Source organism: Vigna angularis, chromosome 7, assembly GCF_016808095.1.
Source record: "Vigna angularis cultivar LongXiaoDou No.4 chromosome 7, ASM1680809v1, whole genome shotgun sequence".
In the NCBI taxonomy this organism is placed as follows: domain Eukaryota; kingdom Viridiplantae; phylum Streptophyta; class Magnoliopsida; order Fabales; family Fabaceae; genus Vigna; species Vigna angularis.
Window position 1 is genome coordinate 30162341 of NC_068976.1, and position 144179 is coordinate 30306519.

The 144179-nt window shown below is 33.2% G+C and overlaps 10 protein-coding genes and 1 pseudogene across 15 annotated transcripts; 5 read left to right on the top strand and 6 right to left on the bottom strand.

The window, feature by feature from the left end:
* Positions 1 to 19939: 19939 nt before the first annotated feature.
* LOC108338091 (uncharacterized) lies at positions 19940 to 45226 on the bottom strand. 4 transcript variants are annotated; one of them, XM_017574789.2, is made up of 20 exons: positions 45132 to 45226; positions 44971 to 45014; positions 44805 to 44868; positions 43253 to 43367; positions 42912 to 42985; positions 42543 to 42640; positions 38427 to 38598; positions 37553 to 37772; positions 36765 to 36888; positions 25114 to 25223; positions 24942 to 25034; positions 23874 to 24002; positions 23596 to 23729; positions 22984 to 23073; positions 22805 to 22876; positions 22366 to 22405; positions 21174 to 21379; positions 20762 to 20939; positions 20480 to 20682; positions 19940 to 20373 (listed from the first exon to the last, which is right to left on the bottom strand). In XM_017574789.2, the coding sequence occupies exons 1-20, from the start codon at positions 45195 to 45197 to the stop codon at positions 20080 to 20082; spliced, it is 2526 nt and encodes an 841-aa protein (XP_017430278.1). In that variant the 5' UTR covers positions 45198 to 45226; the 3' UTR covers positions 19940 to 20079. The 4 variants fall into 4 exon arrangements, with proteins under 4 accessions (XP_017430278.1, XP_017430276.2, XP_017430279.2 ...); XM_017574787.2 differs by having other exon boundaries at positions 21174 to 21424; XM_017574790.2 differs by lacking the exon at positions 45132 to 45226 and having other exon boundaries at positions 21174 to 21424; positions 43253 to 43360.
* Positions 45227 to 46957: 1731 nt separating this feature from the next.
* On the bottom strand, positions 46958 to 50918 carry LOC108337249 (ribosome biogenesis protein NOP53). Its single transcript, XM_017573733.2, has 12 exons — positions 50604 to 50918; positions 49688 to 49860; positions 49480 to 49516; positions 49362 to 49387; positions 49172 to 49252; positions 48962 to 49072; positions 48730 to 48821; positions 48095 to 48214; positions 47892 to 48014; positions 47627 to 47693; positions 47455 to 47528; positions 46958 to 47146 (listed from the first exon to the last, which is right to left on the bottom strand). Exons 1-12 carry the CDS (start codon positions 50770 to 50772, stop codon positions 47140 to 47142), a joined length of 1080 nt encoding a protein of 359 aa, XP_017429222.1. The 5' UTR covers positions 50773 to 50918; the 3' UTR covers positions 46958 to 47139.
* A 4666-nt stretch (positions 50919 to 55584) lies between these two features.
* On the top strand, positions 55585 to 60244 carry LOC108338574 (uncharacterized). The gene is made up of 3 exons (XM_017575525.2): positions 55585 to 56151; positions 56722 to 57802; positions 59768 to 60244. Exons 1-3 carry the CDS (start codon positions 55784 to 55786, stop codon positions 60056 to 60058), a joined length of 1740 nt encoding a protein of 579 aa, XP_017431014.1. The 5' UTR covers positions 55585 to 55783; the 3' UTR covers positions 60059 to 60244.
* A 5003-nt stretch (positions 60245 to 65247) lies between these two features.
* LOC108336684 (caffeoylshikimate esterase) lies at positions 65248 to 66284 on the bottom strand (the record flags this gene model as incomplete). Its single annotated transcript, XM_017573150.2, has 1 exon — positions 65248 to 66284. A coding segment is annotated over one exon (867 nt), but the record flags the coding sequence as incomplete, so codon positions are not given.
* A 425-nt stretch (positions 66285 to 66709) lies between these two features.
* LOC108338032 (ubiquitin-activating enzyme E1 1-like) lies at positions 66710 to 74130 on the top strand. Of its 2 annotated transcripts, none has more exons than XM_052879946.1 (7): positions 66710 to 66894; positions 67342 to 67712; positions 68670 to 68887; positions 69806 to 70600; positions 71632 to 72497; positions 72602 to 73034; positions 73261 to 74130. In XM_052879946.1, the coding sequence occupies exons 2-7, from the start codon at positions 67355 to 67357 to the stop codon at positions 73855 to 73857; spliced, it is 3267 nt and encodes a 1088-aa protein (XP_052735906.1). In that variant the 5' UTR covers positions 66710 to 66894; positions 67342 to 67354; the 3' UTR covers positions 73858 to 74130. The 2 variants fall into 2 exon arrangements, with proteins under 2 accessions (XP_052735906.1, XP_017430175.2); XM_017574686.2 differs by having other exon boundaries at positions 66711 to 67115.
* Positions 74131 to 76604: 2474 nt separating this feature from the next.
* Positions 76605 to 78173, top strand: LOC108337784 (uncharacterized protein At5g39865). Its single transcript, XM_017574377.2, has one exon. It carries the CDS (start codon positions 77130 to 77132, stop codon positions 77934 to 77936), a length of 807 nt encoding a protein of 268 aa, XP_017429866.1. The 5' UTR covers positions 76605 to 77129; the 3' UTR covers positions 77937 to 78173.
* A 30291-nt stretch (positions 78174 to 108464) lies between these two features.
* LOC108338480 (probable inactive receptor-like protein kinase At3g56050) lies at positions 108465 to 115089 on the top strand. The gene is made up of 9 exons (XM_017575382.2): positions 108465 to 108634; positions 108760 to 108904; positions 112078 to 112149; positions 112230 to 112373; positions 112454 to 112597; positions 112831 to 113384; positions 113548 to 113738; positions 113812 to 113944; positions 114174 to 115089. The coding sequence occupies exons 1-9, from the start codon at positions 108535 to 108537 to the stop codon at positions 114770 to 114772; spliced, it is 2082 nt and encodes a 693-aa protein (XP_017430871.1). The 5' UTR covers positions 108465 to 108534; the 3' UTR covers positions 114773 to 115089.
* Positions 115090 to 115256: 167 nt separating this feature from the next.
* LOC108336687 (ethylene-overproduction protein 1-like) lies at positions 115257 to 117661 on the bottom strand (annotated as a pseudogene).
* Positions 117662 to 117854: 193 nt separating this feature from the next.
* On the bottom strand, positions 117855 to 118699 carry LOC108338481 (uncharacterized). Its single transcript, XM_017575383.2, has 2 exons — positions 118610 to 118699; positions 117855 to 118521 (listed from the first exon to the last, which is right to left on the bottom strand). Exon 2 carries the CDS (start codon positions 118504 to 118506, stop codon positions 118033 to 118035), a length of 474 nt encoding a protein of 157 aa, XP_017430872.1. The 5' UTR covers positions 118507 to 118521; positions 118610 to 118699; the 3' UTR covers positions 117855 to 118032.
* Positions 118700 to 122770: 4071 nt separating this feature from the next.
* On the bottom strand, positions 122771 to 127717 carry LOC108338317 (ethylene-overproduction protein 1). Of its 2 annotated transcripts, XM_017575116.2 has the most exons (4): positions 125388 to 127712; positions 124895 to 125186; positions 124499 to 124808; positions 122771 to 123386 (listed from the first exon to the last, which is right to left on the bottom strand). In XM_017575116.2, the coding sequence occupies exons 1-4, from the start codon at positions 127352 to 127354 to the stop codon at positions 123166 to 123168; spliced, it is 2790 nt and encodes a 929-aa protein (XP_017430605.2). In that variant the 5' UTR covers positions 127355 to 127712; the 3' UTR covers positions 122771 to 123165. The 2 variants fall into 2 exon arrangements, with proteins under 2 accessions (XP_017430605.2, XP_017430606.2); XM_017575117.2 differs by lacking the exon at positions 122771 to 123386 and having other exon boundaries at positions 124551 to 124777; positions 125388 to 127717.
* An 8482-nt stretch (positions 127718 to 136199) lies between these two features.
* On the top strand, positions 136200 to 136793 carry LOC108336686 (uncharacterized). The gene has a single exon (XM_017573152.1). The coding sequence runs from the start codon at positions 136200 to 136202 to the stop codon at positions 136791 to 136793; it is 594 nt and encodes a 197-aa protein (XP_017428641.1).
* The last annotated feature ends 7386 nt before the right edge of the window (positions 136794 to 144179 follow it).

The following is a 144179-nucleotide window of genomic DNA, read 5'->3' on the forward strand; positions in this document are numbered from 1 at the left end:
TATTACTTTTTGTTGCCTTATTTCTTTTGTTGAAATCGCTTTTCCCTTTCTTCATTTGTGATTTGTGACTCCAACTTCTATAAATTGGTGATGAAGACGTCAAAACTTATCTTCAAATTCGCCATTAAGCTTTGCATTTAGGGTTTTTGATGTCATTATTCTCGCACGGGACCAAAAATGGCAATTAAGGCAGGTTGGGTGTTGGCACCTTGGATTATTGTGGAAATTCATCATTTGTCCTACCTTCCACAACCATAATTCTTAACAAATTTGTTTTTAATTTCTCTTTATTAAGGTATTTATTCTTCCATTTTCTTTGAGTGGAATTTTTTAGGGTTGGAGAAGGAATTTTTTAGGGATGCCATGGACAAAGAGATAGAAACAAATTGAAATTATATTTTTCATTGTTTTCTAGTCTCATTATAATACCATAGGTATAATTGTACGAGGAAGTGCATATAACTACTTATACATATATGTTGGGGAAGGGTATTCATTAAGTCATATTGCATAATTCTTCATGTTGACTTGTAGAAGAATAAATTAGATGAGCTTCTTCATGAACTAAGTGAGAGGGTTTCTTGTTTCAATTTTAAATTGTAAAACAATTTACTAAATTTTGTGTTTTTGTTCTATTTTTAATATTGAACATGGAGCATTCTAGTTAGAATTGAGATTGTTTAAACTCGTGTGACATGTGTTCTTATATACACAAAACTTAATAGTTTGAGGTTCTCTCATTTGACTAAGAGCAAAATGTTAGATGATTTCCTATTGAGGGTTTAGTATATTTTGATTGATAGAGAATTATTACTTTGTTTTAAAGAGTTGCTTAGGCCTTGATACTAGAATAATCAATTAGTGGCAAGACAAGGAAGGCCCATTTATGGCACCGCCACTACCCCCACTATGCCATTGTCGTCATCAACCATTTGATCCCCACTTTGATCCATACCAAATCATGGAGTTAAAGATGCACTTGATGGATGCAAAGCTAAATGCAGTCCATAAAAGTGGAGTGGCAACTTGAGAGATGATCAAGGATATTTCTTTAGCCATGCCAAAGCTTAATATCATGTCACCTAAAGAATTTGTTGCTTGAGTGTCATGGCCTGGAGACCAGGCACTAGTGTCAAACAACGTATAACGTCACGCGTTCAACGTCCAACCACTGAATATCCAACATTAAAAATGACCGGTGACATTTTTGTAAATAAATGAAATTATTATACGTCGTTTAGAATTGTAATTCGACGTCAATTTGTTATATTGGGTAAATTTTGCGAAAATGCTTGGTGCGAAGGTGAAAATGTACTTACGTATCATATCGAATTCCCTAGAATTAGACGTAAAAAGAATATAAAACGTCGAATGCCCCAACGTTAGACGTTAAAAGGTTAGTGAATTCAATAAAAATTTGAGCGGGAGATTGAAAATTCATTCACTTTATCTTAGCGCGTGGTACCCTCTTGTCTGCTCAAACTTTTCTAGAACGAAGTTTGACGATCATCACATGTAATCTTTCTTTCATTTGTTACAAATGCATGTTAATTAACTACTTTAGGCATGATTTTTGTTTGTTTTGACCGATTATTTTCGTGTTCTTGTCCTTCATAGGCGCATTCTGCTTTCTCTCTTTAATTCGACAAACCCACCTTTTGAAGGTTAGATTTCATTTTTGTTTTGAAGAACTTTATTTGTTGAACTTGTTTGTTGTTTTTTTTGTTGAACTTGTTTATTGTTATTGTTTGATTGAACATGTTTGTTGTTGTTTGATTGAACTTGTTTGTTGTTTGTTATTGTTGTTTATTATTGTTGTTTGTTGTTTGTTATTGTTGTTTATTATTGTTGTTTGTTGTTGATATTATACTACATCTTCATAGTTCATGCTTTATAAAATACCAAAAACTAAAATTTGTTGTTTTCTGCTTTTTCAGGTCTTGTAGAGTTGTAAAAAGGATCACAATTAATTAAAAAAAATTGATTAACGTCGGATATTGACAAAATTTGACGTTAATTTGCTTTACTGTGCACTAGTGAGGCCTATTCTATTGGGCAAGGTGGAGTAGTTACTAGTAGAGATGAAGAGGATGATGATGATGATAATGATAATGATGAAGCAACTAAGGCTGATAGGATGAGGATGACTCTAATGAGAGTAAAAACAGTGTTTCATGAGCACTAGGGTAGAGAATGACTCTTTTGCGGGACTTTTTGTGGATAGTCCCAAGTTTTAAATTCATGTTTTTTTTTCTTTTAGTATTTAAATTCTAGTTTTTTTTTCTAGTTTTTAGTTATGGAACTCTTTTTAACTTGCCTAGTTGGATAGTTCTTATTTGGTTTAGTGAGTTGAGTGAATTATATTTGTGCATGAATTGAATGAAAATCTTTTGTGCTTGCTTTTGATCAAAATGTGAATTGCTTTGAAGCTATGCTTGAGATAATGTTTTGTTGTGCTTGTTTGAGCATATATTGTGGTTATTCTCATTTGTCCAAACTTAGATTGATGCTTTTTTTAATTGTGATCAATATTCATGACAATTTGTTTGATAAATCTTGGAATGCATAGTTTAAACCTTGTGAGATATTATGCCCCAGATTTAATTTGTTTGAATGTAATCAATCACTTTGGAGTCACAAATGATTTTGCCTAAGTTTCTCTTCATTCACTTGTATGTTTCATATGATCAAGGTCATCTTTTTCTTCTATAGGATGTATAATTTAAGTCAAGTAAGCCAACCTTGTGAAAAATAAAATCTTTATGCAAGCCCTTTGAACCTTAAAGGAAAGCTTTCTCATTCTTAGAACCTTAAGCTTAATGAAAACTTCTGACCACCTTACCTTGAGTTGAGAAGAGCATATACTTTAGGGTCATGAAAGTAGTTCAAGTTTGGGAGAGTTCACTAAAGTCATAAGTGTTATGTCTATGAAGGAGGAGGTTCATTAGGGAGATACAACACCAATGAGATATGAGTCTAACCACATAAGGGATTGACATTACTCTCTACCCAAAACCTTAAGGCAATGGGTTAATGGATCTTCAACCTCATATGGTGCTCTACTTTCTCATTTCTATCAAATGTGGGACTTAGAGTCATACTTGGAATTCTAATAATCTTCCCCTTTAAGGGTGAGTCCCTTCCACATTGATACACTAGTCCCCCTTTCACACTTGACGGAAGCATTTGAGTACCCCTTTTCGTACCGTCGTTCATCTTAACGGGACACGTTTACCTAAAACCCTTTGCTAGGAAGACTTTCGATACAGGTTGTTAGGTCTATGGAGGAGGAGATTCATTGGGGAAATACAATACCAATGAGATCTGATTCTAACCACATAAGGGATTGACACCACTCTCTATCTAAAACCTTTAGGTAATGGGTTAATGGATCTTGAACCTTATATTATGCTTTACTTTCTTATTTTTGTCCAATGTGGGACTTAAACTCACACTTAGATTATAAGAATAAGGGAGTATTGAGAACAACAACAAAAAGAAAGAAAAATAAAGAAATAAAGAAAGAAGAAGAAGAGAAAGAAAAAAAAAGTTTAAGGAATGAAAGGTGTGGAGATAAGTTAGGAATTGGTTTTATTTGGTTCAATGTAAAAGATAGACTAATGTTATATCATGATTTGATCTATTTGTTGTCTTAACTCAAGGTACTTTTTTTTATCCATAAAAATCAAATCTCCTTCTTAGCCTAGCTACAATACAAGCCATAAAAGCCCTTGTGATGATAACATGCTTGTGAATGTGTTTAATTTTTTTGAAACAAAGAGAAAAGTTGATTGTGTGACATTGTGATGGTAGAGAGAATGACATGCATCCTTATACACCAGTGTGCTTAAGGGAAACATTTCTTTGAGTGAGGAGTGGTTCCATGTGATTAAGGAAAATATTTTTCCATGACGGTTGATCCCTCATAAAAATCTTGCATCTGTTTATTAACTTTTCCTTTGTGAGCACCATGGTTAAAGTTTGGCTTGGCAAAGCAACACAATATCTTGAGTTTTCTTTCTAAGAGGAGCAAACATGATTGATATTTGTTGTGTTTCTTTGAAAAAAAATTCTTGAGTTACTAGACCATTGCAGTTGAAATGTTTTTCTAGGTCAAGTTACCTTTTGCTTGAGGACAAACAAGGTTCTAAGTTTGGGGGATTTGATCATGTTAATTTTTACCATTATCTTAATCATGTTTTAAAAATCAAATCAAATCTTCTCTAGCTTGTAACTTCTCAATCCTCAATTTTATCCTATTTTTGTAAATAATTACTTTTTAGGCCACCCTAATCAGATTATACCACTAATCCCATTTTTTTACATCTAATTTTTTGACAAGAAGATTCTTTATCAAATCAAAGAGTTTGAGAACCACGAGAAGCATGAAGAACAATAAAAATGGGATTTTATGAAGTTCATGTGACGTTGAGGGCCACCTTCTTGCCACCGAGCTCCAGCTTTAAAGAGAGTAACTTGGAAATCCATCGTTGAGTGGTAGAATCCCAACATTGAGCGCAATTCAGTTTGTATTTTTTAGCGCTGAGCATTAGGAAGCCTACGCTCAGTGATATTTATTATGATGTGGCAAGTTTATGATATTTCTTCTTGTGGCTCGAAGGAAGCTAGGTATTTGGATGGTTTGAGGCACGAAAGAAAATCTTGGGAGTACTCGGAGGTTTACTAGGGCTTTTGGGAACAACCTCTTGTTCCTCTTTGTATCTCTATCTTTTTCCATGTCCATTTTGTAAGCTTGGGCCCTCCATGACAATGGAGAGCTAAGCTCATCTTGTTAGGAGTAGACGTAGCCATTAAACTCTCTTGTATTCTGTAAATGCTTTGAATATATATATATATATATATAGATATATATATATATATTGTAGTGTAAATTGATTCTTGTTATATACTTTGTGATCTTACTTATTTATATTGTACAATGTTTTAATTATTTGAAGTTATAAGTTATCTTGATAAAGACTGTGATAGTAAAACATGTTTTAAGTAATCCTAATGAGTTAAAGGAATGAGATTTTAAATATTGGAATGTGTGTGATCTCGGTAAAATTTTATTTTTTTTACTTTTAACTGTTTGATGGAACTGAAATTTATACACATAGTTCATAACACGTATTTCTTAAATCTAAGAGTTGTATTGATAATTAAATGTTTGTGGTTCGAGAAATAACTTTCACAATTTTGAGATAAATCTTAAGGTTACTTTGTATCTATTTGTTTGAAATTTTCTCGATAAAATTCTCGTTTCTTCTTTGTTAACTATTGAATTGACCTGAAATTTTTATATATATTTGGAACACATATTTCTTCAACCTGATTACCAAGATCTTCATTTAGAGATTTGAGCATGATAATGTGTTTTCTAATTTATTTTTATAAAATTTATGTTTTTCTTGATTCTTTCTTTTGACTATTGTAATCGATAATTAAAAGATTGTAGTTGTAATATATATATATATATATATATATATATATATATATATATATATATATATAGATGTTGTTGTCTTTTATATAATTATTTCATTTTTATTTTATTATTAGATAATTTAAATTAATTTTTATATAACTATAATTTATTTTTTATATTTACTATTAATAAAAAGAAAAAAATGTATTTCTTGACATTAAATATTTTCTAATGTAGTTTTTTTTTTTGTTTTTTTATAAAAAGTTATTTAATTAATACTTGGAATAATAATGAGATAGGTAGTATACTGATATTGGATGATGATGGACATGAGAAAAAAGTTCATATCCCTTGGACGTAAAATTAAGAATGAAAATAAATTTTTACTTTGAAATTAAAACCAAAATAGTCAAACTGCAACCACTCTATTATCATCCCTTATTTTAAAAAAAAAAACAAAAAATGGAATAATGACATTTGATCTATATATAATAAATTGTGAGATTATAATCATGTAAACCTAATTTTGCAGTTTGTATTAGTAAGCATAAGTTCTTAAATCACATAATTATTTTACTGTTTTAATAGAGATTATAGACATGTATAGAAAATTTGGTTTGATAAATGTATTATGAAGAATAAAATAGAGAAATTATTATATAAATAATATTTATGGAGAGTAGTGGAGGTTGGATTCCTCATCCCGTGATGCATTGTCTAGAATAAAATCAATGGAACATTTTATATGAAATCTTATTTGGAATAAAAGTACTAGTAATGGTAATGAGGGAAGTAACCCTAGAAAGATTCCACGCCAACAAAGATGATAATTGGTTACCTCGTGTTTGCATAACCAATTAGTTGCCTACTTTTCAAAAGCCAAATTAATTCTCCATCAAATTCACAAGTCACTTGATCCTCTTCCACAAAGTCAAAAACTTTATCACAAAATTAATCATTCATCACTGCACCATGCATCTATCTCTAGATTTTCAAAATACACCAAAATATAAGTTTTGTATCCAAAGTTATGGAGTGACATTGTTAAGGTTAATAATTATATATTCGAGATGTTATCTATTTTGAAATATAAAATTCCGTTATGTCTCAAAAATTGAAAAGAAGTGTTAGAAATCCTATCTCGACTAGAGATAAAGCCAATTTATAATATATAAGTGAGATGCAAACCTCACCTTACAAGCCGGTTTTGTAGGGTTGAGTTAGACTTAAAAATCACTTTTCAATATGGTATCAGAGTCATAGTTGGAGCATATCCTAGCGATATTTGTTTCTTGGGCATTTCTATTCCACCAGTTGTCGGGTCATTATTGGACCACTCAATTTCTCTACTATTACACACGAGATGTCTACGCCTCGACGTAAAGGAGATGGGTTAGAAGATGTAATATTTAAGTTATGTTTAACCTCAAACTCCTAAATAATGTGAGATTATTTAGTATATAAAGAATAATATCTATCATGCACTTGATCTCATAGATTTAATTTATTCAGTCCGATTTTATTTCTTTTATTTATTATTTATATTTATACTTTATAATACTTATATATTTGAAACTGAAAATCACTTTAGCCTCACATAAATTTTTTAAGTGAATATGTACAGTTAGTTATTTTAATTTACTAGTTTTCAGTAAGTAATAAACTTCAACATCTTAATCGTTTGGTGGAAAATTAAGGTACATATATGCCTGACTATGATGAAGCTTTCACCCGTGAGAATAGGCAAATGAATGTGTAATGAAAAATCATATTATGAAATATATTTTCTCTATTGTTCAATTTATAATTCTGAAAGGCCAACAATAATTTCATTAAAAAAAAATACATGTTTTTTCGTAATCGGAAAGTTGCTTGCTTCCAACAGATCTGTGATAAATTTAGAACAGTGGGCTTTTTTATTATTATTTTCTTAAAACTATTTTAAAAATTATATTTAATCTCTAAACTAAACTATACATCTACGTTATGCACTCTATAAAAATTATATAAAATATATTTCTTAACGATTATATTATATGGATATCCGTTTATTATATAAAAAAACATCTTATGTTTCGTGTACTAATAAGAATGATATTTGTATATATAAAAATCAGAGCATTCAATTTGATAAAAAAAATAAGAAAATCCGAAGTTTTCTCCCTCTATCAAATCTCGAGGTCCTTTTCAACAAAATAAGATTTTCAAATTCTGAATTGTTCAAATAATTTAATATTCTAAATTTAACATAAACCCTAAATATGTAAATAAGGAGATGAAAGCTAATAAATCTGAAAAACAAAGTGAGGGCTTTTTTTTCTAGGATTGTAGTTAGTATTTTAGCAAGCCTATTACTGCAACAAATTTTCCGAAAATAATATATAGGTGTCTACATTTGCAATGTTAACCCTTCAATTATTTTTTTCTTAAGAAATTTCATGATATGGCCAAGTTGTGGATTCTAGCTGTATTTGCAGTGAGTTTTTGTCGCCTTTTAGCAACTAAGATAATAAACTTTCCTACACTCTAATTCAGTTTAACTCATTTCTCTACTTTGTACAAAATAGTTTAAAAATAATGAACATATTATTATTAATGGAACTCTCATCGTTTCAATATTTTGCAATTTATACAAAATATGTGATAAGTTGTTGTTGTATGTATTTTAAAACAGTAATTTTTAATCAAATTATCATTATAAAGTACATATGTAAGAACCTAGAATATATAGTATTAGAGTAGATAAGTGTATTAAAATAATAAGACTGAATATTTTATTATAAAATAATCTTATAATTTAAAAAGAAATTTTTAAAGCTCGTCTCATTATTTAAAATACATTACATCTCTCTAAAACACTATCATCTTAATTTCCTGTCACTACTCTCTAACTTTTCTCACTCTTTGGTCATCTGTTCAACGATCAGGAACTGTATAGGCGATCCTTGCGTCAAGGGCTACCAATCTGACTAATCAATTGGTTGAGTTGAGCAAGTAAGCGGTAAACCCTTTTTCTTAGTAGTTAGGGTTTTTGATTGTGTAAAACAGTTCTGTTTTGCATGAATCAAGAGTTCCTCTTCCTTGATTCTTAGTGTGTTTGTGATTCTAAGGTTGGTCTTCAATCACCAATCGGTGATTTGTAGGTTTTCTAGAAGTTCCTTGTACCACAAGCAATCAGCGGAGCGTTTAGAGATTCTGAGTTGTTGAGTTGAGGTAAGGGAAGCTAGATTATTGCTTTAATTAGTGTTTTAATATGTATGTGTGATGAGTCTATGTGCATTGTGTTGACTGAACTAAATTTAGGTTTTTAGAGGAGATGTATCATGTGCAATTTGATTGTTTGAGTGTACCTTGATGACCTATGATTATGAACTATATGAGATAATATTTGATTTGTTATTGGTTGTATGAAATGTTAGAAATTTGTGATAATGTTAGTTGGTTATGAATAGAGTCACATTGTCATGGTTTAAGGTTAGTTTTGAGGAAGTGGAGTAGTGAAAAATGTGAATTAGGGCTAGATGTTCAATTGGTCTGTGGGGATAGCTTTGGTAAGTCAAATGGGACTTTCTTGAGTCCTTAAGTTGCTTAAAATTGTGCCAAAAGTGGTAGAATTCAAATTGGGTTCATAAGTTGAGGTTTTTTTGATTTTGAAGTGGGATGTGGTTAGGAAACACTTTAGAATGATGTTAGTAAGGTTTAAAAACACTTGTCCAAGTCTAATTAAGTCCACAATAAAATCTAGGAGGATTAGAAGTTGGGGAAAGTATTTCAAATTGGTAAGTTTTAGTGTAGGATCATAATTCTGCAGTTTTGTGCTACAAAATTATGCAGACTCGCTGAGCGAGTGAGGTCGCTCAACGAGTGATCGTAGAGTCTAGCACATTGTCCTGGTATTCGCACAACGAGCAGGGTCCTTGAGCGAGAGGGTGAGGTCTGGGAGCACTGTGAGTTTTATTCGCTCAACAACCCAGCTCGTTGAGTGAGTGCTTGCAGGGTCTGGACCATTGTTTAGAGGATTCGCCTAGCAAGTCGAGTCGCTGAGCGAGAGGTTGGGGTTTGGTACCACTGGGAGTTTTATTCGATCAGCGAACTGGGTCACTGATTGAGTGACTTGGAGTCTGGAGGTTTCGCATAGTGAGCAAGTCGTTGAGCGAGAGAACTTTGGGGTCGCTCAGGGAGGGGGTTCACTGAGCGACTGGTAATGGTTGTGATGCCTTTTTTTTCTTCTTTGTTCTTGATGGGTTTGAGATATGTATTGATTTAATTGTGAATGATGTATGATTGTGTATGAGTTTATATGAGTATCAAAGTAAAGGTATGTGGTTTCAAAGTGGTGAAAGTAAGTTTCAAAGTGAAATCTCTCGGTGAGATTCAAGTATGTTTAGAATGATTGCAGGAAGCTCATTCTTGAGGGTTATCCTGAACTCCAATGGTCTTTCATTCTCATGTAGAGAGGATTGACACATGTGGTGAGGAGTAGTAGGAGGTCTTAGTCTTGGGGGCTTCCAATATGCCTCAAGGCTCGGAACAGATTAACCTTGTAAGTGTGGTAGGGTGAAACCCATTGACAATGGCTTTGCAAAGCAGTAGATGCCACCACAAGTGCACAACCCGCCATAGCTCGACAATCATTATAAGTCCGGACAATCAAGTCTAAGTCATAACATGTTTAGGATGTCTGAAGTTAGTTATTTCATATGCATGAAATGAGTGTGGTTGTATGTTATACTAATGTATGAATCTTTTTATATCTAGCTTACCCTTCTATTTGTGTTTGTCTTCGTATGTGGCTATGTTCCTTGTTTGGCTATAAACATCCTGTGGGTGTGAGTAGAGAGAGACGAAATCTTTGTGGAGTAGGCGCTTGATGGGAAGATCTTGTTGTTTAGTTAGTTTAGACTAGTTTTGTATATAGTTTTGTTTTATCGAGTTTGTATATAAAATTTTAATTTATAGTTGTTTTAGATAACTGTAAGTTAGACTTTATATCATAGTTAACTATTCTATCATATCATATATGTGACCACTCTTTGATATGGTTTTATACTATATTTTGGAATGTTACCGTTAACAACTATTGTTCCAGAATATTTGAGTCAATATATTTTTTTCGCTTTTAATTTTTTTCTTCCACTTTTAACTAAAGATATAATTTCTAACTTGAGTTCATTTTAAAAGTTTAAATTCTTGTATTAGCGTTTTTTTTTTCTCACTTGAATGTCTCTTAGAACTTCAAACGAAAAGAGGTTAACAAATATATTTTATTACAAGTGCTAGAATTAAAATGTATTTACCCTGAAAATACAAACACATGTCACTAAAAGTCTCACAAATTGATTCCATACCAAACTATAATTCACACAAACAAAACAAAACTAAAGGTTTGTTGTCTTAATCAAAGAAACACATTAATAACAATATACTGATAGATTAATATTATTTTTTTTATTATTATTATTAATACAGTACTATTCATAAATATATTATCAGAGTACATAAATATAAGACAATCATTTTCGCGAAAAATAAACTAAAAGTTATGCAAAATTCTAATAGTTGTGCTTGAAAATATTAATCAATACACAAGTTAAGTCTGGAGCATAAAAAGAAAAATGCACAACAGATAAAATTATAATTCATATAAAGCACGTTAAATTAATTATCAATGTGCAATACATTAAAAAATTGTTTTGAAAAATGTCAAGCCGGAATTCTAAGAGTATACAATTAAAATAATATGTATTTATAGTTAAAACTAAAAATGTCTAGAACATCTAAATTTATCAAACAAACATATTTAATAACAGAATTAATTAATAAACTACTTTTATTAGGATTTTAATAAAAAGCATTTTGTTATTTAATTTTATTGGCAATATATAAATGTTATTTTTAGCTTCTTATCTTGACATATGAGTTGGTTTCTAGGATAATTTTAAAGGGTGTCGTTTCATTGTTTATACTTAATTTGCTTTTAGTTAAACAATTAAACGACAACGTTTAATTCCTCAATTTTGTATTGTTATAAAAACCTTTAAAGAATGAAATAGTGTTTTTTCAGTTATTTTTGGTCTTCAAAGTTTATTAGGTATTTTTTTTAACATTGTTCTTTTCCTTTATATTTTATAGGGTTCTTTTGTTTTCGTGTTTTTTTTTTTCAATACCTTCAGTGTATAAACATATATTATTATCTCTATATTTGATTTTTATTAAAAATATTCATGCCTCTATCTTTAATGACCAATTTAATAAATTATTTTAGTTTTATTCATGTTTTTATAAGAGTAATTGATTGATACAAGTTTTAGTCTTAGATTTGGTTTTGAATTTGATATGCTAGAAGATGCATGAAATATTTATGGTGGTAGTAAAGATTTTGGAGTTAGAAAACACTATAAAAATATTTTTTTTAACAACTTTTTTTTTACTAACATTTTGATAATGTACCAGTGATGATTTGTGATTAATTCATTTTAAATATTTTTTAAAAAATAAATTCAAACGGATCAATAGAATAATGATATGTGATTGTTGTCAAAAAATTGTTATGAAAAAATTGTTAGGTCCAAAGAAGAATGAGTCTATTATTTCTTACATATATGTTTGTTACAAGGAAATGTAAAAAGTAGATAAAAGAGACTTTAAGACAGTTAATCATCAACCTGGTACAAGAAGAGGATGTGTTGCAAGAATTAAAGAGTTAAAAGAATGGAAGATATAGTAGTTGATTTTATTCATAATCATATCATTACCCACTTCATCCACCAAAGACAATTCATCTATTAGTTTCTTAACTAAATATAACAAATTGTCAAGCTTATGATCTTGAAATGGCAGAACATGCAAAGATTCAACAAAAAGAGATCATTTGATTTGATGAGTAAATGTGTAGGAGGTAGAAAGAATTTGGGTTATACAAGAGAAGATGCTAAGAATTATCTAAATTCAAAGAGGTAGAGAAATGTATATTAAAGAGGTGAACATGCACAAAGTGATACCATGAATGATCATACTGGAAAGCTAGTTAATATTAATCATAGACAGGAAAGCTCAAAACAATGTAAGCAACTATGTTCAAGATTTTTAAGATTAGCTCATGATATATCAGATTATCCTTTGTTTCAAAAGCCATTAATGTATACACCACAATCAAAGGCCAGACAAATTCTTGCAAAGCTTCAATAACAAAGGCAGCATCCAACCAATAACAGCATCCAAGGTTACCGCCCCCAACCAGACAAGCTAAAACATCGTTGTTGAGTTGCTAAAATATAGTTGTTGGGTGAAAAAAACATATATTATATATCTATTAGTCATTTAAGAACGTCCTTGTAACAAAAGAGTTTTAGGTTGTATGTTATATAAATGACACTGCATAAGGATTCAAGTTGTTATCAATAACCTTTGTTTTAACCTTAAACAACGGCCAAATATACAACACTGCATAAGAATCAGACTTACCAATCATCTCCATATTATTTAGATCATTGGCTTTCAGTACTTTCACTCTAAGCGTTCCCTGGGTTAGGCTCCAAGTCATTGAAAAAAACAAAGGTGATTAAATAGAATAAAATATTTTATCATTACTTATTATTATGTAACATATCATGTAAAGTTTCTTTTCACTTATTGAACTCTTTATTACACAATAGCAGGTATTTGTAGAAGATGTTTTTACGTTCAAGTTAGTATTTAGATTCTGGTTAAATTTGGATTTATGCAAAAAAGCAAAGTCAAAATATAATTAAAATAATACTTATAGACATATTTTACTAATCATTGACACATCTAAATGAACCACAATTATGAGTCATGGACCCAAAGGCCTAATAGTCAATTTACTTGTGAAAAATTGTATTTATTTTTTGACTATAAGTTATTCAACGCAAGAATGTTTCCAAAAGACACAAGAAGATATCAATAGATGGTATCTAGTTCTGCTAGGAACGTGGTTATCAGAAAATGGATGCAAACTTTGATTTGGGACAACATGATACTCATTATCCGATGTTTGATTTCCTACAATTGATTGTTGAACTTGTCCTTTGACTAAATTATTCTATGTACTTGGTCATCCATCAGTTGTACTGTTTTAAATAACTTATTTTAAAGACTAAAGTTGGAGTTGAAAATAGGACTGATTTTATTATATTCAATAATGAAAAATATATTCTCATATACTCTATTTGTAATAATCTAATTATCTTAAAAAGAGAAATAGGGAAACTAGGAAAACAAAATAAAATAGAAAATTATATATCTAATTTCTCTAATTAGAAAGATTCTAAAGATATCTTCTCTAATTACAACACTCCCCCTCAAGTTGGTAAATGAATATCAATCATTCCCAACTTGCCTACAAGATCTTGAAATTTACCTGGAGGAAGCCCTTTTGTAAAAATATTTGCTATTTGAAGTTTTGTAGGAACATGAGTTGTAATCACAAAGCCTCTGTCAAGATTATTTTTGATGAAATATCTGTCAATCTCAATGTGTTTGGTTATGTCATGTTGTACTGGATTATGGGCTATGCTCATGGCAGACTTATTGTCACCCACTTTGATTTTAAGATCATCCAAAATGATTTTCATCCAGAGTCCTTCATACATTCCTTGAGCAAGAGCTCGAAATTTAGCTTCTGCACTAGAACGGGATACTCTATCTTGTTTTTTGCTTCTCCATGTTACCAGACTATCTCCATGAAATACACAATACCCAGAAGTAGATTTTCTGTCAGTAATAGAACTTGCATAGTCAGCATCAGTATATATCTTCATAGTCAATGTGTCTTCCCTTTTGAATGATAGCCCCTTTCCTGAACTTGACTTAAAGTATTGGAGAATTTTGTCAATTGCTTGCATGTGTCTCTCTCTTGGATCATGCATAAATTGGCTCACTACACTAACTGCATAAACAATATCTAGTCTTGTGTGGGATAGATAAATCAATTTTCCTACCAATCTCTGATATTGAGCTTTCTCTACAGGAGCACTTTCTTCACTTCCAATTATGTGATTCTGTTCTATAGGAATTGTTGAGGTTCTACATCCCAGCTTTCCTGTTTCTTTGAGGAGATCAAGTACATATTTTCTTTGGGAGATGAAAATTTCGTTCTTGGAATAGGAGACCTGTATTCCAAGAAAATATTTGAGTTTTTCTAGGTTTTTCATTTCAAATTGACTTATCAATTTATCTTTTAATGCCATTTTTTTTTGTTTCGTCATCTCCTACAATAATCATATCATCCACATAGACAAGCAATAAAGTGAATTTACCTGTAGAAAAGTGCTTTATGAATAAAGTATGATCTTCTTAGCTTTGTCTGTATCCCAAAGAAACCATTGCTTTTGTAAATCTTCCAAACCAAGCTCTAGGGGATTGCTTAAGACCATACAATGCTTTCTTCAGGAGGTATACCTTGTTTCTTTCATTTTTCACTTCAAAACCTGGGGGAATCTCCATGTACACTTCCTCATCTAGATTTCCATGAAGAAAGACATTCTTCTCATCCAGCTGGTGTAAGTCCCATCCAAAATAGGCAACCAAAGTGAGAATAACTCGAACTATATTCATCTTTGCCACTGGGGCAAATGTCTCCTCATAGTCAATCCCATATGTTTGGGTATATCCTTTTGCCACCAATCTAGCTTTATATCTTTCTATTGTCTCATTTGCCTTATGTTTCACTGTGAATATCCATCTACACACTACTTCCTTCTTGTCTCTTGGCTTATCAACAATCTCCTAAGTTGAATTTCTTTCTAATGCATTCATCTCTTCTTTCATGGCTTGATTCCAATGTTCAAGTTTCATGGCCTCCTAGATTGAGGTAGGAATTTCTATGGCATCAATGATAGCAATAAAACTTCTTTGCTTATTAGAGAGATTGTTAGTGCAAACATATTGAGAAATAGGATATTTAGCACATGATCTTCTTTCCTTTCTCAATGCAATGGGTAAATCTTCAGTAATACTTACCTCCTCCTCATTGATATCTTCAGGGATCCTCACTTCCAAATTAGACAATTTTTCTTGCTCAAGAGTCGAAGTGGGTTGTTTTCTTCTTTCATATTTTTTGTCAAAAAAATTTTCTTCTTCCTCTTCTTCCTCACTATGGACTATGGTAGCTTCATTGCTCAGGTCTTGGACATCCTGCAAAGACAAACATGGTAATGACAAGAAGGAGAGTTCATCCACTTCAAGTGCTTTCTCCCCCTGAAGTGATGGATTAACATAAAAGGATTGTGTTTCATGAAAGGTGACATCCATGGTGATAAAGACACGACGACTCTAAGGATGATAACATTTGTATCTTTTTTATTAGAAGAATACCCAATAAAGACACATTTAAGAGGTCTGGGATCTAACTTACTACGGTTAGGATGATGAGAGTAAACAAAAACAATACATCCAAAGACTTGACTAGGTAGACTTGTTATTAGGGAAGAAGAAGGAACAAAAGACAATAGAGACTCTATAGGACTAATGTCATTTAAGATACGAGTGGGTAACTTGTAGATGAGATATGTTGTAGTTAACAGCTTCTCCCCAATAATTTTTTGGAAAAAACATTTGAAAAAGAAGAGCTCTAGTTACTTCAAGAAGATGACGATTCTTTCTTTCTGCAACCTCATTTTGTTGAAGGGTGTTAACACAGGTTAGTTCATGAACAATACCATTATGAGACAAAAAATTGAGAAATTCATGATTCACATATTTAGTTCCATTATCAGACCTAATTCTTTTGATATTTTTTCCAAATTGATTTTGGACAAGACGAAAAAAATTAACAAAAATTTGAAAAACTTTAGATTTATTTTTCATAAGGTATGTCCACGTGACACAGGTACAATCATCAATAAAAGTAACGAATCATTTTGCTCCGAAAATAGAATCTATGACAGGACCCCAAACATCAGAGTGAATTAAATCAAATAGAGAAATACTCTTTTTATTACTAATAAGATAAGATACATGATGGTATTTTGACAATTGACAAATATCACAATTAAAAGACTCAACAGACTCCTTGGTAAACAAATGGGAAACAAGAACTTGATAAGACTAAATGAAGGATGCCCAAGCCTTTGATGATGTAGCCAGATTTGGGAATTTCCCCACGTCTCAGATGTAGCTTGTTGACTCATGATTTTTGTGTTGCTCTCTAGCATTTAAAATCGTCTTCCCCGTGGCAAGGTCTTGAAAAACACAATAAGTTGGAAACAATGTTACTGAACAATTTAAATCTTTTATGAGTTTTTGCACAGAGATAAGACTATTAGCTAATTGAGGAACATGTAAAACATCCTTCAATACAATAGATGAGTCCAAAATTATATTCTCAAAGCAGCATATAGGTATACCCTAACCATTCGCAACTGTAATAAGTTGTTCTTTATTGCTTTTACCATATGAGTCGAAAGACCACTAAAAGGTGTCATATGATCAGTTGCACCCAAATCAAGGATCCAAATACCTTGAGACACACGACCAATAGTATTGAGACAAATCTTACCTTTTATGGAGAGAGTACATGATCCAAAGGGCTTACTCATTGATTCAACCATTGCTTTCAAACGCTCGAGTTTCTCCTTATAAGCTTTAATATCAAGATTTGGTGGAGGAGGAGGATTAGACTGTGAAGGACTAGATTGATTGGTGGCTTCCTGTTCTGAGGTAGTATGATTTACCCATCTTTGAGTGGACCCTTTGTTGTTTCTCATGTGCTCGTGAACATTCTTTCTTCCATGGAGTTTGAAGCATGTTTTCTTGGTATGTCCAGGTCTTTTACAATATGGACAATAGTCCCCACGAGTACTTTTTTCAAACGACTTTCCCCCAGCATTTGCTCCCTTATGGACTCTCTTTCCAGTTGTCATGGTAGAACCTGTGTTAGAGATCCCCCCATTCAGCATGACAGTTCTCCGAGTTTCTTCTTCTCTTACTATAAAAAAAACTTCTGAAAGAGATGGTAATTTTTCTCTTCCAAAAATCTGTACCCGGATTAGGTCGTACTCCTGATTCAAGACATGGAGAAATTTAAAAATTCTTCCCTTTTCAATGAAATCAGCAAGTGCAGCAGCATCTGTTTTACACATCTTTATTGTTTGGTTCTGATCGAATTTCATCCAAAGACAATTCAGGATTCTGTGATATTCTGATACAGAAAGAGAGCCCTATTTTGTATTAAATATCTTGTTTTCAATGTCACAGTAAACAGCAAGATCCTTTTTTAATGAAAAAGTCCTCTGTAAATCATCCACATTTCCTTTGCAGAAGAATGAAACATATAATTTCTACTTATCTCAAGAGTCATGGATTGCCACATCCAAGTCATAATTAATGAATTTTCATTGTCCCAAATTGAAAAATGAGTGTCGTCTGTTCCTAGTCCTCCTCCATCTATGTGATCAAGTTTTGAACGACTCTTGAGAACCCTTCGAATAAATTGGCTCAATTGTAAGAAATTATGACCATCCAACCGACAGGTACCTCCTATATTTGGTAGGTCATTAGGTACCCCCAAAGGAATAAATTTTACTTCATACATCCCATAGAACGCAACCAAGAGTCTCTAGTGATGTTTTTCGAGACGACGACGGTGTGTGGGTCACACCGAGAAAAGGAGCAAAACTTCAATCTCAGATCTACTCAAATATAGGCCAAATGAGTCGTCAGCGACCCCAAGAACAGACTTAGGAGGTTCCGGCGACCCTGTCTGTGGCGACAGCAGATAGTGGGTCTCGCCGGAGGTGGGCGTGTGAGCTGCACGCGCCGGCGACGGTGGAGGCGCGTGGCAGCGCGTGACGGCTCCTCTCACAGAGCGACTTCCGGCTCGTCTGTGTTGGGCACACTTTTCTGCCCTATCAACGACCCCAACCGGTGACGGCGGCAGCAACGGTGGTCAGACAGCGACGGCGACACGACTGTGCAGCATAACGGAGCCCCAAGAACGAAAGCTCTGATACCAAGTTGAAAATAAGACTGATTTTATTATATTCAATCATAAAAAATACATTCTCATATCCTCTATTTGTAATAATCTAATTCTTCTAAAAAAGGAAATAAGGAAACTTGGAAACTTGGAAAACAAAATAAAATTACGTATCTATTTTTTTTAATTAAGAAGATTTTAAAGATATTTCCTCTAATTACAATAGTTGATATGACTGATGGATCTTTGGTCACACACTGTACAATCACCATTTTAAATTTGCATGTTCCTAAATACCAATTTGTTTTTCTTTCCAAGGAGTGGAGAAAACAGAAAATGAAACTAGAGGTCTTTGCTTGAGAAATATTTCTATACAATTCAACCAATTTGAAAAACTGTTTACCAGATAACCTACACGTAGACAGAAATACAATAAACCAAAAAAAAAAAGAACAACAACGTAAGATTCACATTACCTAGTATCAACCCCCAAGAGGAACAAGAATCCTATGAAGCCTATAATCACTACAGCATCACCCTTAACCCAATTCTGACTGTAGAGCCTGACACCTGGCTACCGGAAACCACCATTGGCCCTAATTCCAGTCCCAGAGCAAGACACGTCAGTACCAGAAACTGCCGCTGACCCAATTTCAATTCTGGAGCAGGACACATTGATATTGGAAATCATCCCTCTCTTCAATGTTACAGTTTAAGAGTTTGTCTTTTTTTCTCACTTGTTCATCTAAGAGTGGGCTAAATTATAAGAAACTTAAAAGATACATCATTTAAAAGCAAAGTTTAAATATAATATTAAAAGCCAAATATAGTGTATTGTTATAAACAGTGAAATTACACTGTTTAAATAGCTCAGCATTTGTTATCCCACTAGCAAAATTGAACTCCATATTGAACTACTCGTTTATTCTCTTTTGCAATTTTTTTAAAATCGTCGGTCAAGTCTTTTCTCTTACAGAGAGTTAGAAGAGGAGGAAAAAACAAACAAATTAATCAACATGTCATCTTATTAATAACAAAATCAAATAGTTTAGAAAAAATAGAAAAATCATTTAAAAATTTAATAAAAAATTTAGTATAAAAATTCAATTAAAAATACTTTTAATTAAGCAAGAAAATTTTTTTAGGGTAAACATAAAAGTATTTGAATTCTAAAATGGTGGAAATAGAAATAGACGTCAACGTAATGAGAAAAGATGAAGTCGTTATCCTATGGGTAGGCTTAGGTATCATTATCCTATATATGAGTTGCTTTGCACATTGAATGATCAGAAGGAATCTGTCTTCGGTGTCTCTCTGGTGGGGGCACCTGCAGGTCAAAATTTATGCCTTTTCCACCATTTTTCATTCAACTGGGGTGAACTCGGAATTTTAATTTCAGAGGGCTAAAATTTAGGAAAAAATTAAATTGTTGCATGCAAACCATATTAAAAATAATAATATAGACATAATTTTCAGAAACTAAAAAATACATTATAACAAATAAAAGTTCTTTGTAACTTAAGAGAAACTAATATTGTTTCTATTGTAATGTAAATATACTAATGAGCTTTCAGTGAAGTAATATACAATTTTTTATTTGGAAACAAAATCATTGGGGAAAGTACATCATGAAAATTTCAATCAACAAAAACTAGAGATGCTATGATACTGATTCCTAACGAACATATAAATGTAACCAACAAACACCATTAAATTAATCACATGAGACAACAGAGAGAGCGACCCTTAAATCATTAGAAGTTCCACATATATACATGCGGTAAGTTTCAACGTTTTGTTGGGAAACAGTAGCAGTAGGAATAGCATAGTGATTACCGTTCACTCCATGCAGTGAAAAAATAATCTCCCTCTGAATTGGTTCATGACCATTGAGAAGATTGCCCATACTCAAAACCTTTCTCCAAGACTGGTTTGCAGTGGGTTGAACAAGCATATTTGCCACCACTTCTCTCTCTTCATTCCACACTACTTGTTTTTTGTCAAACTCCTGAGTATATAGGATAGAGGAAAGAATATGTCAATCCATGCTAATATTTTCTCCATTATACATTTTTACTACCCAAATCATATTTCAAGGTATTGAGACATTTCACCTTTTCTTCTATCAGGCCTATTCCCATTCTTGGAATATAGAAGTTGTAGAAATCACTGAAAATTTCTCTGGCTAGGCGTGGTGCTTGTAAAAACTTGCGATGAAGAGAAGCTGCAAGAGTCAGTAATTTCTCTACGTGTTGGAAAACAACGCATAGTCGTCTTAGGTCTTCAATAGTCTCACTATCAGCAGATAAACAATTTTCTGCAACAAAATGGAGCTTCAGTAAAATATAATTCTTTTCAATGGAAGAGTTAGACTAAAGAATGTATTTACTATATGCCTTGCAGGGGCTTCAAAGCAGGAGCCAAAGTAAGGTAAAGGTGCTGCATCATAGTTTCCATCTGTTTCAGCTCTCCATAATTGGTTTGGATTAAGGTGTCGGCTGCTGCTCCAAAGGCAGTACACAGCATTTGCTCAAGCAACTGATGTGGTTGTAAAGTTTCCAGATAATGAAGAACCTACAAACTTATTGATAACAATAAATTATTTAAACATTTTTTTTTTGTCGAAATGAGACACTCACTTTTAATCTGATCTAGACAAAATCCTTTAATTCAGTTCATTGTATGTACAATTATTTTTAAAGTTATCTCTTGTGTTTGCTTTTATTATGATACTACCGAGTTCACAACAATCTGTTTCCCAATATGGCATGAATAGGAAGCATACACATGTCTAGAAAATATACATACCTTCTCTCCTTCTCGATTTGGATCTAGAAGAGGCTTCTGTTCAGAAAAAGGAAGAGCAGGTGAGCGGCTCCAAATATTTCTCCACGAGTTCGCATTCTTGGACATTCTCTTCGAAAGTTTTCCTCTTGGAGACAAATTATCTTTAGACATCTCAACCTCAAGGTCATCATCTATCCAATCCCCAGGTGAATGCCAGCGAATAAAATCTTCAAAAACAGCATTTGGATTTGCTGCTTTAAATGCTGACATGTCTAACATTATCAAAGCAAATTACTGTTTCGTCATATGACATTATTATCATATCTAAGAATCCTGCATTCATTCTTATAGCAATTCTTTTCCAAAATACATATTTATAGATACAGTCTATTCATAACAAAATAGGGTCAAGAGAGGATTTCGTGAGGACGGGATACACTGTCACTAACATCACACCAATTAAAAAGATTGTACAGAACCTTTCCTTGCCAAAAATACATTGAAAACCAATTTTGTTCGTTAGTTTATCTTAAAAAATTAACATGCAACAGTTGAAAATGGAATAGAAAATGAATGATTTCATTCAGTCTTAGAAATGCGCAAGTTGTCTTAAATTGGTAGATATGATCAACAAATAATACGTGTAATTCAATATTAGGTACGTGAATATCTTCTTCCTTTGAATATATTAGAGATCTCACGTCAACTATATAACAAGTGAGTATAATCCTCACCTAACAAACCGGTTTCACAAGGATGAATTAAGTTCAAACTTACAACCTAATATAGTATTAGAATCTGTATTAGCTGAGGTTTGATGGCCTATCATACCACCACAATTATCTAGTTGGTTTTGTGAGAATAAGTTAGATTTAGAATGACTACCTTGTATATTTAATGATGATGGTAGATCAAATCTTTACAGAAATGTCAAAGCAATCATCATCAATTATTCTAAGCATTTAGATTTTTTTGACATATCATAGCTCTAAATCCAGATTTGACATTTTTTTCTCCAGAAAAATATATCCGTAACATGATTATAAATTATAATAACTAAAATAATAGTGATTTAAAATAAGGGGACAAGCCTGCCCCCGTGATTTAACTCCTAATCCAAGCAGCTTACATGACAATAAAAGCCATCAAAAGTCATTGGATTCTATCCAATAATGGATTTTAAAATTAAGTTAGACGCCCTTATTACAGTTACCTGAAGCTAATGTGTCCCTTTCCACCAGGGTAGAGAAATTCTGCAAAAAGAATAACAGGGAATTGTTAGCAACAATGTAATATACGAAAGGTCGAATCACATGTGTATGGCATCTACTTTTTGAATCCTGAAGTGTGTTCTCTTTACTCCTAAAACTGAAAGCAAAATATGCACAGGAACTAAGTCACTACTCACAACATTATCTATACAAGTGTGTGCTTAGATGGGTGCTCATAAAACTAATTTTATGATAAAAGAAAATTAGTATTAAAGTTCCGAGTAATTCTTCTTATCTAATACAAGCAATTCAAAGTTGATTCAACTCAGAATCATTTCTGATTGTCTTCCCTTTGAAATATGTAATAGGAGGTCTTTGGTCTACCACTCACATTTTAGAGTTAACTAATATTATAGGCATTGCATAACAACTTAAACATACCAATGAATCGCTTAAGTCTTCAACATCCTGAGGGCACTCCTCATGCATGTCTTCTGTCATAAGTGATGCTTCCTGCGGGATAGCAGACAAGATCCAAGATATCATATTAAAAAACTGTGAAGTAGAACACCACACAAATTCAATCTAACTACAAACAACAGGAAAGCAAAGTTTGTAACCTCAGTCATATACTCAATTTGATCTTCACTACCAATACAATCTTGATAATCTTCATTCATTTTGTACTTCTTCTCAATGCATACTGCAAGCTGAATAGCAAAGCGAAAAACAGAATCCCCATCTTAGGTATATCACCATGTATTCTATACAATACAAACACTAATATTTAAAAGCTCAAAAAACATTTCTATTTGACCTAAAAACTACATCGAAGGTAAAATAGAATTTCAATTTGGCCACATCACTAGAGAAGAAGTATGAAGCAGGGAAGTTAAGGATAAAAACTACTCAAGCTTTAAACCAAAATTGTCAACGACTAAAGCTTTCTGTTTATAATACACAATAATTAACGATGATAAAAGAAAAAACAATAAATTGATTAAAAAAATGGAGCCCATATTCAGAGCAAGTAAATATATAATTTACGTATTAAAAAAATGCACGGCAATTGAAGAGAAATAGTTGATACAAATTGAAAAACGGTAGTTAAGAATGTTCTAGGAAATTAAGATTTCAAACAAAATTTCACATTAAAATATATGTAAAATAAACAAGAATACGTGAAACATATTTCATCAAATATCCTTTAGAGATTATTAAACAAAAATTACCATCTGAAGTTTTTGGTTAATCAAGCAAGTGGAAAGGTCAATTGAACCATTTGCTGGCATTCGAGGGATTAATTGTGACTCTTCCCAACACCTCCTAACCTTCCGTACAAACTCTATCCATAGGACAGCAATAGCTGATATACAGACCAAAATGAAGTCATGCAACTGAAAATATACAATACAAGCAAGATATCTCAAAAATTCAATCCAAGCATGGTGGTCAGAATTTTGCTAATTTTTAAGGTTAGCACCAATAAAACGCTCACTCTGGTACATACCTCTAATGTTGCAGTCACCAAACCAAAGAGAATGTAAACAAAATTGTGCAAAGAGTGATTCAAGAGGTGCGCCTTTTATAGCTCCCAAAGTCTTATTTACCCCATAAGCAGAGTCTGTGACCTGTACTCCTGTAGATATTATGGAATCAATTTTACAACAAAATAAACAGTGATCTACTTTGAACTTTAACATCCAAATAACCCTGCATGCCATGTTAGGTATCCCAAGGATACTTGGAAAATGAAGCAATCAGATATAAATCAAAATCCTGAAAATAAGTTTCATGAATCATGTGGTAAACAAAAAGAAGATGAAATAAGAAAACGCACCAAAGTGTTCAATAGATTGAAATATTCTCTAACTTCTTATGATCTGCATGTAAGACAACCAAGGGTTGTTTTCAAGAACTTCAAATATAGCACTTGTAAATTTCTTAGTTGTTTGGTAATGAATTCATAATATCCTTTTGTATATATCTATGTAGCAATAGTGGCCCTATTGACTACTGCAACAAGTTGGATAGAACAAAGCAAACAGCAATCCAGTTCCTATGCAACAATAGAATCACTAAAGTAGCTTTGAAACAAGAACAACAAATTTCAATTTCATTTACCTATCCATACACGATTTTTTTTGTAAACCTTCCCTGTATTACTCAATCTGTTTTTCATTTCTGAGAAAACACTCTACCTTCTTAATGATGATGTATCGAAATACCAAACAAATTAACTACCTTAAACACTACTAAATAAAATCGTAGTAAATATTCAATCTTCTATTATTCAAGACAAATCAGCACAGACCATAATCAAAGGAGAATTTGACATGCCTAATGAAAGCTACTTTCTGTCTGTTCTCCTAGTATAATTTGTGCTTGAATATGATAAAATATCAATTTGGAGGTGAGTTCTACTGTGCTACCATGGCATTCGCACCTTGCCCTGCTGGCAGATTTAGGTGCAGAATTTATAAACTGCCAACAATGCAAGATGCCAGTGAAAATGGTGCTCTGAAGCATTCATACAAATGAGAAACAAAATATAGAGGAAGGGGGAAGAACTAAGTGCCTTCTTGAAATAGCTCTTTCAGCACTTGATCGCTGACAGTTGGTGGCGGTATAATCATTGAGGAATGCAAATTCTCAGAACCAGAGGTATCGTCTGCCACAGGCCAGAAGAAAGAAAATGTTGAACTACTATAGCAAAATATACTAGTATATACACCAAAACAAATTCAAACCTGAAACAAAATTTTCCATAAATTGGGCCTTGAACGACGTTTTCAATGCATCAACTAGAATATGCAACTGGGATGCAAATCCAATTTGATTCCATTCAGAACCTTCAGGCCTGTATGATTGAACAAAATATAATAATAACTAGCAAAACCTATTTAGATCTCATTCAATTCAGCTTTTATTTCAAAGAAAAACATTCTTATTTTGAAAAAAAAAACTTTTAAAATATGTGTTTTTCTAAACTTTAAAAAAGCCAGAGTAAAAAAAAAGGATTTCTGATCATTGAGAAGTTATGTCAGGAACCAAGAATTGAAAAGAGCAAGAAAAGAAAAGCTTTTATTGAATATAATGAAAAGAAGAAATAGGAGAGCACCCTGCCCTTCAAGGGCTTCCCCTTCGCAAAGAGCTAAAGCTCAATCTACAAAATCTCACCCCCTTTCCCTCTCCTCTCCTTCTTTCCTATTTCTCTTCCTGTGTATCCTAACCAGTTACTTGGAGTAGCTTCTTAAAAGAAGTTGTGATTAACTAATTATAACTAATATTTTACATAAAAAAAATGTTTTTACAATTTAATCCAACAAAATATAGCTTCAACTTCCCATAAACTATCTCAGAACAAATCACATTTTTTAAAAGCTTGGATATATGAGCCACTGAGAAGTATTAGAAACTGATCAGATTTCAATAATAAAATCCATTCGTAGTTGCGTGAAAAAAAAAATAATAAATTATATCTATGTATTGTCAGTTGCTGCTACCAAATATTCTCGTTTTTGCTTAATCGTGCAATTCTGCAAGGAACCATAGGTAGTGCTCTAACATAGAGGAAACGAAATTCACGGATGGTAACAATTGCCTCGTACAATTACAAGTTATAACAAAAAACATATGTAGAACTACAACTAATCTATCCATTATAATTTTATAAGTTTGTAATATTGATTCATATGAAGGAAAGTGAAAATTCTGAGCCGATGTATTTTTATTTAAACTAAGTTTATCAGGAGGAAGCAAAAATAGACGAAAATTTATACTTGTACATCCCTGGTTTTATCAGAACTTGTGATAGGTTTCTTGTTAAAGAAATCCTATCTCTCACTCAACCACTCTCGGAAACAGTACAGAGAGTGTGTATAACCTCTGATATTATTGACTTTCAAGAAAGAATGCAAGAATAGGAAGAACAATGGAAGCTTAACCTTCCCCAACAAGGATAACCAAATCCTGTTTTAGAAACTACTAACAGTCCAAAAGTCCCTCCCCTTATTCCCTTTAACTATTTATACAACCATCATTGTTCCCCCTTCCTAACTGTCAGACAGTTAGGCCAGCTAATGCAACTAACTACTCACATACTCTTCTTTCTCCTAACATACACCCTCATCATCCTATCATTACCCCCCCCTCCATCCATAACCTTGTCCTCAAGGTTAAATTCTGGAAACTGTTCCTGGATTGTGGCTTGATCTTCCCAAGTTGCTCCTTCTTTTCCCCCTGTCTGCCATTCTACCAGAACTTGGTGACATACTTCATCTTCTTTTTGAATTTGCCTACGCTCCAAAATTCTTGCTGGCCAAAAAGCAGGACCGTCAGCTTGCAACTCCTCTGGCAACATCTTTTCAATCCCATGGTCCCCCACCGCTTTCTTTAACTGCGCCACATGGAACACTGAATGAATCCTGGCAGATTCAGGTAACTCCAATCGAAAAGCTACACTCCCCACCTGCTGTAGCACCTTGTAGGGCCCAAAATAACGTGCCGAAAGTTTTGGGTGTAGTCTAGTTGGCATTGAAGATTGACGGTGTGGTCTAATCTTCAAGTACACCCAATCTCCCACTTTTATATCTATCTCCCTCCTCTTCTTATCTGCTTGCTGCTTCATTAATTCCTGAGCCCGATTCAAGTGATACTTTAACTGTTTGAGAGCTTCATCCCTTGTCATCAAATCCTGTGCCACCGCCTCCACTGGTGTTTCCCCCGGAATGAACCGGCTAAACGAGGGAGGGGCTCTCCCATATACAACTTCAAACGGCGTACATCTTGCAGCTCCTTGATAGCTCGTGTTATACCAAAACTCAGCCCAAGGAAGCATAGCATACCAACTCTTTGGTTGTTCAGAGCAAAAGCACCGCAAATATCCTTCAACAATGCGGTTAACCACCTCAGTTTGCCCATCCGTCTCTGGATGATACGCCGTGCTCATTTTGAGCTGTGTTCCCTGCCTCTTGAATAATTCCTTCCAGAAAATACTCAAAAATAAGGGATCTCTATCACTCACCATCGAAATCGGAATCCCATGTAGCCTGATGATCTCTTTGGTGAACACATCAGCTACGGTTTTAGCAGAATATGGGTGTTTCAATGCCATAAAATGCGCGTATTTACTCAACCTGTCCACCACTACCATAATGGCATCATACCCTTGGGATTTAGGTAATCTTACTATGAAATCCAAGCTGATTTCCTCCCAAACAGCTTGTGGAATGGGTAGGGGTTGCAACAACCCTTGAGGATTTGCTGCCAAGTACTTATGCTGCTGGCATACTGCACAACTCGCCACAAATTCAGTGATTGTCTTCTTCATCCCCACCCAATACAAAAATTGGGCTATCCTCCTATATGTACGGTAGACTCCCGAGTGCCCCCCAGTTTTGGTTACATGGAATTCATCAAGTAACTTTGGTATCCAAACTGAACTGGACGATATCACCATCCGGCCTTTGTAATGCAATCTTTCATTTTCTAAAGTGTAAGCTCCATGAGAGTTTGAATCCTGTTTCAGATCAGCAATCACTTTCTGCAATGTCACGTCCTCCTCCACCTCTCGCAGGATGTCGTTAAAATCCTGCCAGAAGGGCCTGGAAATGAACTGTAATTCTCCTTCCTCCATCTCTCCTTCATCTCTCCTCGAAAGGGCATCAGCAGCCCTATTGGTACTTCCCTTTTTATACACGATCTCAAAGTCATATCCCATTAATTTTGCCAACCAGTTTTGCTGACTTTGAGTGGTAATTCTCTGTTCCATCAAGTATTTCAAGCTGCGCTGGTCAGTGTGCACGGTAAATTTCCGCCCCACCAAGTAAGGTCTCCAATGTTGAATGGCCAAAACGAGAGCCATTAATTCTTTCTCATAAATTGACTTACTTAGAGAACCCGTAGACAAAGCCTTGCTAAAAAAAGCTATCGGTCTCTTATTCTGGGTCAACACAGCTCCCACCCCACCTCTAGAGGCATCACACTCGATGTGAAACTCTTGTTCAAAGTTTGGCAAAGCTAACACGGGAGCTGAGGTTATCGCAGCCTTCAACGTATCCATCGCTTGTTTTGCTTGCTCGGACCAGTCAAACTTACCTTTCTTCAATAGCTCCGTCAACGGTCTGGCCAATTTTCCATATCCAGCCACGAATCTTCTATAGTAACCCGTTAACCCCAAGAAGCCCCTTAATGCCTTCAAGCTCCTCGGCTCTCCCCATTCCACCACGGCTTTCGTCTTATCACTATCCATCTCCACCCCCTGTTCTGAGATTTGATGGCCTAAATATTGGATCCTCCTTCTTCCAAACTCACATTTCTTTTGGTTGGCCACCCATCCATTCTCCTCTAGCAACCGTAGCACTCCGTCTAGATGCACCAAGTGGTCTTCCCATGTGGAACTGTAAACAAGGATATCATAAAAAAAAACTAACACCCATTTCCTAAGATACTTCCGCAATAGCTCATTCATCGTACTCTGGAACGTAGCAGGGGCATTGGTGAGCCCAAATGGCATAACAAGGAACTCGAAATGGCCGAGGTGAGTACGGAAAGCAGTCTTGGGCACATCTCCTTCCTCCATTCTAATCTGGTGATATCCAGATTTTAAATCAATTTTCGAAAAGTAACGTGCACCGTTCAGCCCATCTAGCAATTCTTCTATCACAGGGATAGGAAACTTATCGGGGACAGTAGCTTTATTTAGGGCCCGGTAATCTACACAGAACCTCCAACTCCCATCCTTCTTCTTCACCAAGATCACCGGACTAGAGAATGGGCTCGTGCTTGGACGAATGATGCCCGCCTTCAGCATATCTTCCACCTGCTTCTCAATCTCCCCCTTCATGAGGTGAGGGTAGCGATATGGTCTCACATTTATGGGGTCTACTCCCTCTTTTAGTTGGATGCGGTGCTCTCTGTTTCGGTTTGGAGGCAGCCCCTGAAATTCACGAAAAACGGGATAGTGCGCCTGCAGCACCGCCTGTAATTGTCTTTTCTGCTCTTCCGTCACATCATTATCCCACTCACTGCAGTTTTCCTCCTCCACTTTGCACAGATTCCAAACCACAGCCCCTGAGTCAGCTTCCACTAGTTTAAACAAGCTCCTGGCATTCACCACCTGTCGCGATAATGATGGATCACCCCTTATATATATCTTCTTGTCCCCCACTTTGTAGACCATAGTCATTTTCCCCAATTGGTGCTTACTTCTCCTAGTTTGGCCAGCCATGCAACTCCCAAAATTACATCTACACCCCCCAGCTCAAAGACGTAAAAATCTTCCTCCACATCGACTTCCTCCAGCTTCACCGTCACCTTCTCACACCGGCCCCGCGTCATTCTCCAGTGGCCATCACCCAAACTCACGCAGTACGCCGGGGTGTCCGCACCTTCAATGCTAATTCCTCCGTCAGCTTCCGGCCTATGTAGTTGTGACTGGCGCTGCTGTCTATCAGCACCACCACCCTCTTTTCTCTGATCATCCCTGTCAATTTCAGCGTTCTGGCCGACGTTAGCCCTTCCGCAGAACAGGCCGATAACTCCAAGAGCGTCTCTCCTTGGGTTTCAGGTTCTTCCCCCACTTCCTCCTCTTCGTCTTCCGCCAACACTAATACCCTCAAACTCTTCTCATCACAACGATGGCCGGGCGCGAATGGGCCACCGCACCGGAAGCAACGGCCCTCCTTGCTTCTCTTGAGAAACTCTGGATAAGGTAGGTTTCTCACCATTCTTCCACGGTTATCGTTCCCACCAGCAATATTCAGTCTCGTATTCGCGTTCGCGATACCCCCATCTCTTCTCGCATTTCCCGCCGTCTCCACTCGGCCTCCTTGGTTCGTCGGATTACGAATCGGGTCTGTTCGTATCACTCCTCCCGATGATCGCACGCCTGCGGAATTCATTCTGAACCCACTCGCAAACCCCCCTTGCGCTCTCACCATCGCATCCTCCACGTCCCGAGCGACCCTCATTGCCTCCGTTAAATCCGGCGGGTTCTGGATTCAAACCTGCCCCTTTATGTCCTGCCGCAGTTCGGCGAGGAAATATCCGAGTACTTGCTCCTCCGGTATGCCCCTCGTCTGTCCCGTCAATACCTCAAAGTTGCGCACAAATTCCTCCACCGTGCCCTCCTGTCTCAACGACGCCAACCTCTCGAACACCGTTCCTCTAAATCCCCCACCAAACCGGTTGATCATCGCAGCCTTCAAACCGTCCCAGGAGCGATTTCTTGCTTTCTCTTTCCAGAACGTAAACCAGTACGCTGCGCTTCCCTCCATACTCACATACGCGATTTCCACTTTGTCTTCATCGCTCATCACCTTCTGAATGTCGAAAAACCTTTCTGCTCTGTTGAGCCAACTCAAAGGCTCGTCTCCATCGAATGTCGGCAATTCAATCCTTTTCCGCCACAGCTTTTGTTCCTCGCCTCTGTTTCCATTTCCCCCATTCTCATTTTCCCGCACGACTTGGTGTCTGTTGTCGTTCACCGAACTGTCATCGGAACTCCCCTCCGGTGGATTAACGCGCGTATAGAAGATTAGTTGAAAAATTAAATTATCTTATAGTTACTCGTCCTAACATTTCCTTTGCACTCAGTGTGGTAAGCCAATTTCTTAATTTCCCATGTGAAGATCATTGAAATGCAGTCATCCGTATATTAAAATACATTAAAGGATCTCCTGGAAAAGGGTTGTTATATGGTTCCTATGAGAAATAAAGAAGATTGGGAGAAAATATCCCTTATGTGTTTAGACTACACATAGGGTAGTTTATTTATATTGTAAGATATGGGCCAATGCCCTTAATACATAATAGACTAAGCCCAAATAACAGAAACACACATCTTAACATCTAACACTCCCCCTCAAGCTGGAGCATATAAATCATATGTTCCAAGCTTGTTACAAAGATAATCAATTCTAGGTCCTCGTAAGGACTTAGTGAATATGTCTGCCAACTGGTTGCTTGAGTTAACAAACTCAGTCTTGACATCTCCGGATATGATTTTTTCTCGAATGAAATGACAATCAACTTCAATGTGTTTGGTTCTCTCATGGAAGACAGGATTAGAGCTAATATGGAGAGCAGCTTGATTATCACATATAAGTATCATGTGAGTGACATCTCCAAATTTCAATTCACTAACCAATTGTTTAAGCCACACAAGCTCGCAAGTAGCTGATGCCATAGCTCTATATTCTGCTTCTGCACTCGACCTTGCCACAACACTTTGCTTCTTACTTTTCCAAGATATCAAGTTGCTACCAATAGAGACACAATATCCAGAAGTAGACCTCCTATCAGAAGGGGAACCAGCCCAATCAGCATCTGAATAGCAAACGATCTTTGTATCGTTGTTAGGGCCATATAGCAAACCTTTTCCAGGTGATCTTTTAATATACTTCAGTATACGAACAACTGCATCCCAATGGTCTTCACATGGGGAGTTTAGAAATTGACTCACCACACTAACTGCGAAGGAAATGTCAGGACGCGTAACAGTAAGATAGTTTAATTTACCAACTAGTCTTCTGTACCGTTCAGGATCTGAGAAAGGCTCCCCCTGATTTGGTAGGAGTTTGATGTTAGGGTCCATAGGTGTCTCAACAGATTTACAGTTCATTAACCCTGTTTCCTCCAAGATGTCTAACGCATACTTCCTCTGAGATATGACAATACCATCATTGGATTGTGCTACTTTAATACCCAAAAAGTACCGGAGTTTGCCAAGATCTTTGGTTTGAAAATGATGACAAAGGTGTTGTTTCATCTGAGAGATGCCAAGATAGTCGCTTTCTGTGAGAACAATATCATCGACATACACTATTAAATAGATACATCCAGCACTCGAGTGGCGATAGAACACTGAATGATCCGCTTCACTGCGAGACATACCAAATTGTTGAACCACACAACTGAATTTACCAAACCAGGCCCGAGGAGACTGTTTTAGGCCATACAAGGATTTGCGAAGACGACATACCAATCCAGAGGACTCCCCCTGAGCAACAAAGCCAGGCGGTTGCTCCATATAAATTTCTTCCTGCAAATCACCATTGAGAAAAGCATTTTTGACATCAAGTTGGTAAAGAGGCCATTGTCGAAGAGCGGCCATGGCAATGAAAAGGCGAACAGAGGTCATTTTTGCCACGGGAGAAAAAGTATCACCATAATCCAAACCAAAAATCTGTGTGTAGCCTTTGGCAACCAGTCGAGCTTTCAAACGATCAATTGTGCCATCAGGACCAACCTTGATAGCATACACCCACCTGCAACCAACAACAGACTTTCCAGATGGTAATTGGACAAGCTCCCAAGTTCCACTTTCCTGTAAAGCACTTAATTCATCCATCATAGCTTGACGCCAACCAGGATGAGTTAAGGCATCATCCACAGATTTGGGAATTGACACAGAAGAAATGGATGAGAGACAAGTATAAAAAGATGGAGATAATCTGTGGTAATTAAGAACAGTATAATGGGGGGAAGGGTTACGGGTAGAGCGTATACCTTTACGGAGGGCAATAGGCAAGTCAGACTCAGTTGCTGGAGCCGGAGGAGACACATGAGGCGGCACCGGAAGTGAGTCATGAGGGAGACAATTACGGCGACTATAAACCTGAAGGGGTGGAGGTGAAGGATGATCCTGTGGTGAATGAGAGTCTAAAGAAGGAGAAGACAAAAGGGGTGGAGCATCACCAGGAGGATTACAGATAAGAGGAATATCAACAGTAACAGGGAGAGGTACAGAACTAGAAGATAGATGTGAAAAGTAAAAGGAAGACTCATCAAAAGTGACATCAGCAGAGATAAAATGACGATTGAGGGAAGGGGAAAAACACTTATAGCCCTTTTGTGACCGTGGAAATCCTAAGAAGACACATTTGTGAGACCTAGGAGATAACTTATCAAGACCAGGACTAAAATCATGAACAAAACATGTAGACCCAAAAACTCGAAGAGGTAATGGATGCAGAGGGTCTTGAGGAAATAAGATAGAATGAGGGATTTTGTTATCTAGGACGGAAGATGGCATGCGGTTGATAAGATAACATGCTGTGAGAACTGCATCACCCCAAAAACGTGAGGGTACTTGACCATGAATAAGAAGTGTACGAGTTGTTTCAATAAGGTGTCTATTCTTACGCTCAGCCACCCCATTTTGTTGAGAGGTATAAGCACATGAGGTTTGGTGAAGAATGCCATGAGAAGCCATAAACTGTTTAAACTGTTGAGAAAGGTATTCACGGCCATTATCACTACGTAAATTTCGAATAGACACCCCAAACTGTGTTTTTATTTCATTGAAAAAAGATTGAAAAATAGAAAACAACTCAGAACGATTCTTCATTAAAAACAACCAAGTACATCTAGAATAGTCATCAATAAAGGTAACAAAATACTGAAAACCTAAAATGGACTTAACACGACTAGGTCCCCAAATGTCAGAATGAACCAATGAAAAGGGGGACGACGCCCGTTGTGAGACACTACGAGGAAAGGAACTACGAGTATGCTTCCCTAACTGACAAGACTCACACGACAAACTTGATAATGTGGACAACCTCGGGACAAGTTGTTGTAGTTTGGCAAGACTAGGATGACCGAACTGAGCATGAAGAAGGGATGGTGACTCCATGACTACGCCAACATGTGGAGAAGGGCGGAGATGATAAAGGCCATGAGACTCACATCCTGTGCCAATCATGTGTTTCGAACTCCGGTCCTGCAACCAAACAGAATCTTTAGTAAAGGAAATAACACAATTAAGAGTACGAGTTAAACGACTAATGGACAATAAGTTGAAGGGAGACCCAGGGACATAAAGTACATGATCAATGGATATGGATGGAAAAATATTAACAGTACCAATACCATGAGATGAGACTCTAGACCCATCAGCCATTGTTACCGAGGGTAAATTAGCTGGACATGACAAGGAAGAAAACAAGGACTTGTTACCAGTGATATGATCGGTGGCGCCTGAGTCAAGGACCCAAGGTCCAAGGGAGTGAGTTAGACCAACAAAAGGTGTACCTGTACGTGCAACAGATGCAGATGTAGTGGAACCAGAGTGCTGATGATCCTCATACCATCTGAGAAATTCGTTAAAGATTGCAGGTTTGTCTACGATATTAGATGAAGTAGGATGGTCTGCAGACGGTGATCGGGGAGGTGGATCAGAATTTGCCACTGCTACAGGTCGAGGAGGACGTCCATGGAGAGCATAACATCTATCAATCTTGTGGCCTAACTTGCCACAATGGTCACATTTTGGACGTCCTTTACTTGGCTTGCGAGACCGACTTCGATCATCACGTTGAGCAGCCATAACAGAGGAATCATCAGTACGAGGAGATGTCTCAGTGACGGGTTTGCTCGGTATACGCAAAAGAGCAGAACAAGTAGAAGTAAAGTTGGGTATGACAGGAGAACCCAAAATCTGATCACGGACATGAGAAACATCATCAGAGAGTCCGTATAATGCCAACAACATGAAGAACTTTGATCGTTGTTCCAATTCTTCAGCAGGAGTGGAAGCAGGAGGTAATATATCATTAAAGTCATGAAGAAGGACATGAATTTTACCCAAATATTCTGCCATGGGACCAGGATTGCGCGGACCAATAACAGTTAATAGGTCCTGACAAACACCATAAAGACGCTGAGTGTCATTTGTGTATAACAACTTCGCTTGTGCCCATACTTCTGAACATGTCTCATAGGATCGAAACATTTGTTTCAGTGAGGAGTGAATGGTGGACTTTATAACAATGCATAACTGAGCATCAATTTTCATCCAGCGGGAAGTGTCATCTATGAGAGCAGTAGTCACATTTTGAGTAAGATGATCTAAGTACCCCTGACTCTTCAACCAAAGTTTGATGTCGGACGCCCAGGTTGCATAATTTGTGTCATCTAACTTGTCAATGGACAAGTGTACATTCACATAATTAGTATATATTGAGGGATCAGAAGATGAGCCACCAATAGAGGTGTTTGTAGACGAGGAAGACGCCATGGAGAGGGAGAAACCCTAAAAATTCAAAGTGCTCCGATTGACGCAACGACCACAGATCCAGAAAGAGGGCGAGGAGGCGATCACGGCGGTGCTGATCGGCGGCGGAAAGCTCCGGCGACGCGCCGGCACGCGCGGCGGCAGCGGCGGCAGCGGCGACTCTTGCGGCGGCGCGTGGAGGCGCGTGAGAGCTCCGATCGCGGCGATCTTCGTGCGACGGTGGTCGCCCGGCCGAGACGCTTCGGATGGTGTGGTCGCCGGTCGATTCTGGAGCTCCGGCGGCGGCGGCGGCGACGGCACGGCGGTGGCGACGGCAGCGGCGGCGACGCGACAACAGCAGCAGTGATGGGTGCCGGAGACCGTGGAGTTGACTGGAACTATTCCTGTGCTCTAGATACCATATGAGAAATAAAGAAGATTGGGAGAAAATATCCCTTATGTGTTTAGACTACACATAGGGTAGTTTATTTATATTGTAAGATATGGGCCAATGCCCTTAATACATAATAGACTAAGCCCAAATAACAGAAACACACATCTTAACATCTAACAGTTCCAATAATCATACAAGAGTTGTTTGTTATTCAGATGTTGATTGGACAGGATCTCCTTCTGATAGAAGATCTACCTCTGGATATTGTGTCTCCATGGGTGGTAACTTGATTTCTTGGAAAAGCAAAAAACAAAGTGTTGTGACAAGATCTAGTGAAAATATGGAGCTATGGCCTTAGCCACCTGTGAACTTATTTGGCTTAAGCAATTGCTTAGAGAGTTACAATTTGGATATGTCACTCAAATAACACTTATATGTGACAATTAGACTGCTCTTTATATTAGTTCTAATCCTGTATTTCATGAGAAGACCAAACACATTAAGATTGATTATCATTTCATTCGAGAAAAGATTGTAGCTGAAGATATATTAAGTCTTTATGGGGACTGATAATTGATTATATTTGTTAGATATATTATCTTTATTTTTTATTTATCTTTTATCTTTAGATAGTTTGTTATTATTTCTTAATAAATATAAAATAAAGATAATATATCTAATAATATTTATAACAAACTTGGTACATACAATTTATATGCACCATACAATTTGTATGTACCAAGCTTGAGGGAGAGTGTTAAATATCTTATATTTACATTTTATCTTCAACTTATCTTCTGTTACTTTGTTATTATTTTTTAGTTTATATTTTGAGTTTAATTCATATTTCCTTTATTATAAATAAAGTACTCTATGTGTATTTTCTACCGAAAGGAGATTAATCTCATCCATAATATTTTAATACATTCAATACTTAGTAAGCAGTACCCACAGAAGTACTTGTCATTGGAATTTTGGTTATCCGTATTCCAGTGAAAAAATCGTACAGTTTTGGAGCACAACTCGGAGAGATCAACCACTTCTCAGCTTCATAAGGTGAAGCATTTTCCAGTTCAGCCATTTCCAAAGAGCCTTCAACCATCTTTGACCATATCGCAATCAGCTCAAAACCTGTACGCAACCTATTCCTATATTAAATGGAAGTGGCATTTACATTTTACAATAAAGAGTGACATGGAAAAAATAAAATGAAGCTTGCATAGCTTTTAATAATTAAAAACCAGAATGAAATTTTGACATAAAAATTACAAAAAGACAGACGTAACCAAACAATATTGGGGCAAAAGTTCTCATTATAGATAGACATGCATAAAGAACAAAGTAGATATAAATAAATATGGGCTTTAAATTAATACCGGGTACACTGGAAATGGCAAGAAGAATCACAAGAAACTTATCTCAGTGATGAGAATTTCAGGTAGCACATGAAAAAGGCACATTTTCAGGAAGGCTATTGGAAAGAGTTAAAAGCATTTAATGTACTGAATCTTTTTTTCTCGTGTATGCAAATAATCCCATCACACCTGGGCTTCTGTGACTAACAGTGTAGTCAAAGACACCAAAAGGCCATTGGGCTTCTCTGGCTCATAAGTGCGAAGATATCCAAGAAAATTAAGGGGGCCATTCCCGTTATATTGTGGTTTTTTCTATATGCTAAGCGGCACAAATATTTGAAAACTTGTTTTAGTCTTAAAACGTGCTGTATCTAACAAAAGCATCCATGCAATGACCTAAAACTACTTCTACCTACATGTTCCCAATCCCAGGCATTTACCTTTAACAGGATCTTCTGCAGAATACCACTCACTCCAAGGACAGTCATTATCCCACAGTGTTTCATTGGAGGTTTTACCAGTAAGATTTTCTCCAGAATTTGTATTTTGAGCATCAATGGCTTTCGTATTGTAATCATCATGAGCAAGCATTTTATATGTTAGCCTCATTGCAAATTGCACTTTGAAAAAATTAGTAGGAAGATCCAATGTGGAGTATACCTTCAGTATCAAATGGAAATTAATTACTACAGGGAAAGTTCCAGCGACACTGCTGATTAGAGTCAATTCAGCATAGAACTTATCACCTCAACATTTAAACAGAAAATAGAAAGGAGAAAGAGAATAGATTGTTAATTTCGTACAAAGCTCACAGCAGACTGTTAATTATTTCATGCAAATATAAACATAAAATAAAACATTAATTAAGAAAAGTGTAGCATTACCAACTAAGGGTGTTAACTCTTGAATGATAGATATTTCTTCATTTATTTATATACCCATTTATCATATTTTATCTCTAGTTACCCACTCCATGGCACAGGCCACCCTTGGGAGAGAGTTTAATGAATTGGTAACAGTTACAAGTCCCTCATTGAGTAGGAACAAAAAATATATATATACGGATACTTAAACAGTGAGGCTGTCTCACTTAATGAACTAGTCTTTTTAGGTTGGGTTCTACTTATGAACTCTAGTCATAGCAGTGACCCACTTGTTTCAGATCAGTAATTATGTCAGCATCAGTTTAAGAGAGTGAATTTATGGAAGACCAATGCACAAAGAGTATAGTTGATTAAAAAATTATTGCAAAGCCACAAAAATTGAGAAAAAATTAAATAAATATTTAATAAACAGCATGGGTCAGGAACTCACAAACTTAGACACAAACAATTCATACAAGCCTTCCAAATGCATCAGTCTTCTCGGAACCTGACTACAAATCCAATCTGCTTCAAACCTTCTAGTAAATACAGTACCCATGTTCTGAATTCCAATGTATGCTTTACGTGAAGGATCATGAACTGGAACAAATGCTGGCCATAAACTACATAATATTATAAGAAACTACACCAAATAAAATAGTAACTTTTCCAATAAGAATAATAGAAATTACACTCACCCTTGTGCTTTACTCTTATTACACCTAATAACCGTCATTTCTATATTAATATATAAAGAGGATACTAACTATTATGACTGTTTTGGTCCACACATTTTTTACAATTTTACCCTTTTATTATAGCTGTTTTTTTGTTTTTTCTATAATGGTAATTGTTATTTTAATTATGTAACCAAAGTGTGCAACATCGCTCGTGTTCCCACTAGTTTAAAAGTATAATAAATATATAATTATAATTGTGTAAATCCAAATTAAAGTCACATTTGTTAGAATTGTCAAGATAAAAAATTATAAATTATTGTTATTATCAAACTATTAATGCTTTATAGCTTAGATACTTCCTCAATAAGTTATGGGTAAAATATCCTAGGGATATTAGATGTGGATATGTATGGGAAACGGATACACGATAAAATTGAAGTATCAGTGCAATATAAACACTTGAAGGAAATTAAAAAAATATCTGATGGGTAGGTTCACAAGAGGTACAGGAAGGCAAAAAAGATGCTGTCAGCGAGTGGGTCTTGCCAGAGAAGTTTCATGCATGGATTTGGGAATGAAGGTTGGGCCATGTGGTAAAATTGAGTGCACAGAAAGATTGATAAATTCATAGGCGAATTCAGTGATCAAGTTGTCGTGTCATCAATTATGAATTATTTGTATTGGTTTACACTTGTATACTTACCAGTATAACTCTAGATTTTATTTACTATTCTACTTTAATCTTCTTTTTGCACAGTATGTGGTAGGAATCTGGGTAAGAATCCTAACTATCTCACTCACTCACACACTTCAGTAATCTCAAAGCAAGAATTGGGTAAAGAATTGTATGGTATTCACAATAAAAGAAACAAGAATAAAATGGGATACCAGGAGCTTAACCTCCTTCACCAGGTTCTGAACCGGTCTACACACTCAAGAATCATAATTGTCTACTGAAAACAATAAAAGAGGTCCTTTTATAAAGACCCTTTCCCCGCCCCACTTAACTGTTTAGCAGTTCAGTACTCTTCCTCACCTTTCTCCTCTCATATACCTTCCATGTCCTAACATTACTCCCCCCTTGAGAATCAACCTTGTCCCCAAGGTTGAACTTAGGAAATTGTTCTTGCATCATCATTCGATCCTCCCAAGTTGCACTATCCACCCCTCCTGCTTGCCATTCAACTAGAACCTGCTCCCACCTGTCCTCCCCTTGCTATTGGATCCTTCTATCCAATACCTTGGTTGGCCATCAAGATGGCCCCTCCATCTACAAATCCGCTGGCCGAAAAGCCGATAGCTCCATTCGTTGTGGCTCCGCTTCGACCCCCTCCTCTTCTACATCCCCCTCTTCATCTTCGCTAATAACACTACCTGTAAACTCCTCTCAAGGCATTGGTGCCCAGGGCTGAAGGGCCCCCCACATCTAAAACACCTCCCTTTTCCCTTCGTTTCAGAAATTCTGGGTAGGGAAGGTTTCGCGAGTTCCTTCCTCTACTACCACTTACCACAGGGCTTCCTCCTCTCGCCGAACTACTCCATGTCGTGTTGTCTCGTCTCATTGATCCGACGCTCTCAGTTGGGGCCGTTCTTCCTGGGTTACTCCTAATGGGTTCGGTTTTCACCACCACCGCCCCTCCTCCTGTCGTTCGACCCCAAAATTGGGTATTCTTGGGTGTTGTCCAACTGCTCAGACCTAACCCGTGTAGCGCCTCTTCGACATCCCGCGTGATTTTCACTGCCGCCATCAGATTTCGCGGATCGTGTGGCCGTATTTGGCACCACAACTCATCTCTCAGTCCCGCCAGAAAATATCCCAGTAATTGGTCGTTTGAAAACGCCTTCGTCTGTCCGGCCAATGCTTCGAAATCCCGTACATAATCCTCCACGGTGCCCGTTTGCCTTATCACCGCCATTCTTTCAAAAATCCCGCCTCGATGGCGACTTTCAAACCTGATCAGCAACGCCTCCTTAAGCCCCTCCCACGATCGGTCGCTCGCTTTATCCTTCCAAAACTTAAACCAATAACCGGCGCTTCCCTCCATGCTAATATGGGCCAGTTCGATCTTCTCAGCCTCCGCCACCTTCTGTATCTCAAAGAATTTTTCGGCCCTGTTAATCCAGTTCAAAGGATCGGGTCCTTCAAAAGTGGGTAACTCCACCCTTCGCCTCCAATTGGGTTGGTTCTCTGAACGCTCCCCATCTCTTTCTCCTTATGTGTCGTCGCGTCGGCCACCCCCATTATCATTGACTGAACCATGGCTCCCGTAGAGCTCTCCCCGTTTTGCTTGGTTCGCACACCCATCAACCGTAACAGTTCTTGGAAGTCTTTACGCATCGCGATCGAGTCTTGCCGGTTTGCCGCTGACTCCGCCTTCAATCCGTCTACGACCATTTCCAGATGTTCCATTCGTCCTTCAACTACGTTCATTCTTCCCTCCATTGTTCTCGCTCTCCCCCAAACAGATGCTACAGGTCGGACCACTTTGTTAGGAATCTGGGTAAGAATCCTAACTATCTCACTCACTCACACACTTCAGTAATCTCAAAGCAAGAATTGGGTAAAGAATTGTATGGTATTCACAACAAAAGAAACAAGAATACAATGGGATACCAGGAGCTTAACCTCCTTCACCAGGTTCTGAACCGGTCTACACACTCAAGAATCATAACTGTCTACTGAAAACAATAAAAGAGGTCCTTTTATAAAGACCCTTTCCCCGCCCCACTTAACTGTTTAGCAGTTAAGTACTCTTCCTCACCTTTCTCCTCTCATATACCTTCCATGTCCTAACAGTATGCTTCTTTATTTACTTGCAATAGATAATAAATCCTTAAACTTTAAAATCATTCTACTTGCAGAAAATTCTTATTTTTTAGGAGGGACTTAGATTTAGAATGGAAAAGTTACAATAAATTTGTTGAAGTGTTTTTTCCAACTTTTTTTCAAATGTGCAGGCTTACAATTATGTGAGGTGGGTATGGCCGAATTGCCACCCTTACATAGTATGCCCCCCCTCCCCTCCATTAAACAGCACTAAGTTACAGTTCTAATTTCAATGACCAAATTGTCCTATATTTTTTGTGCAAAACCTAGGGTTTCGAAAAGGGAAACGAGGATTCTAGGCTTTGTAGGAGAATGTGTTGGCTTGGAACAAAGATGGTCATAGAGGAAGTTTTGCAAAGGAATGTTAGAGAAAGCATTGTCAGCTTCCTTTTCCAAAGTTTTATTTGACATCTAGAAGAGTTGCATCTGAAGGACATGTTGACTTCATGGTTGGGGTATGAGCAAAAAGTGGATGAACTTGTGGGATCAAAATCACATTGCAAACTTTTCCTTATCTTTACGTTCTCCACAGACTAATACAAATTTAAACACATTAGCTTTTTTAAGTTTAAAGTGAATTAAATGAATTGAATCTCAACGGTTGAAAATCTTGAATCCATGTGTTATTCTCAAATTAATTGAACTTTGAGATGTCCATTTTGATTTCAAGTGAAGAGGATTTGAACCAGGAAGAGGGTGGGGGCCTTTTAAGGTAAAAGGTCATTATAAAAAATGTGTTGATCACATGTAAAAGTTTGTTAATGTAATAAATGTCGTTGGGTCCCAAGGGGTGGAAATGGTAACAGGACACAAACAATTAAGGGATTTTATGTTTGTTGAGAAAATGGAGAGTTACCGGTGTAGCTAGAGAAAAATACTGAGAGCGCAAATGTAATTTATTTCAAATAAAAGAGACTTAATAAACCCAAATATCCTAACACTTTAGTAAGTGATAGTAGTCAGACATAAAATGCAAATGCAAAATAGATGTACCCATGCACACAAGTTATTATAAATTTCTTAACTAATTAAACATTAAAAAACAAGGAACAATAGTTACCTTGAACAATTTGACAAAGCAATTGCAACAGCACTCAGTAGCTTGCTAGCCTCTGGTGAATCAAGAACAGCACTGCTTGCACTTTTACGAGAAATCACCTAGTGTTGTTGAAGGTAATGAGTGTTTTCTTAGTGAAAGCATTAAATTTTCAACGAAAGGCTAACATTAAGTGTATAATGTTCATGCAGTGAAGTGTAAGATAGTTTTACACTGTCATTTAATCACAATTCACAGTTACTATAACCTTTTATGGTATTCATTGTAAAACTCAACAGACTTATCATACTCGAAAGTTTGTGATTGGATAGCAGGATAAAACTAAACGACATTGTCAGTGCATAACCTTTTTATTCAAACATTAAAGCATACCAAAAATTCCTTTACACCAAAACATAATTGCAGATCATGAAAACCAGACCTCCAGTCTGCAGTGCCAGGTTTGCCTGTGTCATCCACAAGACCCAGTTAGATTAAAATAAAATTTAATCAGCCCACCCCAACATCAATTGACTAACATCAACCCAGTGCACAAGGCTTCCACCTAGTGGGTTTGGGGAGGATAGATCAAATGTTCATGGCCTTACCCTACAAGCAGAGAGGCTGTTTCCATTATCTAAACACACAATCTCGAGTCTAGATAAAACAGTAACTTTACCCTAGGGTCAATGTTCACCTTACACGATTGATTAGCAAAAGAATTTCTATATTACCATTAATGTTGGTCTCAAAATAGTACTCCATGCAGTAACTTTTTGTGCCATACTTCAATTCAGATTTGACCTTGTACGAATATTTGGAATACACTAATGCAACTGCACCTTTATCCTAGATCAAAAGAGAAGATGTTTAATAAGTTAAATACAAATAGCATCAAAAAAATTTAAAGGAGAGATGTAACTTTTAAGAAAACATGTCACTATGTACACTAATATTGCATATTAAGACACTACTGTAGCAAACACAATTGAATTAAGGACTTCATTATTTTCAGATCAATATCATTACACGATGTATAAACTTTTCTTTATCCAGAAAGTAAGGCAGAATAGGTATCATGTGAATTGTAATGTATTTGTTTGCTTTACTATCCAAAAAGAAAATAGAGTAAGAACAATGTAACAAAATATTTCCTTGCATTCAGCTCTGATAATCTGAAGATTATTTAACAAGAAATCATCATGAGGCAGAAGGGTAGATGATTCACAAACTATCAAAATCCAAAGTTAGAGGTGCAGAAGAACTGAACTTAGTTCTTTCTGCCACCAACAACAACAACAAATTCAGCACAACACATAATGAGCATAAAACAACTCTTCTATTCATGAATGAATAAGCATAACAGGACATGATGATTTTTGCTTCCCATTTTATAAAGATGACCCTAAACATTTTAACTGAGTTTGAGTCAATGACAACAAGCATCTTCAATTACTGATCTTAGAAAGTAGATTTAAGAATAATTAACGTTACAAAATTGGCTTACAAAGTGAAGTTCGCAACCAGTTATACTATAATTTGATTATATCTCCAACTTACGTGAAGTCTCCAGAACACTCCCTTACACCAAGGACTAGACTAGCAATTAGATAGTAGGTAATATACTAGGCCCAACAAACCTAATTAGAACAAACTTTGGTATCATCTTAATAGGCCTCACAGAACCAACTAGTAAAGTGATATTAGGGTCAAACTTAACAAGATTTGTGAGGCTGAGTTAGGTTTAAAACTCACTACTTCAGATAATATTAAAGTTTGTTCTAACAAGATTGTTGAGTTATGATAGGCCTAAATCCTCTTTATAAGAAATGTCATATCTCAATAGAGTTGGTGATTATTGAATAAAATAGGAAGAAGTCAAAAACCCATTTAGGGAAATAAACTAATAATATATCTGGGAACCGAATAAAAATAAGGTCCCGTTTAGATAAATTTCTCCCTATAAACTTGTAGAAAAAGAAAATAAAAAGTAAAAATTGAATTGAGTATCTACTTTAACTTAAAATTAACTTGTGTATCTCGGTCTTTAGAGAAGTTCAATGAAAGAGTTTCTATAAAAGTTAAGTGTACAAGTTGATTTTAGATTATAATGAAGCTCAACTCATTTAACTCATTCTGTTGTCCAAGTGCTTGTGAAATATTTCATTCAGACAAACCCTAAATAATATCCATACTAAGAACAACTAACTTGCATTCCTCAATAACAAAATCAACCCAAAAATATTAATTAAAGGATAAATTTATCTCGAAACTTAGCAAGCATACCAATAACCTCTTTGGACTATCAGCCATCCAATCCCGACAAACTGCCTCTATTTCATAAATAAACCTGCTTAAAAAGAATAAAGGTATACTCCGTTAACCATTCCTCTCACAATTTACACGATAAGCATACTATGAGCAGAGGAATTGGTATTGGGAGAACGCAAACCTTTCCCATGGAGAAGCAATAGTGAAATCGTCAAAATTCTCAAACTGCAATGCAAGGAGAGGAAGTAAATAGGCATTGGCTCTATTTCTATAATCACAGTGAAGCAACAGAAACCAATGAATAACTAAAGAATGCAAAAGATAAGAAAAATGAAACACTACTTCCTCTGCGACACAGTCGTCGTCGGCATCAGGTTCCACCTTGGTGGAGATGGAGAACGAAGCCATGGAAAACGGTATACAACACAAGGGAATGAGTATGAGTGTCTTAAAACACCATAATCAACTGTCTTAGTAAAATAGCTGAAGTACTTTTAACATAGGGTAAATCATTTAAAATTTTAAATGTCACCCTTATAAGTACTTTTTACATACAGTAAATCTTTAAAATTTAAATATTTTTTTATGGTAAAAGAAAAATGTTAACATAATGTTATAGATATAATTAATACTATATTTAAGACCCTTGTTTCTATTTATCATTATTATTGATAAAACTGTAAAAAAAATTAAGAAAGAAATTTAGAAAATATATTTAAAATTTTATAGAAAAATTTTACACTTTATTACAAGATAATTTGTGAATACTGTGTAAGCAAAGGGTCGATAATCAAATTTTGTGTTTCTTTTTCATGTGTCTTGTGATCAGAAGTGTAAATTAAGTAAATTATGAGTTTATTGTTTTAAAGGAAATTAAGTAGAAAGACGCAGTAGTGATAAGATATAATTTTAATTGAGTTTGACAATATTTTTAATCTAAAACAAAAAAATTTAAAGAAACGGATTATTAATTATTATTTTTATATCATTTCATTTTTTTCATCTTACTCAATGTTTACCCTTAAATTTCCAAAAAAAAATTTCTAAACCATTATAAGTTTATTTCCTCAAGTTCAAGTTGAAAATTTTAATTGTATAACTTTAATATTTGAATTGATAAAATTTAAAAGTTGTTTGATTTGTTAAAAAGTTACCGAAAGTTAATTTAAGGATGTTTTCTCCAGGTAGCTAAAAGATGTTTCGATTGAACTTTTTTTGTCAAAAAGACATTGGATTAAATAAGTGAAAATTTCCAAAGTTTAATTTAAAGATATTCTTATGAAGGTTAATTGAAATGTTAAATAATATTAATATATTAAGGGTAGTTTAATATGTATATTCTTATCATGTTTATATATTTGTTATGTCTTATATCTTTATTTGAAGTAATATCAGAAATTTTATTCTTTTTTTCCATTTTTTCTTATGCTTAATTTCTATTTTCATCATAAAATAGAAGTACTTTATAGGTACTAAATTCTTACTTAGAAGAATTAAAATAATGATTGTTAATTTTTGAGGAAGAAAAGTAAAGAATATTTTCTATAAAAACCAAAATTAAAATTACTTATTTTTCTTGAACTAAAATTATATTTAAATCTTAACATAATTAATTTTACATCTATTAATAATTTAATTTACAAATTTGCCCCTAACTAATTATTTTGCAATTAATCTTTTTTTCTGCATTAACTAATATAGTACATCGTTATTACTGTAAATAACGAGACAATTTGGTAATCTCTTCTTGGAATACAACTATTAGAATGTGAAGTGTGTACTTTTGTAAGTACAAATTAATATATAAACACATATAAGAACGTTAATTTTCTAGTTAATAACAAATATTCAACATTTTATTTCACCTTGCAAAATTCACTCCCTAATACTTCAGAGGCTAATAATGAAACCCTTATTTTCTAAAATTTACTACAAATTGTTAATTAAGTTTATTCCCATTTGCTTATAATTAGTCAGAACCAAATTATTTTGCTAATTAGCTTGATATGAAAAAAATATAACAATAAAGTTTTCTTTTAGTTAGCAATAATATAAAAGTTGATTAACATCGCTATTTTGTTACTTAGTGCCAAGGCTCAAATTGATCAAAATAATTAAGAAAATCAAGTGGTTAGTGATATGATATGGTAAAATTATTAAACAACAGGTGAAGAAATTCTTTACTAATATTATAACATGCATAATTAAGTTTGTTGTAATACATGTAGGCATTTCACTTTCTAAATTAAATTGTTATAAAAAGAATACAGAAAATTTGTCAAAATTAAGCCAAACATGATCTTCCTTAGAACTTTTGGAGTGACACAAGATGTAGCTGATACTGGGAATTCTAATTCCTGTACAATGAATAACATAATAAGATCAGATCTTTCCATGCATAATATCTCTTAACACAATGTTATGAAATGAAAAACAAGAATTAGTTTTGTTTTAAAAAACTGCACTGATCCATCGTAATCAAATTCCAAATGAAAAATTGTGCAGCAATTTCTTTTGTAAAATCATATAAACCCTACTATGCAGAAATAAGCAAAAGGATAAGACAGCTCAGAAGAAAGTAACAACACAATCCATATTTATCCAAAAACAAATGCAGATCCTTCAACCAAATCTGTTTGACAAAATGACAGAAGCTTGAACTTACCTTCTTTTTGATGGAAGAATCAATCCTCTCTTCTCTAGGCTTTTATATCGATCCTTCATAAGGGTGCAGCAGCCCTAGATAACAAAAACAAACATGGGAAATTTTACTTGCATGTTCACCAAAACTGAGATACCATAACAATCAAAATCAGAGCAAGAGAACACAAGTAGACCTTCAGCTTCCGAATTGATCCAGTAATTTCTTCACTTAATAAAACTTGAACAGGTGCAGGCTCAAACCTGTTATGAAAATAGAATTGGTAAACAACATTCATAAAAGTATGGAACTTCATTTAAGGCACAAGTAAAAGAGAAATTCCACTAAATTTAATTGTACAAAACTACAAATGGAGTGATAATGATTTACTAGTTAACAACCCAATCATCTACTGAACTGTGGAAGAGAAGCAAAGTAAGATAAAATAAAAGATTACTGACTTGTGCTTTCCTATGCGTGGTGGGCGTGTCTTTAACATTTCCTGTTTGGCAACTTTTCGCCTAAGATGTCTTTTCTTCTTTTCCTCCTCTTCTTGCTCAATTTCCTGAATAATGTCAGGTATGCTGTAACCAGAAAACAAAATATGCTTAAAAAATCATTTTTTGTTGAGACAGTGAGAAATGAGAAAGGGGGATGATATTACCTATCAATTTCCTTTGACAATTCCTTTATCTTCTTAGCTTCTGCTTCTTTTTTCAGTTGTTCTTTCCGCCTAGCTCTCTTATTCAACTCAACTTTAGTCACTCTCTTTTTTTTAATAGGCCTGTCCAATGATTTTTCAAACAACATGAGCACACCAGATGTCCATAAATTATTGGTTCACAAAATAAAAAAACTACACACTATTATTAGGTTCAAACATACTATGTAGATATAAAATAGTATTTAAAAATGGAGATTGTGTAAGAAAACAGTAAAATTTAGACACTGTATACCAAAAATGGCAATGTGTAATGAGTATAATATATTATGCATCAAAGAAAATCAACATTAGCAAGAGAAACTACTGAGTACATATTAAGGACCACAATGGCAACATTATAAGATCACAAATAGACAGACACTTAAAGACAGTAATTAACATAAAGAAAGTCTAACTTCAAATAATCACGGAAGAATGACTGGAAGATAAAGCGAAAAATATAATGTAGTTCATAAAAGAGAATGGCTGGACAGGTAATGCATATTGCCAAAAAAAATAAGGAGAAAAATATAATGTGGTTCATAAACGATATTTAAACAAAGGCAGTCCAATTAAGTAAAATTTATGATACTAACTTTTTCTCTGATCCAGCATCTTCATTTTCATCGTCATCTTCAAGATTACTATCATCATCGTCATTCCCATCATCCACATCAAGAAAATACATCTGACAAAAAAAGTAAATTGTTGACAAAGCATAACCAATCACAGAAGCCATATAAATTCAAGTACCTCTATAAAGCATAATAAATGTATCACGCATTTTTTAACTCCAATAATTATATAAATGAAGATAATGAGACTCACATCTTCTTCAGCAATAGCTTCACCAGGAACAGTTAATGGCACAGGTTCTGGGCCCAATTCCTTTTTGTAGACTTTTTGCATTTCTTCTGCAACAGCAGAAGCTAATGTATCCTGGTTTAACAGTAAAAAATTTAAAATTGTCAAACAAGATTCATGACAAAAAAAAAGAATAAAAATAGCAGGGGAAAGTGTCATTTATTCTGAAACTACCTGGTGACTTTCATACGAGGGATTGAAAGAGCATCCTGGAGGATCAACCTCTACTGCTGGAATGAGAGTAGCCTTTGATAGCTGTAAAGAACGTAGCCATCATATTATCAACTAAAGCACAGAAAGTATAGGAAAGATAGAATGATATATGAAATTCACAGATTAGAATCAGCACTGCTTGAAAATATACCTTTTTCACTTGCTTGTTATCCTCATCTGCATGATGATATCAGATAAAACCGTGTTTAACATCGATAAATATCACAAAAAGTAACCAAAACTTTAAATGATAAAAACGTAGAAGGTACCTTTATCATTCCATAGATCAAACATGGTAGAATCCTCCTGAACAATATGTTAGAAACAAGTAATATCAATAAAACAAATTCTACATGGGGTTTAAGACGAAAAGCAAAAAAATAAAAATAAATAACCCCCCCTTTGTGTCTACACAGATTTGCATAGCCAACTCCTACTACTACTCCTCCTTTCTGCATTAATGTACAACATACTGACCTTATTATCATCTTGATTGACCACTTTCACATTAGAGACAGTTTTCCGGTTTTTAGAACACTTTTTCAGAATAGAAGATGGGACTGGCTTAACAAACTGGTTCTTCTGTAGCAGGCTATCATAGTGCAATACTCTCTCCCTGTGCTTCTCGATCTTCTTCTTCACCGCAAGATCTAGAAGTTTAATCATATCATTACATTAGGCAAACCCAATGTATCCATGGATGAAGAACTATTAGCTGTAAACCCATTCTGATGGAAAAATACAGTTTTTTTCTATAACAAACACCCAAGCAGAAGCACTATAAACATAAATCCCCATTACATAAATAAGAATGGTAGTATGTATCGTTTAACAAGAAATTACTAAGAAATATGTCTAATGTATACTATTTAAGAAATCACATTTATCCTCCAAAGGATGCCATCTTGTTCAAGTTAATAGAACAATCCGTGCTAATTAATACATAATCAGTGGAGTCAACGTTAGACTTCAAATTAAAATGAAAATTCTACCGATTACATATGTCAAGTTATTTAAACTTTAATCTGGTGATAGAAACCACGTCCTACAGTGTATACTATCATGTAGTTGGGAAGGATGGTGGGAGAGGTTGTGGGTTCGAGTCTACAGTGACAAAAACTAACAACTAACATTTGACGAAAAAAAATACTATAATGAAACCTCAATTTCAACAAAATTAAAAGAAAACATCATATGATAATGCACAATCTTATGCAAATCATGGTAAGATATTAATAATTATAATCGTTGATCTTCCAATTTTTTGTTTTGTGTACTTTAGACGTGACCACTCACATAAAAAACTAACAATAAAAAAGACGATTTTCAGACACAGGCCAATGGGTACGATAAAAATAAATACCCATAAAAGAGAAACCGAGAAAGAAATTACCTTTGGACTTGTCTTCATAAAAGAGGGAATCACTGGAAAGGGCTTGAAGAGAGCCACCAGAAAGAGCGTCCTTCGTTGATTTCTCGAAGAAATCTTCTATCTCTTCGGTGCTGATGTTAGCCCTCCACGCCTTCTTACCCTTCCTTGACCCTTTTGTTTTCTTACCCATTATCAACGCAGCAATGCAATGGCTTCACTTCACTTCAAGTTTTTGCTGGTGAATCTCAAAGACCAGGGTTTTCGGAAAAAATCACGAATTCACGATCCTGCGTGAGGCGGCAGAACAAAACGAGGTTTATGTCGTTAACTTGGTTTGCAAAAGAGGCTAGCAATGTTATCAGGCTCCTTAAATCGGGCCTAAAAATAAGCCCAGCCCAAAATGTTAACATTATCTTTCTCTCGCTTAATTTATCACTCCCTAATAATATAATATATAACTATAAAAATAGGATAAATATATTTAAAAAGATAAATATATATATATATATATATAAAAATTAAAAGGGTAAGTATATAAAAAATAAAATATAACCTATGAGAAAAGGTGAATTCAATTACACCTTGGAAAAAAATATTATGCAATCTCTTGAAACCATGAATGAGATTGAGCTATATCACCATAAAGAAAAGCAATTTTTTCCCCAAATACCACTTCCATATCATTTGTATAAATATTATTTGTTTAATCACCCTTAGGTTCATAAAACATACTGTTATCTTATCTATACTGATATCGAATCTTATCTTATCATTTATAATAACCAACCTTATACAACTGAATTAGACTAATTAATTTTTTAGATTTTTTAGATAAATTAAAACATAATTTTGGTGAGCTGAATTAAATAAAATTATTCTCGATTATTATGAATTTATATAAATTATTTGAATATAATATTTTATCTTAAAATATATTTTCTAATACTACAAGTTAAGACATGGTTCATACAGTTTAAATAAATAAAACAGTTTTTAAAAGTTAAACTAAAATATAAGGTGAATTAATTTTTAAAATAATTCATTTCATACTCTATTTGGTTCTTTGCAAACAACAGTAAGAAGCAAAAAAGTTCACTTGGATTTTATCCCTTTCTCTTAGAATGATCAATAACCCACACAAAATAATCTGGAAAAAATAAAAAGTATCGAACTTTTGACCATTCAATCTCTTACAAAATAAATTAATGCATTCATAGAAATGTAACCAGATCAAAATTATTTAAGAACAGCTAAGAAAATAAACTTACTCTATTTATAAAACTAATAAGTTGATTATGTTGTCTTCCTTTATATCAAAAATATTATGTGAGTTTGAATTTTAAAAGAGATAAAAGATAGAATCAGAATAGTAGAAAAAAACACAGAAAATTTAAAAAGAAATTTTTAGAAAGTTGGAGTTTTTTATAAAAATGAGATTTGTTTTCAATAGAATTTTGTTTATAATTTGATTTTCTAATAATAAAATATTGAGAATTATTTATTACAACTTCACAGAAATCACGTTTTTAAAATTATTTCTTACTTTAGAATTGTTTTATAATATTTTGACCTAAATATAGAAGATTAAAATATATTTAATACTTACTTTATGGTTTATTTAATTTTTAAGTGATTAGGTTTTTATAGATATAGAAAGTTGTTGTAAATACCGACAAATAAACATGAATACTTTATTTTATCTCTTGAAATAAGTCTCGTGTTTGTGAGTTTTTTTTATTTTATTTATTATGATTCATCTCACTGTATACAATATATAAAATATATTATATAAATCCTTAAGATGGTTAATAATGTATTTAAAGCAACTTTTAAGATTAAATTTTCTAATTTTTAATAATAAGATTTTTAAGTGGATGTTTTTTTCATATGATAGTTATCTATATCTGAAAATATGTTTAAAATTCCTATAAATCCCATTGATTTTGATTCTAGTTTATATGAAAACATTTATCTGGCTTTCATCTTTCAAAAAAAAATTGCCCGGTAGTATATAACATTTATTAATGATTTATTGTTTAGTCAAGAATCAAATATTACTTAAGTTAAAATATATTAATATTTAATATTTACTAAATGTTATGATATGATGTTATCGCTTTAAAAAAACATAGCTTATCTACCTTAAGATATCTTTAAAAAATTGAATTCTAAAGAACAGATTATAAAGACTAAAATAATTTATTTAAAACTAAAATCTACGCTGATAAAATATCAAAACTTTGTATAACTTGTATATTTTATTGTTTAAAATTAAAAATTTATAAATTGAAAATATTAACTATTAAAACTTTATTTAATAAAATTTAACCGCAAAAAGAAATTTTTTCACTTCTTCTTTTTAGATTTTCGAATTAACTACTTATGTTATTTAAGATTCAGACATACCATATAGAATCCAGGGTAGAATATCTTTATTTACTTTTAAAATATCTAGAAAATTAAATAATATAAGTTATGATTACTTTGTGTTTCGATCTCAATAAAATATCTTTATTTACTTATAAAATATTTAAACAATTAAATAATATAAGTTATGATAATTGTGTGTTTTGATCTCAAAAAAATTATTAAAAAACTTAATGTTTCATTATTATTTTTATAGTACTATTATTGTTTTGATCCCAAATCTATTATAATTGACTTTACGGTATTGATTTTTTTTAGAAATGAGTATTTAAATTATATTTGATTTCAATTTATGTGAAGTTATTATGATTTTTATAATAAAAAAACATTCATTTAATTTGTTGGCAAAGAATTGTGACTAATTTAAAGAATATTAATTATAAGTAAAAATTATTGATATTTTTTTACAATAACATGATTATTTAAAAATATCCATAAATTATATTTTGCTGTCCGTTGATTTTTAAATTTCTATTTATCATTCTTAGTACGTCAAACTTACATTCTCAAACATGACATATTAGAAGTAAAAACCAAAGATGTTTTCAGAAACAATATTGCAATAAATAATTAAAAATGTTTTCTGATATGCAAAAGAATAAACCTAGTTGAAAGTTAAGATTATTTATTGTTCTGAAAAAGTATTGGGGAAAGTGATTCATTGTCCGGAAAGTGGGCCCTCTGAAAAGAAAACGAAGAGGAAACAAAAAGCAAGTCATTTGTCACAAAATTGATTGATTCCCCTAATTAACGGGCCAGATAAAGCCCATTATTAATTGATTTATGAACGATGTGGGCCACATGGCAGACCAGATACCAACAACTTAGGCCTCCTATCAAACCCCTTGGGCCCACATAATTCAATCAATGTGACCATCTATCATCATTTATTTTGCCACCTTCCACTGTAATCAGTGCATTCACTCTTCCCTTCTCTTTTCTCTCAATGAATTTTCACAAAAGTAAAACCTAATAGAAAAAACTACACAACTCAAATTGCTGGAAAAAAAAAATAGTTAACAACCAAAATTGCAAATTTAATAAAATATTAGCACCCAAACTAGCATTAAAAAATAAAAAAAAATGTTAATAATATTCACATTAATACAGAAAAGAAGAGTATGTTTTAAAAAATATAGTTAAACATTTTCTCCTCTTATCTTAATTTCTTAGTTTTTTGTTCACTGGAGGAAAAGTACGAATATGGTTAAGGCTGGAGAAGAATAATCCAAAAGCACTTATAGTATATTTATTTCCTGATATAAATTTATGGTAACTGTAATATAGGTTTATTTCTCCACATGCAGCCAACCAAACATGACTTCTGCACCCTTAGAATTTGACATTCATAAAACTTAACACTTTTAAGATCAAATCTAAAGCCAACATGTTCAACTAGTTTGACAGAATCGATTTTTAATTGAATTATTTTTCAGGAGCAATAAATTGGTTTTTTTGACTATCTATGACTTGAAAGTGAAACCGTTGACAGAGTTAGGAAATTGATTTTAAGTCATTGGGATGTCTATTGGAATTTACGAGTTCCTGCAATGCTAGAATTGGTTACATTGTCTATTAGAATCAATTATACTTAGTTGAAATCGATTACGCCTTCCTAGGAATCAATTTCCACTTGTGTTAGATGTATGGTGGAATAGGTTCCACTTCAAGAGAATCACTTGGATGCATGCACGTCAACAAAAGTAAGGATAAAAAAAGTATTTTTCAAATGTTCACCCAGCTGAATTTAAAAGAGATTAAAAAATACTCCATTTTTCATAACCTCATCATATATTGCTTTTAAATACATAGATCCAAACATAGTAGTCAATATTATTTGTTAATAATATTTTCATCCTAAACAAACACAATATTAATTAGATTGAAAAATATTATTATTATTATATATATGGATGGTGCATATTGGAATTGACTCAAAATTAAATTAAATTTGATTCGGTAATATACCTCAAAGTTGAAAATACTTAACTTTAACTTTCATATTTAAAACATGGATAAGAGCCTTAAAACTTCAATCCAAGCACATACGTGGTTAATTGAAAACGAGAAATGAAACACAAATAAACATAAAATGAAATCGTCAACCCAAAACAACAATTAAAATGAACACACTTTAAAAAAAAAAACCCTTTTCCAAGAAAGTAAAATAAATAAGGATAATAATACTTTCACAATATATGTTTTTGACAACATTTTAATATCATTTATCTCACAATATTTTTTGATAATATTTTAATATAATTTACATATCATTTCATTATTAATCTAAAATTATTTCACAATTAATAATAATAATAATTATAAATACATGTAACAATGATATAAATAATATTAAAACATTATAAAAAAAAGTTATCATATTATCGTTATCCGATAAATAAAAACCATTTAGGATGAATCCATTAAACTCTCTTGAAATCCATCATATGATGACTCTTGAATCATCGAACATGTTTTTCTATGTTGTTAGACTTGGTAAAAAAACAGTGAGTAAAAAAGTGTTAAATAGTAGACACTATGTTAAAATAGAAATGAAGATAGTTGAAAAGCATATGTTGTTGTGTTGCAATGGCACTGAAAGAAAGTCCCTTTTGTTTTCCTCCTTTGTTTGTTCAGTGATTTATTTACCTAAAAAAGTTGTCATGAAAATATCCGGCGGTTACATTGCAAAATGATTACACTCATTTATTACTCCTCATCACTCGCTCTCCGCATCTCCACCCACCATCTTCTTCTCTCAACCCAATCCTACAATGGCTGCAGCTTTAGAGTGCTGGTCCAGCCGCGCCACCGCCGCCGCCGACGATGACACGGTGGAGCAGGTTCTCATGCGTACCCATCACAGATCTGAAGGCCCGGCTTCCACCCCTAAAGACCCCTCCTCCATCCCCAACGTCCACAAGAAGTTCCAGAAGCTCACCCGCAACGTCTCCGAAGCCATAGCCTCATTCAGAAATTCGCTAAACCTCGATTCACCTCCTTCCTCCAAAGCTGATGCCTCTTCGCGGAAACTTGCCTGGGGAAGTGTCGTTCGCAACCTCACTCAGCTCTACCCCGGAAGCCAACTCCCCGAGAAACTTATGTCCAACATTCGCAAGCATTATGATTCCTTGCCCCTCAGGTCCCAGAAAATTAATGCCGCCCAAAGTTTTTTATCTTTACTCGCAGTTTTGGTTTTTATGGTGTTCTGGGGAAGTTCTAAATTCTGTGCGTTTGGACGCTTTGATGTGTCTGGAGCTGATCCTGGATGGAAACTTTGACATTGTGGCTGAACTGGGATTGGGTTGTTTTTGAAAATGTTGATGCCAGTCGCCCATTTTGTAAAGTTTCGATCTTGTCGTATCAATGCTTGATCTTAGTTTCCGCTTTTCGTTTTTTTGCCGTGGGTTTTGTTATTTTTCATGCCTCACCCTCCCGAGTTCACTCAGTGTTTTAAATTGTGGCTGCCATCTTGTTTTTTGTTATCACATTTACTGTGGTTAAATGCAACCGATGCAGTCGCAATTGAAGTTGTAGATACTTTAAAAACCTGGATGTTGTGCTAAAATCGCGGTGGTGGACTTTTTTCAAAGTAGTTTGAGCTTTAAGCGACTTAAAAGACAATAGATACTGGTTGTGGAATCATGGGTGTTTTTTTATTGTTTTTTTTTTTTGGTTTTAACAAGATGTTTTTTTTCTCGATGTGTTGCAGTTATGCACAGGCTGAGTTTGATATGAAGGATGTGTTTCTTCACATAAAGTTGATGGAGCAAGCTTCGGAGACCGACCAGCTTGCGATTTTGATTCAAGAAGATTGTGATGACGAGGTTCAAGGTTCTGCTCTGAAGCTCACGTTTGCTTGCAACTCTCCGATTTCCTGGCCTGCGATGTCAGGGGCATTGGATAGTTCCTCCATTTGCTGCAAGAGGATGCAGATCTTTGAGAAGAAGGGTTTCACCTTGGGAGTTGTGCTTCTTGTGGTTCCGTCTGGGCATGATAAGTTGGTGAGGACCAGGGTTGAAAATGCTTTAAAATTTGCAATGAAGAAGCCTAAAACTGGTGCTGTGAAGCTCCCCTTCGGGCTCTGTGGGTGCCAGGAGGAAAATTCTAAAGGGAGAGATCTTGTGGAGATTGAAGAAGAATACGGTGATGGTTATCGTGGAAAGGAGTTTGAGAATTCAAGTCAAAGGATTCAGCTTCAGGTGCCTTTGCCTTCTTCATCTTTCGTTGTGTCAGTGGATGAATGGCAGACCATACAGTCAGGTGGGGATGAGATTGAGAAATGGTTGTTGAACTCAGATAGCGTGGAGTTTGTTGAGCAGATTGGCCCAAATTCGTACAAGGGAGTTTATATGGGGAAGAGGGTTGGGATTGAGAAGCTGAAGGGGTGTGATAAAGGGAATTCTTACGAGTTTGAGCTCCACAAGGATCTGCTGGAACTCATGACTTGTGGTCATAGGAACATTCTGCATTTCTGCGGTATTTGCGTGGATGATAATCATGGGCTGTGTGTGGTGACCAAGTTCATGGAAGGTGGATCTGTTCATGACCTGATGTTGAAGAACAAGAAGCTGCAGAATAAGGATATTGTGAGGATTGCAGTTGATGTGGCAGAAGGGATCAAGTTTATGAATGACCACGGTGTTGCATATAGAGACCTTAATACACAGAGAATTCTGTTGGATAGGCATGGGAATGCTTGCTTGGGAGATATTGGTATAGTTACTGCCTGCAAAAGTGTTGGAGAAGCTATGGAGTATGAAACTGATGGTTATAGGTGGCTAGCTCCTGAGGTTTGTCCCTATTCATTCTCACTCGTTCTATTCATCAAAATTCTTGTTTCAATTGCGTAAAATTGGTCACAGGAATATGTTCCATAGTCATATGTAGTTCTGTAGTGTCTTTGCCATGCATAGTCCGTAATATTCTCCAGCTGACCATCAACCTTTTCTTTATAAGAAATAAAAAGTGAAGAATTAGATCACAATTTGGTATCTATCCTTTTTGAAAGATAGGGTCCCTCCTTCTCAACAGTACCTAGACCTACACACCTAACCTAAATCCTCATGGCTTTTAGGTAAGGTGATGGATCATGGACGAGAATGCGTTCTGTGCTTTTTACCTACCGCTAAACAAAATCTTTTGATACGGAATGGTCTGTTTCTTCTAAACATAGGTGCAAAAATACTAATGCTCCTATCCTATGCTCATTGATTCGCTCTATGCTTCCTCAATCCATGAAAAAATTTATATGTACCATCTTTATTCTCAACGATTTGATAAGATTGAAATCTACTCAACATGGAAAAGAAAAATGTTTTCTGTATTTTACGCTTATTTGGCCAACCTGCTGTACTCCTATAAGAATGTTAGAACATTACCTACGAACCAACATTGTAGCACATAGTACACAAGCAATTACTCAGCCCTTTCTCTCTTTCCCTTCTTACTCTGAACAAACAGTTTATGTCATTACTGATTTCATTGTTAAGTTTTCAAATTGTAATGTATAATCATAAGATCAAATTGTAGTTTGAATTTTCTTCTCTCATTCTATTTGTCCTCATATACACACTATCTAGTTCGGTGACAAATTCCAGTCTAAAGTGTTTTAGCTCTGTTATCTTTTTTGTCTGTTCCTCATGTTTCAGGACACCTTGAAAATGACATACTAGATGTTCAACTATAGGCAATTTAGAGTAACTTTTGTGTGCTTTGTTGTCTAAGAGAATGCTGTTTAGATCCATTGTATGTAAAGCAATGCTGAACTATCCTACATTTAAAAGAAACTTTACGTCACTTGTCCTGGCATCATTGTTAGAGCATGCCTAACATGTCCTAATAATTGTTTTTTTCCTTTCACTTTATTGTGTTTACCTTTATATGGGCACTCGTGCATATGATTAGGAAAATAAGTGTGCTTGTGTGATGCCTATTATACCAGAATTAATTCCTTGCTGGAGCCCGCATGTCCTTAGGCTTTAAGCCTTTAGCATGATCTTTGCCCCAGCACTCTAGCTCTTTGTCCTACTGATAAAGGGTACTCTCAAAGCCCTCACACCTCGTGTGCAGGCAGAAAAACACACACAAAAGCTATCCACTAAAGCCATTCATTCAAAGAGAAAAAGTGATAACTGAATAGAAAGACATGTAAAAGTTTTCACTCACAAGAGTGATTATTTGGTTGTTGTCCATAAACAAGTTGGTTGTCATACTTTATTATCAAGTCATCTCGTTACACATCACTTACAAACACACCAGTTCACGTGTGTAGGTGACAAACATTCATCTTGCACAACCACACAAATGAGTGATATGACAAGTTGCCACTAGAATACATGTGCAGTTGTGAACTGATGTGTGTCCTTTTGATGTTTATCGGACTCTTTTTTTTACTTTTAGATGTATGTTATTCTCTTAAAAAATGAAAACTGGTGATTAATTATTTTTAGAGAAAAAGACTATTTATCACGGTTTTGGTTTTTTAGTACACATTTTCTAGAGTTCATTTTTTATGTATTATCAGTGTATAATGTTTACACTCTCAGCTAATTAGAAATCATCATTTGCACAAATTTTAAGATAACTATAGTAAAAGTCAATAAATTTATCATACATATCAGTCTATAGTTAGATGAATCTTTTACACATTCAGTGCATTCAATATTTACTCTCTCTTTTTTATTTAAACATGGCAACAGTTTCATTGTCTTCATACTCACTAGTTTTACCTTTTTTTGTTGTTGGGCTGAGAACAGATAATAGCAGGGGACCCAGAGAATGTGACAGAGTCATGGATGAGTAATGTGTATAGTTTTGGGATGGTAATTTGGGAAATGGTAACTGGTGAGGCAGCATACTCTTCATTTTCACCTGTTCAAGCAGCAGTGGGCATTGCTGCATGTGGCCTTAGACCAGAAATCCCAAAAGACTGCCAACAAACTCTAAAATACATTATGACAAAATGCTGGAACAACGCCCCTTCCAAACGCCCTCAGTTCTGTGAAATCTTAGCCATATTGCTGCGACCAAACTGCAACAACAGATAAACTTCCACATATAGCAAGTTCATGGACAAGGAAATGATATGTCCATGGATAAACATGACCTGTGTCCCCCTTTTATGGCAGTAATGAAGATGTAAATTTTCTGCTTTTCACAATCTTGTATTTACTGTCATCTCTTGATGACAAATCCAAATGTCTTTGTCATCATAATCACACTGTTTTCCATTTCATGATTGTCTGAAAATGAAAATATATTACAATAGAGAAAACAGAAACCAAGTACTGATATTTTTTACTAAGTAGTTCAAAATAAAACTAAGTTAAACTAGTTTCACTTTGGATGGTGTATTTGGATTAACATTCGGTTACTTTCAGCATGAAATATTTTTTTGAAATACGAAACCTTAAAATTCAGACATGAGTACCCTTTTTTGTGCTGTTTTTTTAATTTTAAAGTAAGTTCTTATCTTGAACATTTAAATAATAAAAGCTGATGCTACTTATTACCATCAAATTTTTCCTATTGCAACGAGGTTTAACATTTATAAGAGGTTATCTAGGAACATTATGTTGTGGAAACTAGGATAATGTTGTGAGGAATATGCTTTCTGGGGCCTGCTAAAATGGTCATTTTTGTTGGTTCTTCCTTTGTTTGGTCTTCCTTTGTTTGGTCTTCCTTTGTCTGTTCTTCCTTTGTTTTTTCTGCAGTGGCTATCCAAAGGGTATCAAAAAGGGGTCCCTTTTGATCTTGTGTTTCCTTAGTGGTGAAATAATCTAACCCTTTAAGAACGAAGTGACGTGTTTCTTGCAAGTGCCGGGCACAGTGATATTTACACATATCTGTTCCCATGGTTGAGCCTATTGAGAGAAAAGATGAAATGGAATTGCTCTGTAGAACATGAACCAGATTCCTCAAATTACTACATTTTTCTACTATTTTTGTATGCATGAACCTGAAATCTTGTGCATGGGACAAAGCATTTCTTTACACAGTGATTAGGAATTTAGGATAAAGAATCTGTTAACAATGTCAAAAAACTTTTTTGTTTTTTTATGTATGAAAGATTTATGAAAATGTGAATCTATTCTATTCATATAAATTGCAAATGTGGATTTATAGTGGAGTGAGGGATTTGGCTTTAGGGGGAAATATATTTTTAATTTATAGAGGTAAGCTTTATTCCTTTCTATTTTGTATAGTTTGCTATATTAAATGAGAAAGTTGTCTACCTTCAATGCTAATGTTGTCTATAATATTTTTTATAGTTAATAATTTATTAAATTTATAATTTTATAAATACTGGTTTCAAGTTTATATGAATTTAACTTCATATTTTATATCATCTATTCTCTGAAGTTTTAAGTAGAAAATCGTTCAAGTGCTCTAGATTTAGTAACCTTTTCCCTAGCATTTTTATTTATTTACCCTCTTTCATTCCATTTGTTTTTAGTGTTTTAATTTCCATTTCCATATTATTTATGAGATGGATTCAGACTAATATAATGATTTTTTAATTATTGTATCCAAAATTATAAATATTTTTTTTTCTTAGCTTTCTTATATCACTTTTCAATTCAAAATTTTCAATATTATTATATCCTATTGTTTTCATAACTATTTACAAGTCTATAATAAATATTATGAAAAAATTAATTTTGACATACTTTTACACTCATTTAAAATATTATTTTTATTTTTTCAATAAAAAAATTTATGTCAAATGAGTGTAATTATGTCAACATACTATAGTAGTAAAAATTAAAAAACAAATCAAATCACCACACATACATTAACTTTATATGAAAAATCAATCTCAATGTAACATTTTCTTTAAAAAGAGTCAAAAAGTGCAAAAGTTTGATTCCAACAAGTTAGGATAAAAAAAACTCAACAATAAAATTTGAAAAAGATATATTGTAAAATTCCATAATGGTATTTTAGAAGTAGTGATAGTTTAAAAGTAGTAAGACTCGATTATTTTAATGTTAAATAATTTTATTATAAATAGTTTTATTATAAATGATTTTCATTATTTTAAAATGTATAATCTCTCTAGAAATCATTTTTCTAGAATTTTCTACTTTCTCTCTGAGAGTTTTAACTCCTGAGTCATCTCTTTGACGATCAGGAGGTACCTAATCGACCATGGCAACGAGGTCTACGTTTCTACTCGAGTAGTTTATTCAATAGAGCAAGTAAGTTTTGACTCCTTTTTCCCTTTTCGTTTCCAAATCTGTTTTAGAGGAATCTTGTATTGTTGCATATGTAATCATGTCTCTCCTACTCGTTCTTGGTTCATCTAGAGTTCTAAGGACTCTCTCCGTTTGGTGTTTTGTAGGTTCGTCTATGTATTCTTTGTAGTTCAAGTAATGGGCGAAGCGTTTTTAGAGTTGGGCAGTTTCTTTGAGAGGTAAGGGAAGCTAGGATTCTTGCTTTAGTTATGATTATATTAATAATTTGGTATCTCTTGGAATTGTTGTTGATTTTGAAGAAGTTACTATGATTTGATGTCTTATAAGTGTGTTTAATTATTAATTTGGATGGTATGATGTTGAGAGGAACTGTATTTGTGTGATCTTAATGTGTTATATTGTCATGAATGTGATTGAGGAAGTTGTGTTGTTGTTAGAAACTGAGTTCAAAGTGGTTGTGATGAGAAATGATTACATTGTTGAGTTTAAAAAGGAAAGGTTTTCAAGGGTGAGTTTGAGAAATAGAGACTATTGAGAGTAAACCATTGTTTAGGTACTGTCATGAGGTAGATTGAGATTTGTTGGGTGTAAATTGGAGGTTGAAATATGAGCTATAGTGAAAGTGGAGTTTATAGTTGAAGTTTGTAAGTGTTTTGAAGGAAATAAGATGTTTTAGATAGTGAAATGGTGAGAGAAGGATGATAAACTGGTTTGAGCCATTTGGGGTCTGCTATGAGATGTTTTGTGACTTGTCTACGCATTGAAATGAAGAAAATTTGATGTAAGAGTGTTTGATGGTTGATAAGTAGAGTTTAACTTGGTTTAGAATTAGTTTTGAAGGGTTTGGACTAGTAAGAATTTGAATTCCGGGTTCTGTGTTTAAATGATCATTTTGGAGGATGCTAGTAAGTCATTTGGGACTTGTTGGAGTCCCTAAGTTGTTTAAAAATAAGCTATAAATGGTAGAATCCAATTTGGGTCTATAAAGTGAGGTTTTAGTTAATTTTGGATTGGAATCTTGTGATCAACCACTTTAAAATGAGTTTAGGTTGGTTTAGATACATTTGTTTAGGTCCATTTGAGTGTATAATACAATCTAGGAATGTTAGAAGATGAGAAAGATGCATAGAATAGGTCATGAGTGGTTAAGGGGTGCAAATTCTGCAGTTCTGTGTTGTAGAATTATGTAGTCTCGTTGAGCGAGCTCCTCGCTGAGTGAGTAAAACACTTATAGCTGAGCGAAAATCTCACTGAACGAGAGGTGAACAAGCAGAACCCACTGTTTCTATTTTCGCACAGCGAGTAATCCATAACCTGTTTTGATTATTTATTTATTTGTTTTATGATAACTTTGAGCTATGCTTTGACTTTGAGGATGGCGTAGAAATATCTATAGTATTCTATGGTGGTTTATTTTTGAGGTATGTATGTATTTGATGTATGTAAATGTTTGGATACAATGTGATAATATATGGTTATAAGTATGGTTTCACGGTTAGTAACATGGGTTCCACAGGAAACTCCTTCGGTATGGTTTTAAGTATTTTAGAATGAATCCAGGGAGCTCAACATTGGGGGTTATTCTAACACTCTAATGGTCTTTCATTCTCAAATAGAGAAGATTGATACAGTGAGAGTGGTAGGAGATCCTAGTCTAGGTGCTACCTAGAGGCTTATGACGCGATAACAGACTAACCTGATGTGGGTGGTAGAGTGAAATCCATTGACAATGACTTTGCAAAGTAGTAGAGGTCACCACAAGTGCACAACCCGCCATAACTCAATATTCATTCTAAGTCCGAACAACCAGTTTAGGTCTTTGCATGTTAAGATGTTTGGATTGGATTAAATTACATATAACTCTTATATGAAATGCTTTAAACTTATGATGTATTGTTTTGGATATAACTTACTCTTGCTTTTTATGTTGTGTGTTGTTTTTCTTTGCGATGACCACCTTAATGGTATGAGTTTAGGAAGGACATCTTTTCGGGGATCCAACGATTTGTTGAAAGAGAAGCAACAAGATAAAGAATTTTGCTCTTCAAGGATAGAATCTTCTGCTCTAATAGTCTCAGATTTCTTATAAATTATCATGTATATATGTTTTATTTTAGTAATTTTATACTATTAAAATGTAAAGTTACTGTAAAAAAAAATACAAACCAAGAGTAACACAAAGGAAAATAAATAAGGTGATGCCAATTTAGAAAAGGTCAAAATGAATATAATAAATTTATTTTTGAATAGATTAGGGTTACACCAATACAAGTAAGAGATCATGAAAATGTTACGTAATGATATGGAATACAAATAACAAAAAAGAAGCCTTAAGCAGTTTTATTTTAATTTGTCATTTAAAGTAATTTATTCAAGTCTTAAGCAGTTATTTGCAGTAATTGTTCCTTAAACTGGCTGTAATAGAGCAAACAATTCCAAACAAATTTTCTGAAATATATTTAGGACAAGAAGAAATACTAATAATTAGAGTAAATATCAAGTAGTTATTATTATGCATGCTTTTTTTTTCTCATTTATTAGGCTCTAACTTTTGCAATTTTAATTTACCATAGCCCAAAATTAATGTAATGATTTTTTTTTTCATTTTTATATCTTAAGTGATGAAAGAAATAAACATAGTGAGTTTATAAAAAAAAGGTTTAATTGCTTCCTTTGTCCCCAGTTTGGTTGAATTGTGTCAAATTCATCCTCATTTTTTAAAAAGTTTCATTGTCGTCCTCACGTGGTGTAAAAGTGTCAATTGAATCCAAACATAGAAAAAATTTGTGTCAATGTAGTTATCTCCGTTAAATACACACTAACGGTGTTAAGTGGCTGATTATTTGGCACTGACGTGTCAATGACGTGGCACTTAGAGGGTTACTTAGCAGATGAAACACGCATTACGATGACGCTGGTCGCGCTCTTCCTCACCGCCACCAAGCTCGCCGGAGCTCTCTTTACTCTCACCGTTGCCAAAAGTGGTAGCTTTTGTTCATGATTTGCCCATACAGAAACGATGAAGTGAACATTTGGTGAAGGGAATAAATTTCTTGCATCAATATATCAATAAATTAGAATTGTTGGATGAAATGGACAGTACAGTTCACATTTTGGTGTTGCCAGTCCGATGATATAATTTTGTTTGTAGCATCGAATTCACCAAATGCATCAAGACAATTAACAAAACAGAACCTTGAAACCTTCTTCATTGAAGTCTTGTTTCCCCACCAGACCTAGCGAGCAGCCACGACAGAACATCGTTTCTGACAATCTCAACATTTTCATCGGTCTCTCCGAACAGCAAGGAATGCATCATCCCGTCGTAAACCTTGATGGTCTTATCGAGGGTCCTGGCTTCGCGGTACAACTCCCTACTCACATCGGGGTCGGTGACAGCATCGGCGCTGCCGTGCAAGACAATGAAAGGAAGGTTGACATCAGAGAGCCTCTGATTGAGGAAGTCGGTAACCCTTAAAAGTTCGACGACGGTGCCCAACCTCGGCTTTCCGCGATACCTCAAAGGGTTCATGTTGGCGATGAGTTTCTTGCGGGGAACCTTGACGGACTTGAAGAGGAGATCGGGGGTGGGGACGATGGGGAGAGTGGGGAAGAATCTGGCGAGGAAGGTGAGGATCTGGGGAATGGGCCATCTGGGTCTGACGCTGTCGGAGATTTTGCACATGGGGGCGACTAAAACGGCGCCGTTGAAGGGTTCCGGGGAGAGGAAGTGAATGAGGAGGCAGATGGCGGCGCCCATGGACTCGCCGAAGAGAAAAGAGGGGAGGTGTTGGAATTGGGGGTTTTGTTGTTTGATAGAGTTGAAGAAGGAGAGGCAATCGTCTGCGACGAAGTTTACGGAGGGGACGAAGAGAGCTCCAGGACACTGAGTATATTTTAATCCGAGCTCTCTTTGTCGGAAGTTTCGTCGATAGGGGAGCGGAATCGGCGAAGGTTGTTCTTGCGGAAGCGGGAGTAGGAGAAGGCGTTGGCGGCAACGGTGAGAGTAAAGAGAGCTCCGGCGAGCTTGGTGGCGGTGAGGAAGAACGCGACCAGCGTCATCGTAATGCGTGTTTCAGTTGCTAAGTAACCCTCTAAGTGCCACGTCATTGACACGTCAGTGCCAAATTATCAGCCACTTAACATCGTTAGTGTGTATTTAACGGAGATGACTACATTGACACAAATTTTTTCTATGTTTGGATTCAATTGACACTTTTACACCACGTGAGGACGACAATGAAACTTTTTTAAAAATAAGGATGAATTTGACACAATTCAACCAAACTGGGGACAAAGGAAGCAATTAAACCTAAAAAAAAAGTTAAGAACACGCATATTTTAAGACAAAGCAGTGAAAAGAGTAACATTTATCTTAGGTTTACAACAAGTATACGATGTTATGTGTAATATAGATGAAGTTATTTATTTATTAATGGGGAAACGTAGTATTAATTTCTGCTTTTGGAATTTCCACGCTGACAGGGGAGACCAAAGAAGAATTCGACGTCGTTTGGAGTGAAGGACAAGATAAAACGGCGACGTGGCATGTAGTCATTCCGGTGCATTCGTTTTGTCCACCCCGCTCAGGATTCTTCCATACTCACAGTAACAGGCCCACTCTCTCTCTCATTGCTGCAAGAGAAGACAGAGAGAAATGGTAGCGAGTAAAGCAAAAACCCTAGGTGCGTAGAACAATTAACAAACCATAATTTACATGCAAATCCATAAATACCCTTCTTTCTCTTCTTTCTCTCTCTTTCTCTTATACCCAATCTCATCTCTCACACACACTCACTTTACATCTTCAAACCCAGCTTCAAAGAAACCTAATCTCTCTCTTTCTCTCTCTCGATTCGCACACTTCAATCTGATTCCATTCCTTCCTTCTCTCAAGTTTCATTCGGTACGTTCGCTTCCTTCGATTCCGTTCCACCTAGATTCAGATTCGTCTACTTCTTCCTTCGTCCTTCCAACCTCGAATCTCCTGCTACTTAGGGTTTTGCATAATTGATTTATTTTTATATATCATCAGCTGCATGGATCTTGTTTGTTATGATTTTGGTTTTGGTTTGATTGATTTTTGTTGTGGTGATAATTTCGATGGTGCGGTTGCGTTGCGTCTTATGCAGTTTACTGCACTATATGCTTCCTAGAAAGAGAGCGAGCGAAGGAGGAGTGGTAGTTGAAGGAGAGAGTGACGCCGCCACTAACAGCAATACATCGAAGAAAGCTCGGATCGGCTGCTTTGCTGCCTGCTCGGGTGCAGAGGGATCGGCGGTGAACGACAGCGGCCGGGGATTCAGTGCCAGCGGGAGCGGCGGGGACAACAGCGGCGGCGGGAACTCGATCGAAGGAATGGCGTTCGGGGTCTCGGACCCAGCGGAGATCGACGAGGATCTGCACAGTCGGCAGCTCGCCGTCTATGGCCGGGAGACCATGAGGAGGCTCTTCGCATCCAGCGTCCTTGTTTCGGGGATGAAGGGACTTGGCGTTGAGATTGGTAATTGGGTTTTTTAACGCTTCAATTGTAATTTTTTTAATTTCTTTCTGGATGTCTTGTTTTTGTGTTGGTTTTCTTAGGGGTTATTTATGGGAATGACGGTGGAAATAGTTAAATCTTTGGGGTTTATAGGAGATGTAAGATTTATGAAACATGCTTATTCGTAAATGTTTGTATTCATTTCTGCATAATCACTTATGAAGAAGAACATAAGAAGGTAACTTGAATCGAGCTTCTCTCATAAGATAAAATCAACTTGGTGGATTTTTGTTGTTGTCCTGCCACGGGTTTCCCCTAGTCTACTGGGCCAGATACTATTACTTGTGCATTGAACTTCTATAGAAGCTTCTCTCATTTAACATTTGCAAAAGTTGAGATACATAAGTTGATTTTAGCTTTTAAGAGAAGTTGTGCATATTTACCCTTTTATTTTCTTCTATTATAAAGGGTTACAAAAAATTTATCCAAAAAGGTTCTAAATTAATTTAGACTAAGTGTTCGTACTAGCAGTGGTTTACCCTCCGCCCCCCTCTCTAAATTGAAGGAAAGGAAATTGTTTGGTTTGTTTTTTGATAGGATTGGTGCTAGGTGGATTGGTAATTTGGTCCCTTGTCCCCTTTGTAGGCTGAGAAATGAAGTGAAGGGGAGTAATAGACTTGTACAATTCACGAGCTTGTTATTTGTAGTACTTGCTTAAAATGATCACTAGTTGCTCACTATTTCAAACTTTATATTGTTGACTTGAGAATTGGGATTATATTTCACTGTATGAATATAGCTATCAACTGGTTAAAAGTCATCGTTGGATATCTTTGGGCAATTGCTGAATGTTTGTACTTATGCCTATTCTTTAGCTAGTTAAAAGTGGGACTTTGATGTTTTTAATGTTTTCTCATATAGATTTGAGTAGTGTAAGCCTTGTTTTTTCTGTAACCAAATAATGTTTACTACCTGCAGCGAAGAATCTCATTCTTGCTGGGGTGAAATCTGTAACCTTGCATGACGAAGGAGATGTGGAGTTATGGGATTTGTCCAGTAATTTTGTGTTTTCAGAAAATGATGTTGGCAAGAACAGGGCAGTGACTTCCGTTAGTAAGTTGCAGGAACTTAACAATGCCGTGGTTGTACTAAGCTTGACAACTAAGCTGACTACAGAACAACTGGCTAATTTCCAGGTACTTTCAATCTTGATGTCTACTCCTTTTTCGTTTTTGGAACTTCATGTTTTCCTTAAATGCACTTATATGTACATCTGCGCCATATGAAGTGATTGTATGTGCGCTTTGGCATGTTTTACTGTCCATTGAATTTTTGGAATAAGGATTTTCCTTGTGCATATGTTGAAGGGCAACTTCTAATGTTAGTTATTTGTGTTCAATGCCATGTACGTGAAACTTCTCCATTGATGCTCATTATTTGCAAAACTGGGTGATTAACAATGGGTGAACAATATTGTGCCATTTTAAAATGTGATTGATGAAGGAGGGGGGTTCCTCTTAATGCATAGTCAGTGGTTCCTTTGTCTGTAATACTACTATGCTTCTATCTTGCTTTACATATGCCTGAGTTATTTGTTAGCAATTTAGTTGTGCTTGGGTTCTGAATGTAATGAGGCACTAGGTTATTTTCTCTCAATTTTATTTGAAGTTAATTAAAATGTTTTTGTTGATAATTAAAATGAGGTATGCGCATGTTAAGTGATTATTGATGATTGTGATAGTAGTATGATATGTTTTCTGGGGTAAAGACGAGTATTGGAAATAATGTGGTCACCTGGTATGAGACAACTAATTGCATGTGTTAAACCTGATTAGTTGTGTACAGACACACGATTGTCCTTGCAATGTTTGATAAATAATATTATTTGTAAAAATCTGAAGTGAAATAATGTTAGATTATATATTGATCATAAAACTGTGAGGAACATGTTTGAATTTTCTTGACCAAATCAGCAAAATATAAACTTGTGAATTTTGCGACTTTGATGTGATTTAGATTGTGAAAGTTGGTCAATGGTGTTCTTTAATGTGAATTTATTCTGCTTTCCTGCAACATGAATCTATATATTTTTATTTATTTAAACTATTTTGTAGGCTGTTGTTTTCACTGAAATCAGTCTTGAGAAAGCCATCGAGTTCGATGATTACTGCCACAGTCATAAGCCTCCTATTGCCTTTATTAAAACTGAAGTTAGGGGCCTTTTTGGTTCTCTGTTTTGTGATTTTGGGCCCGAGTTCACTGTTTTTGATGTTGATGGAGAGGATCCTCATACTGGTATAATTGCGTCCATCAGCAATGACAATCCAGCTCTAGTTTCCTGTGTTGATGATGAGAGGCTCGAGTTTCAGGATGGAGATCTGGTTACATTCTCTGAAGTTCATGGTATGAAAGAGTTGAATGATGGAAAACCAAGAAGGATAAAAAATGCTAGAGCATATTCATTCACTCTTGAAGAAGACACCACAAATTATGGTAGATATGAAAAAGGTGGTATTGTCACGCAGGTCAAGCAACCAAAGGTTTTGAACTTTAAACCACTGAGGGAAGCACTCAGTGATCCAGGTGATTTTCTTCTGAGTGATTTTTCTAAGTTTGATCGCCCACCACTACTGCATTTAGCATTCCAGGCTTTGGATAAATTTGTCTCCGAGATTGGTCGCTACCCAGTTGCTGGTTCAGAGGATGATGCACAGAAACTTGTATCCATTGCCAGTGATATTAATGGTAGCTTAGGTGATGGAAAATTGGAAGACGTGAATCCAAAACTTCTACAACAATTTGCCTCTGGTGCTCGAGCAGTATTGAATCCTATGGCAGCTATGTTTGGTGGAATTGTAGGACAAGAGGTTGTAAAGGCATGCTCTGGGAAATTTCATCCACTTTTTCAAGTAAGTAATAATGTTCTTGGTCGTCACTGTATCATCTTTTATTTTGAAATGTTGTGTGGTGCAGCTGAAAAAATATTTTTCTTGGACTTGGTCAACCATTTGGTTTGCGCATTCAGTTTGCTGTTTCAGTTGATGTTTTGTTCCTCTGAACTTTCTACACTTTGTTGAATTTGATTTGGCTAAGATTTTTTATTTTTGGATCATGTTCTTTTCTTTTACGACAACTTGAACCCATTGAGCTTGAACAAAATTTCAGTTGATACCCCTCATTTTTTATTATATAGGAACATACCTTAATCTATATAGCCACATAACACTATATTCTTTGCTACCACCTATCTCCCCCTATTTTTTGTGCTGTTATATATGTGTGTGTGTGTGCATATATATATATATATACATATATATATCAGGGAGGTCAAAATAATGTCAAAAGCGGGAGGGCTATGGGGCATAATTTCATTAAACCTGAGGTCAAAATATAACAGGGAGGTCAAAATAATGTCAAAAGCAGGAGGGCTATGGGGCATAATTTCATTAAACCTGAGGGATGAGTGTAATTTTCCCATTGTTTAGTATTTGTGATTCTTCTAGCATTCAAGCATGACATTATACCCTATCTCTGCATAGCCCCTTAATACTACTTTGAACTGAAAGTTAGCCTTAACTTGTGGCATTACCATAGGTGTGTTACTGAAATCTCTGAAAAGCTTTGTGCTTTGGTCCACTCAAAACGTGTACATACCAAATTTTAAGCAAATGGTTTTATATATTGATTAGTTTAAATACCTATGTTCTAATGATGTTTGAATAGGGGATCAGGGTTCCAATACAACAGTTCCAAAATATATTGACTTTTTTTGTTTGCTTAGGATGTATAGAATAATAGAAATAATTTGAGTCAGACTACTATATCTAGTCTATCTTCACTTTTTTGTTGGCCTACTTATTGGACGCATTAATTGTTTTGAGCTTATAATATATGTCCTTTTTTGCAGTTTTAACTTTAGTTCCCTGTCTGATCTTTGCAGTTTTTCTACTTTGACTCGGTGGAATCGCTTCCTACGGAACCACTGGATCCTAATGATTTAAAACCATTGAATAGTCGTTATGATGCACAGATTTCAGTTTTTGGACAAAAGTTGCAGAAGAAATTAGAAGATGCTGAAGTTTTTGTTGTTGGATCTGGTGCATTGGGATGTGAATTTTTGAAAAACCTTGCTCTAATGGGAGTTTCTTGTGGCCAGGGAAAACTGACAATTACTGATGATGATGTTATAGAAAAGAGTAACCTGAGTAGACAGTTCCTCTTTCGTGATTGGAATATTGGCCAGGCGAAGTCGACAGTTGCTTCTTCAGCTGCTGCTTCTATAAATCCTCGTCTGAATATTGAAGCACTGCAAAACCGTGTTAGCCCTGAAACTGAAAATGTGTTTCATGACACCTTCTGGGAAAATTTGAGTGTTGTGATTAATGCATTAGACAATGTGAATGCAAGACTGTATGTTGATCAGAGGTGCTTATATTTCCAGAAGCCACTTCTTGAATCTGGAACACTTGGAGCCAAATGCAATACCCAAATGGTCATTCCCCACCTAACAGAAAATTATGGTGCATCAAGAGATCCACCTGAGAAACAGGCACCTATGTGTACTGTTCACTCCTTTCCACACAACATTGACCACTGCTTGACTTGGGCTCGGTCAGAGTTTGAGGGTTTGCTTGAGAAAACTCCAGCTGAAGTAAATGCATATTTATCTAATCCAACCGAATATACTAACACAATGAGGAATGCCGGTGATGCTCAAGCAAGGGATAACTTGGAGCGTGTTCTTGAGTGTTTGGATGAGGACAAATGTCTGACTTTTGAAGATTGTATTTCATGGGCTAGGTTAAGGTATGTTTGTTTGATAATATATGCTTGCGTTCTCTTGTGATATCGTCAGAGCTTATTGGAGTTTTTTGTGCGGACTACACTCATACATGGTTTTTTATTCACAGGTTTGAAGATTATTTTTCTAACCGGGTAAAGCAATTAATTTATACTTTTCCTGAAGATGCTGCAACTAGTACTGGAGCTCCTTTCTGGTCTGCACCAAAACGATTCCCTCGTCCACTGGAATTCTCATCATCTGATCCGGGTCATCTGCAGTTTTTGATGGCAGGTGCCATATTACGTGCAGAAACATTTGGTATTCCAATCCCTGATTGGGGTAAGAATCCTAAGAAGTTGGCTGAAGCCGTTGATTCAGTGATTGTACCTGACTTTAAGCCCAAGAAAGATGCAAAAATAGTGACAGATGAGAAGGCAACCAGTCTCTCTTCTGCTTCTATAGATGATGCAGCTGTGATTAATGATCTAATCGCCAAGTTAGAGGTGTGCCGGACAAAGCTGCAACCAGATTTCAGGATGAAACCAGTTCAATTTGAGAAGGTCTATTTTCCTTTCATTGAGTTTTTGCCCTTTCTGAATTTTCAGTGATGATGGATAAAGCCTTCTCTTTTGTCACATTGCATTTTGGTGGTTTTGAATTGGGGATTTTAGTTTGGTGAGGTTTTGTATTTGCTGGGAGGCGAATTCTTTCACCTGCATTTCATTTATTTATTATAATCTACTTTCATCCAAAGTTAAAAATGACCTTTGTGCTGGAAAATTACAGGATGATGATACAAACTACCATATGGACCTGATAGCTGGACTTGCTAACATGAGGGCACGGAACTACAGCATTCCTGAAGTTGACAAACTCAAGGCCAAGTTTATTGCCGGGCGGATCATTCCAGCAATTGCAACATCAACTGCCATGGCCACGGGGCTTGTATGCCTGGAGCTGTTCAAAGCTTTGGATGGAGGGCACAAAGTGGAGGACTACCGAAACACGTTTGCCAACTTAGCATTGCCTCTCTTTTCCATTGCAGAGCCAGTTCCACCCAAGGTCATCAAGCATCAAGATATGAGTTGGACAGTTTGGGACAGATGGATCGTAAAAGACAATCCTACTCTAAGGGAGCTTCTTGATTGGCTGAAGGCGAAAGGTTTGAATGCTTACAGTATTTCATGTGGAAGTTGTCTGCTCTATAACAGCATGTTCCCTAAGCATAAAGAGCGAATGGACAGAAAGATAGTGGATTTGGCTAGGGAGGTGGCCAAGGTGGACATACCTTCATACCGGCGTCACTTGGATGTTGTGGTTGCCTGTGAGGATGATGAAGACAATGACATTGACATCCCCCAAATATCCATCTATTTCCGTTAGGTTCTTTTCGACATATCAGGTGTGTCCGAGACTTATCTTTAGTTAGAAACAGAATATGCTTGACTTTCGGTTCCATATTCATAATGGGTATACACATGGCGACACTGTCGACCATATATTTATATGAATTGAAAAGTAAATTTAGTTCTTTGTATGTTATCTCGTTCTTGCGACGATGAAATGATGTAATTTCTGAATATAAAAAATCCTTGGCGACAGCGTCATTGTGGAAAATTTACTTAATTATGATGATTCTTGAGGTCGCTTGAAAAACTGTTAGCCTAATGTAGTTTATAGTATTGTCCAACACGTTTCTAAAATTTGAAGAAGCGTGTTATGCGATTTGTTCGGCAAGAGATAGTAAGTGCTTGAATAGTAGGCCGGGATGATTAAAGTTGAATAAGGGGAAAAGTGTCGATCGGAATGTAATCTGGAAAGTTGCAAGTTCGACAGGAAACGTGAATCGAGACTTCTCTCGATTGATCTGGTCACTCAAAGGTAGTTCAAAACTTGGATGTAACGTTGAGATTGATCATATTTCCGTCCACTTTTTGGATCCTCTAATTTCTTAGATCTAATGCCTTCATTTCTCAATTCAACCATCCTTCGCTGCCTTTGAATACTTGATCATCAAAGTGGCCGTGTTTTTGGCTCTTCTGATAGATAGTCTCATTAAAGAAAATATTGACTAATTACATGGCTTTGGTTAACTAATATTGTCATTCTTTGAATGACAAAAATGATATCAGGGCATGCAGTTGTTTTGCAAAATTTTTAATTTTTTCATCCTCCATTCATGGAGCCGACGTTAATTTATTTGGAAAGAGTCTTCACTCTGAACAAGAGGAATTTTGCGAGGTAAAACTTATAACACGTATTTTAGAGCACTTACTCTAATGATTTTTATTAAAATTTTGAATTGAGTAGATCTTAATGCTCAATAATAAAAAAATATTATTTATTGAATTATAATTCAACTAAATTTTTAAGTTGTAAAAGCTGAAGTGTAACTTTTCTGAGGTGTCGATTCTAGCAAGGTTTTAAAAATACGGTTGAATACAGTAAATTGTTTAAAAATTTATTTAATATAATGAAATCTATTTAAAATAGAATAATATTTTTTTTGTGTGTGAATTTGTTATAAGATTAATGTATGCGGATATTTTTATTACTTCATCGTCAAGGTTTTCAGTTAAATAAGAAAAATACCTATATTTATGTTTTTGATTCTTTTAGCCTAATTCACAGAGATGATTTATTATTAAAAAACCACGTGCACGATCGGTCATCTTTAAACTTTAAACTGAAGAACTTGGTAAAGATATAAATATGAATTATGTTGTCTTTTTTTGTGTTGACATCGAAGTAAGGTCCGGTATTAATGAATTTATAATAAAATTTATGAATAATTCTAAGAGTGTGTTTGGATACGAAATCAATACTTTAAAAATAATAGATTTGAGATAAAGTTATAGCATCAAATTTTCTATTATATTATGAATGAGTATATATATATATATATATATATATATATATATATATATATATATATATATAATATATATATATCTATATATATAAAGAAGTATCGAATTTTAGTAGATAAAGATATCTTCATATATTATAAATTTTAAGTATATATATATATATATATATATATATATATATATATAATATAATATATATCTATATATATATAATATAATATATATCTATATATATATATAATATATATCTATATCTATATATATAAAAAGAAGTATCGAATTTTAGTAATAAAGATATCTTCATGTATTATAAATTTTAAGTATATATATATATATATATATATATATATATATATATATATATATATATATATATATATATATATATATATATATATATATATATATATATATATATATATATATAAAGAAGTATCGAATTTTAGTACATAAAGATATTTTTATATATTATAAATTTTAAGTATATATATACATATATATATAGAGAGATGTATCGGATTTTAGTAGATATTAATATTTTTATATATTATGAATTTTAAGTTTTAAGATCAAGGGTTTCAAAATTAAAAAAAAAATAAGAAATTTCTAAATCTTTACTCACCTTTCTCATTTTTCTTAACTCTTTTTCTTTTATCTCTTTCATTTCAAGATTTTCTCTGTTATCCTTTCAATTGAAAAAAAACAGAAATACTTGCAGTTAAACAATTTCTTAAAAAAATGATTTTATAATGAGTTTTTATTTTATAATTTTTGTCTTATCTAATTTTATCTAATTTTCATAAACATAATGACATAGGAAGGAATTAGTAATTGGTCTGAAAAAAATCAGAAATACTCGCAGTTAAACAATTTCTTATAAAAAATAATTTTATAATTTTTGTCTTATCTAATTTTATCTAATTTTTCACACTTCTAATGATATTAAAGGAATTGATAATTAATTTAGAAAAAATAAAAAACACTCGTTGTTAAATAATTTCTTAAAAAATATATTTTATAACGAGTTTGCTCTAAGGTAAACATTTTATAATATCAGAAATATCAGACATTCTATTATATCTGAGTAAATTTTTCATAAAACGAAAAACAATAAATACAAGACATCAATTAACACAAAAGTAACACAAAAGGATAATAAATATAAAAAAGAAATTTAAATATAAATTCATTCGTTACAATTAGAATACCAAAAATCTTAAATATCACGAGTATGGATAGTTTATTTTGTCTAAACATGAAAACAAGGACCTCTTACTACTTCTTTATCTCTATGAAATCCAATGAAAGCCAATCACAAAACAAAACCAACCAAACCCTAATTATTTAACCACATATAACTCTACCTCTCAACCCTAATTTCTCTTTCTTCAATTTCCATTTTTGTTCTTTCTTTCTCCCTCCTTTCTCTTGTAAAAAAAAAAAACAAAAACAAAAACAAAAAGCTGAGGACCTCCCCAAACTTTGCAAACATGCAAATTCACCACCACCAAAGCCTAAATTTTAAGCAACCAAAATCACACCCATCTCTTTATCCACCAATTCATCACCCCCAACCTCAAAAATAGAAACAAACCCCATTTTTCTTCATTCCCAAAACCAAAAAAATCCAACCTTTACCAATTTCCCATACTTTCACCACAACAACCATCACTCCCAAAAATCTCTTCTTTTTCCAAATCCAAATCCCCTAAATCCAAGTCAAGACAATTGAACAACCAAAAGAAAAGAAAAAGAAAAAAAAAAGATTGAAGCTTCCCACCTTCAATGTGGCGATCATGGGGAAAATCAACGGTTCAAACAACACCCTCTTCCCCCTTCTCTTGCTCTTCCTTTAAAGACATCCAAACCCTTTGTCTCGACGAATCCCAACAACGCCAAAACCAACACCACCAAGACAAACCCTCTCCTTCTCCTTCTCGCTCAAGAAAACCCTCCGTTTTCCACCGAGTTCGACTCGCCAACTCGTTCCTTCGAACCTGGTCAACTCATCACCACTCACAACCCTCCAAACTCCACCACCGAACCCACTCCCACCCCGCCCCACCCGTACCCGATGTCTCACAACCCGAAAACCAACGCCCCATTTATTTCCCCGGAACCGAAGACCGCGTGGTGGTCTACTACACCACCCTCCACGCCGTCAGATCCACCTTCGATGCCTGCAAGAACGTCTTCTCCATTCTCTGCGGCTTCCGCGTTCTAATCGACAACCGTGACGTCTCAGTCGACTCCGGCTTCGCCAACGAACTAAACCACCTCATGGGCCTCCGACGGGCCGAGTTGGACTTGCCACGTATTTTCATCGCCGGCAAGTACATTGGTGGGATCGAAGACTTGAGATACCTCAACGAGATCGGCGAACTGAAGAAGCTTCTGCAAGACCTGCCCGCAGCGGATCCCACCGAGTGCACCACGTGTGCCGCTCACAGGTTCATTCTCTGCGAGAAGTGCAACGGTAGCAGAAGACTCTTTGTCGATAACAAACTTGGCTTCAAAACCTGTCACCTCTGCAACGAAAATGGTCTTCTCAGGTGTCCTTCTTGTCTTTCCAATGCACCGACTCCATTATAATCCCACTGTAACAAAAAATTCCATTTTTAACTATTTAGATTTTCTTTTTCCTTCTGTAACAACATCATGTATAGGCCCATTTCCTGGGGATCGTAGATAGATAGATAGATACAATTTTTTATGTATATGCGTGTTGGGTATGTGTTCATTCTCCTCTATCCAACACCACAACGAGTTCATTAATGGTTTCCAATTTAACTTTCTACCGTTAATATTACTATGCTTTATTTCTTTCTTCTTCTTCTTCTTCTTCTTCTTCCTATTACTTCACTGTCATTGTCAATGTCATTTTATTTAGGTATTCAAAACTTGTATTCATTGCATGCTTTTGATCTTATCAGTCTACACTTCATTCTTCAATGGCAAAACTCTAATATGATTAACTTCACAACAACAAAAAAAAAAGAAAAACAACAAATTTTGCACCAACTTATGATCGAACCTCGATAAATGCTACTTTTGTTCATCAGAGATGATAAAGCCAACATGCTACTTCATTGTGTTTTTTCTGGGTTAACTCACAATTGCTAGGACCATGAGGACTGAATATTTTTTACTGTTATCTATTTTCAATCACCAATCTTTTATCTTTAATTTTAATTCAATTTCAATATTATTTTTTAAAAAACTGTCAATATTTCACAATTTAAAATATTAGTTATAAATCTAAAATCTAATTTATTGATTTAAATTTATTTATTTAATAAAATTTATATATTAAAAAACTAGTCATTATTAAAAAAAAAATCTATATTGTGGAATGTTTAAACCAAAATGCTTGGTACAATGTAAAAATAAGTATTACTAACAATTATTCAGGAATAGTTGCACTGTAGTGAAAGAATTGATAACTGGATTACTTTTATTAAAAACATTATAATCACTATATATAGATACATTAAAAATCATTATAAATGTATTAATATTTTTAATTTTTGTTTTTTTATTCACACCTATTGTTGTTAGACATAAAAAATAACTAAATATGATTGACACTATACGTTTGTATTTTTTCAACCTATCATTTTTTTTATCGTAAAACTTTTGACTTTCACGTGAATTAAAAAATAGCAGTCCATGATTTTTGTATTGTAATAAATTTGATATATTATAATTACCTTAGATAAACCTTAAAGAGGTATTAACTGAGGTGATTTTTTTTGATAAAATAAATATTTAGAAACTGTACTATACATGATCGGTTACATATCAATTTTATTAACATTCATCTCGTCCTAGGACGACAGAATAGAAATAGTGTTATTTTAAGTATAAAAAAACTAAAATAATATAAATGTTTAAATTTTAAATAAGAATAAATTTTAAAATATATCATAAAAGGAGTGTGGGCTAAAATGAAGACAGAAGGCCCATAAGACCAAGTAAATACTATGAATAAGAATTAATGAAGAGACCAAGTAATTACAAGTGAATTTTCATTAAATACATTATTATTTTTATTTACTGTGAATAAAAAATATTTATATGTGTGGATTTTTTTGGACATCTAGTTAATTTTATTGATAACCATTAATGGAATATAGGGCTAAAGTTGTGCTATATGATTGGAAAAATATAGTCATGAATTTTTGTTAACATGTAATTGAGTGGATATCTAAACTAGCTAGTTCCTAAAAAGAGTAGTGATTGATAGTTTCTTAATATCATTTCCATATAAGTGAAATTTATTACTGGTGACGCTGAATGCAAAGGTGACAATAAAGAGATTCAAGATTTTCAAAGGTAATAATAAGATATGTACTATCTTGATTCATGAAAAAAAGTTTGCTACATTATCTTCTATTTGTTTATCAGGAGATAGAGTACAGGATTATCTCTCTAAAAGCATCATAGAACATCATAAAATGATTTGGTCATACTATCATGGACAGATCGATTAACGAACCAACAAACCAAGTGGTTAAGCCACAAACAAGATTAATTATTAATAATATTTAGGTTAATTTTAAGTCAGGTCATTAGTATATGGGCCGTAATTGGACTAGCACTAATTAGAAGCTCATCACAAAAGTTTATAAATAAATGTATGATATTGAGGTAGTTGGTTACTTTTTATTACGCATTTATTGCTAAGATATTTAGACTAGGATGACAATTTTACTCACAGACACGGGTATCTGCGGGTAAAATCCGCGGCAGTAGTAACTTTTTGTGGATATTTATTACCCGCGGATATTTAATACCCGCTTCTAAACGGGTCGGGTACGGGTAATATACTACTCGCTCCGCGGGTACCCGCTACCAACGAAAAATTAAAAAGAAAAAAATTTATATATTTTTTAATTAAATTAATTAAAAATAAAATAAAATTATATTTTATTAGGTTAAATTTAATTTTAATTTATATTTAATTTATATTATATTATATTATATATATATATATATATATTTTAATTTTATTTTAAATATGTATTAAATATTTTTTTATTATTTTTTACGGGTATCCGCGGGTACCTGCGGGTTTTAAAATACCCGCGGATATTTTTTAAACAGGTACCCGGCGGGTAGCGGTACAATTTTATCCGGCGAGTCAGGTTGCGGGTAGACACTACCCGTGCCCGACCCGACCCGTTGCCATCCCTAATTTAGACAAAGACGAACTTTAACATTAAAGTGTTTTCCGGAAGTGACACCTGACTAGACCAAATGACATTAAAGTGTTTTGAAGTAGTTGGTTACTTTTTATTACGCATTTATTGTTAAGATATTTAGACAAAGACGGACTTTAGCATTAAAGTGTTTTTCGGAAGTGACACATGACTAGACCGAATGACATTAAAGTGTTTTCAAGTAGTTGATTATTTTTTATTACGAATTTATTGCTAAGATATTTTGACAAAAACAGACTTTAGCATTAAAGTGTTTTTCGGAAGTGACACCTAACTAGACCGAATGACATAAAGAAGATTATAGTTCAAACTGTGATATAAACTTAGAGTTTGAAAATAACTCATGCAAAAAAAAATAATCTCGATTCCATAAATCAAAATAACGAATTAATATAACTAATTACTAAATAGAAAATCCTAGGATACACTTACGAAATCTAGGTTCATGAAGGGAAAAAATCTATACAAATACTATAAATATGTACCATTCACCCGTCACAATGTATGAGATTTAATATAATTATTAAATATTTATTGTCTATTAGGTATTGTTGATTAACTTAAATGTTATAGTGACTTTACATGTTTCTACCTCTTAGATTAACTTGATCAAATGGGAAAGACAAATTTAGACAAATGGAAGTAAAATAAACAGGTGTGGATGATTGAAACCTTTAAACAAAATATATATGTTTAATACAATAAATGCATACAAAAGAGTTCTTCTATGCATACACATATATTAATTATTTTAATGAAGTATACAAATACTGTGATTTAGATGATTGTTTTAAAAAAGTTTCAGTTTACTCTCTTAATGTAGCATTAGTGTTGAATTAATTGTTAGAAACTACTTTATTGAATGGTTTGGATGTAGCATAAAAGTTAGTCGTAATTACTAAGTCAGGCGAAACCTATAATCCAATTTTAGTAGTAATCTAGTTTAGGTCACAACTAGATTTGGTGACTGCATTAATTCAGATATTAAATTTTGGGACTTAGATAAAGAAAAAGGTAAGACTAGACTCAACGTAGTCTATAGGAGTATTATCGTCTTCTGTGTATTGTTTATGCCCTATGCTATTCTTTTTCCAGCTCATACTTTTGTTTCCTAAGACTATTATTTTCGATCATGATAAGGTTGGATAATAGATTCATTCAGTTTGATCCTAGGTTGCTTTTAGGCATTTCAGAATTTTAAAATGAGTTTAAATTATATATTAAATAAAAATAGAAAAATTAAGTATAATAATATAAAGATAAAAAGTATATAAAATCATTATTTTAAGATTTTGCGGTGATCTCAATTTCTTATATATAACTGGACTCATATTTTATTACTTATGCATCTATCCAATGAGATCAAACATTTAAGTTTTTCTTTTTCACTAAAAGATGCCTAGAGGACTCTTTTGTTTATTTTAAGTCTTTGAAAAAAGATGCATTCCCAAAATTCATATTATTAATGAGCAATGAGTCAAGTTAGTGATTATATAATTTCATCTTTAATTTAAAATTTTAAAATAATGAGATATTTTTTTATTATATATTGTTCGACTATTTTATTATTATTTAACATAAACTCAAATTCACACTTAATTTGCAATAGTATTTACCATTCTCACTTAACGATATGATAAGATTCAGATTAAATTAGAGTGCATTGGTAGGTGAGATATAAAATAGTGGTGATATTGAAATTGCTTTCTTCCGAATGTGGATAATCAATAAATATTAGGCCTTTTCCTTCATTCTTTCTTTCTAACTATAGCTGGATTTTGAAAGATAAAGAATACTTAGGTTAGGTGTTGAAAGAATTTTTTCTTTTTCAAATTTACATATTTGTTGAGGATGAATTTCAATTGTCAATAATGAATAGAAGTATTGTATAACACACTCTAACACTAAGTTATGAAGATTTTAAAATGACATGTGAGTACGTTGAAAGTCTCACATCGACTAGAGATAAGACCAAAATATAATATATAAGCGAGGTGCAAACCTCACCTTACAAGGCGGTTTTGTGAGGTTGAGTTAGGCTTAAAATCCACCTTCTAACATGGTATCAGAAGAAAATTAATTCTTTATCACGTTCTTCCGCAACCAATTTTTTTCCTGCCCAGATCTTCATCTTCTATCTTTTGTTATTGGCTTTTCTGCCTTTTTCTTCTCCTTCTATGGCTACTCCCTCTGTTACTCTCGCATCGTTGCAAGATACAACATACGACTATTACATTCACTCTAACGAGAATCCTTCACTGGTGCTTGTTTCCCCGATTCTTGAAGGTCACAATTATCATGGATGGGCTCGCTCGATGTCTATGGCACTACAAATGAAGAATAAATTTGGTTTTATTGATGCTTCCATTCCTTGTCCAACTGATACAGATCCCATGGTTCCAGCATGGAAGCGTTGCAATAATCTAGTTTTATCTTGGATCAATCATTCTGCTTCTCATGAGATTGCTACAAGTATTATCTGGATTAACTCTGTCGTTGCAGCATGGAAGGATCTCAAAGATCGTTTCTCCCAAGGTGATTCTATTCGAATTTCACAATTGCATCAAGATCTTTATTCAATGCATCAATCTGACCTAAGTGTTATCGCATATTACACTAAAATGAAGATTCTCTGGGATGAACTTTGCAATTTTCGCCCTATTCCTGAATGCCAATCTTCTGCTTCTTGTTGTGTTGTTTCTAAGACAATGAAGGAATATCGTGAAAATGATTATGTTCTTTGTTTTCTTAGAGGCTTGAATGATAATTACTCTGTTGTTTGCTCTCAGATCCTTCTCATGGATCCCTTGCCTTCTTTACCCAAAATTTTTTCGATAATAATTCAACATGAGTGACAATTACAATTAGTAATTCTTTCTCAACCTCCAGTCATGGCGTCACAAGTTTCTCAATCTAAATCTTCTTTTTCTACCTTCAATGGAAAAGGTAAACCCTCTCCTGCCAATGATCATGGCCGGGGAAGATCTTCATATCAAGGTTCTCAGGCTCGTTATCAAGGTTCTCAGGCTCGTTTCCTCAGGGGGAAGGTTTGGTGCACCTCGACAATGCACTCACTGTGGCAGGACAAACCACAACATTGATACTTGCTTTCTAATACATGGATTAACACCTGATCTCAAATCCAAAAGAGTCCACAATGTTACAACAAATTCTTCTACAGTAGTTCCTTCTTATATAAATTCTCCGGCACAGTCACATTCCTCAATCTAATCCCACAGTTCCACATTCTACTAATCTAGTGAGCTCTCATAATGCTTCCACTTCTTCTCAGGCTCAAGGTAATATCTATTCCCAATGGATTCTAGACACAGGTGCTACTGATCATATATCCAATTCTTTGTCTCATTTTATTTCTTATCATAGAATCTCACCAATTACAGTATCACTACCCAACAAGAACTCTTCATTTGCTCATTTTTCTGGCACAATTTCACTTAGCCCACACCTTACTTTACATAATGTCTTGTTTGTTCCTAATTTTTCTGTCAATCTTATTTCGATCACAGTTAATTAAATCTTTATCTTGTAAACTTAACGTTTCTGAATTTTCCTATGAAATATAGGACAAGTCAACCCTGCAGATGATTAGGAAAGCTGAAGAAAGAGATTATGTCATGACAGTTCCTACACCCACACCCCTTGGTTCACCAGCTGCTATTACTTTTGAGAATTTTATTGTTTGTTCTACAATAAGACATAACTCTATAGATATTTGGCACTATAGACTAGGGCATCCTTCTTTTTCTTGTTATACCAAATTACGCAATATGTATGCCACTTTACCCAATACAAAATACACTCATTGTGATGCTTGTCATTATTCTAAGCAAAGAAAAATACCTTTCCAATTAAGTACTACTGTTTCAAAAGCTCCTTTTGATTTAATTCATGTTGATATTTGGGGGCCCTATAGTACTTCTTCTGTTGATGGTTTCAAATATTTCTTAACTATAGTGGATGATATGTCTAGATACACATGGATTAAATTAATGGCAAGTAAATCAGATACAAGATCACAACTTATTGGCTTTGTTTCTTATATAAAAACACAATTTGACATTGATGTAAAAGGTGTTAGATCAGATAATGGTAATGAGTTTGCAATGACAAATTTTTATAGACAAAAAGGGATACATCAATTATCTTGTGCTGAAACACCTCAACAAAATGGAGTCGTTGAGAGAAAACATCAACACATTCTCAATGTTGCTAGATCTTTAATGTTTCAATCCCATTTGCCCATAATTTTCTAGTCTTTTGCTGTTCGTTATGCTGTGCAACTCATTAATATTTTACCTTCCAAAATTTTGGCATATTTTTCTCCATCTCAGTTGTTACACAATGTTAAATCTAACATTACTTACTTACGAGTTTTTGGCTCACTTTGCTATGCTTCAACTCTTCAAACTCATAGAACAAAATTTCAACCTCGTGCAAGAAAATTTGTTTTACTAGGTTTTAAAACAAGAGTGAAAGGCTACCTTTTGTTAGATTTCAACTATAGGGAAATTTTTCTATCAAGGAATGTAGTATTTTATGAAAATATATTTCCTTTTCTTACTAGTGACAAGCACTCACCTATTGATACACAAAATTCCTTGGATTTTGTCACCAAAATTATTTCACCTCCATCACCTCTTTTCTCAGAAGTTACTTATCAACCCTCTTTACCACTTACATCTCCTCCTTCTATTGTTTTTGACCCTGTTATTTTCTCTTCTCAGCCTGTTTTTGTTGAACCTGTCACTGCTACTCCACAAAGGAAATCAACCAGGCCAAAACATACACCATCTTATCTACAGGACTATCATTGCAACATGTTATCTACTTCTTCCGTCACTCAGTCATCCATAGGTACCTTATATCCTATCTCTTCATATTTATCATATGATGCATTATCATCTCTTCATAAATCATATGTCCTTAATCTTTCCCAAGTTAGTGAACCTAAAACCTATAACCAAGCCATCAAACATGATTGTTGGAGAAATGCCATGGATCAAGAAATTGCAGCTTTAGAAAATACCAAAACTTGGGTTTTGACTGATCTACCTAATGCAAAGCAACCTATCGGATGTAAATTGTAACATCCCAAATTCTCACATTAATGTAACATCCCCACTTTTCACATTAATGTAACATCCCTAAATTTTCACACTTGATAATTAACATTACATTTACGGTAACATTCCGTAATCTCACCCTTTAAAATTTCCTAGTTGATATAAGTCTATACATGTAAAAAGATTCTAATTATAATTCTTCTACTCCTCCCTTTCCTTGGTACTATGTGAGGCGACATTCCTTCATCTGCTCCCGTATAACGAATTATACGATCATCGCACATACCCAAACACAAAACAAACACAACAAGTAGGGTGAGCTAACATGCAACAAATCATTTATAAGACATGCATAATTACTTTGATACAAACATCATATAATAATTATGTCAGACACCCTCATACCATCGTACCACAATTCCTATTGAACACTCGTCCCACAATACCCAATAAACACCAAAATACCCAATAAACACCAAAATACCCAATGGACACTCATTCCATAATACCCAATAAACACTCATTGAACACTCGTCCCACAATACCCAATAAACACCAAAATACCCAATAAACACCAAAATACCCAATAGACACTCATTCCATAATACCCAATAAACACTCATTGAACACTCGTCCCACAATACCCAATAAACACCAAAATACCCAATAAACACCACTATACCCAATAGACACTCATTCCACAATACCCAATAGGCACTTATCCCAACGATATTCAATAGGCACTTATCCCAACGATATTCCATAGGCACTTATCCCAACGATATGTTGATGAGCGATACAACGGAAGGTTTTTCACTTGTGATGTCATTCTTAGTCCCCTCACTATGTCCAAAACCGGCACATAGACCAGGACATTCTGCCCTCCATACCATTCATAATGTTAGTCCCCTCACTATGTCCTAAACCGGCACATAGACCAGGACATTCTGCCCCCCATACCATTCACAAGGTTAGTCCCCTCACTATGTCCTAAACCGGCACATAGACCAGGACCTCCTGCCCCTCTCACCACATAATTCATCATTCTCTACTTGAGACTGAATGATTATTAGAGTATCAGGATAACCTCCAACTTCATGACCCTCAACATCAACATATACGCACATACCATGACATTACAGAATCTCTCCACGAAACTCATACCATGCTCACATTCCTTAACTCATATTATACCATTACGAAATCTACCCATAATCCTCATACACATACCATGACATTACAGAATCTCTCCGCGATACTCATACCATACTCACATTCCTCGACTCATATTATACCCTTACGACATTTCCCCGTAATACTCATACATGTTTAGATGCATAAATTCAAATCAAATAAACTTCAATCATTTCAGAAATCATACAAACTGAATATATTCCAACAAGATATATTACATGATAATTTAACAGTACATAATCTGTACACAAGATTTAAGTTAAAAACCTGTCGAGTAGACTTCTAGGAAAGAGAGGTGCGTCACAATGGACAACTTAAGTACCAAGTCTTTCCTTAGCCAAAGTGTTCCTCAACTAGTTTTTAACAAATTTCTTATTAACAGATTCAAAACAACAGCATATAATATTTACACCGAATATCAATATAGATAAACATACAGTAAGCATTAACAATATTCATACATAATTTCAAGACATGAATAGAAATAAAACAGTACTAAATCATAATATAAAAGCTTAGAAAAGTTAGCTCCCCTACCTCTATTCCAGACTTAATCTCCTGCTCCGAATTTGTTTCCCCCGAAACCTTTCAGAACCTCTACTCTTCTTGCAACTAAAAATTTCTCCCTAACTATTTCTTCTCTATTTCTCAAGCTCTCACTTGATTCCTCTTCTCTTGGTGCAAAATACCCTTCCCTCCCATGACTATTTATAGTAAAAAAAAATTTACTATTCCTTAATATTTTAATATTATTTATTATTTTAATATTATTTAAAAATAATATTTCAATCATTTTCTCACCAAATCTGATCCTAATTTCTACCTACTACTTACTTCCATGCTAAGGAATCCAAATGCTGAAAATTTATTTTTACTATTTACTATTCACTTTTACTATTCACTTTTTACTATTCACTTTTTACTATTCACTATTCAATTTTTACTATTCGATTTTCTAAAAAAATTACTAAATAAGTTATCAAAAATTTTAACTTCTCCTTATAAAATTACTATAATTTTATATCCAAAATTTATATTTTTCTATCCATTAAAATTATTATTACTAATAAAATACTAAAATTTACTATAAATATTTTTCATGGGTCTTACATTCTCCCCAACAACAAAAATTTTCGTCCTCGAAAATTCGAAAATTTGACATAAAAAAATAGTTATGATTATTTCACCTTATCTTCTAGTTTCCTTGTAAACTCATTTACTCTACTTATTTTGTGCATAAAATTTCTAGCATCTCAAATTGAAATGTACTCACGAAAAAATTAAAATCATAAACCTTCAGAACACTCTTACTTGTCACTTCTAGCCTCGTCAAAACCACCATTACACATACCCCACTAGTCTCAAAATAATCCATTAATGTTTTAAAAGAACTCATTACTCATAAACTATTAATCACAAAATTCCAGAAAACTTTTCATTCCTACTATAACCAGAAAGTGATTCTCCTTATAGATCCCTATTTAAGACTTTCATGTCCCTGTAAAACTCTAAGAATCATTCTTTTTTCTGTAACAACCTTCCATTATATTTTCTCAACACAATTTCTACTCCTAGAAATCGTACACCTCTAAAAGCCACTTATGTTTACCAAAATTATACTAGATTGTTCCACCTTACCCTCTACTTCTATTCTCCGTAAAATTTATAATTACTCTAATGATTTCACGGAGTCCAAAACACTATTACTAAATAATTCATCCTTATGTTTTCTTTTCTATACCCATTTATCAAGAACTTGTCCAAAAGTAATACCTAATTTGAGTATGCTTTATAACATCCATAGAAACCCTTCCACACTTAAGATCATGCATCATTTCTTTCACTCGTCCTTGATGAACTTATCTGACTCTCGGTAATACTGCCTTCACCCTTAACCACACTTAATGTTCAACAATCAACTCACAATTCTTGAAGACCATAAACTTCTAAAAACATATTGGAACATGACCAAACCATCCTTTCGATCATACCCTAAACTACAATATTTATCCTTCACTTGCATTGGTCAGATATCCCTAAAATACCGATCCTCATCCTTTATTTAACCCAAAATAAATGTTGAACCACTATTTTTTTTTTCACCTGATAAACACTTCTGAAATACTTGACAAAACTAGAATAATCAAGCTTCTTTCAAGATTATACTCCAAATTACCTCAACCTTCATCTAATTGTTTTCCTAGCAAACATTACTAGCCTAAGTTAAAACATTCTCCAAGAATTAACTTATAAACTCTAAATCTTAGGAATATAAACCTTGTCCTCAAAATACCTTCCCACATCCTAAGCTAATATGAATTCACAAACTTAATGTTGTCTCTAATCCAGTACCTAACAATTGTGTATCTCTAATAAGACTCAGCAGATCACTCAATCAACAATGTTATAAATTCTGAAACAACTTATTTTAATCTCAATAAGGCCGAATTTAAAACTAACTAGATTCCTTATCAGTACTGCACCCACTCATTTAAATAAACCACTTATGCCACATAAGTTAAATGATCTAGAGAGATTATCAAGGCAATCAACCACAACCAACCTCAATTATAACGTGCTTCCCTAGATCAAAACCATATCCCTAGGATATTTAGTGTTAACTAAATCTAAAATTTTTATCTTATGCGAACTAAAAGTAAGTATAAACAAGTTCACTCACTCGCATGACTGGTCAGAGATCAAGGTGCGACATATAAATCTTTACCCATCCTTTACATCACCATTGAGGTTTGAATACTACCATATAACTATGCCTGATGAAATTGCTCCAATCACAACCTACAACTTCTTAATTATTCCAAATTCCCTAATCACATTAATATTGCAACCCTCATTTTTTATCTATTTCCAAACTCTTCTTCTTCCTTATCTTGCCATATTCATAATAATATCAATTCAACCTACACTACCTCTACTAACTTTAACATTCCAAAATCAATAAAATTTACAACCGTAAATCATGACTCTTTAATCCTCTCATAAAAATACCAAAACTTTGCATAAGCTGAAAGCCAAAATTTTCGTACCTCGATTTTCTCTACCACTCATCATACCAAAATCACATACTCTCAAATCTTATCTCTAATACATTTTACTGAAAAATCTAACTATCTCTTTTTAATCATCCATTTAGCTTAGAATCCTTTCAATACTTCATTCTTCTCTAAAGACCTTGTGTTCTCTTAACTTACAAATTTCTCCTCTTATTAAACTTTCTCTCAATTCTCTTTATGCCTTATACCACTTCTCATATACTCTTCTTCGTCTAATATTTGATTTATTCTTAATCTACTTCAATATTCATATCCCTTTTTATTTTAAACTTTATGTTCAAATCTTCCACCATTTTCTTTCTTCAGATTCCAATCATCACTGATACATCAATCCATGTTACCAATCTCACACAATGCCACTTTGTTTCTTATCAACACTTCCTTCTTCTGACTTCTAACGTTACTGATATACTAAACCAGACTGATTTCTCAAATCTTGCTACATTCATGCTTATCCAAAGCTTCTCTTAATCTAGCCTTCGAACTCAACTCATTTTTGTGAAACGTAAGATATCTAATTTATTAATTTTGTTCTAGAAACTTCTAAAAATTTTACTTCTAAACACCAACATCTTCACTCATCCTTTGAAACTTAAACTCTAGTATTATATCTCCCTATCAAGGCTTTAACTAATTCTAATATCTTTCCTCAAACCCTCAGAATTAAGAAAGGAAAATCATCTATGGTAAAAGTCATGGTAGTTAGACACAATACTCTACTATCTAGACTTGGAGAAAATGGTAAGTATACCATTTAGACTCAATTCTTCATAGAGAAGACACAACAGACCCACGACACAAAGGTCATCCTAAGGACAAACTGCTCTGATACCATTAATGTAACATCCCAAATTCTCACATTAATGTAACATCCCCACTTTTCACATTAATGTAACATCCCCAAATTTTCACACTTGATAATTAACATTACATTTACGGTAACATTCCGTAATCTCACCCTTTAAAATTTCCTAGTTGATATAAGTCTATACATGTAAAAAGATTCTAATTATAATTCTTCTACTCCTCCCTTTCCTTGGTACTATGTGAGGCGACATTCCTTCATCTGCTCCCGTATAACGAATTATACGATCATCGCACATACCCAAACACAAAACAAACACAACAAGTAGGGTGAGCTAACATGCAACAAATCATTTATAAGACATGCATAATTACTTTGATACAAACATCATATAATAATTATGTCAGACACCCTCATACCATCGTACCACAATTCCTATTGAACACTCGTCCCACAATACCCAATAAACACCAAAATACCCAATAAACACCAAAATACCCAATGGACACTCATTCCATAATACCCAATAAACACTCATTGAACACTCGTCCCACAATACCCAATAAACACCAAAATACCCAATAAACACCAAAATACCCAATAGACACTCATTCCATAATACCCAATAAACACTCATTGAACACTCGTCCCACAATACCCAATAAACACCAAAATACCCAATAAACACCACTATACCCAATAGACACTCATTCCACAATACCCAATAGGCACTTATCCCAACGATATTCAATAGGCACTTATCCCAACGATATTCCATAGGCACTTATCCCAACGATATGTTGATGAGCGATACAACGGAAGGTTTTTCACTTGTGATGTCATTCTTAGTCCCCTCACTATGTCCAAAACCGGCACATAGACCAGGACATTCTGCCCTCCATACCATTCATAATGTTAGTCCCCTCACTATGTCCTAAACCGGCACATAGACCAGGACATTCTGCCCCCCATACCATTCACAAGGTTAGTCCCCTCACTATGTCCTAAACCGGCACATAGACCAGGACCTCCTGCCCCTCTCACCACATAATTCATCATTCTCTACTTGAGACTGAATGATTATTAGAGTATCAGGATAACCTCCAACTTCATGACCCTCAACATCAACATATACGCACATACCATGACATTACAGAATCTCTCCACGAAACTCATACCATGCTCACATTCCTTAACTCATATTATACCATTACGAAATCTACCCATAATCCTCATACACATACCATGACATTACAGAATCTCTCCGCGATACTCATACCATACTCACATTCCTCGACTCATATTATACCCTTACGACATTTCCCCGTAATACTCATACATGTTTAGATGCATAAATTCAAATCAAATAAACTTCAATCATTTCAGAAATCATACAAACTGAATATATTCCAACAAGATATATTACATGATAATTTAACAGTACATAATCTGTACACAAGATTTAAGTTAAAAACCTGTCGAGTAGACTTCTAGGAAAGAGAGGTGCGTCACAATGGACAACTTAAGTACCAAGTCTTTCCTTAGCCAAAGTGTTCCTCAACTAGTTTTTAACAAATTTCTTATTAACAGATTCAAAACAACAGCATATAATATTTACACCGAATATCAATATAGATAAACATACAGTAAGCATTAACAATATTCATACATAATTTCAAGACATGAATAGAAATAAAACAGTACTAAATCATAATATAAAAGCTTAGAAAAGTTAGCTCCCCTACCTCTATTCCAGACTTAATCTCCTGCTCCGAATTTGTTTCCCCCGAAACCTTTCAGAATCTCTACTCTTCTTGCAACTAAAAATTTCTCCCTAACTATTTCTTCTCTATTTCTCAAGCTCTCACTTGATTCCTCTTCTCTTGGTGCAAAATACCCTTCCCTCCCATGACTATTTATAGTAAAAAAAAATTTACTATTCCTTAATATTTTAATATTATTTATTATTTTAATATTATTTAAAAATAATATTTCAATCATTTTCTCACCAAATCTGATCCTAATTTCTACCTACTACTTACTTCCATGCTAAGGAATCCAAATGCTGAAAATTTATTTTTACTATTTACTATTCACTTTTACTATTCACTTTTTACTATTCACTTTTTACTATTCACTATTCAATTTTTACTATTCGATTTTCTAAAAAAATTACTAAATAAGTTATCAAAAATTTTAACTTCTCCTTATAAAATTACTATAATTTTATATCCAAAATTTATATTTTTCTATCCATTAAAATTATTATTACTAATAAAATACTAAAATTTAGTATAAATATTTTTCATGGGTCTTACATAAATAGGTATACAAAATAAAGAGGCACGCTGATGGGAGTATTGAACGATACAAGGCAAGGTTAGTAGCCAAAGGCTACACACAACAACAAGGTTTATATTACTTTGAGACTTTTTCACCTGTTGTCAAACTTACAACAGTAAGATTGGTTCTGGCTTTAGCAGCTTCCAAACATTGGTATTTACATCAACTAGATGTAACTAATGCCTTTTTACATGGGGATCTAGATGAAGAAGTATACATGTCTCTTCCTCTTGGTTATAAAACTGAAAAACCAGGACAAGTTTGCAAGTTGTTGAAGTCTTTATATGGACTCAAACAAGCCCTAGACAATGGAATTACAAGTTGACAACTACTTTACTCTCTTTGGGCTACATACAATCAAAATTAAATTATTCACTTTTTGTAGAAAGTGATTCTGCTCATATTACCATCTTACTTATTTATGTAGATGATATAGTTTTGGCAGGTGATGACATCCAGGAAATCCAAACTGTGAAGGCTCTATTGAATGCAAAGTTCAAGATTAAAGACTTAGGTCAACTCAAGTATTTTCTGGGCTTAGAAATTGGAAGATCTCAACATGGCATTAATTTGTCACAAAGGAAGTATGCTCTAGAGTTACTAGAAGATGCAGGATTGTTGGGATGTCAACCTGTTTCTACTCCCATACAGCCAGACACAAAATTTTCCAAGAAAGAAGGGAAACCCTATTTAGATGTGCAGGACTATAGAAGACTTCTTGGCAGGTTACTATATCTAACCAACACAAGACCAAATTTATGTTTCGCTGTTAGTACTCTTAGTCAATTTCTTTCTAATCCTTTGGAAGATTACTATGCAACAACAATAAGAATCCTGAGATATATCAAGAACAATCCAAGACAAGGATTATTCTTTCCCTCCAACACAGAACATGCTCTCAAGGCTTTTAGTGATTCTAATTGGGTTGCTTGCCCTGACATTAGAAGGTCTGTGACTGGTTTTAATGTGTTTTATGGTGCATCATTAATCAGCCGGAAATCCAAGAAGCAAGGTACTATATCTAGATCATCAACCGAAGTAGAATATAGAGCTTTAGCTTCCACAACATGTGAAATTCAATGGCTTCTGTATTTGCTCCATGATTTGAAACAGCCTCTACCACAACCAGTTCCTCTGTTTTGTGACAATCAATCTGCTATACAAATTGCACATAATCGAGCCATGCATGAAAGGACAAAGCATATTGAAATTGATTGCCATCTCATAAGAGATAAAGTTCAAGCTGGTGTAATTAAGCTCTTGTCCATTCCTACTTCAGCACAACTTGCAGACATTCATACTAAAGCTTTGCATCCAGTACAATTTCAATCTTTGTTGTCCAAGCTGAGCATTAAGGATATATATGTTACAGCTTAAGGGAGATATTAGATTTAATTTATTTTCCGTTCATATCTGTGCATTTATGTTCATATATTTATATTATATTTTTATATTTATATTCTGTTTATATATTGTTTCAAACAATTATATATATGTAAATTGTACTCTCTCCTGATTATGGAATAAGAAATACAATTCCTATCCTTTCTTTTCTCATAATATGGTATCAGAGCCATAGAGTCTATCCTAGCGAGTTCTAAGTGGGCATTCTATTCTTTTATTCCATCTGCTATCGGGCCGTTATCGAACCACCCAATTTCTACTATCACGCACGAGATGTCTATACCTCGGCGTGAAGGGGGTGTGTTGGAAGTCCCACATCGACTAGAGATAAGACCAAAATATAATATATAAGTGAGGTGCAAACCTCACTTTACAAGTCGGTTTTGTGGGGTTGAATTAGGCTTAAAACCCACCTTCTAACAGAGTAAGTCTTTAATATATAAATATTAATTATATTTTTATTTTCGTAGCTTTTATATAAAATTGAATTTTTTTCTCTATCTCAAATTTTAAATTATTTTTATCTTTAAATTATATTAATAAAGAGATGCAGTTTTCCTAATCAAGATGTTCAAGATTTATTATATCTATATCTATGTGTTGATATGTGTGCATCCACATGAACATATAATATATGTGATAATATTATTTGTCACGTCGATAGTGAAGATTAAATTTATTCAAACTTTATTGATGATAAAAATATTTAAAATTTAAGATAAAAATAAAATTTAATTTATATAAAAATTAAGAAATTAAAAGTATATTTAATCTTATTTTATTTATAAATTTACTGGATTTGTACTTGTGAAGCTATAGTAATATTGGATTACTGGCTATTTTCTGAACAATGTTTTCCCTCTTTTTGTTTCCGGCCAATTTGTATTCTACAGTGACGAAATATCTACTTCGTTAGTATTTCTCTCTGGTCATAAGCTTGATCAAAACCATTAAAAAAAAATTTGTGAATCAAAAAATAAAATAAAATCAGTAATCACACATAAACCTATGAATAAAATCCGTTATAAATATTAAAGGAATATCTTAAATAAATATTTTGAAGTACAAGCATTTTAATTATTCGTTATTTGAAGTAATATATAGAAGTATTTTAATTAACCGTTAACAAATTATTGGAATTTGATTTTGTACATTTCTATTTTTTATTTATTACCTGTGAAATTGAATTTTTTTTATAAAAGATATTTTTTTTTAACTTTTACTTTCTTATGTAAGACACTTCAATTTTTTTTAGAAATAAAAAATAATTTTCATTAATATTATATTATACAAACTTATTTGAATTGTACCATTTTAAAATAATTTTATTTAAAATAAAAAAGATAAAAATAAAAAATATTTTCAAATATCACAATTTTAAGAAAAAAAATTCAGATATTTTTTTAGGTACCTAGACCTCCTTTCTCTCACCTCAGCATCCCTTTCTCTCTCTTTTTTACTTAAATATATTTCTGCTACAATTTTATGTAGATATGATCTCTTTTATAATTTGATCACACACAAATTAGTTGAATAACATAGGACATTTTCAATAATTCAAATTTTCAAACAGAGTAAATTCTTATTTACTCTAAAGATTCTTCATTTTCTTCCTTTTTTTGTTTGGATTTATCATCAAATTTTTTGAGATTTTGTTATATTGGAATACTTTGTTTTAGGTGCCTAAATTTTGAATAATTATTCAGATTGAGTTGAAAATTTTTAAAGTAAGGAATTATAGATAAGAAAAGTTATTTATTTTTTTAACATAAACTTTTACTATAAATTATAAGGTTTTGTTAGAAGGTTAATGTTTTGATTTTTGTGTATGGATTATATTTTGTTTGAAATTAAATGAGAATGTTTTTTATATTCTTTTTATTAAATGAGATTACGAGAGAAATGAATAGTTTTTTCTATCGCAAGAGAAAGTTCAGGTTTAGAAACGTGGGCGAAAGGGAAGTTGGAGCAGGAGATGATGTCAAATGATTAGTAGAGTGAGTCACAATTGGAGTTTGAATCTATTTGTGGTATTCAAGCAAAGGACGTTGAGGAGAAGTAATCATCTGATCCAAAACAGGCGAGACTTCTGAAGGTTCGACTATAATATTGACATTCAATATAATGGAAGTGTAAAAAGGGATAGTCTAAAAAAAAAGGTAACATCAACAAAAGCTATATAACGCTGAAGTTGAGGAAAAAAACAATGATAGCCCTTTCGAAGGCATGAGTAACTAAGGAAAATACATTTGAGTGATTTGGTAGAAAGTTTATCTTTACTCAGATTAAGGTCATGGACAAAGCATGTGCAACCAAAGACACAAAGAGGAATGGAGAAAATATCTTGTGTTGGATATAAGAGAGAGTGAGGAATCTGATTATTAAGGACTGAGGAAGACATGTGGTAGATCGGATAACATGTTATTAGAATGACATCTCCCCATATGCGAAAAGGAATATTGTGGTGAAGAAGAAGGATACAAGCAATTTCAACCAAGTGTCGATTCTTTCTTTCAGCGACACCATTCTATTGGGGTGTGTGAGAGAAAGATGTTTGATTGAGAATACCCTATGAACTTAGAAAAGACTGAAATTGGGAAGACATAATTCACGAGCACTGTCAGTGCGTAAAATGTTATTAGAGGTGTCAAATTGAGTTTGATATTTAGTCGAGAAACTTTAGAATATAGAAAGAACATCATAATGATTTTTCGTTAAAAATAACTAAGTACATCGGGAAAAATCATCGATGAAAGTAATAAAGTAAGAAAAACTCAAAGTAGAACTAATACAACTAGAACCCAAAATATCATAGGGAACTAAGGCAAAAGGTGATAAAACACTTTTATTAACTTGAGTACCATATGTATGACGAGTGTGTTCTTCTGAAGACTCACATTGAAAAGACAAATTGTGAGACAAATTGGGAAGCATGAGACACATTTTGACAGGACTAGTATGACCTATGTGTTGATGCTCAAGAGTTTAAGACACAATGAAAATACAAGCAACTGATTGTGACAGATATTATAATCCTTGAGACTATAGTCCTACTCAAATCGTCTGTCTGATACACCGATCATGAACAAGAACAAAATTATTAACCAAAACGATAGAGTAATTTTTTGTGCGAGTGAACTTGCTTATGGAGATTAGATTAAAAGAACAGTCGAATAAAATCTAGGGTAAGATTAGAAGAAGGTCATGTTTGACCAAAGCCATGAACTTTTAATTGAGTCATTTTCCATGATAATAAAGGGTAAAGAATCCAAATAAGTCAGTTGAGAGAAAAAGAGACTTGTTACTGAACATATAGTTAGAGACACTAGAATAAACCAAAAGTATGATCTAAAAAAAATATATGATCAAATCAACGAGCAAGTTCGAATGAGGTAAAAATGTAAAATAAAAGCAAGTAGAATGAATTTCTAATTAATAAAAATTACTTAAGAACTGAAAATATAACATATAGAAAGTGATAAAGTTATAAATGTGTATACAAAATATGTATCACACAACATAACATGTATAAATGTGTTGCTTGAGTTTTATTGAATTTATTTTGATCTAATACTCAATATTCTTGAGTTCGGTTATCAATCTAAGTATTATATTGGATTAAATGATATTAATGTTTGGTGAGAGATAATTAATACATAATATTATTTGAGAAGACGTTAAGACGACGTTAAATGATATTCTATTTGTTCAATATCCTATAAATGTCTTTATGACTTTTATATGGTGGTGTTTGATGAAATTAAATTGTTTTTGGATTGTTAATCAAAATGCTTCTTTTATATACGCCTTGCTTGTGTTAATTTTTTTCAATAGTTTACCCTTATGTATTGTTTATATTATGTATTGTTTATATTATGATATGTTATAATAGTATGTTATACATAAACATATATAAATATAAACAATGGTGGAGCTTAGTTATTCCACAAGAAGTCTTGGAACCCCTCCTTAATTTATTTTTCCATTTACTTATTAAAATATATAATATATTTTCATTGTTTTAAAATATAAGTCTTAAAAAAATTGATTTAATTATAGTAAAACTTAATTAATTATTGAATTTAAAAACATCAAGAAAGATAATAATATTTATCATAACCTTTTTACTTACTTGTTCACTTACTATTAATTAATAATTTTGTAACTTTCTTGCTAATATACCATATTCAATAGAATATTAGTTTAAAATTTTCAATCTCAGTATTTTATTGGTAATACTCTTAATTATTCAAATTTGATAAATTTATCGATCATCTTTGAACTATATAAATCTTTAACAAGAGTAGGAACTACATTTTAATTTAACAAAAAGAATTCTTTTTTGTCAAACAAGATTGTGAAATAAAATAGAAGACAAATTTATTGCACATAATATATTATTTGTATTGAAAAAGATATAATTGAAAAGTTTAGTTTTAACTTATATAGATGAGTTCATTAAATTAAAAGAACAAAAAAGAAATATATTAGATATATGCATTTCTGTTATAATTATAATTATATTAAATTATATATTCATTTGTTGTATTAGTGGTAATGATAATATATATAATTTTAAGTATATTATTTTAACTTCAAAATTAATGCTCAAGATTTGCCATTAAATATAAATGCAAAACCAACATTTAAAAAAATATTAGAGATTTTACTTTTTATATATATATATATATATATATATATATATATATATATATATATGAAAACATGTCAAATCAAGTATGGATAATGTTTATATCTGTAGGTATTTATTAATATCCACAAATATTTAGAAAATGATATCTTATAAATTTATAAAATAAAAAGTAAATAAAATTACTAAAAGGAATATAAAATATAATATAAATTAAATTAAACATAAATATAAATTTAATTTTAATTAAATTTATATTAATAGAAAATATTTAATTTTAATTTTAATTATATATAACTTAATAAAATATAAATTAAAATTTTTTATTTTTATTTTTTCAGATAATAGATACTTATGAGTATGGATAGTGTGATACATATACCCGACCTGTTTATACCGCTATCCGTAGATAATAAATACTGTGGATACCAATTATTCATCGTGAATTTTATTTGTAAATATCTGTAAATATGGATATTTTTGCATATATATATATATATATATATATATATATTTGTATGTTTAAGTTATATTTCAAAGCACTAAAGTTTTTATATAAATTATTTGATGAGTTTATAGTGAAATAAATAGGGTTATGAGAATGTTATGTTAAGTAGACTTTATGCATACTTACCTCAATTCAATGTGACCTAAACCATATGACTAATAAGTGTATGGTTAGTCTTTTTTATACTTCACGATTCAAATTGTGTTTCACAAATTTTTTTGAAATGATATATATTCTTGATTGTTGAAACAACACTCTCCAAAGATCTTTACCCTATACTACTCTTCATGCTTCAATCTTGAATCTTTCACAGGTCCATAAGTCTTCAATATTGTTATTTTCCAAGTGTAATTAATGAGAGGTTGTGTTTACAGAAAACACTCTAACGTTCAAGTCAACCAAACACGTTAGGTAGTAATAAATGTTGTAATAATGTAATTTATGTATCTCGTAAAACATATTATTTAAACTACTATTTATGACCCTTACATTTGAATGGATTGACCTAACTACCTTGATCTTTTATTTTTAATTTAATAATAATTTATTAATATCAACCGCCGCCTGATCAATGTAGTTCCTTTCGTGTCGAATACACTTGAACTAAGTACATGTCAGTTTAAGAAATTGAGAGGTACTTAAACAAATATAATACTTAAATGATTGAAATGTGCTCGGAACATGTATATGATATAATATATATTGTTTCGGTAAGGATTTTGTGAGACCGAGACACTAACATTTGACTTGTGTGCTCCGCTTATATGCTTCCAATTTAGACTGATCGGTCCTTTTCCGTATTGGCCGCTCGGTGAACTTCAGTCTTGACTGCTCGGTCACCCTCGTGCAAAAGGGGGGAGGTACCTGCAAAAGGCACTCCGGCGCTCAAGTTAGGAGCACTTTTATGAATTGTTTGTTACAGTTAAATATTTAAGTCTTGATCCGACATAAGCAGCGCATAATGGAGTATGAGTTGAACCTGTGTTTACCTCAAACCTAAACCCTATTTATAGAGTTTAAAGGAATCTGACCCATTAATTTACCTCTTAATAGTCATCAATGCAAACCTTAACTGTCTAGCCGTTACCACATTTATTTGTGCATTAACTCTGTTCAACAGTTGTCGGGAACGAACGACTGAGAAGCTTTTTCCCGCTAACCGTTCAGTTCCTCAGAGTCGTATGTCATCTTTACCGATAGGTTGGCTATGAGCCCATAGTAACATATATGAAGATTAACAAACTTTAATTAGTTGATAACATCATACTAAATTAAATTATAGACTATGTATTAGTATCATTTATCTATTTAACTTAGTAGCCATCGTTTTAGTGAAGGAAGTTACGTGTTAACAGAATTATAATTTAAGAACTCATTTACATTAAAACATTATTTAAAAACATATTAATTATTAGTTATAATTTTCAAGGATCTATTTAAATATTTTCTCAAAAGTTAGTAATATTTGTTAGATTTTGTTAAGAGAAGAAAATGTTAAGATTTGACTGATATCATGGAAAAGGCTGGTGATAACTTAAAAAATAGTTGTAAAAATTTAATGTATAATTTTCGTCCAGACAAATTTGAAACAATTAACGTTGTTGGTTTGAAAAACTCTAGTGCTATATAAGTCGACAAGCAGAAGGTCTGGCAAGAAAGAAGAGTGGAATAATAGAATGTGTTGATGTAAGAAGAAGAGAAGGTTTTTCTAAAGCTAAGTGAAGGATTGACAATGGTGTGGCGTAGAAATGATCCTGTGTCTTACTCATGATGGGTTGGCAAAGGTCGTAAGCCATTTTCTGCTAGAACAGGGAGGTTGTCTTGTCTATTTGTTAATAATCATAATGGAGACTAATCTAAATATCACTTTAATAAATTTTCAAAAGCTTAAGTTTAACTTAGATTGACCCAAAAATAAAAACCATTTTTATGAAATAAGCTTTTATGTGAAATATTATAATCAAACATCAAAAGAGAAAGAGAGAAGAGAATAGTGAAAATTCAATAAAAATATGGCTAATAACACATTGTATACAATACTATGATGTAGGGATGATATAACCATAGTCATTTGTGCTATATTGTTGTTAAACTCGGTGATTAAAAGGAGACTTGCATATATAGAAGACAAAGGTAACTAAAACAAGAAAAAACTGTAATAAAAAAGAAAAAGTCTTTTATCAAATGTTACACTTTTCAACATCTTTCTATTAAATCACATTTTTTAAAACTAGTTGTTAGATTCGATTTTTCAAATTCTATATTATTTATATCTCATTTATATACAACAAAGTTAATATAATGTATGTTTTTTAAATTTATTAAAATTAAATTCTTTTATTTAAATATATTGAAATACAAATTATTTTTTTATAAAACTTATGTGAATAATTTAATTGTTGCAAAATAATATATATATATATATATATATAATAAATTCAATCAAATAATTTATTACTCTTTCAAACTTTACTTATTATATTAATTTTTTTATATAATATTAAAATTTATATATTATTTTTTTATACGAATAGGAAAGGAAACTTTCTTATTTTTTATATAATTAAAATGTATAATAAGTAAATATATTAAGTATATGTTATATTGCAATTAAATATTATGATAAAAAGATAAACTATATTTTAAATTTCCAATTAAATTGTGATATAAATTACTTTTATCTATTGTCAATTCTCTAAAAAAATTATTAAAAGTTAATGTTGATATAAGTAGTATTTGTTTTTTAAATATAAAAATAAAATAACATATTGCTCACAAATTATTATTATTGTCTTTGTTTATACTAAAAAACGAACAAAGTATATATTATTGAATCACAAATACTAATTCTTTGAAAAATAATAAAAAATATACATATTATAGTAAGTTCTGTCTTTGTTTCTCTTAACATCGTTTTTTTTTTCAGAGTTAGAATATAGACTAAGTCGCAGTCAATATATTTCAAAGGTTGATATAACTTGCTAGAAAGTGTGTTCCAAAGATTTTGCAACCCTAAAATTGAGTGTATAATGTTGTTTGTAAAAAAAGAAAAAGATGAAGATAATGAGGAAATGATGTTAATTTAGATGAACTCTTGTCACTTTGGAAGAAGGTTGAATATCATTATCCCTTATCTACTTGCCAAATGTATCATTAAACCTCACATCTCAAACCCAACATGTGCTTGTTTTTTAAGTAATCACATTCTTTTTTCATTCCCTATTTCCTTACTCATTCTATGACAATGATTCACTCACAACTTATGATTTCAACCCAAATTAGCAAACATGACTTCATCTTTTTTAACTTACATTCATATAACTTTGGTCCACATGGCACTCACACAACTCATACTAATCAAGAGTTTAATACTCTTAATTGTAATTATTCTTATATATAGAAGGCCAGCATATATAATGTTTATTGTTTATGTCTTGTGCAGGCCTTAATTAGGTAGGAGAAAGAAAATCTAAGAAAGCTCTTCATAGATACTCCAATCAAATGATACAAATATGAAGTTGTGTTTAATTGTTTTTCTTCTAGTTTAAGGATTTGGATGTGAAATTTGATAGGGACGTTACAAATTTAAGTTTATTACATGTTTGGCTTATTATATATCTATACTATTGTTTAGGCTTTTCATTATATAAAATTTAAGCTCATTGTTTGCCTTATTTTATGTAATATGAATTGGTCTGTGTGTAGTTAAGTCAACGGTTGTAGATTGTAGAAAAACTGGTTCAAGTTATTTTCAGGTGGATTGGGTGTGGGATGGTGATTTATTCAAACTTTAACCCAAACACTACATATAAACTAAAAAATTATCTAGTAGGCTATTGTATTAAATATTTATATAGATAATATAGTCTTTTTTTAGGTCAGAATTCCATTATCAGTAAATCGGATTTTTAACTGTGATTAGAAGAAAATTGGTTAAAAAATAAGTCGGAATTTAGTTCTTCAAAAACCCAATTCTGAACTTTATTATTTTCTGTATTTTTTTCTAGAAGTCTCTTTCTTTTTCTTAAATGAAAAATTATAAGATTAAAATTTTCGGTTAATTTTTTTTTGAGAAACTGATCAATTCTGTAAGAAAAAGAAAATCATTCTATCTGTGTAAATATTTGACTCAGCATATTATCTAAGTAAATTGGTGAATTGTAAATCTAAGTGTATTATTTGAGTGAAATAATCTTGATTTATTGAGGCAAAAATGCTAAATATTTTAAGTTAAATATTTATATATATTTGAGTGAAAGTATAAAATTATGTTTCATTTTTATTGTTGTAAAATTACGATATTATATCTCTTTAATATTATTTTATGTATTAATTAATTACTATAATTATTCTATTAGTATAGGTCATCTATAATTAAATCATTAAATTTTGTTGTTTTCGTTCATTTATATTTAAAATAATTGGCTTTAACTAGCTTCTATCTTAGTTCAATTCAAGTGACTAAAGTGATTAGACTAAAGTGGTTAAATTTTAACAGCTAAGTGTTGCACACACAAATGTGTTGATACGCCATCACAACACAACTATATAAAGGTAATTTAATGAAAGAAAAAAATAACACTGAAATATAAATAAAATCTAATTTGTTTGGATTAAAAAAAAAGGAAAAAGTAAAATGAAAGTTATGTAAAAAATTCAGTTAATGTTTTGAGAAATTCAAACGTAGGAATATTTATGTAAACAAAAATGCAGTTCAACATCAATTTAGTATCAACCCGACATTAGCCTGATTCGTTTTTGACAAATCAAAGTCGGGTCGAGCTTTATAGAACCAAATTGATTCGTTTTATCTCTTTAAAAAGGTATCTAAATTTCAATTAACTAGATTTATGTTTGATAAGTTAATATAATTTTATTATTTTAAATAATAAACTTAAATTCATCTATCAACAATAGTGAACCACCTAAAAGTAATTTTATATGGAAAGAAAATCATTATTGCGAATTATAAAACGTAAAGATAATGAGAACGAATTGTAATCATAGAAAAAATAATGTGCATCGGAATCTTCTAAGAAATAGTGCCGTCAAAATAGGTTGAAACGTAAGCTAACCTGGCTCACCACGGGTTTGGGTTGGGTTGAAAAACAATACAAAATTTTTGATGCGAGTCAATTTTGACCCGGCTCACACGGGTTGAACCCGTGGTGGGTCGGGTTGGCTCACCAACCCACCTATTTTTTTTAATTAAATTAAATTAATTATTTAAATCCTATTTTTTTATTGAAATCAAATTAATTAAATTAATTATTTAAAATGTACAACCTTTATCCTTCTGCAAATAAAACCTTAAGATTATAGATGGGATAATATTATAGATGGAGATAAAAAAGAAGATGCTTCAAGAGCATAATATTGTGGATTTATCCATTCAGGACTCTAATTTAATAGATGAATAATATTATAGATTGGATAATTTAGGAATATATCATTTGTTTTATCTTGTTTTTAGACCTATCAAGCATGACCGTTTTATCTTGTGCTATATAGTTTTGTTAACGACTATATGTAGTTTCTTAGTCAAACGGTTGTGTATGTCTCATTAAATTAAATTGACAAATTTGTATGCTTGATAGCTTAGATATATATAACAATATATTTCTTTTGTTTCATTTTCTTTTATATCAATTGGTCCAATTATTACTGTTTCAATTTGATCAATCAAAGTAACATGTTATAAGAATATGAAAAGAAGAGAGTAAAAAAAGTTAATTAAGTGAGCCAATGAGCCAACCCGTTTAACCCACCAACCTGTGGTGGGTCGGATCGGATTCAAATTTTTTTAGCTCGTTAATAAATGAACCGAGTTGGATTGGCTCACTAAATGACCAACCCGTGGTGGGTCGGGTCAGGTCAGGCCGGTTTACCCGTTTTGACAGCTCTACTAAGAAATAAAAAACAAGGAAGATAATGTGCAAGCATAATTTCAATTATATTAATCCAAATTAAAATATATATATTAAAAAATATACAAAAAAATTCATAACTATTCAAAAGAAAACTTCCAAATTTCTATAAAGTTTTATTCAATTTTCTTAATTATTTTTGATGAATCCTTTAAAAGAATCTAATGAATATTCAGGTTTAAAATGTTTGAACTTTGTTACAATATCAAAATATCAACATTAATTTTATTGAAATATATTAACATTGCTGTGGAGTTGAGGTTGTGGTCTTCTAACTTAAATTTATATATATATATATATATATATATATATATATATATATATATATATATATAAAATAAACAAAAGAGTCATAATTATTCGAAAAAACTTTCAAAATTCTATAATTTTTTTCTCAATTTACTTAATTTTTTTTTTGGTGAATCCTTTAAAAAAATATATTAATGAATATTCAGGTTTAAAATGTTTTAACCTTGTTCAATATTAAAATATCAACGTAAATTTGATTTAAGTATATTAACATTGCTGTGGAGTTGAGGTTGCGGTCTTCTAACTCAACGTCTGCTTGTAGCATTTTTATCCTTTTAATGTTGTTGATGATCTTGATTAACTCATGTTGTCAAACGTTATTAACATTATTCACATTCGATTTTCTAATTGACCTTCCTTGACGCCTTGATAAGAAAAGAAACTCATAAAAGTATTTTTCTAAATATATAATTAATAAAATCAAATCTTATTGACAACCTTTTTAAATTAGCATAGATCTAGTTATTTATATTTATATTTGTGTAGGGAAGAGTATAATATTTTATATTTATTCCATATAAGTTACTTTTTTAATATATAAATAAATTATATCTTTATTTCTATAAGTTACATTTTTCAGCATATAAATAAATTACATTTTTATTTCTAATTCATATTAACATTATGACAACTTTGATTATAGGACATTTGTCACTTACAAGACGCAACCATTTTTTTGACTTAATATGAAAATAAAATGTTTTAATATGTGTCTTCTACATGCATGAAAATAATATGTTCAACAACACATTATAGTTTGTGATAAAATTTTAGTGGTTTATATAATGCGGTTCGACCATGAATCAATTACATAAGAGATTTAACATTATTTTCAATTAAAAATTTTAATAATATGTTTGGATAACATATTTTAAGAGAATTTTTTTTAAAATTTGAAATGCTTTATGAAAAATATGTTATTTGGATAGAGAATTTTGAAAAAAAAATTTGAAATTCTAGAATTTTATTAGAGTAATTGATTTACTTTAAATTAAATAATTTTAAATTTCATTTTAAAAGTATGAATTTAAAATTTTTCACATTCTTAAATTCATATTTGGATTTTTGTAGTTAGGATTAACCTAAGTTTGGATCGATTTGACTCAATATGATGTGTGATTAACTTAATTTAGTTTGATATAACCTCAATTCAATATCTCAGTCCAACATTAGTTCAACTCAATTTGGTCAAATCTAAACAAGTTTGTCTCGGTTCCACCTACATCTAATGTGATGTGGACTCACCCTAATTAAATTCAACCAAATTTGATTTGATTCGATATGGGCCAAGCCCAACTCAATTAGTGTGATTCCACCTCAACTCAGCTTGACTTGAGCTTAAGTTGACTCGACTCAATTAGCCTGATTAAACTCGGTTCGATCTAAGTCCAAATTGACTTGATTGTACCAACTTGGGTCGATTTAGTTTGACTAAGCCCAAACATACTCAAGTCAACATATATCAATTTTAACTCAATCCAACTTGGGTAGAATTAACTTAACCGTTCCAAGATGATTCAACTTGACTTAGGTCTAGATTGACTCAACTCAACCAAATCTTGACTGATTTAATTCAACTAAATCTGAATCAAATAAGCTCAACCTATAGCTAAAGTTAACTCAAATCGAATTGATTCGAGTTGTCTTAACTTAACTAACTTAGAATGTCTAAACCGAATGAAGTCTAACATGACTGGCTCAAACTCGATCATGCATAAAAAAAAATAATATAATATGGTTTATGTTAGAATTTTAGTATTATATAAAGAGTTTTTAACAAGAATCAATGAAGACTTTATCTCTTCCCATCAAAACCTTTGAGGGATTGTAAGCCTTTTTTCTTCGTATATTATCTCATCTTTACATTGCATTACTCTACACTTCACATTTAAATTTCTCGTAATTAGATTTGTAATTTCTTTTATGTATTACTTATCTTACTCATATTTATTAATATAAAAAATCCTAACTTCACACTTAAATTCTCCATTATCTTCCTCTCAAGTAAATCTGGACACATTATAAACTTTTATTTCACCTTAAAAGTGTTTTATCTATGAATCGTTTATTCATATAAACTTTTCATAAATAATGTCAATTGTTAAATTTTTAACGATAACATATTCCACAATACAAAAAGAAAAATAAAATAACAAATAACAAATAACAATTAGGATAAAATGTCTTACTTTTTATATTATAATAATTTTGTTTATTAGACGGTTGGTCGAACTAACAAACCGGTGACTAAACCCTTTAATCGGTTCAACCTAAGTAGACTTTATTGTAGCCATCCAGTCTATGAAATTTAATTTAAGCATTTGTCTGCAGCTCCGAATCACTGCAAACCAATATCGTAGGATGCTGACAAGTAATTAAAAAAATTACATGATGCATATTTAGCATTATAATGAATTAAAAAACACTAACAAATCTTTTTTAACATCAATGGCTAATTAGCTAATGACAGGATTTGGACGTTTTACTTGAAAAAAAAATGTATTAATAATTGTCATAAAAAGTAGATGTTAATTATATTAGATAAACATTACTACTATTATTGTGAGCATGGTGCTGTTGTATATATATAGATACCACACTCATTCTCTCTCTAAGTCCCTTCTCTTTCTCTTGACCAGAACGGTGAATAATTTCCTTCATCATCTCACATGGCACTATTCTCTCCGTTGAAGTTATTGCCGGCGGTGCTGGCTCTGTTTCTGGCGGTGAGCCAGAAACAGAGTCTCTGTTCGACGCTCGAGAGCGAAGGTAAATAACGGTGGTTACAGAAACGACGGCGCTGAGTGGTTGTTTTTTGTTGAGCGAGTTTTCGGTGATCGGAAGTGGAGGTTTTGGTTAAGTTTACGAAACGGCGTGTCGTTTTGCTGGCGCAGGTTTGGCGCTGCTGGCGTTGAAGGAGAGTGTGGTGACAGACCCGCAGGGGGCTTTATCAAGCTGGAGTGGCGAAAATGGAGACGTTATGGATCCATGCTCGTGGTTCGGTGTGGAGTGCTCTTCTCACGGTAATGTCGTGACCTTGTAAGTAACCTCTCTTCTCTCACGTTTGTAAAAGAAAATAAAAACAATTATGGATTATTAATTTTCCTAATAATTATTTTAAAAGTTGTAATTAAAATTGAATTAGTTAATGTAGCAAATTCACTCGCAATGCCATTACAATTTCCAATGTGAAATAAATCTGATTTTGTTAAAAACTTTTCGTCTATTTTGAAAATGACTGTTAGATAATTCTGAAAGTAGGATAGTTTATAGAATTCTTTTGCTCTGGATGCGATGATCAAATATTTCATTTGAAACCAAAATAGTAATTTCATTTTTATCTTTGGGAATGATAAGTGGTAAAATGATAATAAATAAAATCGATGAGAGAATTAGAGGAGGTGTCAGTAATCTGAAGTGTGACATGAAACTTGCGTTTGGATTTATTAAACATGAAATTGAATAGTTTGGTAACTTTGTGTTTGCCACTGTTTTAAGCTCTCTGTTTTATAATGAAGAGAAGGGGTCCATTAGCCTTTGATTTTGGTATTAAATTGGCCGGCAGAGAAACCTGGTCTTCTTGTAGTGGTAGAAGCTGTTGTTCTTCTGTTAATGAAAATGGAAAATGATATACAAGATCTTCTTAGCTCAATAACTGCAACTTCTATTCTTTATAAACCTCTTTCAAAATTTCCTGCCACCTGTTGTGAGGAAAATGACATAATTAGTAAAAGGAATTTATATATAACGCGTTCAGGAATTTAAAAGCAACTAAAGAGGAGAAAGAAAAATTAACAATGATTAGTAAATATTATTTTATTGGTTGAAGTTTTGTAAGTTGATTTCTTCATGCGACAAATAAGTAAATAATTATACTTTAAGGTAATTTAAAAAATATGAACAAAAATAAAGTAAAAGACTTTATTATTTATTATTAATAAGTATAAAATTAAATGTTTATTTATTTCATGATTAAGTAATTCATTCTTTTAACTTTCATTTATATTACACTTTAAGGTAATTTTAAAAAAATATGTACAAAAATAAAGTAAACGACTTTATTATTTATTATTAATAAATATAAAATTAAATGTTCATTTATTTCATTCATTCTTTTAACTTTCACTTATATATTATGTTATTATACTATAATTATATAAAATAATTTAAAAAGATAATGTTATTATTTTGGGTATGGGTTATGACCAGAATACTCTATTTTACATTTTTTTTATCCAATTTCTAATGTTGTCTCTAAAGTTGGAGTTATTCTATTCTCCAAATCATTATAACTTTTAATCACTTATCTTCTTAGTTGTATATAGTTGTATTTATAAATTTTGATATAAATTGATAATTAACACAAGTCTAACCATGACTCAATAAGAAATAAATATACTTTGTTTATAAATTTGATCATTAATGACATTAAATTTTTTTTTATCAAAAGGCCAGTTTCAAAACCTCACCAACCAATTGGTAGGAGGTAAAGGAGATGAAATGCTATGACACAATCTCTAAAATAAATCATTCGGTCAATAATTAACTAGACTATCATACAATAAAATTATTATTCACAAAAGTTATCAAGTTTAATTTGCTTTTATTAATCCTTCATCTTTGATATATCTTCCTCTCTTATCATTCAAGCTTAAAAATATTTAAAGAATGTACATTTATCATTTACTTTTTTTTATTTTTCTTTTATAATGAAACTATGAGTTAAGAGTAGAATCAATTATTTAAAAATTAAAATTTATTTAATAATTATAAAACATTAAAAATCATATCAGTACTTTTTTTGTATGTTAAAGAATATATAATAACAAACATATTTACATAAAAGACAATTTTAAATATATTTAAGTACTAAATATTACAATAACAATTATTAATTTTACCAAGGAATTTTGATACATTTACTATAACATCATATACATCATACTTCTTTCAATAGTAACTTTTATTAATTATATTTCTTTTAATAAAAAAATGCTATTGGTTATGGCATAAAAATATATTAAATTGAAATAAAATATATTACTTCCAAATATTTGAATATTAAGTCATTTTATTGAAGAAAGATTTATTTATAATTTTTTAAATTGTAACAAAATTATAAAAGAAAAATAACTATTAGGAACAGCTATATATGACACTGATATTTTATATAAAATAAAAAATATAATTATCTGTTAAAAAATAGAATGTTTACAAAAAAAAAATAGTTAAAATAATTATTTATGTGAATTAATTTCTTATCTAAAATTATTACATTTGTGTGTAAAAAATAAAAAAGTCAGGGGGCCCTTGGTTGTTCGGTATCTAACCTGTAAAAATTTACTTTGATTTTAATTTTAATATTCTAAAATTAGTAATTTTATATATTTTTTATAATAGAATAGAATTCATTTTGTAAAATGTTATAAGATGATATGAATGTCAGTTCTCAAAGTGAATAAAAATTTACAAAAATCAAAGTTTGAGTTATTTATTTATTTGTAAATTCAAGGTCTAAAATGAAAAATATGGCTTGCTACCTTTCAAAATACTTTGTCAATGCTGAACCTAATAATTTTATTGTATTTGATTAAGTATACCTGTTTGGTCGGATTTGGTATTTTACTGAAAAACAGTATTTACTTCAAAATGAAGTATAATGAGTTAGTGTTAACAAGGCAACCTATCAAAAATTAAAATATTTTTTAATAATTACATATTTATTGTTCATATGCCTGTAATATTCTTGAATTATTTTTTCTGTTTATTTCTTCTAGTTTTCCAATTGACTGAATGATATTTTACTTCTTACATGCAATAATTTGGAGAAGAGAGACATCGGTCAAGGAAATTTTATAAGTATACTATATTTGTATATAAAGAAAAATAAAATGTTGCATGATTTTTTTTAAGGATAACAAACTCTATAGTTCTCTAATTAAAAATAGCCTTATTATAGTTTTAAAACGATTATTTAGATCCATGTAGTTTTCATAATTGCAAAATTTCATATTTCTTTATGAACATGCATGAAATTATTTACAATAAAATGAATAAATAAATAATTAAATAAAGAACAAAAAACACCTTTTTAAAAGTGTAGGGGTGAGGTCAATATTAACCAAAAACAAAGAAATTTAAATCACATTTTTCTACCATTAGTGCGCGATAAAACATACAATTAATACTGGTGACGAATATTCAACTTGCAGGAATTTGAAAGACCTTTGTCTTGAAGGAACACTAGCACCAGAAGTTGGAATGCTGGCTCACATAAAATCAATGTAAGATGCTGCTCATGCCAATGCTTGTTTTAGAAATAAGAATTCCTCGACCAACTTTGTACACTTTGTATTCTCCGCAGCATTTTGCGCAACAATTCTTTTTTTGGAGAAATTCCTGAGGAGATCATATACTTACAGGAGTTGGAAGTCCTTGACTTGGGACATAACAACTTCAGTGGATCACTTCCATTTGACCATGGCAATATGCCATCCCTGACCACTCTGTAAGTTAAGCCTTTCATGCCAAATATTTTCTTTCTGTCTTGTTCTTTGGTTGACTAATACTGCCAAATTTATACTACAGCCTATTGGACAACAATTACCATCTGACCAACTTAACTCCAGAGCTGTATAAGCTCAAGATGAATTCTGAATTTCGTGCTAATGAAGAACAACTTACCGGTGCCACCACTACTAGAGAAGCATATGTTGGCAGATGTAGTTTATGGTAAGCATATAATGATGGATTTTACAAAACAAATTTCTGAGTTATCAATTTTAGAATTTGTATTAGATGAACATCTTCCTCAGTAAATGGCTGAATGACAACTTTTTTACCCTAAGGTAGCCCTACAATGAAAATAATCATCAGACCAATATTGCTAAAAGCGTGCTTATTCATTGTAAAGTTCATCTACAGTTCAAATTTGAAATTATTTGCTTGTGACAATTTTGTCTAAGGCACCTTGGCCAACATGGGGATAGAGCAGACCGGAGGCAACTTCTCAAAGTAGCAAATGTTGCTAGTACACCCAAAATTCAAAGGCATGTTAACCAAGGGATACTTAAACAATTAGCATCGCATTTCCCTTTTGCATTACCACCAAATTTTGAACCTTTCTCATCACCACCATCACTTTCACCGTCAGAAAGTCCCTCATATTCGCCATCACCTTCTCCCTCAGATAGTTTTTTCACTCCTTCTCCCTCTCCTTCGCCTGTAGTGTTACTAACTCCAGACGTATCACCACCAATAAACACTCCTCTCACTGTACCTACACCACCAGTTAATTGGGTTCCAGCACCTAGCCCTTCTCCATTTTCTACCCAAGGGAACACGTACAATTCCAATCAAATACATCACTCGGCGATAATCTGGTCTGCGGTTGGGGGTTTCTCTTTATTGATTTTGATGTCAGCCATTACTTTTGCTTGCTTCCGAAGTAGGAAGGTTGTGACTGTTAAACCTTGGTCCACAGGATTGAGTGGCCAGCTGCAGAAAGCCTTTGTAAAAGGTAATTTATGTTTGCTATAGGTCATTCTGCATCTTATGTACTGCATAAAGATTAAGAATAAATTCAATTTCAAAATGCATTGTGAATTCAAAGAATGAAGTTAGTTTTTTAGAACTATTTCTTTAGCTCGGATTGAGTTAACTCATTATTATGCGTTATTAAGGTGTGCCAAGTCTCAAACGAGGAGAAATTGAAGCAGCTTGTGAATATTTCAGCAACATTATCGGTTCGCTTCCTGATGGAACTGTGTATAAGGGGACTCTCTCCAGTGGAGTCGAGATAGCTGTAGCATCCTCTGCTGTGAACACAGCTCAAAAATGGTCAAAAAGCATGGAAGCTCAATTTCGAAATAAGGTATGCTCTCAACAACTGTAGCAAATGCATCACATTTATCATCCAAGTCCTACTTATTTTTGCATGATTGCAGATAGCAACATTATCTAGAGTGAATCACAAGAATTTTGTGAATCTAATTGGGTACTGTGAAGAGAATAAGCCGTTCTCAAGAATGATGGTGTTTGAGTACGCTCCAAATGGAACACTCTTTGAGCATATACACAGTGAGTGATATTAAGTTCATATTTTACTTTCCAGAAACACATTCACAGCCACATCCTTTGATTATTACAGGTTCATAACAACCTAACTTCTGAAACCAATCTGTGAGTAAAAGGCTTGTATTTTCTGGCAAAAAGTTATTCATTAGATCCCTGACATCTTGAAATTTTTTTGCGAAAGATGCACTTAAAGTTGTTCTGAGTGTTGACTTTATTCTTGCATATGCTGCAGTTAGAGAAGCAGAAGAACTAAATTGGACTATGAGAATGAGGATAGCTATGGGAATAGCCTACTGCCTAGAGTATATGCATGACCTAAAACCCTCCATTGCCCATAGAAACCTGCAATCTTCATTTATATACCTTACTGAAGATTATGCTGCTAAAATATCAGACCTTAGCTTATGGAATGACATGTGTGCTGCAAATAATGGGTCTGCAACCACACAACTCCTGGAAACATCATCAGCAGATGCCAAGGACAATGTTTACAGCTTCGGAATAATATTGTTTGAGTTGATTACGGGGAAAATCCCCATTGCCGGGAACAATGATCTTCTTGCAGATTGGGCAGCAGAATATTTAAGGTGGGGGAAATCCTTGAGAGATGTTGTGGATCCAAGACTGAACTCTTTGCAGGAAGAAGAGATTGAAGAATGGTCTGAAGTGATGAGAAACTGTGTACAACCAGATCGAGAGAAAAGGCCAACTATGAAAGAAGTTACATCTAGACTCAAGGAAATAACAGCTATGGGGCCTGATGGAGCAAACCCAAAGGCATCACCACTTTGGTGGGCAGAAATGGCAATTACGTCCACTGATTCAAGTTGAGACATTGATATTATTACCCGAATAAAAGTGGAATGATAATTTGTACAGTTACTCTAAATTTGGTATTCCTGCACTTTTGAAGTATTTATGTTTATACTAATGTTTTTTAAACTATAAGTTTGAAGCCAACAGAAAAAGATGTAAAGAACAAATAACATTTGCCTCATTCTAGAGGAATTGATTTCTGTTAATGTTTGAAGGGGCAGAGAGTGCTTCCTTAATAATCTCTATTGAATATTACTTGGGGAAACTGCTGTCCGGACAGGGAAAGGACTGTGTTACGTTTGTCTATACGAGAAGGAAACACATTCACTTTTTCACTGTGAATATACATAGGTTATGTAACTAATGTTTCCTTGTTTTTAAAATGCTAGATATGGAAATGCTTGTGATGTGTAGTAGCTCATCGTCAATTATTATTATTTGAAGAGTTGGAAGCAAATTATCATTTCCTTTGGCAAGACGCATAAGAATAAAAGCCTCATCAATTATGTGCACAAGGATCACAAGAATATTGGATAACGGGGTTACTGCTCTCAACATCTTCCGATGGAAACACATTTAGAAAATAGGTTTCAAATGATCTCTGAATTGTAATTGATCTATCAGCCCTAGCCAGCGCTTCATCCCTATAGCCGGTATCATATAATATCCATCCTTCGCAAATTAACCTTTCTTGCATTGAATTGGAATGGTTTCTCGCCATCCTCAAACTGCGCATTGCAGCCTTTTGACAGTTTAACCTATGAAATTCATACAGGTGATGAACTCTCTTGTTATAGCATTTTATTTACTGGTCTTGACTGACCAGAATCCATTGACACACTCAAAATAAATCAAATCCTTAGATACAAAAAAGAGCACCATGTAGTGTGATAAACTTATCAACAACAGAAGAATGAGCAGTAAATACCATAAAAATACAAAGTTGAAGAAGGGAGATACTTCCATTAGCTATGATTTACTGACGTGCTTACCTCAATAGGAGTAGAGACGGACGAAACTCCTAGCCAAAGAACCAACATCCTCTACAGAAGACCATTGTTCATATAACTGAATCCAGCATTCAGCCTGACTCTTTTGCTGCATCACATGGCTAAGGAGATGAACTAAGTATTTGCCTGTGATATTTTCATTTTAAGTTATATAATTTGGTTCCAAAGTTAACAATGCCCTGATATCTCTTATGGCACTGTCATAATCCTTAAGTGCAATAAACATCCTAGCCCGGAATTCTAAGCAATCAGGCGAGAGCTTAAATCCAATTATTTTATCAAGCTCTAAAATTCTTGCACTTATCTGCTTCTCCTCCGCCTTTAGCAGGGCTCTATATTTATACGGAAATGAAAGAGAGGGGTCCAATTCGGTTGCAATATCCAAATCAACCCCTTTTTCCTTTCCCATATTGTAAAGAGCACGTTCCTGATACATCCACCCCGTAGGCTTGTGCTCAAACATGAGAGAACTAATTAACTTATAGGCTGAATATGGTTGACCCTGCTTGTACTTGGTTCTGGCCACACCAGCCACAGAATACAAATGACCTGCTTCAGCTGCTGCCTCAAAACTATGTTGAGCATCTTTATACTCTTTCCTTTCAAGCAGCACACACCCCAATTGGTGGAAGGCAAGGGCCTTCTGCCACCTTTCAGTAGCACACTCCCCCAGTCTTTCTAGTAACATCACTGTAGTTTTTGACACCATGCTTTCCTCCATAGCCACCTGGCTCAAGAAATAGTACAGTAAGAAAGAATGATACCCCACCGTGGCCAACCTTTTCCTTCCCTGAGAACTACAAAAGATATTCATCACATTAGAATTACACAAAGAATTTGGTAGCTCCCTGAGCAACACTTGTAAGCAGGAAGCCACAAGAAGGGGTGCTCTCTCTTCCAACCCATAGTCAATAAATATCAATGCATCGTCAACACTTTCAACAATTGAAGCCAAATGAACATCACAAGCAGCTTTCATCTCCTCACAACAGAACCTATTGGCAAAGGAAAGCAACTCCAAAACAGTCATGGGACAGAAAAAATCTATCCTCTTAGCGCTGCTATACAACTCCACAGCCCTCCTACCCCAAGAGCATATCCCATTTTGGCTGAAAACAGTCTTCGTCATCTTGGACTCAGCAAAGCCACCATAAAGCATAGCCTTAAAATTGTCGGATAGAGCTGCAATTCTCCACCTAACACAATCAATTTCCTCACTCCCAATGCAAAAAGAAATATCATTTTCCACATCTGGCAAACCCAAACGCACACTTTCTTCTGTGCTAGTTTCCTGTTTCGTCCATTGCGGACACTGGCACCTATCATTGATTGAACAAGGACTAAACCCATGCACCAAATTCCCCTTTGGACATTCAATAACACAACCACCACAATCCATTGAAGACAATCCCTCAAGTTCATCCTCCCTCCTCTCAAACCTCAACCATGCCCAAAGCACAACCTTGGAAAGCACATCCCCAGCGTTTTGCAGCGCTGTTCTGATACATCTCCTAAGAAGCTTCTGGTCTCCGAGGCCGCGCAGTAAAGTGAACTGCTCCACAGAAAGTGATGCTTTCTCAGATTGAAGGCAGCACTCTTGCCTGTGGTAAAATTCTGCCAAGGCCTCCACGAGGTTGATGGGTTTAAGATAAGGTTCTATGGAAGGCTCAAGAGAGTCAGCAGCTGGGAGCGGAAGAGGATATAACGTTGACAAAGACTAACTAAACATTGACCTTTGCACACATTGAAAATTAACGCAAACATCAGCAAGGCACATTTAGTTCTGCAATAAAACAGTCATTCACCTAATCTCAAACACCAAAAACAACAGTTACAATAAATTTCTCCACCATATCAGAGTTACAGCCCAAACCTTCTGCACATGGGACTTCATATTATGCTAAACTAAGCAGAATAGCATTTACCTGGCTGCTGCCCCTGCACTCACAGTGTACGTTCAATACAATTACAGGCTATGCTTCAAGCCACAACAATTGTTACACACAGAGGAAAAGTTCATATACACGTGCACCCATTCACATTCAATCAACCAACATAGGACCACCAATTTTGCACCAACAACAGAATTAGATGTCCAACCAATTCATTGCTGGAATAAATAATTACAGGACTGTGCAGTAAAATAGATTATTAACTTAAGAACAGAACAAGCCTTCTCAAATTCCAGAATTAATCCAGAGAAATGGCTTCAATGATTCTACATCTAACATAAAAAATCTAGAGCACTAAAACAGAATTTAAGAATCACTCCAACACAACAGCAGCACCCAACTCCTTGAGTTTCTCCAGAATGGGATTAGCCTCCTCCTTGGTGAGCCCCTTCTTCAAAACACAAGGAACCTTTTCCACCAAGTCCTTGGCTTCCTTCAACCCCAAGTCAGTAAAGGACCTCACTTCCTTGATGATTTTGATCTTGGCAGAAGCATCATACTTCTCCAACTTCAAATCAAACACCGTCTTCTCTGCCGCAGCACCGGCCTCCACCCCAGGCGACCCTGCAGCCGGCATTGATGGTGTGACAACGCCGGCCATCGGAGCGCCATAGCGGTGGAGACCCATCTTGAGCCGCCAGAGGACGGTGAAGTCATGCCTCTCAAACCTGTTGAGATCGAGAAGCTCATTGGCAATACGCTCCACCTTCTGCGCACGCGCCTCCGTGGAGAGAGCACGCGTGAGGTTCACAAACCTTCTGGCACACCTTGCCGCGCTGTGAGACATTGATTTTCCCTTCCCCTTCACCACACCAAATTTTCATTAAATACAAATTAAAACTCAAATCGGAATCCTAATCATATGAAACCACAAACGAAGAAAGATATACAATGGAAAATTTTTCCGGCACCGGATGATGCAGTGCGGCGACTACATGGGGAGTTGAACTTTGTTATATGGACCGCTTATATACCGGTCGGTTCAGTTCTCTTTTACGAAAATGGACCGGGTTTTTTAGTTTTTTAAATTATGCATCGATTAATTGATTTTTCTTTCGGAAAATATATTGGTAAAATTATTGACTTGGTTTTTCCAAGCATGAGGAGATTTAATTTAGTCTTAGGATTTTTAAAGCTAAAATAAGTTTTTTAAAAATAACTTTCTTACTTTTGTTTTCAAGTAGGTCCTGATTATAGTTTAACTATAATTTAACTCTTGTATGGTTACCATTAAAATGAAATTTAGTTATAACGTATATTTTTAAAACAAAAGACATATATCAAAGATGAAAGATATTTTTTAGATATTTTTATTTATGTATGTATTAACGTCAAATAACAAATTTGAAAATAAAACATCACTCAACCTAAATTATTGGAGGACTTTTAATAACCAAAATTTTACTTAAACAATATCTCTCTTTTTTTTTTAAATAAAATAAAATCTTGAAATAACATTATATTTTCAAATGGAACGTAGAATTTCAAGTAATTTTTTAACGTCTGATAATAGAAATTTGCTCCATATCAACAAAATTCTAATAACATTTTTCATTGTTTTTTCTTTATTCTACTAAAGAAAAAAAAATGAAATATTAAAAACTGAAATTAAAATAAGAAAAATATAATTTAAAATATCAATTAAAAAAGCTTAATTAAAATTAAATTTCTTTAAGAGAAAAAACTAAAAATTAATTTAAAGAAAATTTTTACAATATTATTTGTTATCATTATTATTAGTTATAAATATTTTTATTATAATGTTTTTATTTTTCAAAAAACATCAATAATAAAAAATTTAATTTAAATTATACTAAAAAATCATAAATTGTTTTTATTTTATTTCTTTTTTAAAGTAATTAAAATTAAAATTTATCATTTTTAATTATATTTTTGTAATTATAACTTTTTATCTTTCTTCCTTAGTTTAGAAAAGGAAGAAAAACTTAAACAAGTCCAATTTGAAAAAAATAATATTTGAATAAATTTATTTAATAAAAATTTATGTGAAAATATTATTTTGAGAAAAATCACTTAAAAATATATAAAACCTATACATAATAATTTAACATCGTAAAAGATTTCGATTCGATTATTACTGTTTATTAGAATGACCTCACGCTAAACAAAACGGGATTTTCGCGAAGTGGTAGAAGAGGTTACTTTAACACATGTTCCTGACCTTGGCACCGGAATGTTTGTTGCGTTTGCATATGTTGTTCTTCTTTCTAGTGTCCTTTTCTAAACCTTTTTCCTGAAAATTTTCCCTTTTTTGTCTCCCTCTTTCATTCTCTCTCTTGATCATCACTCATTCAGCAAAAGAATGGTGGGTTTCTCTTTCTGAAGGAGAAAAGAAACAAACGTGAATGCAATATGATCACCATCATCTTTAGTATTCCTTTTTATTGTTGTTTTGGCATTGCTATTATTTCTTGAAATGTGCTAATCAATTTGCCTCACGATTAGAATATAATTGCGGAAGCTTTCAAGCCTCCATGTAAGAACTCAATCTCCTTAACCGATGGAAGTACACGCAAGCAGGTGCGTTGTCATGTTCTGCTGCAATTTGCTGATGGTAGAGCAATGTGAATGAATGATCTAACCTTTTTCCGTTTTGTTGGTAATTTGTGCTTATGGAGTTTCCTTGTTTACCATCACTTCTAACCTATCTATCAATGTGAAAATTGGACCTTTGAGTATGTAACTCATTTTTTCAAAAAGTTCCTCGTGCCTCTCTTTTCATGACAAAGAGGTTTCAGAGTTAGATTATCACAGATGAACATTTGATTCAGAAATCGCTTGCAACCCCAATTGCAGCCTCAATGTTAAGGATTTTGTGGTCTTTGTGACTGCATTCCGACCACAATTGTGGCCACATCATCTATAATTGTTCAATTTTCCACAGTATGAAGCATTTCAACCAAACACCCACAGTCGAGGCTGCTTCAGTCATCCTATTATTTACAATTTTTCACACTATCAAAGATTTCAACTAAATCAAAACCACGGCTAAATAGAACTGTCGACTAATTATTGATCCAAATGGTTTTGGTATGAGATCAGATTCCATGTGGGTTTCTATATTTTATCCTTATCTGACTCGCATGTGCACGAAATTGTAAGGCAATATTCTATCCAGGTAATGGCTCAATGATCTGATTGTCACTAATTTGTGGTGCATGCTATAATCTATGTGACAGAAAGTGGTTAGTCCATGACTTTGTCTTTATATACCCATGTTCAATTTCTGAAATTTTAGATGAGATTTGGGATTTCTAGTTAAGTATTGTGTTGTTTTTCTTTATCTTATAGCAGCATGTTAATCCCTTCAACTGTAAGATATTATTGTCGAGGGAAAAGATACCTCTGTTTGCTTTGTAACTTCTCCATTATTATCACTCTTCAAATGTAATCACTTCCACATGAAGATTAAGATTTAGCTTGCAGGATGCTGAGAAAGGGTATTATTTCATTCATTTTTTAAAAGCTTTAAGAAGAACACCTTGATTTACTCTTTTGTACACTATCTCATTTGCTAGGTACGCATAAAGAAGGAAAATGGGCAAATGGTCATGGTTCCTCTCTTTCAATGTCATGACAATATAGTTGGGCAGGTACACTACTCGGCATCATCAAATGCTGTTTTTTTACCTATGACGTGATGATTTTCTATGTTAGTAGGCTAGAATTTAATTGTTTACACTTTGGGACCAAGTTATTATTGAACCTTCAAATGGGAAGAAAGTTGAACATAATGGTGTAAAAATAGAGCTTCTTGGTCAAATAGGTGTGTTTCCTTTGTTTTCTTTTATTTTTTTTATAAATGGAGATTGCTATCTTTTTATTCAATAGTGATGACAATACTCTTTTGCGTATAATTTTTAATTATATGTTTGTCTGCAACATCAAAGAAAAATAAAGTGTTACTGCAATAATTATTTATCTATATTTTTTATTTATATTTTTGTTTTTCATGATTTTAACCTATGGTTAAATGTATGTGTATATCATTCAAGATATCTAGCAAAGAGGTAGTTGGATTTGAATCGTTCTATATTTTTCTTATTTCAATACATGCTAATGTCATAGAATAGAGGCATCTAAATGCCATCAAGAAGTGTGATAAAAAGTTTAGAATTCATGGATATTGTTGGTATATGGAATTAATTGTGTTCAATGATTTTAGCTGGGGCATTACATTTTAGCATTGTGTGTATAATGAATGATGCTCCATTAGTTCATTTCCTTCCTTGCAAAATTGTATTTTGATAGAGGCAACTTCTATGACTTTACTTCTCTTTGGTAAGTTAAGCAATATCTTTTATTTTTTTTGTCTTTTCCTTCTATTTTCGTTTATAGAGGTGTTTGAAAAATTAGTTAATTATACAATTGCTTCTCATACTTATAAATCATACAATATGGTATTTTTTTTTAAAATGTAAAATCCTAAAAAAAATAAAGTATTAAATGTGATAGATATTTTAATTTAATAAGATCAATTTATTTTAATATTAAAAAAGTTATAATATAAACAAACATTTATAAGGCGACTCATTATCTAAAACAGTTCTATATCTCTAAAACTTTAACTTCACAACTCTCTTTACCCTCTATCTAAAAAATTTTAACTCATGAAACATATATTTGACAACCAAGAAGTATCTAAGCAATTATTATTGTGAACTCTTCCCTTTCAACCGATCAGTTTTTATTATTAAGTTAAATTAATTTCTACTCATTTTTCTCTTTTAATTTTCAATTTAAGACACGTGCAGATAGATTGAACGCACATATCATTAACTCTCTTTTCTTAGTTATTTGATAAGTGGTCTTAAAGACCTACCCTAATCATAATTCTATGATCTAATCATAATTCTATGATCTGTAAGTACAGATAGTTTCATTTGAGATGAGACCAGAGTAATTGTTCTTTTAGAACTGTTTAAGTTTTCTCAACAAGAGAAGCTAATTACATGTTTATTTAGTTTTAATTAGTAGTTAAATTGGTTTACGATGCTTTAATTGAATAAGTGGCTGATTTGCTGTGGATCTCTATAAATAAAAGCTTCATCAGGAGCAATAAATATACACTTTAGTAAACAAAGTGTGAATCTCTATAATCATAACCCTGTCACTGTACAAATGTGTGAATAGTGAGACAATTATGTGCACAAGGATCACAAAAATGTATATTGGATAACGGGGTTACTGCCCTCAACATCTTCCGATGTACACCTGAGTCATCCTCCTATTTGATCATGTGAAACACATTACTCCATCTTTTCCTTGAATCATCCAGGCTTTGCTTCTTGGGACTTTTGGCATTATTTCAACAGTTTGATTGTGTCTGTCCCCTCTCCTTGTGTCTAACAAAGTTGGGATGCCCCAGCAATTTTCTAACCAAGATCTTCACATTGTAGACATTTGATGTGCTTGTTGCTTATGATTAAAAGCTTAATTTTCGCGCCCTCTGATACAGGTCTAGCGTGTCCGTATGGTTAGGGTCTAAGCATAAAGCTGCTTGACAATCTTGAAGAGCTGAAGATAGGTCTCCTACTGCCTCATAAAATGCTGCTCGGAGATGAAGCATTTGCAAGTCAGGTTTGAAATTTATGGCCTTGCTGAGCTCATCTACAGCTTCAGACTCTTTTTGCTCATCCATCATCACTGCTCATGTCATATTCCATGTGAGTGAAATTAAGTTAACAATTGTGTCTCTGATCCAGCTATTAAAATTAACTTACCAAGTGAAGGTTAAATGTTGATAAATTTTAAAACCGTACTCCTCTTCTGATTCCTTTTCATCTTTGAAAAAATGTCCTTTTAAAACTGATCTGACGTTTGAAATCCAACCCCATTACATTTACTAACTTATTTCAGTTTTTGTATGTATCCCTACACACCCCTATACTACTAACTGTGTAGAACGAACAATCTTGATGCTACAAGTTGAAGAATTACAAAAAGGTAATACTTTTGGCAACAAATTAATCAAACAAGTTTTTCAGTTTCTACTTCCTCGTGTCAGGTTATTATAGTTATTTAAAACTTGGTAATACATTTACAGTGATGAGCAACTAGGATTCATCAAATGCAAGCATGAAAGAGAGAGTTGCATAGAAGTGGTTTTGTAACACACTTATTAACGTATGCAAAATCTTGCACAAGCATATTTAAACAAAGACAATCACACAGTTTACTTACGAAAAATAAATCAAGGTTTTAACCATGAAGCATCATAAAAATATGCATGGAATGTATACTTTTTCTGTTGACTGATACTCAATCTCGCATAGAAACTTGCAAATGGTGAGGACCACCTAAACAAGTAAAAATGCTTAAAAACCCGTCTTCCAGAAGACCAATCCAGTCAACTTATTAATGAAAATATAGATGGACAAATTAGTAACTAAAGAACAAATTAAACAAGTAACACAGGAAAATAGTCACATATTTAAATACATGCAGAACATAGTCACGAATCTAGAGGCTTCAGGGCGTGGCCATGCCAAGAAATCCAATATGTAAGGAATGTCTTGTTGTTAGTTACATATGAAATAGGTTTATGAAGCACTGAATAAGAACATCAAGTTCCAAAATAAAAATACTTCATCATGTTTATCAAGTGAAGTTTTCCACAACAAATGAAAGCATGTCTGATAAAAACAACTAAATCTAGATTAGTAAGTCAAGAGTCATGACAAACATATTATTAAATAAATATTTGTCTCCAATTAAAAAAATGAAAGATGGTAAAGAATGAAAGATAGGTGAAGTACCTGCTGCCCTGTATCTATATGGATATGTCCTTAATGGATCCAGTTGGGTTGCAACATTCAGATCAACCCTTGCCATCTCGCGGTCGCAGTATTCTGATCGTTTCTCATATGCTGAGGCATTGCTCTCTGCCTTCTCAATTAGCTTGGTCATCTCATCATATGCAGCTTTTCTTTGATTTTTCTGATGATAAACACGTGCTAAACCTTGATGAGCTCGTGTATGCCTAATTGCAAGGGCGTTCTCATAGCATGCTTTTGCAAGATCAAGCTTACCACAATCTACATAAATACTCCCTAAGTTATTCAGTGCCTACAAAATATTGCAGAAGACAGTCAAATTACTGGAGGAGACCAATTACTTAATCAATAATTGGGATAGAGAATGAGGTCACTAACTTGTCCTTTCCGAAGACCATCTGAAGGACATTTAAGTCCTTCTTCCAGAAGTTCAATAACGTGAGAAGCAGATTCATGATCCAGACTTGTATCTGCTAACACGTATGCTTTTAGAAAATAGGCTTCAAATGATCTCTGAATTGTAATTGATCTATCAGCCCTAGCCAGCGCTTTATCCCTATAGCCGGTATCATATAATATCCATCCTTCGTAAATTAACCTTTCTTGCATTGAACTGGAATGGTTTCTCGCCATCCTCAAACTGCGCATTGCAGCCTTTTGACAGTTTAACCTATGAAATTCATACAGGTGAGGAACTCTCTTGTTATAGCATTTTATTTACTGGTCTGGACTGACCAGAAATCATTGACACACTCAAAATAAATCAAATCCTTAGATATCAAATCCAGAAGAATGAGCAGTAAATAGCATAAAAATACAAAGTTGAAGAAGAGAGATTCTTCCTATAGCTACGATTTACTGAGGTGCTTACCTCAATAGGAGTAGAGACTGACGAAACTCCAGCAGACTCTTTCCAGGATCATTCTCCAGCATCTGATGTATAATAGCCAAAGAACCAACATCATCTACAGAAGACCATTGTTCATATAACTGAATCCAGCATTCAGCCTGTCTCTTTTGCTGCACCACATGTCTAAGGAGATGAAGTAAGTATTTGCCTGAGATCTTTTCATTTGAAGTTATATAACTTGGTTCCAAAGTTAACAATGCCCTGATATCTCTTATGGCACTGTCATAATCCTTAAGTGCAATAAACATCCTAGCCCGGAATTCTAAGCAATCAGGCGAGAGCTTAAAACCAATTATTTTATCAAGCTCTAAAATTCCAGCACTTATCTGCTTCTCCTCCGCCCTTAGCAGGGCTCTATATTTATACGGAAATGAAAGAGAGGGGTCCAATTCGGTTGCAACATCCAAATCAACCCCTTTTTCCTTTCCCATATTGTAAAGAGCACGTTCCTGATACATCCACCCCGTAGGCTTGTGCTCAAACATGAGAGAACTAATTAACTTATAGGCTGAATATGGTTGACCCTGCTTGTACTTGGTTCTGGCCACACCAGCCACAGAATACAAATGACCTGCTTCAGCTGCTGCCTCAAAACTATGTTGAGCATCTTTATACTCTTTCCTTTCAAGCAGCACACACCCCAATTGGTGGAAGGCAAGGGCCTTCTGCCACCTTTCAGTAGCACACTCCCCCAGTCTTTCTAGTAACATCACTGTAGTTTTTGACACCATGCTTTCCTCCATAGCCACCTGGCTCAAGAAATAGTACAGTAAGAAAGAATGATACCCCACCGTGGCCAACCTTTTCCTTCCCTGAGAACTACAAAAGATATTCATCACATTAGAATTACACAAAGAATTTGGTAGCTCCCTGAGCAACACTTGTAAGCAGGAAGCCACAAGAAGGGGTGCTCTCTCTTCCAACCCATAGTCAATAAATATCAATGCATCGTCAACACTTTCAACAATTGAAGCCAAATGAACATCACAAGCAGCTTTCATCTCCTCACAACAGAACCTATTGGCAAATGAAAGCAACTCTAAAACAGTCATTGGACAGAAAAAATCTATCCTCTTAGCCCTGCTATACAACTCCACAGCCCTCATACCCGTAGAGCATATCCCATTTTGGCTGAAAATAATCTTCGTCATCTTGGACTCAGCAAAGTCACCATAAAGCATAGCCTTAAAAGTGTCAGATAGAGCTGCAATTCTCCACCTAACACAATCAATTTCCTCACTCCCAATGCAAAAAGAAATATCATATTCCTCATCTGGCAAACCCAAACGCACACTTTCTTCTGTGCTAGCTTCCTGTTTCGTCCATTGCGGACACTGGCACCTATCATTGATTGAACAAGGACTAAACCCATGCACCAAATTCCCCTTCGGACATTCAATAACACAACCACCACAATCCATTGAAGACAAACCCTCAAGTTCATCCTCCCTCCTCTCAAACCTCAACCATGCCGAAAGCACGACCTTGGAAAGCACATCCCCAGCGTTTTGCCGCGCTGTTCTGATACATCTCCTAAGAAGCTTCTGGTCTCCGAGGCCTCGCAATAAAGTGAACTGCTCCACAGAGAGTGATGCTTGCTCAGTGAACTGCTCCACAGAGAGTGATGCTTTCTCAGATTGAAGGCAGCACTCTTGCCTGTGGTAAAGTTCTGCCAAGGCCTCCACGAGGTTGATGGGTTTAAGATAAGGTTCTATGGAAGGCTCAAGAGAGTCAGCAGTTGGGAGCTGAAGAGGAACAACATGGTTTGCAACTGCTGAGGTTTTCGTGGTGTTAGATTTGGACTTTGACACCAGTGATCTGATTGTGATGGCTCCCCCTGTGGCCTTGTTTCTCCTGCTAGTGCCTTCTGAATTGAGGGCATGAACTTGGGTGCTCTTAAAGCGTTCAACGAGCTTCAGGCCACGCATTTTTCTTCCGTTTTTTTTCCTCAGTGAATCCAGACGTTGCCTTCAAGCCCCTGTTGGGATAAAGAGCTGAACTTTGGCGTGCCCATAAGCTAGGCTACTACGGGCGTGAAGGTTGAACCTTTGAGTAAACGATGTTCCTTGTACCTTCTTCCAAAACCAAAACCCATCAGAGAGAGAGAGAGAGGGGGGGAAGAGCTTCCAGCACCCAACCCAAGAACAAAATAGCTTACAGCTGAAAAAGAATGCTTTTTTGCTTTGGTACCAGTGTTTTACTTTTACATAGTTGGTTTGCAATGGTGGGGAGAAAAAGTGCTCTAAACAGAACTCAGCGTCTTAAAAAGGTGTTAATTTGAGGCTTTCCATCACGAGTGAGTCATACTTGTGAAATTGTTGCATGATAGGCTATATTGAGCATTATGCTTTTAATTAATTTCTATAAAATACATATTTGTTTTGCGTTATTCTTGGAAATATTTAATTTCTATAAAATACGTATTTGTATTGTGTCAAATATGCTATGACATAAAGTATAGGAATATTGAAATTCTTAAGACAATTAGTTATTAGAATTTATTAATAAAAGTGTTTATATAAATACTATTAATCAACTTCAGTTTTTAAAACATCTAATCAGTTACTACTTTTATTTAAATTTTAAATTAATTAAAAAATAAAACTTAATCAACAAAATTCATCATCGTTATAAAAGTCCATCTACTATTTATTCAAAAATTAATGTTTAAATAAGAAAAACAATCTCATAAAGTTGTGATTATAATACTGTAGTTTCTTGTTATAAAATAATTTAAAGAGGGTTTAATTTTAGATTTTAAAGTAAGAAAAAATTAATTTGGTACACTTTTATTTGACATGTTATTTTTTTCCTTTCCATTACAGGAAGCATGTTAAATGAGTAAAAGTACATCAACCTGCCATTACCTTTAAAGTAAGGAGATTGTAATAGCTTTCGAAAGTGTGAATGAATTGACATGTAATATATATATATATATATATATATATATATATATATATATATATATATATATAATGTTGAGTCTCACTTATAGTTATTAAGCTATGTTAAATACTTAGAGAAAGTTTTACTGTCTGTAAGTCTTATTTAATTGAATAAGACTACGTCCACATGTGATATAAAAAGAGTTATAATTCAATAATTTTAATTGCATTATTTATTTTTCTTTGTAGTTTTTTCATATTTACTGTAAAGTTCTTTAATTTGTTTACATATATATAACATTTAATAAAGTTAATTAATTCAACTAACTGACTTCAATGAAAACGACTTAAATATGGGAAGAACACAAGATCAATGAATTTAGTTATTCTTTTGTTATTGTCTGTAAGATATAAATTAAAAGTGGGGCATGTTTTTTTAATAAGAATATGCCTACTGCATAATTATTTATATTAATTAGGAAAAATTTACGGTATCATATAAATTATGTACTCCACATAAAATCTACAATAGTACTAATATTGTTAATGTGATGTTTAATTAGTATTTTGAATCCTGCAATTAATCCATTTATTAATGATTAAAAATATTTGTCCATCAATATTTATGATTTATGCGATAAAAATTCAAATAATAATTTTATATAAATAATGTCAGCTCAAGTGTTCTAATAGCAATTGGTTAAAAAACATTTTACTTCGAGAAGCTTATATAAATAATGACATTATGAATGATGTAAGACTTAATACATAGTCTTCTTTGTTTTTAATTATTTTTAAACTATAGTACCTTTAATTAGATACAAAAGTTATACAAACAATAAAAAAATAGATGACTTAACATGTACGATGAAAATATAATACATTGGAAATAACTTCTAGACTTTAGAAAGTTGGAAGTGAAGAATTGAGATAAAATAAAATAAAAGTCACAAGATCTATTAGAACGAGAAAGAAAAATCTTACAAAGTATATAACTGAACAAATAAATTTGTAAAAAATTGAGTTATTAAATTATATAATATTATAAATTTAAATTTAATTAACAACTAATAATTTCTTTTATGGTTTAACTCTATTTTTATAATACATTTATATTATTTAAATAATATATAAATTTCTATATATGTTTTAACTATGCAATTTATTTGTAATTTTGAAAATATTAATATAAAGTTAATTTATAACAAATAAAAAATATTAATTTAATTCAAATTTTATATTGAATTAAAACTTAATCAAGTGTAACCGGAGACTAACATTTATTTATTTTTTCTCTATGAGTAGATCATGTTATTAACATAATTGTAAATGTTTGTTTGTAGATTTTTATATCCAGAATTACTTTTATATGTTTGCTTTAAGCTAAATTATGGATATGTTACTTTTAGATATTGTTAAAGACATGGATAATTTAGTCTAATCCTTTTTTATTGATTAAGCCGCAAATTTTGCCTTTGGTTTGGGAGAAGCAAAAGGTGGTTAAGATCGGGTGAGTTGTGTAACCATTCCAATTATTTTTATGGTTAAGTGGTCTTTTCGGTACCAAACAGGTCGTAACATTTTCGAATATTGATGTAATTCAGAAATAAAAAATAAGCTTTTAAATTCCCGCTTTCTGTTTTTCAATTATTATTTTCAACTCCTTCATCCAACCAAAGCAAGTCATTGTGAACCAAGTCAACTTTGTTGCGGACCCATCACCATTGTAATAAATGAATTTGTGAATATTGGTTGAGTGTCGATATCATAAATCACCTTTTATTTTTATTTTTATTTTTTGTTTCAGATAAATGAAATTGTTATGTTTTTTTATGGGTGATAATAAATGTTTCTTTATATATAGGTTAGATTTATTCATGGGAGGTTAATTAGAAATATAATATTAATGGAATCTCAATCTAATCCTTATATAATTTTTTAAGGTTTAATACATTTTGGTCCCTAGTTTAGGGCGTTGGGTTCAAAGGCATCCTACCTTTTAAAAAAGTTAACTATTGTCTCATATTTTGTTAAAAACGGTTCAATTTGGTCTTTTTGGTTTACGGCGTTAAAAACATAACGGTGCAATGATGTGACAACTGTGATCTGTCCATTTTTTTATGATGTGGCAACTATGATCCATTGATGTGGTAATGTTAATGTAAAAGGATAGGGGGACATCGTGAAACCCTAATTTCCCTAAGACCAGAAACCCTTGTGCCACCACCGTGAAACCCTAGCCGTCGCCACTGCCGCAGAACGAAACGTACCACCACCAAATCCTCAGGCCACCATGCCGTTGTCACCACCATCAACACAGACCTACAATTCGAAGCAGAGAAAAGCAACAGAAAACCCAAAAATCAAACCCTAGCCACCATGAAACCCTAAACTTCGTCACCAGTAATTAGGGCAAAATCTCCACCATGCGTTGCGCCTCACAACCATTAAGAAAGAACCAAATCGAAATCCCTAACCTGCAAACCATAAATTTCAACCCAAATATAAACAAGAAAATCGTAATCGCGACACCTAGAAACCCAATTCACACATGCAGTAAACCATAAACATACATAATCGCTACCCAAATCGCATAAACCCTAGTTCGCAAGCAACATCCATGGGAACCAACCTGCAAATTGCACAAGCCAGAAACGCAGAAACAATGTGAAGGTGAAGCTCAATGTTTACGTTCAAGTGTAGGTGTTCATGTAATGTGAAGGTGAACCTCAATGTCTACGTTCAAGTGTTTATATGTAATGTTAAATTTAGTTTCCCCTTTGGTAAAAAAATGTGCAATGTGGTCCCCTTTTCAATTTAAAACTGTGTACTTTGGTCTCAAATGGATATCAACGAAAAACACATGAAAGATATTTGACTTAGTTTCCACCTCCACTCCACCATCTACTTCCTCTCCACCATTACTTTCCACCCTCTATTTCCACCTCAAACCCTAACCCCCAAATCCAACAATAAGAACATCAAGTAAGTAGGCTAGGGTTAGCAACACTTATCTCACGTACGTACGCTATTCAAATTTGACCTTTAAGGAATCACCACACATAGTGATTACAAGACCAGTTTCACTAGATTGTTAAACCTAGAAATCGCGATAGGATTCTTAGATAAGGATAATTTGAATTAAAATATTAATATAATAAGATAATATTAAAATAATAAATAATATTAAAAAATTGTTAAATAGTAAAAATTTTGGAGTATAAATAGTCATGAGAGGAGAGGTTATTCTGCACAAAGAGAAGAAGAATCAAGTGAGAGCTTGAGAAATAGAGAAGAAAGAGTTAGGGAGAAATATTTAGTTGCAAGAAGAGTAGAGGTTCTGAAGGGTTTTCGGGGAAACAAATTCGGAGCAAGAGAAGTCTGGAATAGAGGTAGGGGAGTTAACCCTTCTAAGCTTTTATATTATGATTTAGTACTGTTTTATTACTATTCATGTCTTGAAATTCTGTGTGAATACTGTTAATGCTTACTATATATCTATCTATATTGAATTTCTGTGTTAATATTATATGTTGTTGTTTTGAATCTGTAAATAAGAAATTTGTTAAAACTAGTTGAGGAACACTTTGGCTAAGGAAAGACTTGGTACTTAAGTTGTTCATTGTGACGCACCTCTCTTTCCTGGAAGTCTACTCGACAAGTTTTTAACTTAAATCTTGTTGAACAGATTATGTACTATTAAACTATTGTGCAATATATCTCGTTGGAATGAATTCATGTTATTGTGGTAGATACAAAATTATGAATTATAATTGTGATGGTAGGATAGAGGAATCTTAAAAACCGGAGTTGGTACATCCCTGATCATAGAGCAGCCCTGGTTCAATCTAGTAAGTTGTGACTAGTCATATGTACTGGCGTTTATGGTGAGTTTGATTCGTCAAAAATTTGATTCTTCTCCGGTGACCATTTATAGTGATATTTTAGTATTGTTAATTTATTTATATATGCATTTTGTATGATTTCTGTGATGATTGTATTTTATTATATTGGATTTGAATTTATGCATCTGAACATGATATGAGTATTATGAGGAGATTTTGTAATGGTATAATGTGAGTTGAGGAATATGAGCATGGTATGAGTTTCGTGGAGAGATTCAGTAATGATATGGTATTTATGTATATGTTGATGTTGAGGGTCCTGTGGTTGGAGGTTATCCTGATACTCTAATAATCATTCAGTCTCAAGTAGAGAAGGATGAATTATGTGGTGAGAGGGGCAGGAGGTCCTGGTCTATGTGCCGATTTTGGACATAGTGTTGAGGATTAACCTTGTGAATGGTATGGAGTATTTTGGAAGTGTATTTGTAAGAAGAAGTAGAAGTCATCACAAGTGCATAACCTCCTGTGACCGCTCATCACATATCATCTGGATGAGTGTCTATTGGGTATTGTGGAACGAGTGTCTATTGAGTATTGTGGGATGAGTGTTTATTGGGTATTGTGGGACGAGTGTCTAATAGGAATTGTTGTATGATGGGATGAGTATCTATGGTGTGATTGTGGTATGATGGTATGAGGGTGTCTGACATAATTATTATATGATGTTTGTATCAAAGTAATTATGCATGTTTTATAAATAATTTGTTGCATGTTAGCTCACCCTACTTGTTTGTGTTTGTATATGTGCGATGATCGTATAATTCGTTATACAGGAGCAGATGAAGGAATGTCGTCTGATCCAGTGCCAATGAAGAAAGAGATAGAAGAATAAATTAGAAGAATTCGAGTTATATTTATGAGTTTGTAGTTGAAATCTGAGTTTAAAACATATGTATAGATATATTTCAACTATAAATTTTCAAATGTAAGATTACGGGATGTTACCGTAAATGTAATGTTACAATATATAAATTATGAATTATCAAGTGTGAGATTATGGGATGTTACAAAATTAAAAATTTAATTTTTTAATAATTTTATTGTTTTTGTTTAAATTTTATGATCAAGCATGCATTTAGTAAGTGAGTTTATTAAAAAATAATCATTATTAACATATTAATAATTAGTTAATTTTGAAACAATCACTAATTATTTTAAATTTATAAAATAAAAAATATATTTTAAAAATTAATTATATATTAATACTAATTTTACCTTTAATAAATATATATATTTTTTGGCTTTAATAATATATGTAACAATTCAATTAGATCAATAGAATTCAAACAAAATTAATAAAAATAAAATTTTCTACTGAAACTTTAATTATAATTATTTATTACATTAAAAATAAAATATATTAATGTTGATGGTACTAAATCGATTATTTATCTAAGAAAATTATAATTACCATAATCAAATTTAAGTAACTTAAAGAAATTAAAATAAAATTATATTTAAATTTTAAAAACATAATTAAAAATACACTATTATATATGTAGTCTTTCCGGTATAACCACTTTTTCTTCCAACCTTAAGCTTCTTTTCAGGAAAAAAAGACACTACCATGGGATTAGAAACTACCCCTGCAACCTTTTTTTTCCAATTTATTCTCCAAAATTAAATTTAAATTTCATCACGATTGAATTTCCAACATTTCCAACATTGTGCATGAACTACAAAATTAATTTGAAAGAGATAGCACTGCATATTAACATTTGCTTTTCGAGGTTGGATTATTTTAAAAAGGAGACATGTGAACTTCAAATCACCAAATAACATTCATGATTTTTGCTTTTCTCAACTTTCTTTTATGCTTTAAGATTTTTTTCTTTGTACGCTGTAAAAGAGAAATCACTTTTTAAATATATTTATTCAATTTTTTAAGTAATAAATATGATATTATATAGTCATTAATACAAAACGGCAATAAAAAAGCTATTATATGTAAGTCCAAATAAATAAAACTCATGACACTTTATATCAATAATTCTGAAATAAATAAATTTGAGTGTAATGTTGGTATGGATTAGATGAGGGGATGATATTCGATAAAGAAAATGAGATAAAATGGATAAACGAAATTAAATTTAAAAGGTATTATAAATATTGAATTTGACTAAATTTTAGGTAAATCTAAAATTTTTAATTTTGTTTTTTTATGATATATTTGTTATCAGATTTAATAATAAAGTATATAAAGATCTAATTTATTATAAAAATAATTATTAATATAATTGACTGTTGTACCAACTAAAGGATAAAGTAAATGCACATAAAAACGTTTCACTCTTCTATGCCATGAATATTGTTAAAAAAGTCCTCATCATGTTTCTGAACATAATCCAAAGACAAAAGAAAATGACCTGAATATAGGCCTGACAAATACTGCTGTTTGCACAGAGGAGGAGAGGGGAGAGAAAAAAAGTTAACGACGTTCCTGTGTACTTAACGGAAGGGACTTGATTGAGATAAATTTTAGTAAGTGGGGATACAATAGACACTTTTTTAAAAGGAGAGACTTAATTGACACAACTCACCAAAACTGGGGACAAAATAAGCTATTAAACCTAAATAAAAAGGTAAATATATTTTTATCTTTTAATTATAACATAAATTTGTAAATATTTTTTGTTTAAAATTTGATTTTATTTAATTCTTTTATTTTTAAAAGTAATAGTTTCAATCCGTGATTAAATTATTTTTCATCTAACAAACGACGTTTCCCTTAAGCATCACACGTGTCTGTCACGTGTTTAATTTTTATTTTTTAATGAAAATTTAAATTTTAAAAAGAATAGCAGCCTTTTTGTAGGCAAAACTTGGAAGAGGACTAACCTGCGGAGGTCGTGCAATGCAGACGGCGACTTCAGCTTCGACCAACATCACCGACGACGGTACCATTGGGAGGTGGAGGTGCAGTGGTTGGGTTGCCCTTGGTAAACTTTCCTGGATGGGGCGTCAATGGCTTTCGATTTGGGGGTTTTTCGAAAACAATGGGTATAGTGGCGATGCTGGTAGGTTGTTTGGTACTAATCGGCACCGTCGCCGAGGTCCTAGCTGGAGGGGATGGCGCCATGGTGGTTGGTTCGCGATTTGTAGGAATAGAGGGAAGCCCATCGGCCAAAGATAGATATTGAACTTAATTTATTTTATGTAGAGTTACTCCCTCCACCACACACGGCTGTCTGCAACTCCCTATTTCTTTTTTACCCTTCAGATATGCGTTAAACGAATGTTAACAAACGGATGTTAACATTCATGCGCGGATATCGACATCCGTTTAAAGGACAAACACATGCCCCACATTTCTGTATCAAAGGCTTCATAGTGTCTGTCTGCTAGCACAACATCACCACCCCCATTTGCATAGCTTTTGCACTACAATGTTTGATTTTAGACATTTCTGATGTTATCATTGCAGGTATGCTGATGGATCATCTGCAAAGGGGTTCTTGGCATTGAGAACATCATACTAGGTAGGCAGTTCAAATGGGAAGGAAGAAAAACTGAATAATTTAACAGTTGGGTGCACAAAAGAAATGCTAGATGAGATAAACTTCAACGAGGAAACTGGTGGCATATTGGGGCTGGGCTATTTCAAGGACTCATTCATTGATAAAGCCAGTAGCAAATAAGATAATGGGGAGGTATAGGGTATTTTTAGAATAAAAATATAATGAGGAGGTGTAGGGAGTTCTTGGGGTGGTGGAGGGAGCAACACCTTATTTTATGTTGTGTATTTATGTTCATGTATTTATATTTATATTTCGTTTTTAAATTTTTTTAACTATTTATATATAAATTGTACTTTCTTTTTATTATTGAATAAGATACACAATTTTCATTCTTTATTTTCTCATAACATGGTATCAGGAGAAAATTAATTCTTCATCACGTTCTTCCGCAATCAATTCTGTTAATGCCCAGATTTTCATCTTCTATCTTTCGTTCTTAGCTTTCATGTCTTTTCTTCTCCTTCTATGGCTACTCCTTCTGTTACTCTCACATCGTTGCAAGATACAACACACGACTATTACATTCACCCTAACGAGAATCCTTCACTGATGCTTGTTTCTCTGATTCTTGAAGGTCACAATTATCATGGATGGGCTCGCTCGATGTTTATGGCACTACAAATGAGGAATAAATTTGGATTTGTTGATGGTTCCATTCCTTGTCCAGCTGATACAGATCCCATGGTTCCCGCATGGAAGCGTTGCAATAATCTAGTTTTATCTTTGATCAATCATTCTGTTTCTCATGAGATTGCTACAAGTATTATCTGGGTTGACTTTGCATCTACGACATGGAAGGATCTCAAAGATCGTTTCTCCCAAGGTGATTCTGTTCGAATTTCACAATTGCATCAAGATATTTATTCAATGCATCAATCTGACCTAAGTGTTACTACATATTACACTAAAATGAAGATTCTCTGGGATGAACTTTGCAATTTTTGCCCAATTCCTAAATGTCAATCTTCTGCTTCTTGTTGTGTTGTTTCTAAGACAATGAAGGAATATCGTGACAATGATTGTGTTCTTTGTTTTCTTAGAGGCTTGAATGATATTTAATCTGTTGTCCGCTCTCATATCCTTCTCATGGATCTCTTGCCTTCTTTACCCAAAATTTTTTCGATGATAATTCAACATGAGCGACAATTACAATCAGGAATTCTTCCTCAACCTTTAGTCATGGTGGCACAAGTTTCTCAATCTAAACCTTCTTTTTCTACCTTTAATGGTAGAGGTAAACCCTCTCCTACTAATGATTATGCCCGAGGAAAATCTTCATATCAAAGTTCTCAAGCTCGTTCCTCAGAGGGAAGGTTTAGTGGACCTCGAAAATGCACTCACTGTGGTAGGACAAACCACACCATTGATACTTGCTTTCTGATACATGGATTACCACCTGCTTTCAAATCCAAAAGAGTCCATAATGTTACCACAAATTCTTCTACAATAGTTCCTTCTTCTAATAATTCTCAGGCACAGTCACATTCCTCAACTATGGGACTTTCTCAAGAGCAAATTCATGATCTATTGACACTTCTTCCTCAATCTACTCCCACAGCCACACATTCTACCGATCTAGTGAGCTCTCATAATGCTTCCACTTTTTGTCAGGCTCAAAGTAATATCTATTCCCAATGGATTCTAGACACAAGTGCTACTGATCATATATCCAGTTCTTTGTCTCATTTTATTTTTCTTATCATAGAATCTCAACAATTACAATATCACTATCCAACATGAACTCTTCATTTGCTCATTTTTCTAGCACAGTTTCATTAGCCCACACCTTCCTTTACATATTGTCTTGTTTATTCCTAATTTTTCAGTCAATCTTATTTCAATCTTGTAAACTTAACATTTCTGAATTTTCCTGTGAAATACAGGACAAGTCAACCCTGCAGATGATTGAGAAAGCTGAAGAAAGAGATGGCTTGTATATCATGATAACTCCTGCACCCACACCCCTTGGTTCACCAACTGCTATTACTCCTGAGAACTCTATTGCTTGTTATACAATAAGACATAACTCTATAGATATTTGACACTATAGACTAGGGCATCCTTCTTTTTCTTGTTATATCAAATTACGCAACATGTATGCCACTTTACCCGATACAAAGTACACTCATTGTGATGTTTGTCATTATTCTAAGCAAAGAAAATTGCCTTTTCAATTAAGTACAATTGTTTCAAAAGCTCCTTTTTATTTAATTCATGTTGATATTTAGGGCCTATTGTACTTCTTCTGTTGATGGTTTCAAATCTTTCTTAACTATAGTGGATGATATGTTTAGATACACATGGATTAAATTGATGGCAAGTAAATCAAATACAATATCACAACTTATTGGCTTTGTTTCTTATATAAAAACACAATTTGGAATTGTTGTAAAAGTTGTTAGATCAAATAATAATATTGAGTTTGCAATGACAAATTTTTATAGACAAAAGGGATACAACATCAATTATCTTGTGTTGAAACACCTGAACAAAATGGAGTCGTTGAGAGAAAACATCAACACATTCTCAATGTTGCTAGATCTTTAATGTTTCAATCCCATTTGCCCATAATTTTATGCTCTTTTTCTGTTTGTTATGTTTTGCAACTCATTAATATTTTACCTTCCAAAGTTTTGACATATTTTTCTCCATCTCAGCTGTTACACAATGTTAAACCCGACATTACTTACTTACGAGTTTTTGGCTCACTTTGCTATGCTTCAACTCTTCAAGCTCATAGAACAAAAATTCAACCTCGTGCAAGAAAATGTGTATTTTGGTTTTAAAATAGGAGTAAAAGGCTACCTTTTGTTAGATTTCAACTCTAGGGAAATTTTTCTATCAAGGAATGCAATATTTTATGAAAACATATTTCCTTTTCTTACTAGTGACAAACATTCACCTATTGATACACAAAATCCTTGGATTTGGTCACAAAAATTATTTCATCTCCATGACCTCTTTTTTCAGAAGTTACTGATCAACCCTCTTTACCACCTACATCTCCTCCTTCTATTGTTCCAGACCCTGTTATGTTCTCTTCTTAACATGTTTCTGTTGAACCTGCCACTGCTACTCCACAAAGGAAATCAACGAAGCCAAAACATAAATCATCTTATCTGCAAGACTATCATTGAAACATGTTATCTACTTCTTCCACCACTCAGTCATCCACAGGTACCTTATATCCTATTTCTTCATATCTCTCATATGATACATTATCAATCTTTCCCAAGTTAATGAACCTAAAACCTATAACGAAGCCATCAAACATGATTGTTGGAGAAATGCCATGGATCAAGAAATTGCAGCTTTAGAAAATACCAAAACTTGGGTTTTGACTGATCTACCTTATGGAAATCAACATATCATATGTAAATAGGTATACAAAATAAAGAGGCATGCTGATGGGAGTATTGAACGATACAAGGCATGCTGATGGGAGTATTGAACGATACAAGGCAATGTTAGTAGTCAAAGGCTACATACAACAACAATGCTTAGATTACTTTGAGACTTTTTTACCTATTGTCAAACTCACAACAATAAGATTGGTTTTGGCTTTAGCAAATTCCAAACATTGGTATTTACATCAACTAGATGTAAATAATGCCTTTTTACATGGGGATCTAGATGAAGAAGTATACATGTCTCTTCCTCTTAGCTACAAAACAGAAAAACCAGCGCAAGTTTGCAAGTTATTGAATTCTTTATATGGACTCAAACAGGCCTCTAAACAATGGAATTACAAGTTGACAACTACTTTACTTTCTTTGGGCTACATACATTCAAAATCCGATTATTCACTTTTTGTCAAAAGTGATTCTACTCATATCACCATCTTACTTGATTATGTAGTTGATATAGTTGATGACATTCAGGAAATCCAAACCGTGAAGGCTCTATTGAATGCAAAGTTCAAGATTAAAGACCAAGGCCAACTCAAGTATGTTCTGGGCTTAGAAATTACAAGATCTCAACAAGGCATTACTTTATCACAAAGGAAGTATGCTCTAGAGTTACTAGAAGATGCAAGATTGTTGGGATGTCAACCTACTTCTACTCCCATACAGCTAGGCACAAAATTTTCCAAGATAGAAGGGAAACCTTATTCAAATGTGCATGCCTATAGAAGACTTCTTGGCAGGTTACTATATCTAACCAACACAAGACCATATTATGTTTTGTTGTTAGTACTCTCGGTAAATTTCTTTCCAATCCTTTGGAAGATCACTATGGAACAACAACAAGGATCCTGAGATATATCAAGAACAATCCAGGACAATGATTATTCTTTCCCTCCAACACAGAACATGCTCTCAAGGCTTTTAGTGATTCTGATTGGGTTGCTTGCCTTGACACTAGAAGGTGTGTGACTGGTTTTAATGTGTTCTATGGTGCATCCTCAATCAGCTAAAAATTCAAGAAGCAAGGTATTATATATAGATCATCAACCAAAGCATAATATAGAATCTTAGCTTCCAAACATGTGAAATTCAATGGCTTCTGTATTTGCTCCATGATTTGAAACAACCTCTACCACAACCAGTTCCTCTGTTTTGTGACAATCAATCTGCTATACAAATTGCACATAATCCAGCCATGCATGAGAGGACAAAGCATATTGAAATTGATTGTCATCTCATAGGGGATAAAGTTCAAGCTAGTGTAATTAAGCTCCTACCCATTTCTACTTCAGCACAACTTACATACATTGATACTAAAGTTTTGCATCCAGCACAATTTCAATCTTTGTTGTTCAAGTTGAGCATTAAGGATATATATGTTGCAGCTTGAGGGAAATATTTGATTTAATTTATTTTCCGTTCATATATGTGCATTTATGTTCATATATTTATATTATGTTTTTATACTTATATTATGTTTTTATATTGTTTTAAACAGTTGTATATATAAATTGTACTATTTTCTTATCATTGAATACGATACACAATTTTCATCTTTTTTTTTTCTCATAACAATGTTGTGTGACATTTTCTTTCATACTTCTCAACAAACTTTTGAATCAATAATATCTAACAGAATGAGAAATATTTATCCAAACTTGTTATAACTCACTATTCGAAAAAACATTCATCAATTGCTAGAAGAGATCGACGGGGAAATGGTCCTTTTGGAGCTTTCTTTAGGGAAACTAAAAACCTACGACAAGGACGAAATCTCGAAGTACAAATATTTGAGCTTTAGATTTTCCTCGAAGGATAGAGATAGTACCTGCATGCACAATACTCAACATTAATAAGAGCTACAAGCTCTTCTTTACATTATAAGAACTATCAAATACAAAATGGAAAGACGGAATGCGAATTTGGAACAAGGGGCTGCCGGAGCTGCCGTCAGAGTCCCACGACCACCGCTGGTTCCTCCTTTTCCAGCTTTTGCCTATCAAATGAGCCGCTGCTTTTTTTAAAACTTAAATTTTCATTATAAAAGATAAAGATTAAAGCACATGAATGTCTCGTCGACGTGTAAGTGTAAGCGTAACATTTAGGTGAAACACCCTTGGCCACTAGAGAAAAGAAATTAATGACGTTAAAAATATTGACTAAAATCATTGTTTTTAAAATTAGAAAAATTAAACACAATTAAAATTTCGAGAATGGATCATTTGCAATTTTTTTATATAAGTAAGGAATTAAAAATATGTTCAATCTATAAATAAATTCATTTTATGAATATTTTTTAAACTCATTTCAAATTTAAGAATTCACATTATTTAGATATAAATATAAGTAATATTTCAATTTTGAAATTGATGAGAAAAAAAGAATGTATATGTATACGTTCTCAAATTTATCCCTATTTTAAATCATTAAAATATTTATATTTTATTAGTTAATTTTCTTCTTATATTCACAATTTTCATTAGTTTTTTCTTTCATTTTATTTAAAGAACATTTCTTTTAATACATAATTCTTCATTTTTTCCCTATTGTATAACTCATTTGATATCCATCAAATTTACTTTTTCTTTCTTATCAAAATATCAATTACACATTTCTTTTCTTTGTGCGATATTTTTTAAATCATTTATTTCATTCTAACATGTATAAATCTTAATATTAGATTTTATGATGACTTATTATGGTGTTTGTAATTCACTCGCACAATAAGTGAAACAATGATACAATTATAGATATGATGAGACTTTTTATGCCGATTATCACTACAATGGCCATAACAAGTGGAAGTAGTGACAATTTTGTAATAAAATACAAGTTTATTATATTATTTTTAATGGCTTAATATCACTTTTGGTCCATATGTTTGTCTACTTTGTTCAATGTGAGATTCAACTTTTTTGAGTGTTTAATATGGTCTCGATTTTCGTAATTTTTGTTTAATTTGGTCCTTATTTCCTCATATGGCTCGAAGGAAACCAGGTTTTTCGATGGTTGGAGGCACCAAATCACTTTTTGGAGAGCTTGAAGGTCTACTAAGGCTTACAGAAGCACTCCTTTCTTCCTCTTGGTTTCTCCTTCTTCTTCCATGTCCTTTTTGTAAGCTTGAGCTCTACATGGAAATAGAGAATCAAACCTATCTTGTTGGTGTGATAGATGTAGCCACTAAATTCTCTTGTATTTTGTGAATGTTTTGATCATATATATATATGCATTTTCCTTCAAATGCTAGTTTTCTAGTTTCTATGCTTAATGCTTGTTGTAATGAGAATGTTCATAGCTTGGTTCGTGGTTCATTAAGTATTGGGAAATATCTTTTGAAACCTAGACTTGGAACAAGATACATAATGAAGCTAGTATCTAGGAATGAAGCTTGACCCATTAGCTATCTTAAATCGTAGATCTTAAAGTGGGTTTGTTTGTTAAGTCTTTAAGCCCTTATTCACTTTAATGGATTTGGGGGAGAGTGATTGAATGGATTTGAGAGGATTTGTAGGTAAATTATTTGTTTTTTATTTGAGTGAAATTTAGAGGTAAGTGAGAGTGAATTTGGAAGTAAATTTTTTTAATCTGTCACATGAATCAAATTCTACACTAATTCTCACAAACTTTACTTCCAAATCCACTCTCACTTACTTCCAAAATCCACTCTCACTTACTTCCAAAATCCACTCTCACTTACTTCCAAAATCCACTCAAATAAACAACAAAAAAATTAACATCAAATCCTTTCAAATCCATTCAATCACTCTCCCACAAATCCATTCAATCACTCTCCCAGAAATCCATTCAAGTGAACAGGGGCTAAGGGATTGACTCTTAGTGAGGAAACATAGGCTCTTTCACGTAAGTGATTAAGGCTTGAGTGTTATTTTGGTTTGACTTTAGTGTTTGGTGGAGACGAGATGAGTTTGCATTTTCACAAGAATGAAGCAAGTGAAATGTACTCCCAACAATATCGTTTCATACCATTTATGACCTTTTTCCATTCCAAAGTGTCTCCAACTCCCAAAGTTCAACCTTTATTCTTTATCAATTTATATTTTGCACATAATTTTTCATTTATGAATTATTCTTTAGTCTAGATGAGTTATTAATTGTATGATTATTTAGTATTAGACTAATCTCATATGAAACAATACTTGATCTTACCATTTTATATTGCTTGAAAGATTTGGTACGCTTGCAAATGAGTTAACAAGGGACAACCTTGAACCTTAATCCATGTTATTGTGTTTATCGAGTTTGTTTTACATTTTTACTGGTTCTGAAGAATTAAAGTGTTATGGTGATTACTGTTACTGTGAATGTAAATTGATCTTGTAATCATTATTTGTAACATCCCATTTTTTTGCTTGCTATAATCTATAATTAACACAAATTACACAATTAAAATAAAACTTTATTCCCCTCTTATTTGAAATCTGAATAATAAAAAAGAAACATTGTTTTACAAACATACTTTATTCAAAAGGAAAAACTTAAGACTAAAAGACTTCTCAAATATATTCCGATATTGACATTTCTCCTTAGTGCCGTGCGCCTTCCTCAACACCTCTATTATCATCTGCTTCCGTATAATATGACCATCATAGTGGAAACCACAATAATCATAATAGAATTGAACTAACATACAAACATCATAACCATAATACACATCAATCATAATATAACAACTCACCCAAATCTTACATAATCATGTGTCTCTTAAACACTATATAATTACACCGATTGTTTAACACAACCACACAAAACATGTTATCACTACAACATCAATGAACTCAACTCAAAATCCGATTTGTAAATCTCGCACGCAACTTACCAATATAGGTGTCACCTCTCATTACTCTTCTCGGAGACCCTGACGAAATATACATATGTCACTTCTCATTACTCTTTTTGAGATCCCTTGTGAAGTATACATGTGTTACTTCCTATTAATCTCCTCAAGAGCCCAATGAAGTATACCTCCTGTACAAATACGTGAAGTTACCCTTCACCATCTTTCGTCAAGTCAACAGAC

What these genes read in the sequence shown, in the direction of transcription:
- LOC108338091 (XM_017574787.2), bottom strand. Translation starts at nt 45,197, where the DNA reads ATGGCTTCGTTCTCCATCTCCACCAAGGTGGAACCTGATGCCGACGAC. An exon ending in ATAGTCCAAAGAGGTTATTG is followed by an intron (nt 43,368 to 44,804) that starts GTATGCTTGCTA and finishes CTTTTGATCTAG; the next exon opens with GATAAAGGTGCAGTTGCATT. An exon ending in TATGGAAAATTTTGTTTCAG is followed by an intron (nt 25,035 to 25,113) that starts GTTTGAATTTGT and finishes GGCCTGTGGCAG; the next exon opens with ACGATACCTCTGGTTCTGAG.
- LOC108337249 (XM_017573733.2), bottom strand. Translation starts at nt 50,772, where the DNA reads ATGGGTAAGAAAACAAAAGGGTCAAGGAAGGGTAAGAAGGCGTGGAGG. An exon ending in TCAATCAAGATGATAATAAG is followed by an intron (nt 49,517 to 49,687) that starts GTCAGTATGTTG and finishes CATATTGTTCAG; the next exon opens with GAGGATTCTACCATGTTTGA. An exon ending in GATGCTGGATCAGAGAAAAA is followed by an intron (nt 48,215 to 48,729) that starts GTTAGTATCATA and finishes ATCATTGGACAG; the next exon opens with GCCTATTAAAAAAAAGAGAG.
- LOC108338574 (XM_017575525.2), top strand. Translation starts at nt 55,784, where the DNA reads ATGGCTGCAGCTTTAGAGTGCTGGTCCAGCCGCGCCACCGCCGCCGCC. An exon ending in TATGATTCCTTGCCCCTCAG is followed by an intron (nt 56,152 to 56,721) that starts GTCCCAGAAAAT and finishes GATGTGTTGCAG; the next exon opens with TTATGCACAGGCTGAGTTTG. An exon ending in ATAGGTGGCTAGCTCCTGAG is followed by an intron (nt 57,803 to 59,767) that starts GTTTGTCCCTAT and finishes GGCTGAGAACAG; the next exon opens with ATAATAGCAGGGGACCCAGA.
- LOC108338032 (XM_052879946.1), top strand. Translation starts at nt 67,355, where the DNA reads ATGCTTCCTAGAAAGAGAGCGAGCGAAGGAGGAGTGGTAGTTGAAGGA. An exon ending in GGGACTTGGCGTTGAGATTG is followed by an intron (nt 67,713 to 68,669) that starts GTAATTGGGTTT and finishes TACTACCTGCAG; the next exon opens with CGAAGAATCTCATTCTTGCT. An exon ending in AACCAGTTCAATTTGAGAAG is followed by an intron (nt 73,035 to 73,260) that starts GTCTATTTTCCT and finishes GGAAAATTACAG; the next exon opens with GATGATGATACAAACTACCA.
- LOC108337784 (XM_017574377.2), top strand. Translation starts at nt 77,130, where the DNA reads ATGTGGCGATCATGGGGAAAATCAACGGTTCAAACAACACCCTCTTCC.
- LOC108338480 (XM_017575382.2), top strand. Translation starts at nt 108,535, where the DNA reads ATGGCACTATTCTCTCCGTTGAAGTTATTGCCGGCGGTGCTGGCTCTG. An exon ending in ATGCCATCCCTGACCACTCT is followed by an intron (nt 112,374 to 112,453) that starts GTAAGTTAAGCC and finishes TTTATACTACAG; the next exon opens with CCTATTGGACAACAATTACC. An exon ending in AAGCTCAATTTCGAAATAAG is followed by an intron (nt 113,739 to 113,811) that starts GTATGCTCTCAA and finishes GCATGATTGCAG; the next exon opens with ATAGCAACATTATCTAGAGT.
- LOC108338481 (XM_017575383.2), bottom strand. Translation starts at nt 118,506, where the DNA reads ATGTCTCACAGCGCGGCAAGGTGTGCCAGAAGGTTTGTGAACCTCACG.
- LOC108338317 (XM_017575116.2), bottom strand. Translation starts at nt 127,354, where the DNA reads ATGCGTGGCCTGAAGCTCGTTGAACGCTTTAAGAGCACCCAAGTTCAT. An exon ending in CAGTCTCTACTCCTATTGAG is followed by an intron (nt 125,187 to 125,387) that starts GTAAGCACCTCA and finishes TGAATTTCATAG; the next exon opens with GTTAAACTGTCAAAAGGCTG. An exon ending in ATGGTCTTCGGAAAGGACAA is followed by an intron (nt 124,809 to 124,894) that starts GTTAGTGACCTC and finishes AATATTTTGTAG; the next exon opens with GCACTGAATAACTTAGGGAG.
- LOC108336686 (XM_017573152.1), top strand. Translation starts at nt 136,200, where the DNA reads ATGGCTACTCCTTCTGTTACTCTCACATCGTTGCAAGATACAACACAC.